The 113149-nt window shown below is 49.4% G+C and overlaps 5 protein-coding genes, 1 long non-coding RNA gene and 1 pseudogene across 39 annotated transcripts; 5 read left to right on the forward strand and 2 right to left on the reverse strand.

Annotated features, from left to right (window-relative positions):
* The first annotated feature begins 520 nt into the window (after positions 1–520).
* Positions 521–34970, forward strand: KIFC1 (kinesin family member C1). Of its 2 annotated transcripts, none has more exons than XM_082345621.1 (12): positions 521–690; positions 6743–6883; positions 6988–7081; positions 7597–7650; positions 7763–7813; positions 8020–8420; positions 9099–9878; positions 10677–10967; positions 11069–11142; positions 11270–11345; positions 14410–14470; positions 34326–34970. In XM_082345621.1, the coding sequence occupies exons 1-11, from the start codon at positions 679–681 to the stop codon at positions 14452–14454; spliced, it is 2019 nt and encodes a 672-aa protein (XP_082201747.1). In that variant the 5' UTR covers positions 521–678; the 3' UTR covers positions 14455–14470; positions 34326–34970. The 2 variants fall into 2 exon arrangements, with proteins under 2 accessions (XP_082201747.1, XP_082201748.1); XM_082345622.1 differs by having other exon boundaries at positions 6746–6883.
* PHF1 (PHD finger protein 1) lies at positions 15391–20945 on the forward strand. Of its 11 annotated transcripts, none has more exons than XM_082345624.1 (15): positions 15394–15618; positions 16814–16896; positions 16988–17069; positions 17170–17265; positions 17704–17804; positions 17900–18048; positions 18229–18324; positions 18520–18588; positions 18733–18856; positions 18967–19034; positions 19207–19311; positions 19419–19608; positions 19693–19787; positions 20062–20139; positions 20306–20945. In XM_082345624.1, the coding sequence occupies exons 1-15, from the start codon at positions 15432–15434 to the stop codon at positions 20592–20594; spliced, it is 1812 nt and encodes a 603-aa protein (XP_082201750.1). In that variant the 5' UTR covers positions 15394–15431; the 3' UTR covers positions 20595–20945. The 11 variants fall into 11 exon arrangements, 8 of the variants coding, with proteins under 8 accessions (XP_082201756.1, XP_082201755.1, XP_082201750.1 ...); XM_082345623.1 differs by having other exon boundaries at positions 15395–15618; positions 20059–20139; XM_082345626.1 differs by lacking the exon at positions 15394–15618 and adding an exon at positions 15860–15994 and having other exon boundaries at positions 16718–16896; positions 20059–20139.
* Positions 21042–22652, reverse strand: CUTA (cutA divalent cation tolerance homolog). Of its 4 annotated transcripts, none has more exons than XM_082345636.1 (6): positions 22537–22652; positions 21928–22136; positions 21709–21768; positions 21554–21599; positions 21381–21430; positions 21042–21263 (listed from the first exon to the last, which is right to left on the reverse strand). In XM_082345636.1, the coding sequence occupies exons 2-6, from the start codon at positions 22107–22109 to the stop codon at positions 21137–21139; spliced, it is 465 nt and encodes a 154-aa protein (XP_082201762.1). In that variant the 5' UTR covers positions 22110–22136; positions 22537–22652; the 3' UTR covers positions 21042–21136. The 4 variants fall into 4 exon arrangements, with proteins under 4 accessions (XP_082201762.1, XP_082201760.1, XP_082201759.1 ...); XM_082345634.1 differs by having other exon boundaries at positions 22402–22539; XM_082345633.1 differs by lacking the exon at positions 22537–22652 and adding an exon at positions 22318–22530.
* Positions 24773–56237, forward strand: SYNGAP1 (synaptic Ras GTPase activating protein 1; the record flags this gene model as incomplete). 11 transcript variants are annotated; one of them, XM_082345616.1, is made up of 20 exons in its annotated part: positions 27368–28331; positions 30461–30566; positions 36851–36942; positions 37366–37487; positions 39656–39809; positions 40035–40133; positions 41524–42150; positions 42281–42425; positions 42643–42787; positions 44317–44553; positions 44684–44885; positions 45100–45278; positions 45926–45967; positions 46371–47445; positions 47875–48048; positions 49176–49387; positions 50520–50610; positions 50878–50945; positions 51475–51554; positions 54307–54443. In XM_082345616.1, exons 1-19 carry the CDS (start codon positions 28122–28124, stop codon positions 51536–51538), a joined length of 4044 nt encoding a protein of 1347 aa, XP_082201742.1. In that variant the 5' UTR covers positions 27368–28121. The 11 variants fall into 11 exon arrangements, 7 of the variants coding, with proteins under 7 accessions (XP_082201744.1, XP_082201745.1, XP_082201740.1 ...); XM_082345617.1 differs by lacking the exon at positions 54307–54443 and adding an exon at positions 53539–54036; XR_014232341.1 differs by lacking the exons at positions 45926–45967; positions 50878–50945 and adding an exon at positions 24773–24880 and having other exon boundaries at positions 28210–28331; positions 49182–49387; positions 50507–50610; positions 54307–54362.
* On the reverse strand, positions 42793–57943 carry LOC309607280. Of its 4 annotated transcripts, XR_014232349.1 has the most exons (7): positions 57730–57943; positions 54029–54132; positions 52475–52607; positions 50072–50336; positions 48455–48641; positions 46487–46569; positions 42793–42961 (listed from the first exon to the last, which is right to left on the reverse strand). It is a non-coding gene; the product is annotated as an uncharacterized lncRNA (long non-coding RNA). The 4 variants fall into 4 exon arrangements; XR_014232348.1 differs by lacking the exon at positions 52475–52607; XR_014232350.1 differs by lacking the exons at positions 42793–42961; positions 52475–52607 and adding an exon at positions 45252–45371.
* LOC309607353 (GTP-binding nuclear protein Ran pseudogene) lies at positions 56624–57735 on the forward strand (annotated as a pseudogene). Its single transcript has one exon. The product of its transcript is annotated as a GTP-binding nuclear protein Ran pseudogene (transcript).
* An 84-nt stretch (positions 57944–58027) lies between the features above and the next one.
* Positions 58028–104602, forward strand: ZBTB9 (zinc finger and BTB domain containing 9). 6 transcript variants are annotated; one of them, XR_014232371.1, is made up of 5 exons: positions 58028–58292; positions 58548–61233; positions 91425–91606; positions 93694–94255; positions 103793–104602. XR_014232371.1 is itself a non-coding variant. In XM_082345762.1 (2 exons), the coding sequence occupies exon 2, from the start codon at positions 58554–58556 to the stop codon at positions 59964–59966; it is 1413 nt and encodes a 470-aa protein (XP_082201888.1). In that variant the 5' UTR covers positions 58028–58292; positions 58548–58553; the 3' UTR covers positions 59967–65535. The 6 variants fall into 6 exon arrangements, 1 of the variants encoding a protein (XP_082201888.1); XR_014232372.1 differs by having other exon boundaries at positions 93694–93870; XR_014232373.1 differs by lacking the exons at positions 91425–91606; positions 93694–94255.
* The last annotated feature ends 8547 nt before the right edge of the window (positions 104603–113149 follow it).

Consider the following 113149-nt stretch of genomic DNA (forward strand, 5'->3'; position numbering starts at 1 on the left):
TCTGACACCCGCATAAGAGATCCAGCATCAACTTCCGGGATCAGTTCTAAGCATCTGGGAGACGTCGCGCACCATCCGCAATCACATCGATCCAGTCGGGACTAACGAGTGCGCTTCCTACCGCCGCCGCTAGGGGGCGCTGGTCCCGCTCCGCACCCCGCACGGGTTCTGTTTGCGCACGCGTGATTCCTTTCCTCCAGCGTCCCCGCCCCCACACGAGTTACGTTAGGGCGGCGTGTTCCCTGCAATTTCTGACGCAGCGAGCGGCGGCCGGGAGCCGAGCGGAAGTCCAGCGCGACTCCAGCTAGAGGAGGGGTGGGGTGAGAAAAGAAACAGTGAGGCCGGAAGTGTGACTAACCCGCCTGCCTCCCTGTGCAGGGGAAGCAGGAACGGGAAGGCGGTGGCCGGGCGGGGTGTGGCCTCGGGAGGTGGAGGGCGCTGCGATTGGCCCTCGGCTGTGGCGGCGGCGACGATTGGCCCCTGAGTGCGGAGCGAGGTGAGCAGGGTAGCGGCCGTTGAAATTCAAAAGTGGCGGGTGTGGCGCCGGGCTGGCAGCGCCGGAGCCCGGAACGCGCGTGCTCTGTGTCGCGAGCGCGCGAGAGAACGCGGGTCCCAGGAGCCCCGGCGCCCTGTCCTCTTCCATTGCGCTTCCCTGGCGTGTGTGGCACGGAGCTGGACATGGAGCCGCAGGTGAGTAGGGGTCGGCGCGGGGACGACAGCTGGCCGCCCCACCCCCCAGTGCTGACGTGCCGGCGGCCTCAGTTCTGCCAGCCTGCAGGGCCAAGGTCGTGCGCCCCCGCACAGTGGAAAGGGATGAGGGGTGGAGAGTGGAGAAGGCAGGGAGCAGCCCCAGGAGTGGGGGGTGGGGGGAGTCTGCCTGCCTTCCCGCAGCTTCAGGGTGTCCCCCACGCCCTTGCTCACTTTCATGTTTCCAGGATTTCCCATTTCGAATTCTCAGGCTTGTCTGAACACGTTCCCACCTGTCCATTCCTACTCGCTATTGCAGTGTGAGTTCTGAGATGACCACTAGCTCTAGGGAAGTGGTGTCTGAGGCCAAATCCCTGCTGATGTCCTCTCTCCTCTTTGCGGCCTCTTCGGGGTGTAGGAAGGGGAGAGGGGGAATGGAGTACTGTGAACTGAAGGACTCCTCATTATCTCTCCTTCCCCAGGTTTTGCAGAGATCTCTGCTCAGTGGGACTGGTTAACTTAATTTCTTCTCTCATCAGTGCCCTGCCGCACCTCACAACCACCTGCAGCCTCCCCTCCCCTCTCCAGTGGAGAGAGGTGTGTTTGTGACAGTGAGAGTGGGTTGACTTCTGGTGCCAGAAAAGGCCTCCTGCCTGAATCCTCTGTTTACTAGTATTCACATTCAGATTTACCCAAAGTCAGGTTTCAACTTGAAGAGATACTCTTTTGTATCCTGCCAGCCAGAGAGCAGAGCAGTGTGATGTGACAATGAAAAAGAATAGAAACTTTCTCATATTTATTCATCACATATTTACTGAGCACCTATTATGTCCTTGGGATGCGGCAGTGAGCAAGCAGAGATCCCTGTCATCATGGAGCTGCCATTCCATGGGGAGACAGGCAATATGTGATAAGTAAATTATATAATGCTGTTAAGAAGGTGATAAGGACTATGGAGAAAAGGAAAATTTTGAGCAGATTAAGAGAGGGAAGGGAGGCCAGCTGGCAAGATAGACTGTTAAATTGGGTTGTCTTAGTAAGCTCCATTAAGAAGGTGAGAGTTGAATAAAGACTTGAAAGAGGTGAGGGAAACAGGCAAGTAGTTATTAAGATCATTCCAGGCAGAGGGAATCCGATAGAGCAAAGCCACTAGAGTTGTGTAGCAAACCCGAAATGGAATGAGCAACGGGGAAGGTTGTGGGAAGGGATGTCAGGTAACAGAGAGGGGGGTGTTGAACGCATTGCTCCTCAAAGGGGCCGTTGTGAAGACTTTGATTTTTTTTCTCTGAGTGAGATGGGGAATCACTGGATGGTTTTAAGCAAAGAGAGACAAGATCTCTCTTACAATTTAAGATGACCACTCTGGCAGCTGCATTGAGATTAGACTGTAAGGGAGAAAGGATAGAAACAAGGAGAGCTTTTAGGAATGGGGCAGGTTTTCTCAACTTTCACATTATTGACTTCTTATGGGGGGCAGGGGGGATTGTCCTATAAGTTGTCTGTTGTTTAGCAGCATTCCTGGCTTCTCCCCACTAGATGACAGTAGCAACCCCCACCTAATCATGACAAAGTGTCTCCAGACATTATCAAACGTCCCCTGGGGAGTAAAGTCATCCCTAGTTGAGAACCATCCCTAGTTGAGAACCAGTAGAGTGTGATAATCCAGGTGACAGATGATAGTAACTTGGATCATGGTAGTAGCAGGGGAGGTGGTAACAAGTGGTCCGATTCTGGATCTATTTGGAAGATAGAGTTGGCCACGTTTGCTGATGTTAGACTTTGTGGTATGTAAGAGAATGAGAGGACTTTGGGTGTATTTGCTTGAGCAGCTGAAAGATGGATTTATATCAACTGAGATGGAGGAAGCTGCAAGAGAGCAAGGTTGAAGGAGGGTTGGATGTCAGGAGGTTAAGATTTGGATGCCTTAAGTTTGATGTGTTTATTAGGCTTCCAAGTGGAGACATTGAGAAGGTTAGTTCCACATGACTTCAGGGTCAAAGTCTGGCTGGAGACAATAGTTTGGGAGTTGTCAGCATATGAATGGTGTTTAAACCCATAGGAGTGGCCTAGAGTGTAGATAGAGAATAGAAAGACCACTGTTAAAGTTTGGGGAGATGAAGAGGATCTACCAGGGAGGTAGGAAAACCAGGAGAGGATGGTCTCCCAGGAGCTAAATGAAGTGAGTGTATTAAGGAAGAGAGAGCGATCAGTTGTATCACACGCTGTTGATGAGTCAAGAAACAAAAAGATAAAGAACTGATTTAGCAACACAAGCAGACTTGTGACCTTGAGGGCAGTTTTGGTGGAATGGTGGGAGTGAAAGCCTGACTGGGACAGGGTTAGGAGAGAAAAACTCTTTTTGGTTGGAAGTAATAATAGCATGTATTATATACTGATTGGAATGATCCAGGAGAGAGTGAAAATGATGGTGCAGAGGAGAGAAGGAAGGGTTGCTGGAGTGCTGTTCCTGTGTGGGTGAGGGTGGGAGCGGATGCGCACGTGCAGGAGATTCCTTAGTAGCAGGGCATCCATCTCTGATCCAGGGAAGTGGGTATAGGAGGGGTTCCATGAAAATCTGTTTTTATAGAAGGTTAAGTGCATATGCTTATTGTGGAAAGTTGGGAGTCATCCTGTCTAGCTTTATAGATGGGAGAAAAATAAATACTGTACTCTTAGGAGTTGCCCTGTATAAACAAACCTTTGAACACATTTTCTGAACCCACACAAATTCCAGGGAGGTAGGTCTTTAGTTGATCCACTATGGTAGTGTAGGGAGAACGAAGGGCACAGGTAATTTAAAAATTCAGTGTTTGACCTTGAAATACTTAAAAGAAAAATTTAGTTTTCATACTACATTTGATTAAAGTGAATTAAAATCAGCATTCTTTGTGCACATTTCTGCAGGTGGCAGGAAAAGAGAACACCACCTCCTTTTTTTTTCCTTTTTATTTGTATAGGAGCCAATGGTTTGGATGTATTGCAGTTTATTTGAGCATTTCCCTGCTGGTGGACATCTAATTTCATTCCTTGAAAAATGTATTGAGGGAATTCCCTGGCAGTCCGATGGTTAGGATTCCATGCTTTCACTGCTGAGGGCGCAGGTTCGATCCCTGGTCGGGGAACTAAGATCCCACAAGCTGTTTGGCGCTGCCAAAAATTAAAAAAAAAAAGTATTGAGTTCTACCATGTAGCAGACATTGTACTGGGCGCTCTGGTTCTATAGTTGTGAACAAAACAGGCATGTTCTTGTGATGCTCACAGTCTAATGTAAGGAAAGACAATAAACCAATAAGCTAAAAATTTAAAACCCAGGATATCAAATTGTTTCAGAGTTTTCTCTTTAGTGATGTTCTGTGAACATCCTCAACCTCACTTTCCCAAAGTTGAACTTAGCATCTCTTAAAAATTAGCCCTTCAGGCGCTCTCAGGTCTCTCCATATTATTTCTTACAACTGCATGTGAATCTACAATGGTTTTAAAATGAGAAGTTTAATTAAAAAACAAACAAACCCAGATTTTCCTCCTGTGATCTTGGGAACCAGGGCAGGCTTCTTGGAGTCAGACTGGACTCCATCTCCTTCACTGCCTGACCTCTGGCTACTCCCCCTCCCCACCCACCCCCACGCCAGCTCTGCTTAGCCATCAGACTCTTAGAACATCCCCTCTCAACTGAGTTCCAAGAGAATTAAGATCTAATGCCCTAAGGCATCCTTTGTATCTAATGCATTAACTTCTCTCTGAGGCACCTAGGATGGTAAGAGCTGTTTTTTATATTCTTGGGAGAATTGAGAAAACAGATCATTTTCTGTAGAGCTTAATTCTCTTGTACCCCAGTTTGGAAAGGCTGCCCTAGAAAGTAAGCTCTGGGCAGGCAGGGACTTTACATTCATTACTTTCACCCCAGAGCCTAGAAGAGCAGTCATTCAACAAATCTAGTGCAACAAATCCTTGTTGAATGGATGAATGAAGGAATGACGCCATCCCTCTGCTGTGATAACCCTCATCTTCTATTTCCGTTCATTCTTTGCATTGCACACAGTTCACTTTTTCAGTAAAGATCGAGTCATACTATTCTCATGTTTAAAAATCATCAGTGTCCCTCTTGTCTTCAGTAGACCCCGGATTCCTTATCACGGCATACCACTGCCACAGTCTTTCCCTTCTACCTCTCTTCTCCTCTCCCCACTTTCTATGCACATCCCTGTGTTCGCTTGAACAGAATAATTTGTCATTCCTTACAAGTCCCTCTCCTTGCTTTCTGCTTGGAATGCTCCTCATTGGCCCAAGCCCATCAAGCCAACTCTTCCTCATCTTCAAGGCTTGGCCTAAAAATACTTTGTAGAATTGTGTCTGACACTCTCCCCATCTAAACTGGATGCCCACCCCCTCCTTTGGGATCCTTTTATGATAACACTTGGTAAAGATTTAATCATCTCTTTAAATGCTTCGCTTGCCTACTGTCCTGTCACAGTCTTGCGGGCAGGGACCACGTCTGTTACTCCAGAATCCAGATCATTTCCTGGCATGTAATAGGCACTTTGTAAATATTGAATGAATGAAGTAAACTGAAGGGCAGAGAGAGATTGGCCTTGGAATTAATAGTTACCTATAGTGAAAATCAGAAGTTGATCTATACATTGTGCTTTCCTGATGGTGGGATAGGAGTAGGGTGACCACTTGTCCTGGTTTGCATAGGAATGACCTGGTTTTAGCACTGAAATGCTGTGTCCCAAGAAACCTCTCAGTTCTTGGCAAACCAGAATAGTTGGTCATCCTACGTAGGAGTAACCATAGGGTGGGCATGATCCCCAGGCACTGAACTGGGCTGCTTAGAGGAGAGGATCTTTCTTTCCCACGCCCCTACTTCATACCTGTACTTCGGTGGTCTTCAGACTGGTCATGCCTCTGCTTCCTCGTCTTCCCCATGCAAGTCAGCCTACTTACACCTCATTATTATTAATTTATTTATTTATAAATTTATTTATTTATTTATTTTTGGCTGCATTGGGTCTTCATTGCAGCGCGTGGGCTTTCTGTAGTTGTAGTGACCAGGGGCTACTCTTCGTTGCTGTGCGCGGGCTTCTCATTGTGGTGGTTTCTCTTGTTGCAGAGCACAGTCTCTAGGTGCGCGGGCTTCAGTAGTTGTGGCTCGCGGGCTCTAGAGCACAGGCTCAGTAGTTGTGGCTCATGGACTTAGTTGTTCCGCTGCATGTGGGATCTTCCTGGACCAGGGCTCGAACGCGTGTCCCCTGCATTGGCAGGTGGATTCTTAACCAGTGTGCCAACAGGGAAGTCCCTATTATTATTTATAATAGGCTCTTTTGTATGTTTTTCACATGCCTGATCAGAAACTGTATCTGGCTCTCCATATATGCAGGGCTAAAGCCTAAACTCCTTAGCTTGGCATCAATGCCCTATGAGACAGTGTGGTCAAGTGGTTACAAACATGGCCTCCAGAACCAGACTGTCTAGATTCTAACCCTGGCTTTGCTTTTTATTCACTGATGACTTTAGACCAGCTAGTTTACCTCTCAGCCTTCCTTCCCTCGTCTGCAAAATGAGGCTAATAATAGCTCCTCCTCAGTGGGCTGGGAGGTTTAAGTCAGTTGATACAGATAAAGCATTTGAAACAGTTCCTAATAAATGTTACCTGCTCCTCCTGCCCAGTCTTCAACCTTATTCTTCCAACTCGCTCCCTTGTTTATGATCTCAGCTTTACCTAAAAGGGCGTAGTGGTTTCCCAGCTGTACCATGTGCAAGCTTAAGGTTTTGCCTTCTGAAAGAAGTGTTCCTTTTCCCTGCTTTTTTAAGTACTGCCCTTAAACTTAGCTGAAATTCAGCATCTGTCCAGCTATTCCCTTAGGGATTGTGTTACGTCCCACCTCTCTCCATGGTTTTTAGACGGCACATCATCTGTGAGCCGCAGTTTGTGGCACAAGAGGTACTCATATAATGCTTGTTGGTGCTGATGAGAATTAGGCTGGGGGGCCATAAACGGGAGTTCTTGGGACATTTGGGCCACAGGGTATTGTCTGAAGGGTCTCTCTCTTCCCAGCAGAGGTCCCCCTTGTTGGAAGTGAAGGGGAACATAGAGCTGAAGAGAGCCCTGGCCAAGGCCCCTTCCCGGCTCCCTCTTCCGGGAAGCAGGCTGAAGAGGGGTCCTGACCAGATGGAGGAGGACTTGGAGCCTGAGAAGGTGAGCTGGGTTTGGAAATCCATGTATGTTTGTGTGTGTGTGTGTATAAAACCATCAGAGAGGGTAACTATGGACTCCGCCCCCCCATCCTTGTCTTTCCCCAGAAAAGGACACGAGGCCTGGGCACCAAAGTTGCCACGTCCCGCCCCAGAGCAACGGCCCTCAGCACTGTGCCACAGACACAAGGCCAGACCGCAGGTGGGCTCCAGGGCACAAAGTCCAGTTCTCTTCAACTCACTTCTTTCTTTTTCTTTTCTTTCAATCTTAGCTTATTTTGAATAGGTAATATGTTTCACTTGTTTCAAAATTCCAAAGGCACAGAAGTTGTTATACAGTGAAAAATCTCCCTCCTGCCCATGTTCCCCAGGCACCCAGTACCCCGCCAGGGGCAACTGTGAGTCCTTCCAGGGATGTTCTGTGGGTTTGCAAGCAAATATGGGCGTGTTCCCCAACATGTTTTACACACATGCTAGCGTACTTTACACCTGGTTCTGCCCCCTTGCTCTTTTTGCTTGTCTTGGCTCAACTTGTTTCTTGGCTTGTTGGTCCTAGGAAGGATATCTCTAGGAGTTGGTCAGATTTAAGGAAAGAAGGAAGTTATCTTATTTCTTCTAATCCTCTGAAAAAGCAGCTCCTCTGCCTTCAGCCCAGCCAGAGTACATGCCACCCTGAGAATCATGACTCTGCTTTTCCTCTCTCCAATCTCCCGACAGTGCCGAAAGTTCCCAGGAAGACAGGACCCCGATGTTCCACAGCTGTCGCCACAGGTAACAATACTTAAGAGCTGGGGCCGAGAAGGGATTGGGGGTAAAGGGAGAAGGATGGAGGTGGAGGGACCCTGATGCTATAATTCCTTATGTCACCTCCCCAATTCTCTAGTGCTGAAGAATCAGAAGCCAGGCCCTGCTGTTCCTGCCCAGAAGCCTGGCAGTAGGTGACAAATATAATCCTTGGGTGAGAGGCTGGGATAGGGAAGAGGAGGTGGTGAGTACCCAGAAAAATCCTTTTGGTCTCTTCCCTGTCTGAAGAAGAAGGAGATGGAGGGTCAGGTGTGAGGCCCTAAAGGCTAGGAGGGAGGAGAGAGCGAGACAGAGCCAAGAGTTCCCTGACCTTTGTCTTTTCTGTGCCCATCTTAGCAACAGCTGCTCCTCCTGTGGTGGGAAGGAAGAAACCCAGCAAACGTCCGGCCTGGGACTTAAAGGGTCAGTTATGTGACCTAAACGCAGAGCTGAAATGCTGCCGTGAGAGGACCCAGTTGTTGGACCAGGAGAACCAACAGCTGCGGAACCAGCTCAGGGAGGCCCAGCAACAGGCCACGGAACTGGGGGCAGAGCGCAGGACACTGGAAGAGGAGTTGGCCAGGATGCGTGCGCAGGCTGAGCAGGGCCAACGGGAGCTGGGGAACCTGAGCGCCCGGGTCCTGGAGCTGGAAGAGCGGCTGGGCACGCAGGAGGGCTTAGTGCAAGAGCTCCAGAAAGAACAGCTGGAATTGCAGGAGGAGCGGAGGGGACTGGCTGCCCGGCTGGAGGAGCAGGAGGTAAGGGCCAGCTTCGCGCCAAATGCTGACCCTTCTTTCTAGGTTGCCTGGAAGTCACTTTGGGCTTCGAATCCCTGACCACCTCTCACTGGCAGTACACCTCCGTTCACTACCCTGCTCCCCCGTCGCCCCCACCCCCCGCCCACTCCTGACTCTGTCTTGCTTTCTGCCCCACTTCACCCTATCCTGACTCTGTTTCCGTATCTCCCCCGGGTCTGTGTCGCCTCTACTTCTCCACCCCCTTTCTTCTTTCTCTCTTTTCCTGATAAAAATTCCCACGCATTCTCTCTCCTTCTTCTCATCCATTTGACTCCTTGGCGAGCACCAACTAGATTGCATTACTTGTAGTCTCTCAAATGACTCGATTCTCAATTCAGGGCATTTTGCATATACACGTCCCTCTTTGTGGAGTATTCTTTCTGCACTCCATCCTTCCCTTGGTCCACTCCCATACTTTTGGGTGTCAGCCTAGATATCATCCTCCTTGTGCCCCTTCTGGATGCTCCCATGGCACTCCCTATTCTAGTACTATGATTCCTATTTCCGTATCTCTTTCTTTACCAGACTGTGAAGTCCTTGGGGGCAGGGCCCAGCCCACCTCCCACCCGCGCATCCCATCATGACTTGTTCTTATTCTTGGTTGCATCTCACCCTCTGTGTCTGCTCTGTTCTGGACAGGGGAGGCTACAGGCATCAGAAGCTGCTCTGTCGGGCAGCCAAGCGGAGGTGGCATCCCTGCGCCAGGAGGCTGCAGCCCAGGCGGCCTTACTGGCTAAGCGGGAAGAACGTCTCCATGGGCTCGAGATGGAGCGCCGGCGGCTACACAACCAGCTGCAGGAACTCAAAGGCAATGTCCGTGTCTTCTGCCGGGTCCGCCCCGTCCTTCCAGGGGAGTCCACCCCACCCTCTGGCTTCCTGCTATTTCCCTCCGGCCCCAGCGGGCCCTCCGACCCTCCAACCCGGCTCAGCCTCTCCCGGTCTGACGAGCGGCGTGGGACCCTGAGTGGGGCGCCAGCCGCCCCCACCCGCCATGACTTCTCCTTTGACCGGGTATTCCCACCAGGGAGTGGACAGGACGAAGTGTTTGAAGAGATTTCCATGCTTGTCCAGTCAGCCCTGGATGGCTACCCAGTATGCATCTTTGCCTACGGCCAGACAGGCAGCGGCAAGACCTTCACCATGGAGGGTGGGCCTGGGGGAGACCCCCAGGTGGAGGGGCTGATCCCTCGGGCCCTGCGGCACCTCTTCTCTGTGGCCCAGGAGCTAAGTGGCCAGGGCTGGACCTACAGCTTTGTGGCAAGTTACGTAGAGATCTACAATGAGACTGTCCGAGACCTGCTGGCCACTGGGACCCGGAAGGGCCATGGGGGTGAGTGTGAGATTCGCCGGGCAGGGCCGGGGAGCGAGGAGCTTACTGTCACCAACGCCCGATATGTTCCTGTCTCCTGTGAGAGAGAGGTAAGCGCTGAGGGGCACTAGGCCTGGACACTGGGGAGGCATGGGCAGGGTGACAAGGATGGAGGTGGACAAGCAGGGGCAGGAGAACGTTGAGGATGAGGAAGGGTGAGTGGTGAGGGCAGGTTGCACATTCAGTTTTGGCTGGTGGGCTATGAGGTGCATCCGCCTTTGTGGAACCAAGGAGTGGAGAGAAGTGATGGGCCTGCTGAAGCAGGTGCCACTGGGCCCTGCCCGTCAATCTCAGGTCTCACCTCTGCCCACTCTTCTTGCTCAGTTCATGTCATCCATGCTGGCCTCCCGGCTGTTCCTCAGCCTGCTCGTCACACCCTCAGATCAGGGCCTTTGCACGTGCTGTCTCCTTTGCCAGAACATTCCTGCTCCTCTCCTGGAAGGGCTTGCTCCCTCACTTAAGATTTTAAGGCATTGAGGCCATCCCTGGCCATCCTTTTTTTTTTTCCCTAACTTTTGGCTGCACTGCACAGCTTGTGAGATCTTAGTTCCCCAACCAGGGATTGAACCCGGGCCCCGGCAGTGAAAGCAGAGTCCTAACCACTAGACCACCAGGGAATTCCCGCTGGCCATCCTTTCTAAAATTGCAACCGTCACCCTCACACACTATTTTTCTGTTTTATTTTACTCCTTAGTACTCTCGGACACACTGTGTATTTTACTTATTCTTTTGCTGGCTAGAAAGAAAGCATCAGGAGGGCAGGTGCTGAGTCTTGCTCATCGCCTTACCTGACCTAGCTATGTACTGACTTCTGCCTGCCTTTGCCTCTTGCTGCTCTCCATCCCCAGGTGGAGGCCCTGCTCCATCTGGCCCGCCAGAACCGGGCTGTGGCCCGCACAGCCCAGAATGAGCGATCGTCACGAAGTCACAGCGTGTTCCAGCTGCAGATCTCTGGGGAGCATGCTGGCCGAGGCCTGCAGTGCACGGCCCCCCTCAGCCTTGTGGACCTGGCTGGGAGTGAGCGGCTAGACCCCGGCTTGGCCCTCGGCCCTGGGGAGCGGGAACGCCTTCGGGAAACGCAGGCCATTAACAGCAGCCTGTCCACGCTGGGGCTGGTCATCATGGCCTTGAGCAACAAGGTAGTAATGGGGTTGGGGGCAGGCGGACCCCAGGGAGAGGTTGGGGCTGGCCATGCTGAACCCAGCCCTGTCCTAACCACCTGTCCCCCGTAACCCTCTAGGAGTCCCACGTGCCTTACCGGAACAGCAAGCTGACCTACCTGCTGCAGAACTCGCTGGGCGGCAGCGCTAAGATGTGAGGGGAAGGGGTGGGCTGGGAACCACAATGTTGGGGTCAGGGTGGGGGAGGCAACACCGTGAAGACCTGGTCCAGGCTCTGCCCAGCCCCTGATGCTGGGGCTTGGCCCCCTCTCTCTCCACAGGCTCATGTTTGTGAACATTTCCCCCCTGGAAGAGAACGTCTCCGAGTCCCTCAACTCCCTACGCTTTGCCTCCAAGGTGCGGTCACTACCAGTCCCATCCCTGTCAGGCCTCCTGGGGGTTATATAGGCTTCTCCACCCCTACCTGCTGTCCTTCAGACCAGGGGGCACGGTTCATCCAGAATGGATGTACGTTTGCCAGGCATCTGGGGCACTACCTACCTGGATCCTTTTTTTTTTTTTTTTTTAACTATTGACTTTTGGGGGTTTTTAATTAAGTTTTTAAAAATAGGTAGTTGAAAGGTCAAAACTATATCAATAGAAAGCTATATACAACAAGTGAGATTTAACCACCGCCCCATCCTCATTCTCCCCACTTGCCCTAGTAATCATTTTCATCATTTATCATTTTACTTATCCTTCCAATGTTTCTTTTTGCAAATACAAGCAACATGCATGGGTTTTACCTCCTTCTTATGTAAGACATCTCTTCTCCCCCTCTCATATATTATGTTGTCCCATGCTTTTTTTTTTCTTTTTTTGATTAACGAGACAGCCCCAGGATTATTCCCCACCAGCACAGAGATGATCCCATTATTTTTACATCTGCCTAGGACTCCACTGTGTGGATGCACCAAAGTTTATCCACCAGTTCCCTCTGCTGGACACTTGGATTGTTTCCACCCTTTTACTATTACAAACAAGGCCATGTTGGCTAACTTTGTACATTATCATTTTATATTTGTTTAGTTACATCTAACTATCTAGGGAGAGATTCCTTGAAATGGAATTCCTGGATCAAAGACGTACAGGTTTTTCAGACTATTCCAAATAGTGTGAATTCAGGCTCCAATCCCCACGAAGATCAGCTGTGTCCATGGCCATGAATTCTCTAGGAGACTTAAGCTCCCTCTACTAGAGTTAAGTCAGGATGTTTCTTTACTGTCTGCCTCCAGAGGGTAATTTTTTCCTCTGGTTACTTGTTTTCCTGAGGCTATATATAGCCCTACGATGTGTTCTGGCTTTATTCGGGGTCTCTGATCATGTGTGCCCTTCTGCACTCTTGCTGCCATGGTAGTAGTCAGCCACCTTAGCACCCTGCCCTGGTCTTCTACTTTAATCAGGATTTCCCTTGCAAGCTTGCAAGTTCAAGTAAAGTTCCTTTTTTTTTTTTTTTTAAGTTTATTTATTTTTGGCTGCTTTGGGTCTTCATTGCTGCGCGTGGGCTTTCTCTGGTTGCGGCGAGCGGGGGCTGCGCAGGCTTCTTATTGCGGTGGCTTCTCGTTGTGGGAGCATGGGCTCTAGGCGCACGGGCTTCAGTAGTTGTGGCTCGTGGGCTCTAGGTGCACAGGCTTCAGTAGTTGTGGTGCAGGGGCTTAGTTGCTTTGCGGCAAGTGGGATCTGCCCGGACCAGGGCTCAAACCCGTGTCCCCTGCATTGGCAGGTGGATTTTTAACCTCTGCGCCACCAGGGAAGTCCCCAAGTAAAGTTCTATCAACATCATTAACACCCAACAACATGAACTCTTTAATATCCTCTAATACCCAGTTGATGTTGAATTTCCCGATTGTCTCAGAAATGCCTTTTATACATTAGGTTTGCTCTGTTCAGGATCAAAGCAAGGGCCGCCCATTTCATTTGGTTGAAATTGTCTCGAGTGTCTTTTTAAATTTTTATTTATTTATTTATGGCTGCATTGGGTCTTCGTTGCTGTGCGTGGGCTTTCTTTAGCTGTGGCGAGCCGGGGCTACTCTTCATTGCGGTGTGCGGGCTTCTCACTGTGGTGGCTTCTCTTGTTGCGGAGCACGGGATCTAGGTGCGCGGGCTTCAGTAGTTGTGGCACATGGGCTTAGTTGCTCCACAGCACGTGGGATCTCCCCGGACTAGGGCTTGAACCCGTGTGCCCTGCGTTGGCAGGCGGATTCTTAACCACTGCGCCACCAGGGAAGTCCGAGTTTCTTTTAAAATATAATAATCTCATCCCCTTTTATAGCATTTATTTGTTGAAGAAGTAGGGTCATTTGTCCTATAGAATATACCATATTCTAGATTTTGGCTGGTTGCTTCCTCTTCACAATTTTTGTAGATTTAGAGGCTTGATTTGAATCAGGTTTAAATTTCATGGGGAAAAAACTTCGATGGTGTGATACACTTTCTATTGCATCATATCAGGAGGCACCTAGTATCTAGTTGTTCCACTTTTTTTCCCCCTCCCCCTAATTGTTCCACTTTTAATGATATAAAAATTGATCATTGGATTTGGGTATTGTCAGCCTGATCTATCCATTTAAACACTTCCTGTCAACTTTTTCCCCTAGTGATTTTATCAGTGATGCTATCTAGATCTATTATTAGGGAGTTTTTAAATGGTGATTTTTTAAAAATGGTGATTTTCTAATTTTCTCAGTTGTTCTACATTTATTAATCACAATTCTTCTGTAAATAACTCCCCCTTGCCATCTATTTGGTTATTCTGAAATTCAGTCCATATAGGTAAGATAGGATAAATGCTAGATTCTTTATCAATTTTCAGTATTATAAGTTGGTATCCTGGCAACTTTCAAAGGTGAACAGTGAGTTTTTATCCAGGAGGTAACATCTTACAGATGCTTGTACTTTTGGTATATATCCTTTGCGGTCATTATTCTTTCTGATGCTCAAATTGCCCATCTTTGGCCAGTGGAAGCTCCACCTTGGCTCCTGTGTCCTTTAGATAGGTCCCCAGTAGTCTTTACTCCAGATCCATCTTGTACATTTCCTCCCCTAGGCTTGGAATCATTAATTTTCCAAATAGCCTTGGTTCCTAAATTTGTGTTGTTCTTGTTTTATCTAGCTTATTAAGCATTAGTGTTGGGAGGGCTTTGGGGGTGTCTAGTCCGAGGTACTGCTAGAAACAGAAGCTCCTCTCTCTGCTCCTGTGTGGGGCTTTTGTCCCTTCTCAGGCCTTTCCTCCTCTTCCAGACCTAGAATACCTCGTGGGCATGGGAGAACTGAGACCAGCCTGAACCTCCTTTCAGAGCCCTTATTTTAGGATTCTCTGAGGGCAGCCCTAATATTGGGGGTTGGGAGGTGATTTGGAGAAAACTGTTCTTTTGGTTACTCTGAAAACTTTATTTTGTTTGTCTAAACCCCCTGCCCGCAGGTGAACCAGTGTGTTATTGGTACTGCCCAGGCCAATAGGAAATGAAGATGGATCTAGATTTGTGTGTGTGTGTGTGTGTGTGTGTGTGTGTGTGTGTGTGTGAGACACACGGGGAAGGGGGTGCGGTGGGGGGTGCTTTATTGGGAGGGGGGCACTGTGATACCTGGGCCTATGAAATAAAGAAGAGGGTTTTTTGTTTTTTGTTTTTTTTTTAATAAAGGTTTTATTAGCGGTTGCCCAATAAGGGAGATATTTTTCCTACCTGTAAAGATGGAAACTGTGGATCTTCCATTCTGCCAAGCATTTGTGTGTGTTGCGCGGGGTTAGGGCTTCGGCTTTTCTCCCTAACAGACAATCCCCGGAGTGGGGTGGCCTCCAGCTCCCATACCCTGCCCCCGTCGTCCACGCCTAGGAGTTGCCCACTAGGTATCCACAGTCACTAGTTCTGTTTCCCCTTTGCCAAAGGCCACCCCAGCCCGGGGCAGGAACTCCTCTGGCGAGTGTGGGAAGGTAGGAACCCGAGCCCAGGGGCGTGGCTGGCGCTCCCTCCCACAAACTGCTGGCTCTTTCCTCCCGCTCTTTCCCTGCCTTCCCGTTCGAACCGCCGGGGCTGGCCCCGCCCGCTGCCCATTGGCTGGCTCTCGGCGGCGTCACCGCCTCGGTACTAGCCCTCCCGGTCCGTGGGCCCGCCTTAGAAGCGCGGGGCGGGACACAAGCACCGACTCCCTCGCGCCAACCGCCGAGGGCCACCGCCCCGTAAAGGAGGGGCTGGGTCCTCCCAGGTGCCGCGCGCGCGGGAGGGGTCACGCGTGCGCAGAAGCGCGGCGACGGTGGGCGGGGGGGGGGCAGCTAGGCACAGCGGGGGCGGGGCCGGAGCAAAGGCGGGGGGGAGGGCGGGGCACTCGAGGGAGGAGGGCGTGGCGGGGGCAATGAGAAGGGTGAGTGGAGGGCGGGGTCGTGAACTAGGGCTGGGGGGGTGGGACTTGGAATGACCCTGAAGGTTAAGGGGGCAGTTAACGGATATGGCATGGGGTGAGGGCTCGGCCGGAGGCCGGCGGCCGGGAGGGGGAATTTCCTCCTGCCCCGAGGGCAGGTCTCCTTTTGGAGGATGGGGCTGCGGGGATTCCCTCTCCCGCCGGGTCCGACAGTCCGCCCGCCCCATCCGCGGAGAAGGCGCTGCTTGCTCGGCACCCACCAGGCCTGTTGGAGGTGAGGGAGGTGGGGTGAGGTGGGGCCCGCCCCCCTACCCCCCGGCTCCTCCTTCCCCCCAGTCCTCCCCTCCCACCACCCTCCCCCCGAGCCGGTTTGTCCCTCCCCTCCCCTTTCCTCCCCTTCCCTTCCCTTCCCTTCCCTCCCCTCCCCTCCCCTCCTTCCCCCCGCCGCCTCCTCCTCCTGCCGCTGCCGCTGCTTTGGCTGCTGCGTCATACGCCCCAGAGCCGCCGGGACGGAGGGGCTGGGCCTGGGGACCCCCCGGTCTCTGCCTGCACGCCCCCCGACGCCCAGACGTGCCCTCCCCGCGCGGGGGGTTCGCCTCGGTCTCCCACGTCTGCCTCTGCCCGGCTCCCGGCGGCCCCAGCTGTCACTGGTAAGGAGGCGGCGGGAGGCGCCCGTGGGGGGGCAGGGAGCCGGGGGTCGGCGCGCAGGGCGCGGGCGGGAGAGCCGCGCCGCCTGGGCATCGGGTCGGGCCGACTCAAGTCCCCTCTCGGACTCGCCGTCATGGGGAGTAGAGACCGAGACTGGGACACGCCCCCCTCCCGGGGCACTCAGGGAAGTTATCTAACCCGGGGGTGGGAGCCCCGAATTTAAGGGTGACCTGACATAACCTGGCATCAAGATGATTGTTCTGAATGAGACACGCGGGCCCGGGAGGCAATCGTTTCCACTCTGGAAAACATCTCTAGAAAAAGCTCCTAAAACACATCTCTGGGAAACAGTACCCCAATTATGATCCTTCTAAACAGCAGTAGAAGGTGGTAGTAGAAATTGAGTGGTAACCTTTGCCTCTGCAACCATCGTTTCTGTTAAAATCTCAAGGCCAGGATATAACATCCCAGGGGAGCTCTGGAAGCTGGGAAACTAGAGAACTAGGTTGGTAGGGGGGGTAGGGAGAAGAGAGCCAGTGGTGACTGTGTTGGGAGAGTTGGAGTTAAGAAGCTCGGGAGGGGGGCCCAGTGGTTTCCTATCCAGGTGTCTCAGGGAAATGGAGACTGGGGGCACACATGCTTGAGTCCTTGACAGAAAAATAGGCAAAGAAAATGGGGACCAGTTCCTCAGTATTCATAACTTTCTCCTCCCATCCCATTTCTAGCTAGGCCCCCCCAGGATGCAATGGCACAGCCCCCCCGGCTGAGCCGCTCTGGTGCCTCCCCACTTTGGGACCCAGCTTCCCCTGCTCCCACCTCAGGCCCCAGGCCTCGACTTTGGGAGGGTCAAGATGTGCTGGCCAGATGGACAGATGGGCTGCTATACTTGGGGACCATCAAAAAGGTAAGACCTTTGATCTCTGACTTGTCACCTTTTCTCATTTCCCTTATCTAGTTCTGACTTCCATTTGATCTTCTGTGTTCACCCATTCCAGGTGGACAGTGCTCGGGAGGTGTGTCTGGTCCAGTTTGAGGATGATTCCCAGTTTCTGGTTCTATGGAAAGACATCAGCCCTGGTGAGAGGCCTGAGGGTGTGCATCCCGTGGAAAACAGAAACCTGGTATGGGGGGCAGAAAAGGCTTAAGGACAGGCCTTCTGACACTCTGTTCTTCACAGCTGCCCTCCCTGGGGAGGAACTCCTCTGCTGTGTATGTCGCTCTGAGACTGTGGTCCCTGGGAACCGGCTGGTCAGCTGTGAGAAGTGTCGCCACGGTGAGAGAGCGGGACACCTGAATGGTCCAGCTTGCCCTGGGCCTTCCAGGCTGCCTCTCACTCTTCCCTCTAGCACTGGTCCTTATACCACCTGTCCTGGCCTGAGTCCCCAAGTCACTGCTCTGGCCCGTCTCCTCAACCCTGTAACCTCACTCCCTTCCAGCACAGGGAGCGGCAAACATGGGATGGGACGTGTGAGCTCTGCAGGCAGAAAGTAGTTCAAATACACCCTTTTCTATCCATATGACCTTGGGCAAGTCCCTAAACTTTTAAGAGCCACAGCTGCCTCACCTGCTATTAAAATAAAGGTAACACGCCCACCCCAGCAGGACCACGGTCAAGAATGAAATGAGATGGGTAAGACTCCTCCTGTGCCAACACCTAGTGCAGACAGGTATGCAACGCAATGAGTGGTCTATCAATACTATCGTTATTCAGCTTATCACCAGGACTGCCACGTTCCAAGGGCCCCAGCCCCCGGAGAGGGAGAGGGCACATCCTGGGTCTGCCGCCAGTGCGTCTTTGCCATCGCTACCAAGGTAAAGGCACCTTCCTGTGGGAGCCTCCCACCCCCAGCCTCTCCCGAGTCCTTTCTTCCCCCACCCCTGAGGCCGCCTGCCTGTTCCACCTGCAGAGGGGAGGTGCGCTGAAGAAGGGCCCCTATGCCCGGGCCATGCTGGGCATGAAGCTCTCCCTGCCGTACGGACTAAAGGGGTTGGACTGGGACGCTGGGCATCTGAGCAACCGGCAGCAGAGCTACTGTTACTGTGGTGGCCCTGGGGAGTGAGTAGTGAGGGGCGGGGGTTAGGGAATGAGTTGTGGGGGCGGTGGTGGATGCAGGGAATGAAGGAGAAAGAACGGTGGCTGGCTGGAGTGTTGAAGGTGTGGGAGAAGGTGGTGAGCTGGGTTTGGGGCAGTTAAGGAGGGGTATTTGGGGGTCACTGGTCCCGTGTTTCCCCTCAGGTGGAACCTGAAGATGCTGCAGTGCAGGAGCTGCCTACAGTGGTTCCATGAGGCCTGCACCCAGTGTCTGAGCAAGCCCCTCCTCTACGGGGACAGGTGAGCCTGGCTGGGCTCTCCAAGAGCTCTGCTCCATCACCTCCGTCCCCCACCCTTCCATCCCAGACCTGGTCTCTTCCCAACCTCTGCATCTTTGCTTACCCGTTGGCCCCGTCCTTGCTTGGGAGTCCCCCCCCACCAGCATGATGTAGTTTTCCTGTAAAAAGTATTTTTCTCCCTCTTGCCCACGTCCAGGTTCTATGAGTTTGAATGCTGTGTGTGTCGGGGGGGCCCTGAGAAGGTCCGGAGGCTACAGCTTCGCTGGTGAGCTGGATGGGGCATGACCTCAGTGTAACTCCTCCCTCAGCACCCCCAGTTTTTCACCTTACAGGCCCCAGCCCCCCGCCTTGGGACACCCCCTGGCTTTTGTAACCCTTCTACCACCTTGACAAGTTAATGTTTCTCCAGGGTGGACGTGGCTCATCTTGTCCTCTACCACCTCAGCGTTTGCTGTAAGAAAAAATACTTTGATTTTGACCGTGAGATCCTCCCCTTCACCTCTGAGAATTGGGACAGTTTGCTCCTTGGGGAGGTAAGGGGTAGTGCAGCTCTGGGGGTCAGGGTGGACTAGGGAGATGTGGAGAAGAGGGGAAGGGAGAGAATCACTGCTCCCCTGACCCCATTTTCCTTCCCCTCCCCCAGCTCTCAGACACCCCCAAGGGAGAACGTTCTTCCAGGCTCCTCTCTGCTCTCAATAGCCACAAGGACCGGTGAGTTGAAGGGAGGCCCAGAAAGAGATGGAGATATGGTATGGCAGCCTGGGAGGGGAGGGGAGGGGCTGCAGCCCACCTGGAAGATCACCTCTGAAAAGGACTGAGTAATGGCACAGGAGGGTCCCTTTTCTACGGCACTGACCTTATATTATTTCTCTCCTTACCCCAGTTTCATTTCAGGGAGGGAGATTAAGAAGAGGAAATGCTTGTTTGGTCTCCATGCTCGGATCCCTCCCCCTGTGGAGCCCCCTACTGGAGATGGAGCCCCCACCAGGTCACTGGTCCAGGGGGGATGGGGAAGTTCTCAGGGTGTATGTATGGAAACGGGGAGGTCTTGGGGTGTCCGGGAGGGGGCTGGGGGGATAAGGAGGCCTCTTACAGCTTCCCTTCAGGGCAGGGCCCTGGGGGAGGGGTCTCACGTCCCCTGGGGAAGCGCCGGAGGCCGGAGCCAGAGCCCCTGAGGAGGAGGCAGAAGGGGAAAATGGAGGAGCTGGGGCCACCCTCAGCAGTGCGCAACCAGCCCGAGCCCCAGGAGCAGAGGGAGCGGGCTCGTCTGCAGAGGGCACTGCAGGTACAAGGGCAGGGGCACCCCGTGGGGCAAATGGTGGTGTGGGAAGAAATCAAGGATTATCTCTCAGTCCTCTGCTCCTTCTAGGCCTCAGTGTCTCCACCACCCTCCAGCCCTAACCAGAGTTACCAGGGCAGCAGCGGCTACAACTTCCGGCCCACAGATGCCCGCTGCCTGCCCAGGTCAGTGCACCTCCTGCCTCCAGCCAGGTGTACTCCCTTGGAACCTCTCTTCCAGTCGTCTACATCTTCTGGACTTTCTCACCCAGAATTCTTTCCCCTCTCTCCCTTGGCTGCCCACTTCTTTTCCTAGAGAGACCTAGAGCCAATGTCTGCTTCCCAGTATTCTGGGGACAGGGGTTCCTTGAGGGTAGTGTTTGAGCTCTGCCCTCTCAGGGGAGAGGGTCCTGTTCCCCTGCTTCGGGTCCTGACTTTCCCCCTCCCCCAACCCTAGCAGTCCCATCCGGATGTTCGCTTCCTTCCACCCCTCTGCCAGCACCGCAGGGACCTCTGGGGATGGTGAACCCCCAGACAGGTGAGATTCTACTCCTTTACCTGTGATACCTCTGTGCTCTTCGCCTCTGTGCTCTTAAGTTCCTTGGTCTCTAACCGTTTTTTTTGTTCCTCTAATCCACATACGGTCTCCATTTCTGGTCAGTCCTTAATCTCCGTCTGGACTGACAATTGCCTTCTCTCCCTAGGTCACCCCTGGAACTTCACATTGGTTTCCCCACAGACCTCCCTAAAAGTGCCCCCCACTCGATGACTGCCTCATCTTCCTCAGTCCCAGCCCCCTCCCCAGGTCTTCCTAGACGCTCAGCACCCCCTTCTCCCCTGTGCCGTAGTTTGTCTCCTGGAACTGGGGGAGGAGTCCGAGGTGGGGTCGGCTACCTGTCCCGAGGGGACCCCGTCCGGGTCCTTGCTCGGAGAGTACGGCCTGATGGCTCTGTGCAGTACCTGGTTGAGTGGGGAGGAGGGGGCATCTTCTGAACGGCCTGCCTCTGCCCACTTACTTCCCCATTCACATACACCGGCACTTTCATACCCTGACCTCTGACCTCACCTACAGCTGGGATGTACCTGGGGCTGTAGGGGGTACTTCGCCCTACTGCCCAGGCTGGAATCCAGGTGGGGGGTTGGGGAAGAGGCTCTCTCTTCTCTACTCCCTTCATGATTCCTGACCCTTCCCCCATTCCTCTTCCCATTTCCTTTGATGTTATTTTGTTACAGCTTTTTAAATATTTTTAAAAATTATTTAACCCCTGGGGACGGAGACTGAGGAGGGGAGGATGATAAAGGATCCTGGGCTCTGTATCATTGAAATAAAGATAAATAAACTTAGCAGCTGTGAGTCATTCTGAAAGATGAGAACAAAGGGACTAGAAGCACTTCTGATCTTCCCAACCAAATTCACTTTTTGACAAGGAAAAAGGAAAATGACAGAACTAAAGCTTTATTAAGGGTCCGGTCATCACCTGGAAGGCTGGGGGCACTGAAGTATATGAAGGGAACGTGGCAAAAACAAAGGCTCATCACGGTGGGGCTGTGCCGGACTCAGGAACTGACCCTGTAACCTGGCGCACCCAATGCAGGTACGGGGAGTTCCCCTGTTCCACAGGCAATGCAATCACCTCGGCCACTTCGTAAGGGTGCACAGAACTGGGAAAAAGATGGGGGATCACTCAAAGATTTACCCGAAGGAGCCCACCCCCTCAGACTGCCCAGCAAGTCTCACCCCACAGGACACACCCTCACCTCTACCCATAAAGTCCTCACCGAACAAAATCTGTCAAAGCTGGAACCAAGGAACTTTGGGTCTTAATCATCTAAGGGGGGGAAGACAGTTGAATCAAAGGGTGAAATTGATTTCAGGATCTCAGACGAGGGACGGGGATCAAAGTAAGTGGTCAGGGAATTAAGTTTTTGTTGGGTGAGGGAACGTTTCTCACCATCAGCACTTCACTGTCCTCCTCAATCTTTCCTTTCCACTCATAGCTGAAAAGGTCAGGAAGAGAGCGTTGTGGCAGCAAAGATTTCCCCAAAGGAAAAAAGACTGCCAGTCAGACCCGAAAGGTAGGTTAACCCCCCAACTTCTATGACTCACATGGATGTAATCTGAGGAATGAGGTTGACGCAAGCTGCCAGGTGCTTCTCCACCACAGCCCTGAAGGTGAAGAGACAGCCCCATTTAGAGACCCCGTGACCCGGATTTTTGCACTGGCAGCCCAGAGACAGGCAGGAAGCAGCGGGAGGACACTCTTCTCCCCCACCTCCAACTCTCCCTTCCTAAGCATCCTTCCTCGCTCCACACTGAGGTCCCCACCTGGCGATCTCCTTGGCGACCTTCTCGTTGGGGCAGGTGACAAAGGCTGCAGAGACCGAGCCGGCAACATAGGCGGAGCCCGAGGCCGGCGAGGGCTGGGACGGGGGGCTTCCTGAAGCCATGGACAGGAGGGCTCGGGGTAGCAACAGAAGGCGGTAGACTACAGGCAGCAGGGCCGGCATCCAAAGAAGCGAGAGGAGCAGAGCGGCCTGAGAGCAGGAGGTGAATTCTGTGTCTCCCCATAAATACCCCAGGAAGTTGCACCCCGGGAACCCTTTGCGTGGATAGACACTCAGGCTCTGCCTTCCCTCTTCTGCACCCCGAAGGAAAAGGTCCCTGAAGCTGAGAGAGAAACTTGGAAAATTAAGACAAAGACTCGGTTTTCACTACCTCCTCCAGGCCAACCTCTGGGATTTGGGGTGCGGGTGGTGGTCGAAGCTTCGAGGACCGGAAGAGGCGGGGCCGGTCACTCACCCCTCCGCCGAGCAGGAATGCGGGAGCCCGCCCCCCCCTCATGCAGCCTATGCTGGTAGAGGAGAGTTGAATATCAAAGGCCACACGTTACGCCGAGAAAGGGCCCCAAAGCTAGGAAGAGCGGCCTCTTCTTACCTGGGCAGCAGCCACGTGATAAGAAAACAGCGCTGGCCACGTGACAGTAGAAGCCGGACCGCCCTAACCCCCAGAGCCAGCCAATCCTTGCCCTCACGTGGCCCAGTTTGTCCCGCCTCCTAGTGAGGGAGGGGCGAAGAGGGATCCAACCAATCAACAAACGGATCTGCAGACGTGCACGGAAATGGGACACCCGTTTCCGTGTAAACCGGAAACGGCCTATTGCAGGCTGAGGAGAGCTGCAGCGGCGTTCCACTGTCACGTGAGGGGGCTGGTCCCCTCAGGCGGCGGTACCTCAATGAGCTACGCGAAGAGACCAATCGCGGGACAGCCTCGCAGGCCACGTGATGAGAGACCTGGCGCAAGGAAAGGGGGTCTGGAGACCCCGCAGAGTCGATGCGTCAGGTTGTGGAGTGGGGAGTCATCCTTAAACCCCAGAATGTGCCTAGTAACAGCCCCTAAACTGTTCCCGAGGCCTTAAGGAGTGGGAGGGTCTTAGGAGATTGAACCTCAGGGGGTGGAGAGAACGCCCCCTGCCATTTTGGTTAGGAGTGACAGATGCCTGAATTGGGGAATGCACAAGTATTACCTGAGGAACCAGCTGTCCCTGGCAGCTGTCCCTGGGTAGGGGGGAGTGATTAGGCAGACACGGCATGGCAAGACCATGCCTAGGTGAGGAAAGATGCATTTTAAAAAAAGGACAGAGTGAGACCCTGTAAATGGGATAGAAGATGATTAAAATGGGGCTGAGGGCGCTCAGCTCTCTTAACTGAAACCCCAAAGCTGGAGACAGACTGGTGAATCGGTATGGGGTGTGGAGGAAGGGCTGCAGGTTGGGGATATGGAGAGGACACCAGGAAGTAGTGATGGTTCTTTTGTCCCTTATCCCCTTGCTGTTTCACTCTCCGGGACAGGTCTACTTCTCAGTCTTGGGTCTCCTTCCCTTAACCCATCCCCCTAGGAGCCAGGACCTGTCCTACATAACCTCCCTGGGGCCCAAGCACATCCTGTGACCCAAAAATGGAGACAGGGGCCAATGAGAGGAGAAATAGGTGGGAGGAGGCAGGGAGAAAAACGCTCTGCGTCACCCCCTACCCAGTATTCCCCCTCCCTCCTAGGTCTGGGGTCTCTGGTCTGCTCTGTGGGTATGACTGGGCATTTCCCAGGCTGAGTTCTCTCATGCCTGCCTCTCTGGGGCTGGGGTCTCCCTGAGATCTCTGTCTTTGGGTTTGGAGTTTGTCTCTGAGATAGATCTCTGTGGGGTCTTTCAGTATTTGCATTGGCATCTTTCTCAGGACTGAGTTTCCTTGGTTTTTGTTTAGGGGGTTTCTGGGTCCGCGATCACCCTCTCTCAGAGATCTTAGAAACTCTTCTTTATGAGTCTGGGGTCTCTGAGTTCTGCATCTCCGGGCTAGCTGAGTGTCTCTTCTGGCCCCGCCCCCACCGCCCCCAGGGTCTGGAGTTTCTGTGTCTCTCGAGTTGTCAGTCTCCGAGTCTGCAGTTTCTTTTCTCTGAGATCTAAGTCTGGGGTCTCATATCTCTCTCTGGGTCTGAGTTCTCAAAGACCTAATTCTAGGTCTGGGTTCTTTCTGAATCTGGGTCTCATCTATTTCTTTGAGTCTAGTTCTTAGGTCTCAGTCCCTGAGATCACCGTCTGAGTCTTGAGTCTAAGATTTCTGTGGCTGTGGAGAACCTTTTAGAGACTGGATGCTCAGATTTTGACCTTTGACCCATCTCTCAGAGTGGGGGGCGGGGGGGTCTGAGGTCTTTTTTCTGAGACTGGGGTCTCTTTTTCTCTAGACTTTGGGTTTGTGCCTCAGATTATCCCCCGCCCTCCCACCACCCCAGGTGGCAAGGTATCTTTCTCTGTGGGTCTGGGGTCTCCCCATCTCAGGGTCTGGGGTCTGCATCTTTAGAACTGCTCTCTCTCTGGTGTGTTTTTGAGTCAGGGGTCTCTCCCTCTCTGGTTCTCACTGAGTAGGGGTGGGGGCTGCAGAGACTCTCTCCTCCTCCTCCTCCTCCTGCTCTTTCCTCTCTTGCTCGCTCCCCCGCCCCCCCCTCTCTCTCTCTCCCTCTCCCTCTCCCTGCTGCCGCTGCTGCCGTTGGCTCCTATTCTCCTCCTCCTCCTCCTCTCTCCTCCTCTCTGCTCCTCTCTGCTCCTCTCCGCTCCTCTCTCCTCCTCCTCCTCCACCTCCTCCTCCTTCTCCCCCTCTCTCTCCCCCTCTTTCTCTCCTCTCTTTCTCCCCCGGCCCCCCCGCCCCCTCCCCCCCAGGCCTGATGAGCAGGTCTCGCGCCTCCATCCATCGGGGGAGCATCCCCGCGATGTCCTATGCCCCCTTCAGAGGTACGGTGGTGAGGGGAGGGGGAGGGCCAGTTGGGGGGGGAGAAGGGGGGAGGGGCGGGGGGGGCTGGGCAGAGCTGGGGCCAGGGAGGGGAGCAGCTGAAATGGAAGGGGAGAGGAGGACCGGGAAGGCGGGGATGGGAGCAATGGGGAAGGAGGGATTGGAGGTCAGAGAATAGGGGTAGATAGGGGCCGGAGGGGCCAAGAAACAGGCCTTGAAGGGGGGCTGAGGGGAAAATGATGAAGGGGAAAGAGATCGCCAGAAAGGGTGGGAAGATAGAAGGACAGGGTTGGGGGAAGAGCTGCAGAAATAATTTGGAGGTGGGAGCTGAGAGATGAGGAAAATATCAAGGAAATAGAAGGACAGAGTTTTAGGAGAGGGGCTAGGAGGGGAAAATGAAGAAAATGAAAACATAGGGGTGAAAACAGAAGCCAAGAAGATGGGGGGTAGAATATGGTGGGGGGCTCAGAGTATGGTAGGGGGTAGAAAAAGACAGGAGATGGAGGGAGAGAAGAAGGGGCCAGATGGAGAGAGAAGGAGGCAGTGGGGGGAGGGGGGAAGAGGAATGGAGGGTCCAGATGGAGGGAAGAGAGGAGAGAGAGAATGGGGAATGGGTTGGGGGAGGAGAGACCAGGGCAGGGGGAGGGCCAAATTCAGTGTGTGTTTGTTGGGGGGGGGGGTGGGCAATACAAGTAAGACTGAGTGATGGGAGTAGGGGGTGGGTTAGGACCCTGCCCCACACTCTGACCCTCATCAAGTCCCTTGACCGTTGAAATGTAATTCCTGGGGTCTTATCCATTTCCTTTACTTCACCACTTTTACCCCCCTCCCCCACCTCCAATCCTTATTTCCATTCCCCCTCCCTCCTCTGGTGTCCATCACCTATATCTTTCCCCCCATATGGTGTCCGTTCCTTATATGAGTCCCCCTTCTGTCCTTCCCCTATATCAGTCCCTTCTCTGGTGTCCATTCTCTTTCTCCCTCACTTCTATCTGGTAGCTCCCTTATATCTCTACCACCTCTTTGCCCCCTCCTTCTTGACCCCCTTGTCCTAGTACTCCTGTGAGGTCCACCTCATTTCCTCTGCCCCATGTCCATTTGGGCCCTTCTGGTATATTCCCTGTCCCTAAAGATTTACCATCATTCCTGTCTCCTTTTCTCTTAGATCCATCCTTGTTATTTCTTCTCCACCCCATCCTCTCTTCCCCACCCCATTCCCCATCTTATCACCACTAGTCTGTGCCTACTCACTTTCCCCTAAGACCCCAGCTCTTATCACCCATTCCTCTTTTCTTGGCCCCTCTACTTCCTGGGGTGTTGGAGATTTGGGGAGCAAAGACACAGGTTTTGGTGGTTGGAACAGGACCTACAAGAGATCCCCATCTGAGCCCCGTGGAATTGCTCATCCTAGTAAATCTTTCCCCTTTCTCAACTGTGTTTCTGTCTCTTGCATCTGCTTCCCAGAATCATCCTTACTTAAGTCCAGACAATATTTGTGTGTGTGTATTTCCAGAGTTGCTCCTAAGCTAAGTTCCCCATGTCCTTCCCCGCTCCCGGAATGTGTCCCCTGAAGTCTAACCTGCTTCCCTGTGGCTGCAGCCTGAACCAGTCCCTCCCGTAATGATGATATGTATCAACAGATGTCTCCTCTGGGGGTCCTCAGGGTCTGATTGCAGTGGGCATGTTTCCTGCAGTGTCTGCAGTCCCAGAGCCTGGGTTTTGGTAATCTCTGTATCTAGAGGGTATTGGTTAGAATCTCTGAGGTGGCATTGAGATAGTGAGAATTTCAAAGTATTGGGGTTTCTAGATACCTGTATTCTTGGGGTTCATCTCTGACTCTGACCTGCAGATTGGGTAAATTTGAAACACGTTTATAGACAGAAAGGGGCTAGATTTTTCAAAACTCCTATTCAGAGCTTTCAGTTGGAATGAAGTTCAAAGACCAGTTCTTTTCCTGCAATATACCCATGATTAATTATCCTGTAAAGGTAACAGGATTTTTCTTCCTCTAAACTCTGACTCTGATTCCTTAAGCCTATTTTCTATCACTTTGATGTCACCAATTTGATTTCTGTCTTCTATAGGGCCTGTCCCCTACGTCCCTGTGATGGTGTGTGGCATTGGGGTTTAAAGGGGAAGCAGTTTGCAGGGATGGCGGCATGGGAAGAAGAACAGCAAAGTTGGGGAAGGGGGACCCTGGGTCGGGGGGGCTCTCTGAGCAGGGGTGACCCTTAGTCTACTGTTCTTCTGTTTTAGAAGTTTTGTCCCCAACCCCAGCTTTAGTCTTGGGAGACCCGCTCTAAGTCACATGCCTGGATCTTCCATTCTTCCCTCCCCTCTTTCTTCCTCAAGCTCCTTACCGAGCCTTGGGGAGAGGTTCCTAACTTGTAGAGTTGGCTCCCATCCTGTCCGTGGAGACGTGGCCGGGGGTGGGGGGGGGCGGGGGGGAGGGGGTGGCATAGGGGGACAGTATTGAATCTTCGACCTCCGACCTCCGGGCATGGAGTAGGGGAAGACATCAATTCAGTATTCATTCAAACAGCATATTTCCTACCTCCTCACTCCCCATCCCCTCCACAGCCAGATGCCTACAAGACCCATACTCCCCACCACCACTAGCAGAACCAGATCTTTCCCCAAAGGATGAGCAGGGTTGGGCTAGGGGAGGAGGGAGTGGAGGAAAGAGGAGAGGCAGGAGGGGAGGCCCTCTCATGACTCTGACTCTGGGAACAGGTAAGTTCCCTCACTCCCTCTCTCTTCCAGACATTTAGCTCTCAGAGTCTCATGACCCAAATGTCCCTACATCCCCATCCTTCTTTCCCACAGCTCTGTAGTCTTCCTCTTACTCCCTTGCAGATGGGTGGTGCCACGTCCAAATCCTTGTCTTCTGCAGCTATCTGGATGCCTTCCCTCTTCCCAGACACTTGCCACCAACCTCCCTGTGTTTTTCTTCTGCCAGTTTTGCTGCACCCTCCACCTTTTTATTTTTCTGAAGTGGTTGGAGAGCTCCTTCACCTTTCTCTGCCTCCAAACTTGTACCTTCTCTGTCATGATATAATTCCCCTCTCTGAACCACTCCTCTGTATTTCTTCTGCCAAGTCTCCAGAGCCCCCTGTGATGTGATTCCCCTCACCTCTTTTTCCCCAGATAGAGAAGCTTATCTTCTATTCCTGTAAAGTTACCGAGGGCCTCACCCCCATCTGTGATCTCCTCTAGGCGGGTGGGTTCCCCTTCTGCCCCTTTATGGACTCTCTTCTTGCCATTTTAGACACCTCTGTCTCCCAAATACATAGAGCCTCCCTTACCGTTTCTGTGTGTCTCTGCCCCCTAGATGTACGGGGACCCCCTATGCACCGAACCCAATACGTTCATTCCCCATATGATCGTCCTGGTTGGAACCCTCGGTTCTGCATCATCTCGGGGAACCAGCTTCTCATGCTGGATGAGGACGAGGTGAGCAGGGTGGGAAGGCTGGGAAAAGACCTCTGGGTAGTGTGGGAAAATGTGGAGAGAAGGATGGGGAGAATCCTCATTAGCGAAGGGACGCGAGACACATAGAAGGCAAAGAGAGAAACACTGGCAAGTGGTGGGAGGAGGGTGGCCACTGAGATTGGGGTTGGGATGTCAGAAGGGGCTGGTGTTCTCTCCCCTTGGCCAGGGGGTCTTTGAGGGCCATGTACAGTGATGGGGAGGAGATATGGTTCTAAAGATTTGTGGGTGCCTCCTGTTTCACCCTGCTCATATTGTGGGATAGGTTAGGCTAGGAAAGGGAAACTAAGGGGCTTGGAGGAGGGGTAAAGACATGGGGATCACTTTGGAGGGATTGTCTCCAAAGCAATCCTCGGGACCCTCTCCTCTCCCCCCACTCAGTAAGCCCCATCACTGACCACTCCCCGTCCTTTCCCTGGCGTGGGGCAGAGTACAGGACTCAGAGAGTGGGGTCTCTGAGTGGGGAAACTGGGAAGGGGCTGCAGGGTACCAGGAGAGATGACAGAGGTCAGTAGGCCTGGGTGTGGTTGGCGGTGAAGATGGGGAAGGCTGAGATCAGGGTTTAGAGAGACACTGGGAGGGCTTTCACCAGGGACATGGGGAAGGAATATAAGGGAAGAGATGCCTGGGGTGAGGGGAACTGGGAGTATGGGAAGTTGTCTAAAGGAGTAAGAGTGGGATAGGGGCAGGGACTAGCCAGAGTGAAAGATGTGAAATGAACAGAGCATCCTTGTGGGAGGTGGCGGCCATGCAGGGTGATTAGAGTGTGGGTTCTGATTTTGGAGCCGGGTCAGCAGTGGAGGGTCCATCAGAGGAAACAAGAAGTGAATATGAAGGGTGGACGCCCAGAGGTGTGATTGGGAGTGGGGGTGATTTGGGGACCAGCTTTAGAGAGTGATAGGGCAGCCTGCAAGACCAGAGGGGTGGTGAGAGATGTGCCCCGAAAGCTGTCAGGGAGTGTGTAGCGAGGCAGGGTTAGAACTGGAGTTGAGGTTAACCAGGGTTTCAAGGGATCTGGGGGGCAAGTGAGTGTGGAGAGATGGCTGGGTAGAGAGCTTCCAAGGCACAGAGTCAAGTCCAAGTGTCCAGGGGAGGACACGGTGACTCAAGGGAGAGGTGGTTTGGGGAGTCAAGTTTTAGGCACTGGGGGGCATTTGAGTGATTCACTAGTGGTCACCGGTCTTGACCAAGGATTTGAGGTCTGTAGGATGAACTGGGGAAACTGGAGACTGTGTGAGGATGAAGAGGGAGGACAGTGGGTGGGGGGATGAAGGAATGACAGAGATGGGGACAGACAGGTCCAGGGGACCAGTGGCCAGAGACTGAAATAGGAAGGGTGCGGAGGGGGGGAGTGGGAAATGACAGAGTGTAGGGCCACAGGGAGCTGGAATTGGCTGAGTTGTGGAGCCTGGGCTGGGGACTAGTGGGGTGGGTGGTTCTTGGAGGGGTGGAGAGGGGGAGGTTAGGAAGGAGGTGGCAAGGGCGAGTTGGGGATGAGGCTTAGGGAGAGGTGATGGCTAAAGGGAAGTGAGAGAGGCTGAGTGGGGGGCGATGGAAGGAGATGAAGGGTGGGGGGAGGTGACCAAGCCCTCTGGGGGGTGGGGACGTTGGGTCCCATTCTGGCCGCAAGCCTGGCCGTGGGAGGGAGACAAGCTGTGGATTCTGATTATAAATGCAGCTTCTGCTACCCCCGTGACAGCCACGGAGGGAGGGAAGGGGGTGAGGGAGGTGGGAGGTTGGGAGGAAAACAGGGAGAATGGAGGAACTGAAGGTCAAGGGGAAAGTGGATTCAGGGAGCAGCGAAGGCCAGAGGGGTTGCGGGAATTCCCTGGAGGGTGTTTCAAAAGAAATGGTGGAAGAAAAGAGGAGGGTGGGACGGGAGGGAATGAGGGAGACAGACTCGGAGGGAGAAGGGAACGAGAAATCGAGAAATCCACTCATCCCGAGACACTTAAAGAGTATAGAGGGGCGGGGGCAGAAGGTGGTCAGGCCTGGTGGAAAGGCAGGCTCATCCTTCCTTGGTGGGGGAGGGAAAGAGGAGGGACGGCCTGGGCCAGGGAGGTCTGACACCCCATCCCCCCCGCATCCCCTAGATACACCCCCTTCTGATCCGGGACCGGAGGAGCGAGTCCAGTCGCAACAAACTGCTGAGACGCACAGTCTCCGTGCCGGTGGAGGGGCGGCCCCACGGCGAGCATGGTACGGCGGCCGAGCAGGCTCGAGCAGGCTCTCGTGCCCCGGACAGTCGCGGGGAGAGGGCTGAAGGTGGACAGGGTTGCAGGGGAGGGGGAGTCCGGGAACCGAGGGAGCTGTCAGGGGCCGGGAGGAGGCGGAGACAAAGTCTCGAATTCTGCGAGTGGGAACCTGGGCGGAGCAGGCGCCCTCCTCTGGGATCTGAGCGGGACGGAGGCTGTGGGTGAGAGGCCCCAGCGGTCCTTGCTGTTTCGCTCCCTTTTTCCTCTCCAGCAGCGAAGTTTGACTCTTTCCCCGGTGCTTGCAAAAATAGTCTCCTTAGATCTTTAGCTTCCTGTCCGAGTGTCCCCTGCCCCTCCCAGCCGCAGGTCTGGGATCTTGGAAAGAATGACCTAGTTCCTGCCCGGCCCCCAGACCTCTGCCCCACCCCCACGCTCCTAATTCTTCTTCCAGACCTTCTGGCCTGTGGACCCTCCCTGTTTTCTTTCCCCTTTTCCCCTCTTCTCATCAGCTGTTTCTGTTTTCTGCAATTCTGTCACCTTCTTTCTCTTTCCTCCCCGATTTCTTTATTTTCTCTATCCCTCTTGATTCCTCTGCCTCTCCCCTCTGCTCCCGGTGGATCTCCATCAGACCCCCATCTCATCTCCTTTCTGCCTGTCTGTGGAGCTATGTGCTCAGTCTGTCTCTCCAACTCTCCCTCTCTCCATCTGTCTCTTCCCCTCCCTCCCTCTTTCTGCCCCCCCTCCACCCCCCTCTTTAGTCATTTAAAAAAAGATTTTTGTCTTCCTGAGAAGTTCGCTTAAAAGGTTTCCATGGGAACAGTGAGGGGAGATGAAGGCAGAGAACAGAGATCTGCAGCCAAGGTGCAGAGAGACGCCCTCAGCCCCCGGAAGCCCCCTTGTCACTGCCCCCTACCACTCTGTTCCCCTTCCATGACCAAGGGTCCAGGTCCTTCATCCCCTCAACCCCTTGTGACCCCTTTCTTCCACCAGCTACCCCTCCCCTCAGGGAACCAGGCTTCCAGTTTCTCTTCCTTGGAGAGAGCCAGTGGCCTGTCTCCATCCCTTGGCTCCCTTCAGCCCTCTTCTCATAGGCCCAGGCCTTACTGCCCTTGGGGGACAGCTCTGGGACCCTGGGTGGATGGGTGGCCAGGGGTGTGTGTCATTGTCATGGAAACTTCTGACCATGGGGGTGTGTGGGTAGCACATCTCTGTGAGGCAAAGCCAGGTGGTGGTGGTGGAGTGTGTACAGAGAATGTGTGTGATGTCTGTCACATCTGTGTGTGTGTGTGAGAGAGAGAGTCAGTCATGTCCATGTCTGGGAAAGGTTTGTGTACATGTGTGCATACCTGTGTGTCGAGGCCAGAATGGTCACATGCTTGTGGAGCATGTTTATCATATATCCAGTGGTTGGCGTCTCAGCCCACATATTCCCCTTCTTTCTCCTTACCCTCAGTCCTCAGGTCTGGGGTCTCTGGTGTGGGTCTCCTGTGTGTTTAGGGGGAGGGCACCCATGTGTGTTTGGAGTTGGAGGACGGTATGTGGAGGTGTTTGTGTTGGAGGTTCAATAGGGGTTGGGAGGGGGTCCAGGGGTATATATATTTAGGGGGAGGGTTTAGCGAAAGAGTTGATAGCTGGTGAACGTTTGGGGGTCTCAGGTGGACGTGGAATGTGTAAAGGGCATGGAGGATGTGCTGCAGGGAACATAGGAGTCTTTGGGGCCCTGGGGACCTGGGTCTGAGAAGGTCTGTGCAGAGGCTGTGGACTCTTGAGCCCAGGAGAGGTCGCCGGACCTTTGAGGGGCATCGGCATCCAGGGCTCCTCCTCTGCTGGGTGGAGCCGCCGCCCCTCGTTCCCTCCGAGGTTTTGATGGGGGGTCCTGCTCAGGAGGATGGTGGGAGGCCCGGTTGGTTTTGGGGGTCCCCTCGTCCCCCTCCCGCGTCTCTCTCGCGCTGTCTCCGGGCGACGGGGCTCGTGACAGAGGCGGCCACGGCAGCAGCGGTCGCCTAGCAACGGCGGCGGGGCCCGGGCAACGGCGGCAGCGGCGGCGGAGGGAGCCGTTCCCGCGGCCGTCACCGCTCGGCCGTCCCGGCCGTCCCGGGCCCCGCCGCCGCCCCCACCGCGCCGGGCGGCGCGAGCCGGGCCGCGCCGCCCCCTCTACCGCTGCACCCCGCCCCTCCCCCGCGCAGGGGCGGGGCCCCTCCCCCACCGGGGACACCCCCCCCCCGATCCCCCCGGGGGGCGGTGCGAGGTAAGGGCGGGGCCGGGCGGACGAGGAGCGCTCGCGTGGGGGGGCGCCGCGCTCTTGGGGGCGGGGGCGCGTGTGTGCGTGGGCGCCGGGAGGGGGGTGGGGAGGCCGCGGCGGCGGCGGCGGCGGCGGCGGCGGCGGCGGCGGCGGCGGCAGCTGCTCCCTCCGCATGTTCTCGCTGCATCTTCCGAGTGGGGGGAGTTATGGTAACTGGAGGGGGACAGCGGAGGTCGGGGGGTCGGGGACAGGCCTCGTGGGGCCAGGGTCTCGAGCGCGCGGGGGCGGCCGGTGTGGGGTGGTCTTGGAGACCCTCGGTGGAGGTGGCAGCCCGGGTGTCCGCGTGTGTGTCGCTGTCCAGGCTCGTGTCCCTTGTGTGTTGGTGCCATGTGCACACGGGGGCCCAGTTCCTCGTGCACACATGTGCAGCCAGCGGTTTTCAAGTCTGTCCTGTCGTATCCTGCCTCTGCCGGCTTCTCTGCCCCTCTTGCCTTAGGGGGCTGCTGGGCTGACCACTGGCTTGTGGGGCAGCTTTTGGCCATATTGGTACCTGTCACCTCTGACCCTGAGAATGCATGTTCCTTGCTGGGGCTCACCTCCTATCAGCCTCCTGTGTGTGGGGATGTGTGGCTGCATGAGAAGGATTTTCTGTGTCCCTGGTGGCAAGTGTGTGTCTTTGCATGTGTGTTCCATCATTGGCCTGGGTATCTGTGTCAATCCCAGCATGGGTGTCCAGGGCGTGTCTGGATGTGGGTGGTGTGCAAGTGGGGGGAGAGAGTAAGTGTGTGAGTGTGTTCCTTGGAATCCTACCATGTATGAAACACCTTTGGGCTAGCAGGTGTGAGCCCCTGCTCGGTTAGGGAGTGGGGACAGAAAAGCTGAAAAGGGAAAGAGCGGGGTAAAGAGGAAAAGTGGGGAGTTGGGGGAGAGGGGGAATGAGAGAGGCTTGGAGAGGAGAGAGAGCCTGGGAGAGAGAATAGCTGGAGAATAGCTGGGAAGGTGGGAGATAGTGGAGCCAGATTTAGAAGAGAGGAGAGAGGAGAAGAGGTTTTAAGATGGGGAACTGGTTGGAGACAGCAGAGAAGGGGCCTGGAAGCTGGGGAGACAGCTTGTGGGGCGGAGAGAGTCAGGCCTTCGGTAAAGTGATCTCAGAGGAGAAAGGGCAAGACGGGGTTGGGATTTGTGTAGGCCGTGTAGGATCAGGCTTGGTTGGATCAGGGGAGGCCATCATAGAGGCTGGCTCACAGTGAGGCCTGGCACGGCAGGAACTGCTGTTAGAGGTTCCTGTTCCCAGCACAGAGTTTGCCCCTCGTTTCTCTGCTCTCTGTCCAACTCTGTTCCTCCACCTGCTTTGGCAGCCTCCCTTTGTGGCTCCCCTTGAGAGCTGCCAGCTGGGTGTGACAGGGAGGAAAGGCCAAAGGGAAGGTTAGGGATTTGGGGGATTGGATGGCAGGGGGAGATTCTGTGGGTGATGGCAAAATTAGAGAGGTTGGAGAGGCAGGAGTCTAAGCCCTCGCTGTGTGTGTGTGTGTGTGTGTGTGTGTGAGTGCAATTGTATGTGTATACAGGGTGTGTACATGTGTGGGTGTGTGCACAATGCCTGTGTTATGGGTCTGTGTAGGTGGCTGTTATGCGTGTGCATGCGTGTATACATTGTGCAGGGATGGGACATGGAGACCCAGGATCGTGGTGTATGCTTATCAGGTTTGCTCTGTGTGTGGACATGGGCGTGTGCCTGTTTTCTGCACATGTCACTGCATGCAGCACTAATAACAGGATGTCCTGTGATTCTGTCACTCCGCCCCTTTCCCCTCTGTGTTTCTGCTCTTCTTTTCACTGTGGCAGTGAGGGTCTTTGTAAGTGTATGTGTATGTGGCCTCCGTGTACCTCTGACTTATATGTGAGTTCATGGATCTTAGTGCTTGGTTGTATGTATAAGGTTGTATTACTTCAAGAACCAAGCAAACCAATTAGCAAATCCGTTCTCCTTCTGTTAATTCTTTAGTTCCAAAATGGAATTTTAGTGGATTTGAAGTTAGACTTTCTGCCTTTATTACAGGAGCTTGCATATGAAAATAGTGGCTTGAGCTACATTGCATGGCGTGAGACAGGCAGCTAGACCTGAGAAAGGCAAAGACTAAGAAGGAGATATTCTGAACCCTTAGATGCATTGTTGAGTGTGTAACAGAAGGGTAATTAACACGTTTGCTCCTTGGTCTGTCTGTATTCTGGTAGCAACCACGGATTCATGTGTTGGAGTCAGGGAAGGGCTGGGGGAGAAGAAGGGGTTGTCCTGAGACAGTGGTTGTGGTTGTACTTTTCATGTGAATGAAGGATATTTGTGCTTTGGGGATACGGGGATACCTTGATGTGGTCAGGATCATGGTATACTCAAACATGTGTTTTAGAGGTTAAAGTGGCTTCCCCTGTGTGGGGGCCCTGTGTGTGTCTCTGGGTTAAATGTCCCCTTCTGTAACGTGCTGCCCACATGACTGCCCAAGGGACTCGGGCCCCACATCCACACTAGCAGCTCTCATGTGAGTGTCTGGGTCCAAGTATGTACTCCCCTGTTGCAGTGCTCACATATGTCTAAGCATGTATCCTGTGGGGTATGTGGGCCCCAGGGTCTCAGAATGTGGACCCGTGGCACCCCCCATGCTCACAGTTGCCTGTATGTCTCATAAGCACCTAGATCCCTTTTTATTTTTTGTATCATGGGTCTTATGTGCATGTACCCCCCACAGCTCGGTGCATGTTTTTGTGCTTTACACATGTGTTCCTGAGGGACTGACAAGGGTTCCTGTGTCATGGGAGCCACATTTTTGTGTGCACATCTCCTAACACCCAGGCTTTAGAGGCCTAGGGAAGCTGGAGACTGATTCTAGGGCAATTTGCAGGAGATTTGCAATTCAGGAAGCCGACAGTGAATGTGTAGCTGTGGCCCTCCCTTGTTTTGGAAACTAGAGGGTTAACAGGCAGCTCTTCCGGTCCAGCCCCCCCAGCATGTAGCTTCTTGTTGCCATGGAGACGGTAGCCCCGCCCCTGATGCAGCACCTGCCCCCCCATTGGCTGCAGTGGTGACTGTGGGGCTGAGGGGGGAGCCCAGGCCTGGGCAGCCATTCTGGAGCTGGAGCCCGAGCTTGGCATCCCCCCACTTTCATTCTCCTCTAGCCACTTGGCCCCTCTAAATTCCCTGGCAGCAGAGCCTCAGCTTCCCTCCTCCCAGCTGCCACCCTTCTTGACTCTGAGCAGTCTGAGCTTCATCGGCATTCATCTCCCCTCCTCCTCCTCTCCCTGCCCTCACTTGGGAGTCCCCCGAGTCCCCACTGCCCATCTTCCCCACTCCCCGCCCGTTCCCCTGCATTCTTCTCTTTTCCCCTTCCCCCCTTCACTTCTGAGTCCCTGCCACTGCAGTGCACGTGGAACCAGCCCCTTCTCCCCTCCCCCCCACCCCTTCCTTGAATTTTCTGTCCCCAGGCTTTTTCCGCTTCCACTCCTCACAGGTCCCTTCCAAGACTTCCCCCTCCAGTCCAGGGAGGGGGTCATGGGAGGTAGCTCTGGCCCTCCAGACAGACAGGGGTTCCAGGAGTGGGGGCCAGGTGGAAGATGTGCCCAGCTGAGGGAGGAGGAAGGCCTGCCTCTGGTCAATGACCTTTAACCCAACTTCCCCCACCAGCTCGCCCCTTCCTGGTGGGGTGGGCACCAAGGACCTAGGTTCTGTGGATCTTCGGTGTCCTTTATTCCTGGAGTTTTACTGACCCTCTCAGCCATGCCCCTTTGCTGACTGCCAGGCCCAGCCCCAGTCATGGGCCTAAGGCCTCCCACCCCGTCCCCCTCCGGGGGCTCCGGCTCGGGTTCCTTGCCCCCTCCTTCCCGCCGCCAGCTTCTCAGCCGCCGCTGCTCTTCCTGCTGCTTTCCGGGGGGTAGGTGAGGCTGGAGCTAAGGGGCAGAGGGAGGTGGGCGAGTGTGCTGGGGCCAGGGGTGGAAACCTGGGCTAACGGCGACCCCCTCCCCAACTTCCGTTACGGCCCTTTTCTCCCCTCCAGAATACCACTTGGGTCGCTCGAGGAGGAAGAGCGTCCCAGGGGGGAAGCAGTACAGCATGGAGGCCGCCCCCGCTGCACCCTTTCGGCCCTCGGTGAGTGAAGGCGCCTGCCAGATGTGGCTCAGCTGGGTCCCCTCCCCTCCAGCCCCAGCTGGAGCCTGAGGATTATGAGAAAGGGGGAAGGAGGGGAGAGAGAGAAAGAGAGTATGTGTGTGTGTGTGCCCCCACCTCTTTGGTTTCCCCCTTCTTGGCTCTGCCCCCCTGCTTCTCAGACCAGCCCTCCCACCTTCTCCAGGCTGGGGTGTGTGTGTGTGTGTTTGTGTGTACACTCGCATCCGTGAGAGCACAGGAAGACAAACTGGTAGCAGGGCTCCTATCCCCCTTTCCTCGCCTCTAGAGATTTCCCTTTTCCCCCCCATCCCACCTTCATCCAGGGACTCTTTACCAGCTGAGCGGTGAGGAGGTAGAACTGACCCTACCCCAAACCACACCTATCCCCATTTCCCCCCCACCCAGCAAGGCTTCCTGAGCCGGAGGCTAAAAAGCTCCATCAAACGTACGAAGTCACAACCCAAACTTGACCGGACCAGCAGCTTTCGCCAGATACTGCCTCGCTTCCGAAGTGCTGACCATGACCGGTACAGGGCCTGGAGTGGTGGGCTAGAGCGGGGTGGGATGAGTTGGATGCAGTGTAGGGGCCTCCAGAGTGAGGTTGGAGGGGTGGGGGTTCTCAGAGTGTAGAGCTTGATGGCTTCAGATTGATTGAGAGGTGTGGTGGGGCAGGAGTCAGAACAGAGGAGCAGCAGGAGAGGGGCGGGGTGCAGGGTGCCCGGAGAGGGTGAGCAGCGGGGCAGGAAAGGGGGTGAAGGTGAAGCCAAGGAGGGATGGACTCTTCTGACCAACAGAAGGATGGGCTTCAGCCTGGGATGGAAGGAGCTGTACAGAAGGACAGAGAAGGAGTGACAGAGCCTGGGAGGAACATTTAAGGAATCCAGGGAAGGGGTGGTGGGCTGGTTGGTAGGAGGGGAGAGTGTGATCCAAGTAGAGGGTATGAGGGAAGGGTGGCAGGGTGGGGTGGGGCTGGCAGGTATTATGGAGGAGAGAAGGTGCAGCGTAGAGCGTGACAGAGAAGGGGAGGTGGCATGGGTATGCAGGTCAACAGACTGTGGAGGGGAGGTTGGAGGGTTAATCCATGGACTGAAGCCTGAGGAAGAAGCCCGCAGAGAAGTCCAGAGGGCACTGTCTCCGAGGCTGGGCTTGAAGGAAATCTTGTTTGCTCCTGTGGTCTGCTCTTTGGGGTCCCTCTTTGGGTTTCCCCCTCCCCCCCGCCCCAGGGAGAACCCTGTCCTTCCTTTCCCCCACGTCTGGCCGCCCCCGGGATGGGGCAGGTAGGGGAGGTTGGGATAGGTGAGTCACACCTTCCCCTCCCCCCTCCCATGTCACCGGAGCTGGATTTGGGGAGGGGGGGTGTGAGGGCCTGGTATTCCTGGCCGCGGGGGCGGGGGGCCGGGGGAGCGTCGTGCTGACGGCAACAGAGCCCAAGATGACGGGGCTGCTATAAATAGCTCCATGGAGGCTCCCACACCCGAGCTCCCCCTCCCGCTTCCCTACTGCTCTCTACTCTTCATCCCCTAGCCTTCTCTGAGCAAACTGTCCTGTGGTCCCGGCCTCCACTCCCCTCAGTGCCTTTCACCTTCTGCCCTCCCGCACTGATTTTCCCAAGTTCATCCCCACCCCCACCCCCACCCCGTCCCCCACCTCTGTTCCCACGTCCAGCTCTCCAGTGGCCTCTCCTCATCTTCTCCCATCCTGTCTTTCTGCACCCACCTTTCCCTCCTCCTTTCTCCTTCTCGCCCTATCTGTTCTTCCCCAGTCCCCACTTTCAGTCCCTTATCTCCATTGTCACTCTTCTGCCCAAAATCCTTCTTCTATTTCGTATGATTTTCCCTCACTCTTTCCCCCGATTCTGCTAAAACTTGTCCTCTTAGCTCGTTCATTTTTGGATTTATTAAGTGCTTTTTAGTCACTACCTGTGTGCCAAGGCCCAGACCAACATCTTTGAACTTCTGCTTCTTTCTTTTTTAAATTTATTTATTTTATTTATTTATTTTTGGCTGCACTGGGTCGCTGTTGCAGTGCGCGGGCTTTCTCTAGTTGCGTAGAGTGGGGGCTGCTCTTCATTGCGGTGTGCCAGCTTCTCATTGTGGTGGCTTCTCTTGTTGCGGAGCACAGGCTCTAGAGCGCAGACTCAGTAGTTGTGGCACATGGGCTCAGTAGTTGTGGCTCACGGGCTTAGTTGCTCCGCAGCATGTGGGATCTTCCCAGAGCAGGGCTCGAACCCGTGTCCCCTGCATTGGCAGGCGGATTCTTAACCACTGCACCACCAGGGAAGCCCCTGTATTTCTGGTTCTTTACTCCCACCTTTTTCCCCTTATATTGAAGCTGTGGTTTTGGCGGGGGAGGTGTCTTATAGAAGTGTCCAAGGCCCACCTGTTCTTTTTTTTTTTCTTCCATGGTCCCTTTCTGGGTTGAGATATTTCTACGTGTCCCCAGTCCTCACAACCCCTTAGGTGGTGGACTGAGGGGAGGGAATTTCTTAAAGGGTTCTCATGTCTCTCACATCATTCATGTCCTTCCCCAGGGATAGGCTGGGTTTCTTTTTGTCTGTGTCTGTGTACATGTGGGAAGTGGGTTTAGGAGCCCCTTTCCCCAGGTCTCCATCCTAGAGCCAGGTTGGCGATGCAGGCCTCTGGGCGTGTAAGCAGAGTGGGGAGCTGATTCTCCCTCCTGGACCCCCGCCTGCCAGGGCCCGGCTGATGCAGAGCTTTAAGGAGTCACACTCTCACGAGTCCTTGCTGAGTCCTAGCAGTGCGGCCGAGGCCTTGGAGCTCAACCTGGATGAAGATTCCATTATCAAGCCAGTGCACAGCTCCATCCTGGGCCAGGAGTTCTGTTTTGAGGTACTGGGTGTAGGGGGCTGGGGAGGGCCAAAGGGCAGGGGTCATGGAGGGGGAGGGCAGAGAGTCCTGGAGAAAGCGGCAGAGGTGGGGACGTCAAGGAAACAGAAGCCTCTGGGGCTGGGAGAAAGGAGGATAGGCCGGGGAGGAAGAGATGGTGGTGGACTCTCAGTCCTTGGGAGTCATCACCCCTCTAGAGCCCCAACTGACCTCCACACCCCTCTCTAGGTAACAACATCATCAGGAACAAAATGTTTTGCCTGTCGTTCTGCGGCCGAAAGGGACAAATGGATCGAGAATCTACAGCGGGCGGTAAAACCCAACAAGGTATTGGGAGTACAGGGTACACAGACAGCATGGGCAAGGCAAAGGTCAAGCTGCAGGGGAAACTGGGGGCCTAGGGGAGAAGGGGACTGAGGAGGAGGGGACTCTCATTTTCCTCTGAGTCCTCCATTTCTTTTTCCTTTCTTTCTACCTTATGATGTTTCCCTACCATAGAAATCATAGACTTACGGAACTGATGGGGCTCTGGAAGTCCTCTGGTGCATCTTCCCTGCAAGCAGGGATGTCCCACTAATACCTGACAGGTGGGCGCCTGGCCCCCGCTTGCAGTGTTTCTGCAGGACACATAGATTTGTCAGGTAGATGAGTCTTTAGACCTTGGTTTCCTCTCTGTACGACTGGTAGGAATGGTGTTGAACTACATAATCTCTAAGGTCCCTTTGGCTCAAAAATTCTATGAGTTTGTGCTCTTCCCAGGAGAAATGCTCCCAGTTCCATGAGCTGTTCTTTGTTTCCCAGTTTCCAGTGAGCTCACAGTCCTCTTGGCCTCCTCTGTGGAAACCCTTGTTTGTCAATGTCCTTCTTAAAAACTAGACCCAAGATGCTGGATGTGATCTGCCCCATGCAGAGTACAAACACCAGGCTCTTTTCACACTGTAGCATCACCTGAGCCTCACTGGTCAATTGTCATCCTCCAGGCCCTTTTCACACTAACTATATAGTCTCACCTTCTGCATTTATGCATTTTTTGCAATTACCTTCCGATTGTCTTTGAAGGACTCCTCAGTTCTCCTGTTCAAATTCCACCTTAATATTTTGGGTTTATTATTCTAGCTTTTAAAATCTTTTCTCAATACGAATTCTGTCATCTGATGTATGAGCTCCCTCTGTATCAGTTTCCTGTGGCTGCTGTAACAAATTACCACTCTCTGGACTGCTTAACACAACAGAAATTTATTCTCTGACAGTTCGGGAGATCGGAAGTCAAAAATCAAGGTGTCAGCAGGGCCTTGCTCCCTCGGAAGCTCTAGGAAGAATCCTCCCTTGTCCCTTCATACCTTCTGGTGGTTGCCGGCAGTCTCTGGCATCCCTTGACTTCTTGCTGCATCTGTGCACTTTCTGCCTCCATCTTCATGTGGTCATCTCCCCTCTGTGTGTCTCTGGTCTCCAAATCTCCCTCTCCATATAGACCCCAGTCATTGGATTTAGGGGCCACCCTTGTCCAGTACGACCACGTCTTAAGTGACTATAGTCACTTAATATGACTATAAGATATGAATTCCGGGGTGACACGGTTTAATCCCGCACACGCCTTCTCAGCCCTGTGATTGCTGGTGTCGGAGACTGTCTGGCTTTTTCACCGTCTCTCCTCTTTTGGTGTCTCTGTCTCTCTGTCCCTTCCCCTTCATCTGCCGTGCCCGCCCTACCCTGCCAGGACAACAGCCGCCGGGTGGACAACGTGTTGAAGCTGTGGATCATAGAGGCGCGGGAACTGCCCCCCAAGAAGCGGTACTATTGCGAGCTCTGCCTGGATGATATGCTGTATGCACGCACCACCTCCAAGCCCCGCTCGGCCTCGGGGGACACCGTCTTCTGGGGCGAGCACTTCGAGTTCAACAACCTGCCAGCCGTCCGAGCCCTGCGGCTGCACCTGTACCGTGACTCAGACAAAAAGCGCAAGAAGGACAAGGCGGGCTATGTCGGCCTGGTGACTGTGCCTGTGGCCACCCTGGCTGGGCGCCACTTCACAGAGCAGTGGTACCCCGTGACCCTGCCGACAGGCAGTGGGGGCTCCGGGGGCATGGGGGGTTCGGGAGGGGGAGGGGGCTCAGGGGGTGGCTCAGGGGGCAAGGGCAAAGGAGGTTGCCCGGCTGTGCGGCTAAAAGCGCGTTACCAGACAATGAGCATCCTGCCCATGGAGCTATATAAAGAGTTTGCAGAGTATGTCACCAACCATTATCGGATGCTGTGTGCGGTGTTGGAGCCCGCCCTGAATGTCAAGGGCAAGGAGGAGGTCGCCAGCGCGCTGGTTCACATCCTGCAGAGTACGGGCAAGGCCAAGGTGAGTACTGGGCCCTCAGGACAAGGTGACCTGGGAGTGCGCACTCGCGGGGATAGTAAGGGTAGGGCACGTCTGTCTTTATCAGCTTGGGTTGGACAGAGGCTGACCCTTGCCTTTTCCTGGCCCCCAGGACTTCCTTTCAGACATGGCCATGTCCGAGGTGGACCGGTTCATGGAACGGGAGCACCTCATATTCCGCGAGAACACTCTTGCCACTAAAGCCATAGAAGAGTACATGAGACTGATTGGTCAGAAATACCTCAAGGATGCCATCGGTATGGCCCACCCACAGGTGTTCTTCCCAAACCCGCCAGATGCCCACCCCAGCCCTAAATGTAGCTACTCCAGACTCCAAGTCCACCCTGCCTCAGCTTGATGCTTCTGGGCCCAGAGTCCCCTCCAACCTGATTCCGAGATTCCCCAAACCCTGGCAGCCCCTGTCCCTGCCCTTTGAAAGTGTGACCGCCCTCCGCTGTGCCCCCACCTCCGCAGGGGAATTCATCCGTGCTCTGTATGAATCTGAGGAGAACTGTGAGGTGGACCCCATCAAGTGCACGGCGTCCAGTCTGGCAGAGCACCAGGCCAACCTGCGGATGTGCTGTGAGTTGGCCCTGTGCAAGGTGGTCAACTCCCATTGGTGAGACTGGGAACCCTGGGTTGGGGGGCCAGGGTTGGGGGAGTCGTGTGTTCATCTGTTCATCCATCTGTCCATCTTCAAAGAGGACTGAGAACCAGTTATGGGCAAAGCATTGTGCTTGGTGCCGTAGAGCAGACAGAGAGCCATGAGGCTTGGCCCCTGCCCTCAGAGGACCTGTACCAGAATGAGTAGGGACAGATTAGATACGCAGAAAGCCACAGAACAGTACAGTATGTGTTAAGTTCCAAGTGAGGGTACCCCCCCCCACGCCTCCACAATGCAACATAAGGTCAGAGAAGGCAGATCTTTGATTGAGATAAGCAGGGAAGGCTTCGTGGAGGAGGTGCCAGGGCTGAGCTTGGAAGACTGGGTCAGGTTCTGATGTATAGATATGGTGGGCTGAGAAGACGTTTCGGGAGAAGGCTGTGGAACAGGCCCATGCGTGAAGGTGAGAGGTCCTGGGACAGCAGGCAGAGGTAGTTTAGTGGAGCGTGTGTCTCACAGTGGAGAGTGGTGGGAGACGTGTCCGGACAGGGCGAGGAGAGTTAGAATCTGAAGGCCTCCGCTGCCAGGTAAAGGAGTTGGAGCTCATTGGTAGGTCGTGGGATGCCAAGCAGTATCATGATTGAGAAGGTTAATTCTTAAGTGGAGGTGGGTGTGGCCGGTGGCTGGAGTAGGGAGAATGAAGTCCAGGCTAGCTAGGGACTGTTGTTAATGGGTCAGGCATGGAAATCATAGCCTGAGTCAGGATGGTAGCAGGAAAAGTAGAAAGGGGCTACTGTAAGGACCCTCTGTGGAAAGGATCAACAGGAGTCATTGGCTAATTGGAAAGGAGGGGGCATGTCTGTGGGGAGCAAGGACGACTCCCAAGGCCATGAGGTTGGTGGTTGGGAGACCGGTGGCCTCACTGACAGAACTGGGGAGTCAGGAGGGAGAGCCCAGTGGAGGTTGGAGGTGTGGGGGGCGATGCTGAGCTCCACTTTACACCAGTTAGAGTTTAAGGTGTCAATGGGACATTGAAGAGGAGGACCAGGGAGGTGGGGAGAGTGAGCTCTGAGCCATTCCAGGGACTGGGGATCATGCCTGGGACACCTCCATCCCCATTTCCCTGGAATCCAGAAGAGTTGGGGGGTCCGAGCTCCCTGTACCTCGAGTGACCCTCCATCTCTCTCCCATCTCTGTCTCTCCCTGGTGTCTTTCTTCTCCTCCTCTCCTTGTCTCTCTCACTTGCCCCTGTCTCTCTCCCACGTGTGCCTCTTCCCTCACCTCCTCTCCCCTCCATTCTCTCTCCCTACCCTGTCTGTCCCCTCTGTCCCCTCTGCCATAGCCCTCTTCCTCCAGCAGCCTCCTGTCCTCCTCCTGCGCTCCCTCCCTCCCTCCCTGTCGCTCTCACCTCTGGGAGGGTTCCACACCCTCACCTCCTTCCACCCCCCTCAGCATGTTCCCTGGAAGCTGAGGGTCTCTGGGGCTCAGTCCCGGTCTCTCTCTTTCTCTCTCTCTCTCTCTGTCTCCCCACCCCGTCCCCTCAGCGTGTTCCCGAGGGAGCTGAAGGAGGTGTTTGCGTCTTGGCGGCTGCGCTGCGCAGAGAGGGGCCGGGAGGACATCGCAGACCGGCTGATCAGCGCCTCGCTCTTCCTGCGCTTCCTCTGCCCGGCCATCATGTCACCCAGTCTCTTTGGGCTCATGCAGGAGTACCCAGATGAGCAGACCTCGCGAACCCTCACCCTCATCGCCAAGGTCATCCAGAACCTGGCCAACTTTTCCAAGTGAGGGAAGCCTCAGGCTGGGTGTCAGACGGGGCTGGAGTGGGCAGGAAGGGTCTCCTGAGTCCCTAGAGACAGGCGTGGGTTGGAGGCCTTCTGGGTGTGACCTGTACCTTCTGGATGCTTTGGCCAGGTTTACCTCAAAGGAGGACTTTCTGGGCTTCATGAATGAGTTTCTGGAGCTGGAGTGGGGTTCCATGCAGCAGTTCCTGTACGAGATCTCCAACCTGGACACACTGACCAATAGCAGTAGCTTTGAGGGTTACATCGACCTGGGCCGAGAGCTCTCCACGCTGCATGCCCTGCTCTGGGAGGTGCTGCCCCAGCTCAGCAAGGTGAGCATAGGCCCCTTGGCCCGTCCTCAGGTCTCCAGAGGCTCCTGTAGCCCGGAGACCACCCCCTGCGCAGATTCTTCCCCCCTCCTATTCCCAGACATGTCACTGCCACTTCCAATGCCACTTCCCCAGCTCAGACTCCTTCTACCTGAACTCTCTGAGGCCCCCTTAAAGCTGGGCTGTTAGCCCCCGGGTAATAGCCTCCCCATTCCAGGAAGCCCTCCTGAAGCTGGGCCCACTGCCCCGGCTCCTCAACGACATCAGCACAGCTCTGAGGAACCCCAACATCCAACGGCAGCCGAGCCGTCAGAGCGAGCGGCCCCGGCCTCAGCCTGTGGTGCTGCGGGGCCCTTCGGCCGAGATGCAGGGCTACGTGATGCGGGACCTCAACAGGTGAGCACCCAGGGCCCCAAGCCTGTGCCCTAGGCGCCCTTATGCTTCTGTCCTGGATACACTCCGCTGGGCCCCATGTGCCTTTCTCGAGGGCTTGAAAGAAAGGAAAGAGAAGCGTTTTCTCAGAGAAGACGGTAAGGAGACAGGTCCAGTCAGTAGTTAGCTGCAAGCCAGAGGGAGCAAGGAATGTAGAGCCCCCCCAAAACATGCTGAGATTCCGCCAACTCCAGCCTGGCGTAAGCCTAGGAGGTCCCTCTCCCTGCTCAGAGCTTGGGTTCAGCCTGTACACTTGGACCAGCCACCTGGTGTCAGATAGCTCTGTATTAGTTGGTAAAGCAGCACCATCCCCAGCCCCACCACCAGGACCCCTCAGACCTTGCCCCGATTCAGCACTAGAGCAGTAGCCCCTGGACCCCACCCCGCAGAGCCTCCCCACCACAGCAGCCTCCAGGCTGGGAGGCGCACAGAGCCGCAGCTGCTGCTCGTTGTTTTGATGACCATCCTGCTCGTTCCTCTGCCCGCATCTCTCCCTCCATGATGCCATACCCATCCCACCATCCCCGCCTCTCCTTCGACACATCCCCAACTTCCACCTGCCTCTCTCCTTCTCTCTGTCTGTGCTCGTCCCTCTTCCCATCTCTCTCCAGCTCCATCGACCTTCAGTCCTTCATGGCTCGAGGCCTCAACAGGTGAGGGGCTCTCCCCTCCCCCGCCCTCCTCTCCTCTCCTGTCTGCTCCCCCCACAACCCCGACTCCAGTGGCCATCACCTCCCTCCACTCCTCTTCTCCTCCATGCACCCTCATCTCCTCCACATCTGCCCAGACCTGCCCCTCATGCCTCCTCCTTGCTGCCCCATCTCCCCTTCTCCAGGCCTCCCTCCCTTCCCGGAGGGGCCCTGTCCCATCCTATTTCCTTCGCATCCCCTCCCATCCCCCCAGCCTGCCTGCCCTCTCCCGAGCTGCAAACATCAGCTCTCAGCCCTTCCCTGCGGGTCCCACTCTTCACCCCAGGCCTATGCTGGACCACAGAGGCTCTACTGCCAGTAGTCTGGGTCTTACCTCCCACTCGTGTGCCTGCTTCCCTTCCTGCAGCTCTATGGACATGGCTCGCCTCCCCTCCCCAACCAAGGAAAAGCCCCCCCCACCGCCGCCTGGTGGGGGGAAAGACCTGTTTTATGTCAGCCGCCCACCCCTGGCCCGGTCCTCACCCGCGTACTGCACGAGCAGCTCGGACATCACAGAACCGGAGCAGAAGATGCTGAGTGTCAACAAGAGCGTCTCCATGCTGGACCTGCAGGGTGATGGGCCCGGTGGCCGCCTCAACAGCAGCAGTGTGTCCAACCTGGCAGCCGTCGGGGACCTGCTGCACTCGAGCCAGGCCTCCCTGACCGCGGCCTTGGGGCTGCGGCCCGCGCCTGCAGGCCGCCTCTCCCAGGGGAGCGGCTCATCCATCACGGCGGCCGGCATGCGTCTCAGCCAGATGGGCGTCACCACGGACGGTGTCCCTGCCCAGCAACTGCGCATACCCCTCTCCTTCCAGAATCCTCTCTTCCACATGGCTGCTGATGGGCCAGGCCCCCCAGGGGGCCATGGAGGGGGCGGAGGCCACGGTCCACCCTCCTCCCATCACCACCATCACCACCATCACCACCACCGAGGTGGAGAGCCCCCAGGGGACACCTTCGCCCCATTCCATGGCTATAGCAAGAGCGAGGACCTCTCCTCAGGGGTCCCCAAGCCCCCCGCTGCTTCCATCCTCCACAGCCACAGCTACAGTGATGAGTTTGGACCCTCTGGCACTGACTTCACCCGTCGGCAGCTCTCACTCCAGGACAACCTGCAGCACATGCTGTCTCCTCCCCAGATCACCATTGGTCCCCAGAGGCCCGCTCCCCCAGGGCCTGGAGGTGGGAGCGGCGGTGGGGGCAGCGGCGGGGGTGGCGGGGGCCAGCCGCCTCCGTTGCAGAGAGGCAAGTCTCAGCAGTTGACAGTCAGCGCTGCCCAGAAACCCCGGCCGTCCAGCGGGAACCTGTTGCAGTCACCGGAGCCAAGTTATGGCCCTGCCCGTCCGCGGCAACAGAGCCTCAGCAAAGAGGGCAGCATTGGGGGCAGCGGGGGCAGCGGCGGCGGAGGGGGTGGGGGGCTCAAGCCCTCCATCACCAAGCAGGTAGGTGGGGGTGGGAGGAAGGCCGGAGGGGTGAAGAGCAGGGAGGGAAGAAGGAAACGGGTTGGGGGGGTGGTAAAACAGAGTCTGTGGTTTGAAGTTACAATTTTCTCACTTCCTTTCATTCATTAAACAAATGTTCGTAAAGGGCTTGCTTTGCGCCACGTGCTGTTCTAGGCACTGTGCACTTGGCAGTGAACGACAGACAAAACTCCCTGCCCTCATGGGGCTCCTGAGGGGAGATATGATGAATAACTAATATAGCATTCACGAGGCGAGTGCTAGCGCAGGGGACAGGCTGGGGACTCTGATCTAGTGCGGGGGATAGGAAGGGGACTCTCGTCTCTTTGGGCAGTGCTCCCTCCCTCTAAAAGCACTCCGCCTCCTCCCACCTTCCCTCTCTCCTTCTGCCCCCACCTCGCCCTGCCCCAGCATTCTCAGACGCCATCCACGCTGAACCCCACGATGCCAGCCTCCGAGCGGACGGTGGCCTGGGTCTCCAACATGCCTCATCTGTCGGCTGACATCGAGAGCGCCCACATCGAGCGGGAAGAGTACAAGCTCAAGGAATACTCGAAGTCCATGGACGAGAGCCGGCTGGATAGGGTACGCAGGGCCCTCCCTGCCCCAAGCCCCGTCTTACCCTTTACCCACAGGGCGGGCTTCTAGTCCCTTCCAAGGGCAACATCTGTGGTCAGGTAGTTACGATAAAAAAAAAAGGACAAAGACCCGATGTCTTCTCCTGAGAAGCCCTCAGTCTGTCAGGGGAGGCCAGATACAGTCCGTTGGAAAACCCATTCCAACTCTGTTATTTTGGGTTACACACATCATAGACTGTCTGGGGAAGAGCATGCTCTATATTAGGCTGCCTCTGTGTTCTTCCCTGGGGAGAACATGTTGAAGCCCTGGCTCCTGTGACTTCTCAGGAGAGAGGAAGTTACTTCACTAGCAGTGGGAGCTGTACATTGGGCGAGGGGCAGAGTGGTTGTACCAGGACCCACGCACGGCTTACCAGTCACTGTCCCGTGGGCATTGGTGACAGAGGGTTGGTGGTCGGGGGGAGGGTGGTGTGTATTGGCCCACGTGTGGAAAGACTGTCCAGACTTTCAGCTGGTGGTGGTCCCGAGCAAAAGTCAGCAGGAGCTCTGGCCTTCACACACTTAGCAGAAAGTTCCTTGGGAGCCGTTTCTGCGAGGACCCTGAAGAAGAGGGTAGCTGCAGGGTTAGATTATATATACAGAATACATGACTGCAACTTGGGGGAGCAGAGAGGCTTTTGGGGAGAAGTGGTCTCTGAGCAAAGGAAAATGTTGGGATTGATGTAGATGGACTTGAGCTAAGAGACTATCTTCAGGCTTTATAATAAATTATTTCCAGCACCATTTAACAAGCTGAGGCCAAAATGCATTCCACGCATTGTGTCTGTGAGTCTGTCCAGGCTCCTGTGTGGGTCCTCCCATGTCCAGATGCACATGTGAGGGCATGTGTGTACCTCTAGGGTGGGGGAGTCCACCATTTTGCTCCATCTTGAGGGAGCCTCAGCCGCACGTTAGGGCCTTCTTAAAGGCCAGTTGTGTGTGTGTGTATGACCAACAGGCAGAGAAGGGCTGGAGGAAGCTGGTGGGGTGTCCCTCACCACACAGCGGCTGTGCTTGGCAGGCAGGGGTAGAGGCTGGGTGGTGGGGTCAGGCACAGCCCCCCTCACAGTGCGGGGTCGTGTGCCCGGCGGGCAGGTGAAGGAGTATGAGGAGGAGATCCACTCGCTGAAGGAGCGGCTGCACATGTCCAACCGGAAGCTGGAAGAGTATGAGCGGAGGCTGCTGTCCCAGGAGGAACAGACCAGCAAAATCCTGATGCAGTATCAGGCGCGGCTGGAACAGAGCGAGAAGAGGCTAAGGCAGCAGCAGGCAGAGAAGGACTCACAGATCAAGAGCATCATTGGCAGGTGAGGGGCGGCCCGGGGAGGAGTGGCAAGGGAGAGCCTGAGGCTGAAGAGGGCCAGCGAGCTCCCCCCAGCCCCCAACCACCATCCCCCATCCCCCAACGCAGGACACCAGGAGGAAAGCCCACCACCCTCCTCCCAGGGATGCCACCCACTCCGTCATCACCAGATGGAGAGAAACCTCCCGCTTAGTGCATTAAATGTCCCTTTACTAAACCCTGATCTCTCTCCTAGTAGAGTAACTTCTGAAGCCCTTGGAAAATGTACCTCTTACTGTCCAACCATCTCTCTGTGTCTGGACCTGGCCTAGCCTGGGACTCCCCACTGGTTATTCTCAACCCAGCCTGTGATGTTCACCCCAAATCTAAGCAGGGGTCCCTTGGCCATAGTAGCCCCTGGCCATCCCATCCTGGGCCCACCCTCCTCTGCAGCCGTGGAAAGGTACTCCATCAGAAAGTAAATGACGCTTGTTTTAGCCTGTGCTCTGTCAAGCCCTGGACTCCAAAGAGGTGTCTCAACAAGGGGATCAGTTAGCTAGAGAACTGGGTAGGACCCCCACTCCAACCAGAGCCAGATCCATTTCCACCCATTCTAAATGTATTTTTGAGTAAGATTAATTAGAAGAAAAAGGTTTGACTGGAAACCTTTTTGAAAACCACTGCTTTGATATCCTTTATGAGAAGTCACCTTGAGAATCTTCACAGAAGGCAGGGAGAGTCCGGGAATGATGATTGTAGAGATCCCTCTTGGGCGAGGGGTGTCTAGGGGCTGCCCTGGAGATGGCCTAGTTTCGGTGAGGTGGGGTGGGGGATGGAGAAGCCAGGTCTTCAGCCACAGGGTCTGATGGACGGCACAGTCCTGAGTGGGAGCACGGAGGGCCGGGGTGCCTGGTGGTAGGTAGGGGATCTCTGAGGCACAGAAACCCGTCCTTAGCAGGGAGATGCGAGCGTCCCTGAAAGGAAGGTGAATGACAGGGCGTCTTTTGGAGTCAGAACAATGGAGGGATTCTGACCACAGGGGAGAAGGATGCCCAAGGCTTTTCCATAGAGCGGTGGGGTTCCCCGGGATCGTGAGCTCCCCAGGCAGGCTTCGCGCCCGTGCCCGCCACTAACCCCACTGAAGCCCGTCCCTTCAGGCTGATGCTGGTGGAGGAGGAGCTGCGCCGGGAGCACCCCGCCATGGCTGAGCCGCTGCCCGAACCCAAGAAGAGGCTGCTCGACGCTCAGGTGGAAATTACAATGTCATTTATCTTCTCCGTGTCCCATCCCCATCCATCCCACTGTCCTTCGTGCAGTCACTGCACCAGCCACCCCAGCCCCATCGCCATCCGTCTCTCCCATTGTTCTCCGTTTGTCCACTGGCTGCTCCTGGCAGCCCCCAAGGGACCCCATTTTCATCCCATCGTCTGTGCCTTTGTCACTCCCAGCAGTGTCAGCCCCCCTCCCCTGCCGTGCCTCCCCACCCTGCCTTTCCCACTTCTGTTTGCGTTTCAGGACCTCCTACCAGAACCTCAGACCCCACCAAGTTCCTGGACCCCTGCCCCTGCTGGGCCTGCCCCTGTGTGAGTCAGGGAGTTTGGCCTCCTCTGAGCTCCTCTCGGGACGGGAGGGCCAGAGGCTGCAGTTTGCTAGAACAGAGCCCAGGGCAGTAGGAGTGCTAGTGTCCCCAGGCTCCGGCTGGTGCCCTGGGGACGTGGGGTACTCGTCACTGCTGTTCTCTGGGCCCCCCAGTCCCCATCACTCCTTGACAGCCACCGCTGGGCCTCCTCTTCCCGACTCCTCAGATCCTGAAAGCCCCCTGCCCTGTAAGCTCTCCCTTCCTTCCCTCGGTGTTGAAGGCTTAGCCGCCTTCTTTGGCCTGCCTCTCCCTGTGGTCCTCACTCCTGACTGGCCTCTCCAGCTCCCGGCTGCTCTCCCTCTCTCTCACCAGCCAACCTTTAGGACCTCCCTCCTGCCCCCTTAACCCCTTGTTCTCCCCCAATTCTGCTCACTTCCCACCCATGCTCCTCTTTCCTCTGCTCTGACCTCCAGGCTTCCCCCCCAGCACCACCAAGGCTCCTGACCCCATGACCCCACTCTCTCCCCCTGCAGCTCCTCATCAGGTAATTCTCCTGGTTCCGCTTTGACCACGGGCGGAGGACACAGGGGGAGGTGACTCCGGACCACTGCAGGTTGGTCGTGAAGCCCACTCCCCTCTGACTCTCCGGAGCTTCTCCCCCGCTCACTGCTGCCCCCCACACCCGAGGACCTCTACAGACCCGACCCTCCGGACACCTCCTGCACAGACCTGTCTCCCCAGGCATTGTCCCAAGAGCACTTCCTGCCGCCTCCCAGAACTGTTCAGCGACACCTGACCAGTACCAAGCACCTTACCCTAGATGGCCTGCACATCCCCAGATCACACTCCCCTTCCTACACACCTCCCCGCGGCCTCCTCCTGACTCTCAGTCCTCCTCCTCTACCTCTCCAGTGTATGTCTGTCACCCCCCATTTCACCAAAGCGTCCTTGGGGGTTGGGATGTTGGGGTCAGGGTTTGTTAAAGGGGTGGTGGTGATGCCGGGTTGGGGGCCTCTGGCTAAAGGGGCTGTGCTGGCTGCAGCAGGTAGGCTGGGGTTTCCTCTTCCTTCTCCCACACCTTGGTTCTGTAGAGAGCCCTCCTTCCTCCCACCCCTCACCTGTTTCTCTCTCTTCCTTACATCTGTGAGGTAGAAGGCATCTGGGGCTCCTATTCAGCCCCACTGGGTGGGAATTAATAGTGGGTAATTAATTAAGGGAGACTTTGGGGTGCCGGGAAAGGATGCTGTTCAGATGTCAGGACAGTAAGGGTGAGTGGAGCAAGGAGAAGGAGCGAGAAAGAACCTTGACAGATGTTAGGATGTGGACTGGTGCATGTGGCATTGGGAGTTGGAAGTGGGGGGAGGTGTCCTCCTAAGTAAGATCGTGGGCTTTGTAGCCATGTTGATTCAAGGCAGAGATGCCAGAACCAGCAGATTAAATAACCTCTCGTCAGTGCTCACAGCCCTGGGCTGCTAATGCCACTCACTCCCCCTCTCCCGCCACCCAGTGGCCTTGCCGGACACAGAATCCTACCTGAAAGGCCAGTAAATGGGAACCAGTCAGCCACTGACATCACTTCTGAGATGCTTTATTTTCTGCGGGATTGATCTGCAGTGGGCAGTGTCTCCTCACACTGTAATTTTAACTCTCTGCCTGCCCGGCCTCTCTGTCAAAGTAGTTGGTGAGTTAAAAAACAGATGCTGCAAGGCACCAGGGGACCTCACCATTTAAAGGACTCCTGTGGTGAATTCTTTTGTAAAATGAATAATGGCACCCTAATTTATCTCCTTTCTAAATTTGGGTCCATGGGAGTGTTGGGGGCATGCCTGTGTGCCGTTGCCAGCAGACAAGCAGAGGGAAGGGAATCTGAGGTTTCCTTCCCCTGCTCTCCTGCCACACTCAGGATACCCTACCAGACAGGATTTCCTCTCTCACTGGCTGTGCAAAGTGTGGGAGAGGCAAGCTAAGAGGGTGGCTTTGCTTAAATCTTGGGTTTGGGTGACCTTCTGAGAGATGAGGAGAGGTGACCTGGGAGCCTCTGCTTCGAGTTTTTATATCTTTTAGAGATTCTGTCAGACACAGCTAGGTTGCCAGGATTCAATGCCCTATGATCCAGGAAATAATTTGGACACTTTCTCTAAACCCCTTTCAAGTATTGGTCCCTCTGCAACTCAGCCATTAACATAAAAATTAATTATGTACCTGTATTTTTAAAAGCCTAAGCAAGCAACCCAAAGTGTAGAACACATGGCTTTCTTCTCTCCCAGCAGAGGAACAGAAGCCAGAGCTGAGGGGAGGAACCAGGAGTTGGTCCAGGAGGGGTAGGAAGGGGTAGAATAGGACCAGGGGTGGGAGTAGGGTTTGGTACCCCTCACCCTCTAACTGGAAGCCCAGGGTGAGGGAATGAAAGGAGCATGGGGGTGGAAAGGAATGAAGCCCTTCTGTTTCCTGGGGATGCAGAGCTTGGGGCATGCTGCGTCTCTGCAGAAGCTCCTAGTCCTTTCCTTCCTGCCGTTATTGTGAGCGAGAGGCGGCCCCTCCCACAGTGTTTTCTCCTTCCCACATCACTTCCCTGAATCCCCTTCCTTTCCCCCCAGTACAGTTAAACCTCTCTAATTTGGAATGTTATATTTGAGAAGCTGGCCACTCTGAATAAGTGACAAAACTGAATGACAGTGTCTATTTAATGAAATGCATGTCTTCATACGATATACAGTAAGTAGAACTCAATGAACGAGGCTTTCCCACTCGAGGCCCTCAGGGAGCATGTGTTAATGAGTAGATAGGATTGAAAAGTCTGTTTTCTGGTATAGGTTAAATATTCCCTCCCACAGACACGTTCCCACTATTAATTTTGCTTAGCACACCCTTTCTTCACAGATAAAGGAAAACTCAAGCCCAGTTTTTGTTCAAATTATGAAAAAAATCCCCAATCCATGGGAGTTTGGATTAATGAGGTTTTGCTGTACTGCTTCCCCTTGTTCCCTCTACACAAAGTTCCCACCTCTGATTGGGGGTGGCCTGGGAGGGGGGCACTGGGAAGGGGAAGATGCAAGGGTTAGGTTGGGGGTGAGATAGGAAACTTACTTCTTTTGAACTGGGTTCCTGATGTGACTCCCTGGGTTGAAGGCCCCTGTTAGGAGTCAGGGGTGAGATTCTCTTCTCCCTGATCCCAGAAGATGTAACTTCTCCTACAGGTGAGAAACAAAGGAGGAGGATGCGGGTGGGGGTGTCCTGGGGGAAGGGGGTGGGATGTGGTTTGTGGAGTGGGCCAGCTCTGGGGGAGGCCACTGCTAGGGGGCTGGCACCCAGGCCCCCGCGAAGCGTCTCAATAAGTCCGCGCTCTCCTCTTTGGTGTCTTGCAGGAGAGGCAGCTTCCCCCCTTGGGTCCAACAAACCCGCGTGTGACGCTGGCCCCACCTTGGAACGGCCTGGCCCCCCCAGCCCCACCTCCCCCACCCCGGCTGCAGATCACCGAGAACGGCGAGTTCCGAAACACCGCAGACCACTAGCCCACCCTGCATCACAGACCTCCTTCTCCCTCCCTGTGCACCCCACCTTGGAACGGCACCAACCACCAGGACTGGACGTCGCCGAGGGACAGCGGGATTGCCTCCCTGAATGCCTCCCTGGGGGGCACCAGTCCCCCACCCCCACTGCACCATTTCCAGGAGGGAGAGCAGGGACCCTCAGTTGCTCCCTTTTCCTTCCTGTTGGGGTGCTTCCCCCTGTGACCCCCAGGAACCCTTGCCCCAGGACACCACCTACCCCACACAGACCCCTTCACTCCGGGGTGCTATCCCCATCCTCTGCCTCATCGTTCCCCTGAGCACTGGGGGACAGACCCTCACCCCACCGTGGGGGTGCGGCACCTCCAAACTTTCAACTTCAGGGTGATTTTTTAGCAGTAACCAGAGCTGACAATCTAACTCCCCTCCACCGCCCCATTTTGGCCTCCCCTGTCCCCCTTGTTATGGGGAGGGGACCCCAGGTGAGGGGGCCCTATTACCCCTTGATTTCTCAGGAGCGTCTGGGGGGGCTCAGCACGCACAAACTCCTTCTCCTCCTACCACTCTTAAATTTACTCCCTCCCCACCCAGAACCCAGATGGGGTGGAGGGGCCACCGGGGCAGGGAGGGGGCGGCAAGGGGGGAATGGGAGTTGTCTCCCCTTCTTCCCATACCTGATCTGCTCTTGGCTGGTCCCAGAGCGGGGTGAGGGGGCTTGTGCCCCCCCCTCCCCCAGTGTGTTGGGTGGGGCGGAATTGAGGTTTGGGGGAGGGGTTAGGGTTTAGGAGCGGGTGTATGTTGGGGAGGACAGACTAGTTGATCTGCCCTACCCTGACACACACAGCCCCGCTGCCCCTCCCCTCTCTTTTCTTGGTCTCTACTCCCAGGGGGAGGGGGGAACTTACTCTAGGAAAAGCCATGTCTCTCTCCCCCAGGGTGGGGGGACCTGTGTTGGAGGAGGGGTGTTGGGGGCCCCCTTCCATGACTCTGTCCCCCGGGGGAGGTAGGACAGGGCTGGGCTTCCCTCTCATCCTCCCCCCCCTCCCCAATCTCCCTCCACCTTCCTCCCTCCCGCCAGGTCCACAATTTTTCGGTGTTTCTCTGTACATAGCTCTCTGGCGGGATAGGGGAGGTAGGATGGATGGGGTTTGGTGTGGGTAGGTCACAGGAGGGGAGAAGCCCCTCCTTGGCACCCCCTCTTCCCTGACTGCTGTCCCCTACCCAGCCTTGCCCCCTCATCCCTTCTTGCGTTTGGTATTGAGACTCTTCCCAGACTCCACCCTTCTTTCTTTTGTATGGACAGTTCCCCTTCAGTCCCATCCCACTATACACATACACCCAGCCGGGGCCAAATTTATACTTATATAAAAGTTGTAAATATGTGAAATTTTATCCCTGTGCCCTTTCCTTGCTTTCCCAACCTCAGACCCTACCCCTGGACTCCCTTTCCTCTTCTCTTCTTTGGCTGTTGTAATTATCTGGGGTTTGTACTGTACATATCCGGGGTGTGTGTGTGGGGGCTGGGGGCAACCCCTCTGTACAGAGCTTCCTGGCCCCCTCCCCCCCATGTTTCCCTCCCCCGGCCACCACCTTAAGGGTAGGGAGATGTTCTTCCTACCTATTTTATTTTGTTTTCAACGTTCTCCCTCCCCACCCTACCCCACTCCCAGCCTACTCTATCCCCAGCCACTGTCCCTTTTTCTCCACTCCCAGCCCCATTTCCTTTTTTTCTGGAGTGTGTGGTGAAACAGAAAAATCATGTTTAATAAACGGAGATTGTTCTTTTATCGCTGTGCTGACTTTCCTAGGCTGGGACCTCCAGGAGGACCAGCAGGGTGACGAGCTGCTTTTTGAGAGGAAGCTGACAGCCTAGGAGGAACTGTATATCCTTGTGTGGTGCCGTAGTCTTCACCCTAGAATATCGCTGTCCCGACCAGCGAGGAGATTTATTGTTTTAGAGTAGGGGTTTTGCACTGGCCAAATTTCCTCCGTCTGTCTCTCCCCTCACCACTGCACTACTTAACCCGAAGGAGTAAAGAGATCAAGGAACAGCAGCATTAAATAAATAAAACATTAAAAAAAAAAAAGGAACAGCAGCATTCTCTGATAAAAGATTCCAAGTATACATCTACGTGTACCTTAAAAATAATTACCTAACTGGTAAAACTACATTTGTGAAACATCTGGTGAAATTGAGAAGCATGTAGCTACCTTGGGTGTTGAGGTCTATTCCCTTGTGTTCCATACCAACAGAGGACCTATTAAGTTCAATGTATGGGATACAGCTGGTCAGGAGAAACTTGGTGGACTGAGAGATGGCTATTATATCCAAGCTCTGTGCCATTATAATGTTTGATGTAATATCGAGAGTTACAAGATCGTGCGTAACTGGCATAGAGATCTGGTATGAGTGTGTGAGAACATACCCATCGTGTTGTGTGGCAACAAAGTGGATATTAAGGACAGAAAGGTTAAGGCAAAGTCAACTGTCTTCCACCGAAAGAAGAATCTTCAGTACTATGACATTTCTGCCAAAAGTAACTACAACTTTGAAAAGCCCTTCCTCTGGCTTGCTAGAAAACTGATCGGAGACCCTAACTTGGAGTTCGTCGCCATTCCTGCTCTCGCCCCACCAGAGGTGGTCATGGACCCAGCGTTGGCAGCACAGTACGAGCACGATCTAGAGGCTGCTCAGACAACTGCCCTCCCGGATGAACATGATGACCTGTGAGAAAGTGAAGCTGGAGCCCACAGTCAGAAGTCTAGTTTTATAGGCAACTGTCCTGTGATGTCGGTGGTGCAGGGTGTTTGCCACTTTATTATATAGCTAAGCAGAACATGTGCTTAATCTTTGGGATGCTGAAGGAGATGAATGGGCTTCGGAGTGAATGTGGCAGTTAAAAAAAAAAAAAAACCTTCTTTTTTTGGACCTGCATATTTGTGTTTTGGAACACAGTTGTTTCCTCCTTGAGTTTCAAATATAAGACTGCTACAGTCACAGCACAATATTCAGTGATGGAATCTTGTTTGTTACGGTCATTCCCATTCCTTTTCGTTTAGAATCAGAATAAAGTATTTCAAATATCTAAAAAAAAAAAAAAAATTACCTAGAAATGAAGTTTATTTAATTGCTAGTTAGAGGAAAAATAAAAATTAGTTAAAATGCTCCCGTGCGGAATGGAGGAAAGAACATGGTGCCTCATTGATGTGGGGTCCAGCCCCAGGGCCACCACTTGCCAGCCTCGGTTTCCCCCGAGGAAACGGGATGGAAACACCTACCTCGCTGGTGGCGGAGCCCGAGGGATACAAGGTGATGCGGTCAACACGTAGCCCATACAGTCCATACAGTAAGTGCCCGCTTAATCTCGCCCTCTCAGCACCTACCAGAGGCGGGGGCTGTTTAATCACCGGAGGGCACTCCCACCCCTCCTGCAGCCCCGCTGGGGCCAGAGGCTTCTCGCCAGCACCGCCTTCTCACCCGCGCAACCAATCAACATGAGGCTTGTAGGCCGGCGTCCCTCGATTGGCTGCCTCCCTGGCACCGCCCAGCGCCCCGGCCTCCGCGTCCGGCGGAGAGGCGGCGGCTTCCGGCCGGGGCGGTACGGTTGCTGCAGAGGCGCCTTGGACGCCGGGCCGCGTGTGTATTCTCGGGGGCGTGGCGGCGGGAAGAGCCGGGCGGCAGGCGCTGGCGGTCTCCGGGTGGCCGCGCCTCCCCTGGAGCCGGGCTCTGCGGGCACGTGAGTGGGAGCGGAGCGGCGGGGAGAAGCCGACCCGGCCGACGAGGTCCGGCTCGCGGCTGAAGGACCTCCTCATCTCCACAGGCCCTGGAAGTTCAAGCCTCGGTTGGTGTTTTGTTGTGGTTTGTTTTCGTTTTCTCGGCGGGGGAGTGCGTGGGACTGATCTGCCCGAACCGCCGCCGACTGAAAAGTTTCCACACGTTGGGGGGCAGGGGAGGCGAGCGTTTGAGGAGACACGGTTCCCCTTATCCAGAGCTTCTGTGACCCCGTCCCTTTCCTTCACAACCCTCTTCTCGCGCGGGATCTACCCCACCCCTCACCTCCTGTACTCGACCCCTCTGGGGTTTCTCTCTTCCCCAGGAGGCCATGGATACCTCGACGCCTTTGCTTCCCGTAGCCCCCTCCCCGGCCTGCAACCCAGCCCCACGGACGATCCAGATCGAGTTCCCTCAGCATAGCTCGTTACTCCTGGAGGCCCTGAACCGCCACAGGCTGGAGGGAAAGTTCTGTGACGTGTCCCTCCTGGTGCAGGGCCGCGAACTTAGGGCCCACAAAGCGGTGTTGGCTGCCGCCTCTCCTTACTTCCACGACAAACTTCTTCTGGGGGATGCACCACGTCTCACCCTGCCCAGCGTCATCGAAGCCGACGCCTTCGAGGGGCTGCTCCAACTCATTTATTCCGGACACCTCCGTCTGCCACTGGATGCTCTCCCTGCCCACCTCCTTGTGGCCAGTGGTCTCCAGATGTGGCAAGTGGTAGATCAGTGCTCAGAGATCCTTAGAGAACTAGAAAACTCAGGTGGTGGGATTTCAACTCGGGGAGCGACCCCTTTCCACACACTTCTTTCCACCACATCCTCTCCAGGAGGCTGGTGCATCCGCTCTTCCCCTTTCCAGACTGTGGCGCAGTCTTCTGCTTCTACCCAGAGCCCCGTTGGAGGGGAGGGGAGTGAACTGGGAGATATGTTACAGCTTCAAGTTGAAGAAGAGGAGGAGGAGGAGGAGGAGGAAGAAGAAGATGAGGAGGACCAGGGGTCAACAGCACCCCCTCAGACGCCTCAGCCTCAGAGAGGGTCAGGGGGTTTTCCCCGCCCTCCTGCATCCCACACCCTGCCCACATCCACTACTCCTTGCAGGCTTCCAGAGGGCGAGAGTGCTCCACCTGAGCCTCCTGCCCCTCATACTGCACTGCCTCCCAAAATCTTCTACATTAAGCAGGAACCCTTTGAGCCCAAGGAGGAGATATCAGGAGGCGGAACTCAGTCTGGAGGAACAAAGGAGGAGACCAAAGTGTTTCTAGGAGGGGACACTGAAGAGAATGGAGAGCTAGGGTTCTTGCTGCCCTCAGGAGCAGGGCCAACATCTGGAGGAGGTGGTCCATCCTGGAAACCAGTGGATCTTCATGGGAATGAAATCCTGTCAGGGGGTGGGGGACCTGGGGGAGCAGGGCAAGCTGTGCATGGGCCTGTGAAGCTAGGCGGGGCACCCCCTGCAGATGGAAAACGCTTTGGTTGTTTGTGTGGGAAGCGGTTTGCAGTGAAGCCAAAGCGTGACCGGCACATCATGCTGACTTTCAGCCTTCGGCCCTTTGGCTGTGGCATCTGCAACAAGCGCTTCAAGCTGAAGCACCATCTAACAGAGCATATGAAGACCCACGCTGGAGCCCTGCATGCCTGTCCTCACTGTGGCCGCCGGTTCCGAGTCCATGCCTGTTTCCTTCGCCACCGGGACCTGTGCAAGGGCCAGGGCTGGGCCACTGCTCACTGGACTTACAAGTGACTACTGAGGCCATACACTAACTTCCAGGACAAGGGAGCCACTGCTGCTGTTGGATACTTACCCCTCACTACCATGGCACCCGAATCCTGTATCTTGTTAATTATGCCAAGAGGATAGCTATATTATGGACCTCTTGTTTTTGGGTGTGGGCTTCAACCTGACCGATTTGGAAACTGATTTCTCATCTCACTCCAGGTTTTGGCTAACTACCCTACAGGAAAGTGGTTTACAGGCCATATATAAATCGATCAGTTGCCCATAATAGATATTCTTTTCATACAGGAAACTGGAATTCAGATTAGAAGTTTATTTGATGAGAGAGGAGTTAGCAAGAAAAATTATGATAAATATTTTATTCAGTCTCTGTGAGTAGTTAAGGGAGCTGGTCTCCATCTAGAGATATGTTTGATTCAGAGTTCTAGTAATCTGGAGACTAATCTAAGCTTTACTCTCCCTCATCATTGCTGAAATTATGTGAGTAGAGGTCTTCTTATATACTTTTGTTAAAATTTTCCAGAATCCCTTCAGATTATAAATTGCTTTCTCACTAGTAGGTAATTTTGCAACACCTTTTTTTTGTATGTTGTAGTTGAGCACTTTAACAGATTGAGCATTCCATGTGTCACTTAGACCCGTCTTTAATAGAGGATCTTAGTTCCCGGACCAGGGGTCTAACCTACGCCCCCTGCAGTGGAAGCGCGGAGTCTTAACCACTGGACTGCCTGGGAAGTCTCTCTTGTCTACCTTTGACCACCACTGATCATCCATATTGATCACACTGACTGGAATGTGACCAGTGAACTCAGGAGATGGCCACTGACCTAAAATACGCTCAGGGTAGCACCACCGCTCTGAAGAAGTGGCTATGGTCAGAGGGACTCAGGGCTGAGACGGCACATGCTGAAAACTAGAGAAATAACTGCACAGTGGGACCTCACCCCCTCCCTTTCCATCCCTACCCACACTTGACAGCCCCTTGGTCGACACATAGAAGGATAGATGTTGGAATGGGGAGATTGTCATAAGTTTCTTAATTTCTTCAAATAAACTTTGCCGTGAAAGCTAAGCTGACAGTGGACTGAATTGAGTCATTTATATGGGAGAGACGATGTGAGAACAGAGTTGCAAAGACTTGGACATAGTCCTTATGCGGCTGGGTTATGTTGATGGGGGAAGAATCAGATAGTCTCACACTGCTGCAGAGAACACTGTCCTGGATGTCAGTGGGCCAGATTCTCAGCCCTGACCTGCCCCTGAATAACTTCTGGTAAGTTGCCTTATTTTTCAGAGTCCGAACTGTTTTGTTTATTTTATTTTTTATTTTAAAATTTTTTTTTGGTGGGGTGGGTGGTATGTACCTCCTAACTGATTCTCTGTCTTCTTTTTTTTAAGGGGTTGTTCACATGATCTTTACCTATAATATTCCCTGACTTCATGTATTAATGTTTATTGTTTGGTTTGTTCTACATTTATTGCAAAGCACTGTACTAGACCCTGACTTATACTCTACCCTCAGAGAGTTCACAGCTACTACCAAAGCTAGACATAATGACAATGTGGTATGGTAAGTCCATGATGGGAGACAGTACAAGCTACTGTAGTGGCACAAAGGAAGCTGAGTAAAGACCTATGATGGGTCACCAGAGGTTTCACAAAGAACTCCATTGCCAGAGTGTGGCAGTGGGTGTGGGTGGCTGAATTGATGTGGAAATGGTGAACATGAGTTGAAGTCACAACTATAGAGCCAGGAGTGACAGCCTTTGCCAAAGCACGTTCCTCAAAAGTTAATAGGTATGGAACCTAAAGGGGCTAAGAAATATGACTTTATGGCTGAGAAGGTGAGTTGTAGCTGGGATCTGTCAGCCTTTCTAAAGAGCCTTGCCATGATACCATCCCCACTGTAAGGACTGGGACCACATTGGATAAGGGGTCAGGGATGGAGGCTGCCAACCTTGGATCTACTACCATCCCACCCACCTGTCATTCTTTTGGCACACGTTCTGTAGCTGACTATATCTGTTGGCCAGGATCCTTGGGTTGCAAGCAATGGAAACTGGCTCTGACTAACCTTATCAACACAGGAATCTGAAGGATGTGGGGTGGCTCCTGGAATGGAAGGAAGGGCTAAAAGACCAGCCTTTGGAAGGACAAGACCTGGGTCAGCTCCAGGGGTTCAGGGAGCAGGAACTGGGGAATTTTTCTGGTCATGTGTTTTGGGATGATGACCCAGTCAATCTTATTTCTTCTGTCACTCATCTCAAGATAAAATTTCCCAGGAGAGAACTCTGGGCCTCAGGGCCATCCTCTGACCAGAGCACCTTGATCATATGTTCCATTGAGGCAACAAATCCTGGAATCCTCAAGGGAAATTGAAGTTCTGGGACAGAAGAGTGGGGAATGGGTGCTGGCCAGCCCACAAGAACAGAGGCCCACCCCTACAATCTCCATATGTTGCCCATCTTGGGATCCGTAAAGCCTCAGATATACCTGGCACTGAATAGGTGTCCAAACTTAGGGCAGAATTGCTTCCTCCCTCTCCTTAATCCCCATAGCACTTTACTACTTCTGTAAAGCCAATTAAGACACCATGTTAGAAGTTTGGGTTTTCTTTCCAAGTTATAGGATTATAGGGAGATTGAGTTCCATGATGAAAGATTTTGGTTTAAACAAACTTAAACGTGCACCTCTCTGCTTCTGTCCTTTCCTCCTTATAGTGGAAGAGATGTCCCTTCTACTGTCCAAGGCTAGACCCCTTCCCAGAGCCTTTGCTCTTTTAATTATCCTTTCTGTGCTATATCTTCACTCTCTGTCTCTGTAGTTTCTCATTAGCATTTATTATGTTCATAGGGTTGTGAGAATTAATACATGTAAAATGCTTAGAACAGTGCCTTGCACTCAGTAAACTCGATAAATGTCAACTGTTATTATGAGTGAGAACAGTAGTTCCCCACACCTTTACAGGGATCGGTTCTCTCAGGGAAGGGTCACATACATAAAGGGAAAATATTTTCAACTAAAAGGGAAGTGAAGCATACAGCACTCAGTTAAGGATTAGATGTTATTGTTTTAATTATTACCTTTCTCATAAATGCTAGAGTTTTTCAGGGCCCTTTCCCCCATCTTCTAACTTGATACACTCCTGGGTGATTTTTATCCACTCTTCTGAGTTAAAGCATTTATTTATTTATTTATTTACTTACTTACTTACTTACTTACGGCTGTGTTGGGTCTTCGTTGCTGTGCACAGGCTTTCTCTAGTTGCGGTGAGCGGGGGCTACTCTTCGTTGCGGTGCGCAGGCTTCTCATTGCGGTGGCTTCTCTTTGTTGCAGAGCACAGGCTCCAGGCATGCGGGCTGCAGTAGTTGTGGCACATGGGCTCAGTAGTTGTGGCTCGTGGGCTCTAGAGCGCAGGCTCAGTAGTTGTGGCGCACAGGCTTAGTTGCTCTGCGGCATGTGGGATCTTCCCGGACCAGGGCTTGAACCCGTGTCCCCTGCATTGGCAGGCGGATTCTTAACCACTGCACCACCAGGGAAGTCCCCTGAGTTAAAGCATTTAAATACTGATGACCCTTAGTTTTTTATCTCCAGTTTTCCATGACCCCCAGACCCACTTAGATTTCTTCCCTCTTTCCTGCCTTCCTTCAGCAATAAGTGTCTGCTGTGTACCAGGCACTGATGAAAAAAGCAGAAGGTATCACAGGGGATTGGGCCCTGGATTGTCACTTTAAGAGACAGGTGTTTAAACCAGCTATGTAGGTATTTCATAGATATATCAAAAAGAAAAGGAAATAAAACAGGCAATAAGGTGGAGAGTAACAGAAAAGGAAGGCATACTGTACACATTTATCTAGTATCCAAAGGAAAAGAAAGACCCAGACATGCAAAACAGGGCAAGGAAAGTGGTTCTAGTAAAGTGTTCAGCAGATGTAAAGGCCAAGGAAGAGAAAGGGAGGTATATTTGATGAGACCAGTGGACCTGGAGAGGAATGAGATGTTGTCTTAGTCCATTCCAGCATCTGTAACAGAATACCACAGACCGGGTGGCTTATAAACAATGGAAGTTTATTTCTCACAGTTCTGGAGGCTGGGAAGTCCAAGATCAAGCACCAGAAGATTCAGTGTCATGAAGACCTGCTGCCTGGCTCATAGACAGTCATCTTGCTGTATCTTCACATAGTGCAAAGAGAAAGGGAGCTCTCTGGAGTCTCTTTATAAGGGCACTAATCCCATTCATGAGGTCTTCACCTTCCTGACCTAATCACCCCAAAGCCCCACCTCCCAGTAACATCACATCGGGGATTAGGATTTTAACATAATTTTGAGGGACATAAGCATTCAGTTCATTGCAGATGTGATTGAAGAGGTGGGCTGGGCTATATAGAGCCTTGCACATCGTGATGAGGAATGCGGATTTTATTATAACTGCAATGAGGCGATAAAGAGTTTAAAGTAGGGGAGTAATGATCTTTTCACATTTTAAAGAGATTCCTATAGCTGTAGAGCGAATATTGGATCATTAAAGGGCAAGATTCTTGGAAGAAAAAAAAAAGGGGGGGGTGCCAAGAGTGGGAGCAGGGAAACAACTTAGACTATGTCATTAGTGCAGACAAGAGGTGAGTAAATGCAGCAGATATGGAGAGAAGGAGATGGATTAAAGCTGTTATTATATTTTGAGGTAGGGCTGACAACGTTTTAACAGATTAATATAGAGATTGTGGGAAAGTAAAAAATCAGGTATGACTTCTAGAGTTTTGGCTTGAGCAGTTGAATTGGAGGCCATTTAATGAGTGGGAAACAGGAATAGAACTTGGGAGTGGATCAAGGGCAGATGCATGTATTGACCAGGGTTCTTCTAGACCAGGGGTTGGCAAACTTATTCTATAAAGGATAAGATAGTAAATATTAGGCTTTGCATGCTAAGAAGCAAAATCAAGGATATTATATAGGTACATAGAAATTAAGGAAAATAAACTCCCATGATTCCTTTGAATTTATGGACAAAATTCAAATTATAATAATTGAGCACAAATTTTTGTAGTACGGGTCTGCTGCTTAATTGGGGTTCAGACTTAGTGTTTCCTATCATTAAAATCAATTGCAAATGTTCATCTGTTAGTGCTGATCTATAATAAAATTTTATGTATTTCATCTTTGAAAATGTCTTCACACAGATAGTACTGCCAAATATTGGTATCAATCCCAAGAGCATATGATTTTAACTGAGCACGTTCATCACTTGAAAGGCATTTATAGAATTCTGTAATTTATATTCTCTTCATACTTGCCTCTTATCACATCATTACATTGTAGATCAAGCACATCCAATTGAAGGTTAGGTGGAAGTGCCACAATTGCACAGTTAAATGAAATATAGAAATTTCCTTTGCACTTGCACTGAGGTCTGAAAAACATTGCTGGAACTGTAGTTTGAGCTCAGAATATGTATCTGTTGAAAATTTGTGTAGGAATGGAGATCTTGCTTCTTGTTCTTGACTCTACTTGCAATTAAAACAACTTTAATGATTTTGCTGTGATGTATGTTTCCATATAAGCTCTGTTTTGCCTTGTAGTTTTTTGGCTTGTAAGAAACGGTACCACATCTGTAGCATGTCCACTGGCCGATGTATGGATGAACAAAGTGTGGTATTTATATACGATGGAATGTTACTCAACCTTAAAAAGGAAAGAAATTCTGACACATGCTCCAACATAGGTGAACCTTGAAGACATTATGCTAAGTGAAATAAGCCAGGTACAAAAGGAAAAATACTGTATGATTCTGCTTATATGAGGGACTTAGAGCAGTCAAGTTCATAGAGACAAAGTATAATGGTGGGTGCCTAGGGGCTGGGGAGAGCAGGAAATGGGGAGTTATTGTTTAATAGGTACAGAGTTTCAGTGTGGAAAGATGAAAAAAGTTCTGCAGATGGATGGTGGTGATGGTTGCACAACAACATGAATTACTTAGTGCCACTGAACTGTACACTTAAAAATGGTTTAAAACATGCTTTAAATTGTAAATTTTGTTATGTATATTTAACCACAATAAAAAAATAAATGAACCACTAATGAGCTAATGGATCTAGGCGTTGAGCATCAGTGGCTGCTAATAGCACAAAAAAGAAACAGACTTTATGTGCTTCTTATGGAAAACACCACCACTACCTATTAATTAGTCTGGCCAAAAATACTGAACTTGAATGTGATCAAGCCTCAAGATATAACTACCAATTCACAGAAGATGCAGAAGGCAGGGAAACATGTTAAACCATACCACAGTGATGCAATCAGCAAAACTGAGACTGTAAGAAATTCTGGGGAATAAATAACCAGTTTTCTTCAAAAAGAAAATTGCAAGGGGAAAAAAGCGATGGAAGGTAATCTGTAGTTTAAAAGATTTTAAAGGACATTAACCAATCATAATGCGTGGACCTTACTTGGATAAAGTTTTAAAAAGATTTTTTTTTAATTTTATGACCTTTATGAGACAACTGACTGGACATCTGATGATATCAGGAGTTATTGTTAAAAATTTTAGCTGTGATAATGGTATTGTGAGTTAAGTTTAAAAAGAGGGGGAGCCCTTGTGTTTTGATGGCATTGGTTATTTATGGATAGATATATTTATGCATAGTTGTGGACTGAATAAAAATGCCAACTACATGTATGAGCTCTTGAGAATTGTATTAATTATAATTTGCATATATATATATATAGTCACTTTTTTAAAAGATTGAGAAATAAATTTGGAAATAGTTATATACAGTAAGAACATCTAATCAGAAATTTGATATTAAACATTCTGGTTTGTGTTCTAGTCCAAGTTAATAAAACTTTCTACTTGAATCTTGAAAACAAAATAATCAATTGCTCTCTGTATTGATTTAGAAAGATCTCCAGCATATATATTTTTAAAATTTATTTATTTTTGGCTGCCTTGGGTCTCCGTTGCTGCATGGGGGCTTTCTCTAGTTGCGGCGAGCGGAGGCTACTCTTTGTTGTGGTGTGCGGGCTTCTCATTGCAGTGGCTTCTCGTTGCGGAGCACGGGCCCTAGGTGCGCGAGCTTCAGTAGTTGTGGCTCGCGGCCTCTAGATCACAGGCTTAGTAGTTGTGACACACGGGCTTAGTTGCTCCGCGGCATGTGGGATCTTCCTGGACCAGGGATCGAACCCGTGTCCCCTGCATTGGCAGGCAGATTCTTAACCACTGCGCCACCAGGGAAGTCCTCCAGCATATATTGTTGAGTGAAAAAAGCAAAGTGCAGAACGATATATATAACATATAACATGCTTTGTTTTGTATGAGAGACAGTAAGAGTAGGGAGGAAATAAGAAAAGTATATTTGCAAAAAGAAGCACTACTGGGATAAACAAGAAACCAATAACAACGGGAAAAGAAGTTGAGCTAAGGACAGAAACGACTATGTGTGCTTTAAGACTCCTTTATGTGTACTTTGAATTATGTAATTCCACTAACTAAGCATGGCTTCTTGGAGAAATTGCTGATTCCATGTCTAGAAGCAGACATTTTTCAAAGTGCACCTGGGATACCTTTTCATGTTAAGAAGCAAGAAAGCTTTAGAAGATAATGTCATGTCAAAAGGACCTAGGAGCCCATATGAAAGTGTCCCCGCTGAACAAAGTTGTCACAATCTTAGCAACTAAAAGAATAATGATTGAATTTAACACTGATTCAGTGAAATTCATTATCTTATGATGATACTCAAAATGAGAGTAAATCAAGAAGTCTCAATGGTTACTTTTGTTACAAATTTTAAAACATTTACTTTGAAAATTGGTAATTAAAGGGAAAATATTAAGCGTTATTTTGCTCTTCCAGTAAAAATTTATTTTAGGATAACCAAATAGTCCTAGTTAATGAAGAAGCCTTCACAGACTTCTTGTAAACAATGTGAAAGAAACAAAATAATTAGAAAAACATAGTTTCACAAACTCCAATGAAATTATTGATGCAGGCAAGGGTTATCAACTGGTGTTAAAACCAATAGATGAGGGACTTCCCTGGTGGCGCAGTGGATAAGAATCCGCTTGCCAATGCAGGGAACACGGGTTTGATCCCTGGTCCAGGAAGATTCCACATGCCATGGAGCAACTAAGCCCGTGCGCCACAACTACTGAGCCTGCCCTCTAGAGCCCGCGAGCCACAACTACTGAAGCTGGCGGCCCAGAGCTGGTGCTCCGCAACAAGAGAAGCCACCGCAAGGAGAAGCCCACACCTCACGATAAGGGCTAGCCCCTGCTCGCCACAACTAGAGAAAGCCCGCGCGCAGCAACGAAGACCCAACACAGCCAAAAATAAATAAAATAAAAAAAAAAAACCAATAGATGATTGATTGTTGTAAACATTCATATAGAGCCAAAGTAACACCACACAGATTACTTTCCAATCTGAAGAGGGAAAGCGTTAACTGTAAATTGAGTGATCAATTTTAGCATCACTAGTGGTTGATCATATGTGTCCTTTAATGAAATGTAATATTCACAACAATATAATAACGATATGACTTTATTCTTTCTAGTACCTCATATTCTAGTTCAGGCATCCCTCAGAGGATTTAATCCATTCGTAAAAACATGTTGGATAGTGAATTTTTAGGTAGTGGGAGTCTGTGCATCATTATTTTAAGTAGAAAAAAATAATATATTCCCAGCACATCTAAAAGCCCCAACCAATTTCCTTCAGTACTTGAAACACTCTAAAATATATATATACACACACATATATAAAACAATCAACGAGGTTTTTCTGCTTAAGATAAAGCCTTTAAAACACCAGCTATCTAATTGTTTAACACTTAATTAACTCACTAATGACTTTATTTGTGCAGTAACCCTATAAGATACAAATCGTGTTTTCCTTTTAACTGTAACAAACGTGTACTGTAATGTAAATGAACAGTGAAATAATATGTTAAAGACACGTAATGAAGGCAAATAACACTTACCAATAATAAACAAGGCAAGTTTTTAAACATGATTACTGAAGATTGCAGTGCTTCCTGAGTGAGGTTTGGAGATGAGAAGGGAGATATGGAGGCTGTAGTCACTGTTGGTGTCTAGGGGTGGATGAAGGTGACGAAGAATGAGCTTCGGAAGAAATGAGTGAAACAGTAAATGTCCGAGGTTCATCCATTGTCAGATCCAAGAAGCTGGTGGATAGTCTGCTTTCCTTGGCAATGGAGTCGTCAGAAGTGGATGATTGTGAATCAGCTTCTGAAAGTATTGACAAAGCATGACCAGAAACTCAAAATGTACAGGTGTTACATTCCCTTTGCTTGTGTTATGCAGCTTCTGATAACCCTAGACTGTGCTGGAAATTGCATTTTTGAATGTGATTTTTCTGTTCTTGTCATGATCATGATCTCTTGTAATCAACAGCAACCATTCTGTCTACATGATCTAAACTTTCCTTTAAAGATTTATTGTCAAGTATTAGTGGCTCTTTGTATTAGTCTTCTAGGGCTGCCATGACAAAATACCACAGGCTGTTGGCTTAAACAAGAGATATTTACTTTCTCATGGTTCTGGAGACTAAGTTCAAGATTAAGATGCCAGCAGGGGGCTTCCCTGGTGGCACAGTGGTTAAGAATCCGCCTGCCAACGCAGGGGTCACGGGTTCGAGCCCTGGTCCAGGAAGATCCCACATGCTGCAGAGCAACTAAGCCCGTGTGCCACAACTACTGAGCCTGCACTCTAGAGCCCGCGAGCCACAACTACTGAGCCCCCGTGCCTCAACTACTGAAGCCCGCGTGCCTAGAGCCCATGCTCTGCAACAAGAGAATCCACTACAGTGAGAAGCCCGCGCACCACAACGAAGAGTAGTCCCCGCTCGCCGCAACTAGAGAAAGCCCGCGTGCAGCAACGAAGACCCAATGCAGCCAAAAATAATAAATAAATAAAATAAGTACATTTATTTAAAAAAAAAAAAAAGATGCCAGCAGGTTTGGTTTCTCCTGAGGCCTCTCTCCTTAGCTTGCAGACTGCTGCCTTCTCACTGGGTCCTCACATGACCTTTCTCTTTGCACATGCACTCCTGGTGTCTCTATTCTTGCAAAGACACCCCTCATACTGAATTGGGGCTCCACCCTTAGGACCTCATTTAGCCTTAATTACTTCTTTAAAGGCTTTATCTCCAAATACAGTCACATTGAGCATTAGAGTTTCAACATATGAATGGAGGAGGGCACAATTCAGTCCATAACACTCTTCTTTCTCCAACTTAGTTCCTTCCAGCATTATTCCTTCCAATTGAATATGTTTCTAGGAAGGAACATGGTAAAGTTTTCCAAATCAACATTTTTAATAATTTGTCTTTATTTTCTCACACACAGGAAATAGGATATTCATAGTAAATGGAAAGGTATGTATGGCCCTATATCCTTTTATGCTTTCACCTCTTAATATACTTTATCACTCCCAATATACATACTTCTAAGGATTTTATAGTTTTAGCTTTCACTTTTAGGTCTTCGATCCATTTTGAGTTAATTTTTGTATATTATGTGGGGTAAGGCTCCACAATCATCATTTTGCATGTAGATTGTCTAATGTCCTTTCATTTCAGCCTGAAGGGCTCCCTTAGCACTTCTTATAGAGCAGGTCTCCTAGCAGTTAACTCCGTCAGCTTTTGTTTATCTGGGAATGTCTTAATTTCTTCTATATTCTTGAAGGATAGTTTTGCAGGATATAGAATTCTTGGTTGACAGGTTTCCTCCACCCCCACCCCAGCACTTTATTTATTTATTTGGCCACACTGCTCCCCCACCAGGGATTGAACCCAGGCCCACAGCAGTGAAACACTGAGTCCTAACCACTGGACCACCAGGGAACCCCCATTTTTTTTTCACCCCAGCACTTTAGTTATGTCATCCCACTGCCTTTTGGCCTCTGTGGTTTCTGATTAAAAATAGGTTGTTAATACTTATTGGTAATCTCTTGCACATTGTGATTCACTTCTCTCTTACTGCTTTCAAGATTCTCTTTATTTTCGGCTTTCAGCAGTTTGATTATATGTCTCAATGTGGATCCCTTTGAGTTTTTCCTACTGGAAGTCCATTGAGCTTCTTGGGTGTATATATTCATGTCTTTTATCAAATTGGTGTGGGGGTGGGGGTTAGCCATTAATTCTTCAAATATTTTTCCTGCCCCTTTCTCTCTCTCCTCTCCTTCTTGGGACTCACATTATGCATATGTTGGTATGTCTGATGGTGTCTCACAGATCTCTTAGGCTCTGTTCATTTTTCTTCATCCTTTTTTTTTTTCTTCCTGCTCTTCAGACTGGATACTTTCAGTTGGCCTATTTTCAAGTTCACTGATCTTTCCTCTGTCTGCTCAAATCAGCTTTTGAAACCTTCTAGTGAATTTTTCATTTCAGTTATTGTACTTTTCAACTCCAGAATTTCTGTTTGGTTTGTTTTATCATTTATATCTCTTTATTGATATTCTTTTTTCCCCCATGAATGGGCCATACTTTCTTGTTTCTTTGCATGCTTCATAATTTTTTGTTGAAAACCGGATATCTCGAATATTATGGGGGGAAAAACGAAAGAAAAGGAAAGGAAAATTACTCTCTAGGTCTTTCCAGATTGGCTCTGGGTTGGGAAAACTCCTTCAGTGCTTAACCAGGCCATTTACAACTCTTTCTTAGCCTGCACTTCCTACATCTGCAGCAGATGCCTTGTAAGTGATACCTGCCCTCTTCAAGATTTGCCCCCGAATTCCTCCGTGACTTCTAGGCTAATAATTTGGATCTTTTATTATGGCCCAACTGGGGAAATACTGACTCTACTTTGGGAGAAAATAAATTATTCACCAAAAGACTTGCAGAATCCGGTTAATATGTACCAGTAGTAACTGGGAGAATGTACCAGGGGATGGGGATCTTGAGGGTGCTGGAACAAGGGGACTGGAATATAAGACCAGATAAGGAAGACATAGTAATATAAGGACACTCTTTTGTGATATAGGATTTAATATCCTGGCAAAGACACCTGGAACTGATCCTAGTACATCACTGAGAAAGCTCCTTAAAGCTTGGGAAAACAATACCCCATAGTGAGAGAGGTGGAGGTGCTGGAACTGCCTTGGAAAAGTTAAAATGTAGACATGCTAGGGACTTCGCTGGTGGTCCAGTGGTTAAGACTCTGCACTTCCAATGCAGGGGGCCTGGGTTCGATCCCTGGTCAGGGAACTAGATCCCACATGCAGCAACTAAGAGCCTGCATGCTGCAACTAAAAGATCCTGCATGCTGCAACTAAAAGATCCTGCATGCCGCAACTAAAGATCCCACATGCCACAATGAAGATACCTCATGCCGCAACTAAAGATCCTGCATGCTGCAGTGAAGATTCCCTGTGCCACAACTAAGGCCCAATGCAGCCGAATAAATAAATAAATAAAATTTTTTTTTAAAAAAGGAATAGAAGGAATTGTCTTTAAAAAAAAAAAATGTAGACGTGCTAGAATAAATTTACCTTAAAATCAAAGAACTCGTCAGTTGACTGTTTTCCCTGGGAGGCCAGAGGACACTCCCCTCAATAAAGCAATAAGAAATCTGCTAGAGATGAGCACTGACATTGTTGAGAATATCAGTAGTAGCTGTTCTATGAAAGCTAGGATTCATCATAGAGGAGGCTGATATGGAACTGGAGTCCGTAGTGTCAGTGGAGATGATAGGATTTTGAAAGAGTAGAGGCCCTGACTTACTTGTCAGGGGCAAGGCAGACATAATTACCATAATAGGCAGCAAAGCAAGAATAGCAACTAGAGGGAAGAGACGGAGATCTGTGGCAATGGCTAATAGGCCAAAGTATTCCCAGTGCAAGGTAGATAGAAAGCCAGGTAGGATATTAACTCAACCTATATAATCAAAAAGAAACAAGAGTGAATGAGCCAAAGGCTGATGTTTGCTACTGAAAAGAAGAATCTTATCCCTCACTCAATTGCTAGACCAGAACAAGTTCTCAGACCCAGAGAAGACTGAATTATCTTGAGGAAGGACTCTGTGACAGCACGGTAGAAGTTCCTCTAATCCTAAAGGGACCTGTTGTACTTTAATAAGGGGACTGTACACAGGAAAAAAGAGGAACCACAAGATCTTTTGTGAGATGTGGATTTTAGAATCCGGAATGACACTGGTATCAGGATACAAAAAGCGACATCATGGCCCCCCTATTAAATGGTATAGGGAAGGTGGGTGATAAATGGAGTTCTGACCCAAGATTTTTTCACAGTAGGTCGTATGGGTCTGTGGAACAATCCTCTGGTAATATCCCTAATTCCCAAAAGCACAGTAAGAATGGATCTATTTAGACTCTGATAGAACCCTCCTAGTAGTTCCCTGATCTATGGAGTAAGAGCCATAATGGTAGGAAAAGACAAGTAAAAGCCCCCAAAACAGTCTCTCCTACCTCCACCAAGCCAAGATCAATTAGAAGTAGTTTTGCATCCTACATGGAATGGCAGAAATTAACATCATCCTCAAATACTTAATGCAGTTGTTATATTTCCTTTTTTTTTTTTTTTTCCTTTTTTTTTTTTCTTCACTACTGTGGCTCCTGTAAAAACCAGATTGATTATGGTGGATGGTGGTGGACTATTTGATAATCCAACATAGCCTCTGGCTCTTGGCATATGGCTTTTGATCTGGTAATTGTATTCTTTTCTATCTCTATCAGGAAGGAAGTTCAGAAACAGTTCACACTCACACGGAATGGACACCAGTGTACAGTCATGGTTTTTCCCAGGACTACTCCCTTGCACCCTCTCTTGCTCTCTGTCACAATATAGGCTAACATGACCTTGATCACCTGGATAGTCTCCAGAGTATTATACTGATCCACTATATTGAAAACATCTTAGACCAGGGAGCAGGAAGTAGCAAGTACCCTGGATGCTCCCATAAGACACAGGTATACCACAAGGTAAGAGTTAAACTATACACAGATTCAGGGGTATCTCATATTGGTGCAGAATTAGGAGTCCAATGATGTTGGACATGATGCACCTTATTGTTGATGTGGATAAAGTTTTTGTGGTCTCAATAGATCAAACCAGCTATAACATTCCCTTAAACCAAAGCCTAATCCACAGCAAGGCCCTAACTCTCCAGTTCTATGAAGGCTGAGAGAGATGAGGAAGCTGCAGAAGAAAGTTTGAAGCTAGCAGAAGTTGGTTCATGCAGTTTAAGAAAAGAAGCCATCTCCATGACACAAAAGTGCAAGGTGAAGCAGCAAGTGCTGATGTAGAAGCTGCAGGAAGTTAGCCACAAGATCTAGCTAATTCATAAAAGTGGCTATGCTAAACAACACATTTTCAATGCAGATGAAAAAGCCTTACACTGGAAGAAGATGCCATCTAGGACTTTCATAGCTAGAGAGGAGTCAGTGTCTGGCTTCAAAGCTTCAAAGCACAGGCTGACTCTCTTGTTAGGGGCTGATGCAGCTGGTGACTTTAAGTTGAAGCCAGTGCTCATTTGACCTTCCAAAAGCCCTAGGGCCCTTAAGAATTATGCTAAATCTACTCTGCCTGTGCTCTGTAAATGGAATAACAAAGCCTGGATGACAGCACTTTTGTTTACAGCATGGTAAAGACAAATACTGTATGATATCACCTAAATGTGGAATCTGAAAAATAGTGATTATAACAAAAAACGAAACAGACTCACAAATATAGAGAAAAAACTAGTGGTTACCAGTGGGGAGAGGGAAGGGGGTAGGGTCAAGATAGAGGTAGGGGATTAAGAGGTACAAAGTACTATTTATAAAATAAATAAGCTACAGAGATACATAGTACAACACAAGGAGTATAGCCAATATTTTATAATAACTGTAAACGGAATATAACCTTTAAAAATTGGGAATCAGGGACTTCCCTGGTGGTCCAGCGGTTAAGACTCCATGCTCCCAATGCAGGGGGCCCGGGTTCCATCCCTGGTCAGGGAACTAGATCCCGCATTCCACAACTAAAAAAAAAAGATCCTGGATCCCGCAACGAAGATCCCACCTGCCACAACTAAGACCCGGCAGCAGCCAAATAAGTAAATAAATAAATAAATAAATAAAATATTTTTTTAAAAAATTGTGAATCACTATGTTGTATACCCAAGACATGTAATATTGTACATCAACTATATACTTCAAAAAAAAAAAACTATAGTATAGTGTAAACATAACTTTTTTTTCCTTTTTTTTTTTTTGGCCACACCCTGCACAGCCCCTTAGTTCCCCAACCAGGGATCAAACCCGTGCCCTCGAAGATGGTTATTTTGAGACTGTAGTCTGCCATCTTCTTGGTCTGCTGGCTTTCTGAATAAAGTCGTACTCCTTGCCTCAAAAACAACAACAACAAAAAACCCCATGCCCTCTGCATTGGGAGTATGAAGTCAAACTGGACCACCAGGGAAGTCCCTGTAAACATAACTTTTATATGCACTGGAAAAACAAAAAATTTGTGTGACTTGCTCTATTGCAGTATGTGCTTTTTTGAGGTGGTCTGGAAACAAACCTGCAATATTTCCGAGGTATGCCTGTATTAGCGGAGGGATCACCCACACCCTTGAAAAGTTCTGTGGTTGCTGTCCATTGTAGGCCAGTTATGCATGTAGGAGATGCCTGATTTCAATGAAGATGATGATATTCCATTGTAGCAGAGGCCAAGTGTAAGCACTTAACCATCACCCGTAAAGGGCATCACGGGTATTTCAGTAATCAGAACATTCTGGTCTGCAGAGATCTTTAGTGATACATAATTGATCATGGTGTCCCTAGGAACAAAATTGATAATCAGCCTACTAGAATATTGCTTGATCTATATAACAGGAAAAACTCTAGGTCTGGTAGCCCAAAAACTTAACTTGAGTCACCAAAGTGGAGAATGATGCCCTCTCGCCCAGTCCGAGTCTTAAGTCAGTTTACAGACCCAGAGCCTTTTGAAAAGGCCAGGTTCCCTTGAGGAAGGACCTTGCACTGCTGCCACAAATAAACACCTTAATCTTCCTCCAAGCATTTCCCAAAGGGACCTATAGCCATTTACTAGATGACTGTACACTGGGGAAAAAGAAATATCCAGACCTGTGGTTATTTCCCTGGTTACTGGAAGTATAATTGGATTAGATATATTTGGCAGCTGGATGAATCCCCACATTGCCTCTGCCCTATGGGATCATTATGGGGTCACTGTGGTAGGGAGGGCTAAGTGGAAGTCTCTGGAACTTCCACCCCTTGCCAAGATAGTGAACCAGAAGCAGTACTGCATCCCTGGGGGAAATGCAGAGATTGATGCTCCCATTAAAGACTTGAAGGAAGCAGAGGTCGTGATTCCTAACCCTCCCCACTTAATTCACAGTTTGGCCTCTACAAAAGTCAGGTGGATCTTAGAAAAATTACTGTGGATGATCATAAACTTAATCTGGTGGTTATTCTGACTGCAGCTACTGTCCATGTATAATCTCTTTACTGTAGTATCTTTTACTGGACCTGTGACTCATCTAGAAATTGTGTGTCTGTATTTCAAAATTATAAAAATATGGAGCTTTAAAAGTATCTTTTAAAAAATAGGTTTCTAGCTTAGTTGCTTTGTGGTCTAAGCATATGGTCTTATATGATAATAACCTTGCAATTTGTTAAGACTTATTTTGTGTCCTAATACATAGTGAATTTTTGCCGTTTTTGTAAATGTCCCATGTGTACTTGACAGGAATGTAAATTCTCTAATTGTATGCAAGTTTGCTAATCTATGGTGTGCTAATATATTTCTTACTTTGCTTGATCTAGAAATTTCTGAGAGATATGTTAAAAATCTCCCATTGTTGTTAGAAATTATAAATGTCTCCTTATAATTCTGTAAGTTTTTGCTTTTTATATCTGTAGACTATATGATTTTGTGCATACAAATTAAGAATTATTAATTTCTCCTTATGAATTTTATCATCTGTGATTATGTAGAGATTCCCCTTCATTTCTAATAATGCTTTTTCTTTTGATTAATTTTTGTCTGGTATGTCTTTTTCCATCAATTTATTTTCAACGTTTCTGTGTCTCTCTTTCTCTCTCTCTTTTTTTAGTGTTTATTTATTTATTTATTTGGCTGTGCCAGGTCTTAGTTGCGACATGCGGGGTGTTCGTTGCCACGTGCGGGATCTTTGTTGCATAGATCTTTGTTGCATATGGGATCTTTAGTTGCGGCATGTGGGATCTTTAGTTGTGGCATGCAAACTCTTAGTTGCAGCATGTGGGATGTAGTTCCCTGACCAGGGATTGAACCCAGGCCCCCTGCATTGGGGCGCAGAGTCTTAGCTACTGGGCCACCAGGAAAATCCCACTGTGTCTCTTTATTATTTATTTATTTATTTATTTTTAATAAATTTCTTTATTTTTAATAAATTTATTTATTTTTGGCTGCGTTGGGTCTTCGTTGCTGCGTGCAGGCTTTCTCTAGTTGCGGCGAGCGGGGGCTACTCTTTGTTGCGGTGTGCGGGCTTCTCATTGCGGTGGCTTCTCTTTGTTGCTGAACACGGACTCTAGGCACACGGGCTTCAGTAATTGTGGTACGTGGGCTCAGTAGTTGTGGCTCGCGGGCTCTAGAGCGCAGGCTCAGTAGTTGGGGCACACGGGCTTAGTTGCTCCACGGCATGTGGGATCTTCCCGGACCAGGGGTCAAACCCGTGTCCCCTGCATTGGCAGGCGGATTCTTTTTTTTTTTTTTTAATCAGTCATCAATTTTGTACACATCAGTGTATACATGTCAATCCCAATCGCCCAATTCAGCACACCACCATCCCCACCCCACTGTGGTTTTCCCCCCTTGGTGTCCATACGTTTGTTCTCTACATCTGTGTCTCAACTTCTGCCCTGCAAACCGGTTCATCTGTACCATTTTTCTAGGTTCCACATACATGCGTTAATATACGATATTTGTTTTTCTCTTTCTGACTTACTTCACTCTGTATGACAGTCTCTAGATCCATCCACGTCTCAACAAATGACTCAATTTCATTCCTTTTTATGTCTGAGTAATATTCCATTGTATATATATACCACAACATCTTTATCCATTCGTCTGTCGATGGGCATTTAGGTTGCTTCCATGACCTGGCTATTGTAAATAGTGCTGCAATGAACATTGGGGTGCATGTGTCTTTTTGAATTACGGTTTTCTCTGGGTATATGCCCAGTAGTGGGATTGCTGGGTCATATGGTAATTCTATTTTTAGTTTTTTAAGGAACCTCCATATTGTTCTCCAAAGTGGCTGTATCAATTTACATTCCCACCAACAGTGCAAGAGGGTTCCCTTTTCTCCACACCCTCTCCAGCATTTGTTGTTTGTAGATTTTCTGATGATGCCCATTCTAACTGGTGTGAGGTGATACCTCATTGTAGTTTTGATTTGCATTTCTCTAATAATTAGTGATGTTGAGCATCTTTTCATGTGCTTCTTGGCCATCTGTATACCTTCTTTGGAGAAATGTCTATTTAGGTCTTCTGCCCATTTTTGGATTGGGGTGTTTGTTTCTTTAATATTGAGCTGAATGAGCTGTTTATATATTTTGGAGATTAATCCTTTGTCCGTTAATTTGTTTGCAAATATTTTCTCCCATTCTGAGGGCTGTCTTTTCGTCTTGTTTATGGTTTCCTTTGCTGTGCAAAAGCTTTGAAGTTTCATTAGGTCCCATTTGTTTATTTTTGTTTTTATTTCCATTACTCTAGGAGGTGGATCAAAAAAGATCTTGCTGTGATTTATGTCAAAGTGTTCTTCCTATGTTTTCCTCTAAGAGTTTTATAGTGTCTGGTCTTACATTTAGGTCTCAAATCCATTTTGAGTTTATTTTTGTGTATGGTGTTAGGGAGTATTCTAATTTCATTCTTTTACATGTAGCTGTCCAGTTTTCCCAGCACCACTTACTGAAGAGACTGTCTTTTCTCCATTGTATATCTTTGCCTCCTTTGTCATAGATTAGTTGACCATAGGTGCGTGGGTTTATCTCTGGGCTTTCTATCTTGTTCCATTGATCTATGTTTCTGTTTTTGTGCCAGTACCATATTGTCTTGATTACTGTAGCTTTGTAGTATAGTCTGAAGTCAGGGAGTCTGATTCCTCCAGCTCCGTTTTTTTCCCTCAAGACTGCTTTGGCTATTTGGGGTCTTCTGTGTCTCCATACAAATTTTAAGATGATTTGTTCTAGTTCCGTAAAAAAATGCCGTTGGTAATTTGATAGGGATTGCATTGAATCTGTAGATTGCTTTGGGTAGTATAGTCATTTTCACAATATTGATTCTTCCAATCCAAGAACATGGTATATCTCTCCATCTGTTGGTATCATCTTTAATTTCTTTCATCAGTGTCTTACAGTTTTCTGCATACAGGTCTTTTGTCTCCCTAGGTAGGTTTATTCCTACGTATTTTATTCTTTATGTTGCAATGGTAAATGGGAGTGTTTCCATAATTTCTCTTTCAGATTTTTCATCATTAGTGTATAGGAATGCAAGAGATTTCTGTGCATTAATTTTGTATCCTGCAACTTTACCAAATTCATTGATTAGCTCTAGTAGTTTTCTGGTGACATTTTTAGGATTCTCTATGCATAGTATCATGTCATCTGCAAACAGTGACAGTTTTACTTCTTCTTTTCCAATTTGTATTCCTTTTATTTCTTTTTCTTCTCTGATTGCCATGGCTAGGACTTCCATAACTATGTTGAATAATAGTGGTGAGAGTGGACATCCTTGTCTCGTTCCTGATCTTAGAGGAGATGCTTTCAGTTTTTCACCATTGAGAATGATGTTTGCTGTGGGTTTGTCGTATATGGCCTTTATTATGTTGAGGTAGGTTCCCTCTATGCCCACTTTCTGGAGAGTTTTTATCATAAATGGGTGTTGAATTTTGTCAAAAGCTTTTTCTGCATCTATTGAGGTGCTCATATGGTTCTTATTCTTCAGTTTGTTAATATGGTGTATCACATTGATTGATTTGCATATATTGAAGAATCCTTGCATCCCTGGGATAAATCCCACTTGATCGTGGTGTATGATCCTTTTAATGTGTTGTTGGATTCTGTTTGCTAGTATTTTGTTGAAGATTTTTGCATCTATATTCATCAGTGATATTGGTCTGTAATTTTCTTTTTTTGTAGCATCTTTTTCTGGTTTTGGTATCAGGGTGATGGTGGCCTCATAGAATGAGTTTGGGAGTGTTCCTTCCTCTGCAATTTTTTGGAAGAGTTTGAGAAGGATGGGTATTAGCTCTTCTCTAAATGTTTGATAGAATTCACCTGTGAAGCCATCTGGTCCTGGACTTTTGTTTCTTGGAAGATTTTTAATCACAGTTTCAATGTCATTACTTGTGATTGGTCTGTTCATATTTTCTGTTTCTTCCTGGTTCAGTCTTGGAAGGTTATACCTTTCTAAGAATTTGTCCATTTCTTCCAGGTTGTCCATTTTATTGGCATAGAATTGCTTGTAGTAGTCTCTTAGGATGCTTTGTATTTCTGCGGTGTCTGTTGTAACTTCTCCTTTTTCATTTCTAATTTTATTGATTTGAGTCCTCTCCCTCTTCTTCTTGATGAGTCTGGCTAGTGGCTTATCAATTTTGTTTATCTTCTCAAAGAACCAACTTTTAGTTTTATTGATCTTTGCTATTGTCTTCTTTGTTTCTATTTCATTTATTTCTGCTCTGATCTTTATGATTTCTTTCCTTCTGGCAGGCGGATTCTTAACCACTGCGTCATCAGGGAAGTCCCTGCATTAGTTTCTTTATTGTGTCCCTTAAGCCCCTTCTAATTTTGAACAGTCCCTTTTTTCATGACACTGATTAGCTGAATAGACAAGGCTGGTTGTCCTGTGGAATAGCCCACCTTCTGGTCTGATTGCTTCCATGTGGTGGTGTTTAGCATGTTTCTCTTTCCTCTAGATATCCTTTAAACTGCAAGTTAGATCCAAAGGCTTGATTAGATTTAAATCAAACTTTATTGGCTAGATCACATCACAGGTGATGCAATATTCATATCAGAAGACAGTAATATCTTACTGATCCACCTGTTATATAGTATTCTTGTACAAAGTTATATGCTAAGATTGTGTCCTTTGTTAATAGTTTGCTTCAGATTTTTTCTAGACAGAACTTCTGTTGATAGATTCCAGTGAGGATACAATGAAAAAGAGACTGGGAAGAGTGTTGGAAAAACGCATGCTGAAGATGGTGGACATATACATTTAACTTCTAACTAGGGACTTCCCTGGTGGTCCAGTGGGTAAGACTCCGCACTCCCAATGCAGGGGGCCTGGGTTCTATCCCTGGTCGGGGAACTAGATCCCACATGCATACCACAACTAAGAAGTCTGCATGCTGCAACTAAAGTCTGCATGTTGCACATGCTGCAACCTAAAAAACATGCCACAACAAAGATCCCAAGTGCTGCAACTAAGACTCAGCAGAGCCTAAATAAATAAATAAATAAAACAAAAAAACCTTCTAACTAGCATGAGTTGGGACCACTTGGAATATGCATCTGCACAGGTAGGAGAATTTTTCTAGGATATAAATCTAAAGAGTAGCACTGCTGGGTAGGAGGCAATTTCACCTTCAGCTTTTCCAAATTACTTGATACCAAATTACTCTCCAATTTTCCTATTTACACCTCCACCAGCATCAGGTAGATATTTCTTTTTCCCAATGCTTGGTATTTTCAGATTTTTTTTTTTGCTTTTGCCAATATCATTATGTAAAATAATATCTCATTGTGGTTTTTTAAAAGTTATTACACACATCATGACATTTCGCCCCTAAATTCTTGAGTATTCATCTTATGAAAATAAGGACATTTCTTACTTAACCACAATATCACTATCACTAATAACATAATAATTCCTTACACCATCTAATACTAAGTCTATATTCATATTTCTCCAGCTGTCTAAAAAATCAGTAAGAATTTAGGTAAACCTGAACAGGAGTAGACTGTATACTGGGGGTTTGTTCAAGTCACCTTCATTCTTGAATGATGGTTTAGCTTAGTCTAATAGTCTAAGTTGCCAGATATTTCCTCCAAGACCTATGAAGATAGTAGTGCCCTGTCTTTTGGTTTCTGTAGTTGCTGTTGAGAAATTTGCTATTTGTCTGGGCTTCACTGCTTTGTGGAAAACATATGTTTTCTTTCTGCTTTATTTTCAAATATTCCCCCAGTCTTTGAGTTCTTCAGTTTCTTTCTGATGTATCTGGGTGAGGATTTAGTGTATCTTGGGACTCATTTCCTGACACTGAGAATTCTTGTCCAAAATCAGTTCTGGATGATGATCAACCATGATCTGTTCTCATCATGTCATTATCTGTTTTAAGAGCCTAAAATAGTGCCTGACATATATTAGATGCTTATAAATAGTTGTTGAATGAATCTGTAAATAAATGAGCCTTTTTCTCCACTCCCCCTCGTTTTCTCTATTCTCTCCTGCTCAAAATTTTTTCAGGCATTTGTTAGAACATTTCATTCTATCCACCATGCCTCTTCCTCTCTTTTACACATTTTTTATCTCTTTATCTTTCTGGTCTACATTTTAGATACTTTTGTCAGATTTATCTTTCAATGCCCAATTCTAACTTCAGCTACTTCTAATCTTCTGTTTAACCCATCCATTGAGTTTATATTAGTCATTTGTAATCATTGATACCTGGCTAATCTTTTTTTTAATTTCTTTTAAAGGGGGCCTTTTTTTTTAAATTTATTTATTTTTGGCTGAGTTGGGTCTTTGTTTCTGTGTGAGGGCTTTCTCTAGTTGTGGCAAGCGGGGACCACTCTTCATCGCGGTGCACGGGCCTCTCACTATCACGGCCTCTTCTTTTGCGGAGCACAGGCTCCAGACGCGCAGGCTCAGTAGTTGTGGCTCACGGGCCTAGTTGCTCCGCGGCATGTGGGATCTTCCCAGACCAGGGCTCGAACCCGTGTCCCCTGCATTAGCAGGCAGATTCTCAACCACTGCGCCACCAGGGAAGCCCCCCCCCCCCAGTTTCAATTTTAATTCAGGCCAGTTACCCCCATGGATCATAAAAATGTGTTAAATAATTAATGAAAAGGGAAAAAGAATGCATAAAACTACAAAAGAATTGCATTTTAAGTAGAGAAATTTTAGTTTTCATTTTTCCAATTTGGGATTTTATGTACAAAAAAGGCAATTAACTTACTTATGAGAAACCCTTAGAGCTCTCAGAATCAAATAAAAATGTATCTGAGATGAGCATTCCAAATCCAACAAAGCAAACAAGTGTAAATTTAATTCCTTAATAAGGAATTTGCAGATGTAGCCTCAGCATAGACAATTTTACATCAATAAACCGGGAACCATTAAAGCCAATTGGTAGCAATAAGTTTCAGTGTTTGCTACCCAGGCCCAGACAGGCTGATGGGATGGGCCCACTAGGAACATTAGGTTCTGGGCCCACCCCTCTTGCCTGTCAAGCTCTTCTGAAGGTCATCTTCCAGGGAAGAGCCAGGGATGTTCAGGAATTACCAACTGTTTTAAATATTGTCAACATAAATTGCACCCAGCATTTGGAGTTAGGGAATCTGATTTTGATAAGGTAGACTCAATTCACTATTTAAAATATATGGCATGAGTTCATTTAAGGTACAGGTCTGGGTCTCTTGATTTAATCAACAGTCCACCAAAAGTTGGTACTTGTCATTTGATATAAATTTAATATATAATCATATCCCAGATTTGGCTGTAGGTTACATTTTATTATACGGACTTTAAAAAGTTTAATGCTGTTAAATAATTAACTAAATAAAGTTAATCAACTTTGCAAATGTATCCACAGAAAATGGAAAGATGATTTTGTTAATGTATTTAGCAAAAATAGATGATGCAAATAACTGGAGTCACTGGGAGATTAACTCTCTCCAACTAATTGGTCAGATTTGCATTTTGGCTGTTTATTTTTGCCAGACTCTGTGAGAAGACCAACCACCATTACAAAAAAATACTGACATTATAAAACTATTTTATTTTTCTAAAACAGCCATGCCATATAATCTGGATTATTTCTTCTATGACAAATGTGTACTGACTTTAACAAAACAAATTAGATGATTTTAATACTATGCCAGCAATACAAATAAAATATTTTAAAACTGAATTTTGTAATCGTCTCAACTAAAAAAATCACCTTGGCTTCTATTGAGTTAGAGCCCCTTAAAGATAAGCCTTCTTCCTTTTTCAGTTTCCACAGGCTACAGAGTGAATTATCCCAAATGAAAACCTTCTTCCCACATCTGCCTTAATAAAACCACTGCCAGCTGCATGAGGGCCGTCATCCCAGCTGCTTGCAGCCCGTGTGAGGCTGGGATGGCGGCCCTCATAATTGTCTCTGCACGGGCCTGTGCAAGGGTTTCTCTGAGCTCTGACCCTAAGGTCAGGACTCTTAGGTGACAGGGGGTACACATGCCACTGCACAAAAGTACTATAGGTGCCTCTCTAGAAGGTAGTACTCTATACATATCCGCAAGCATTGCCCAAGGATCCCAGCTCCCTGAATCCTGCCCAATGTTGAGTATTTCCCTCCTAACTTTTCTCTCTCTGACTGGTATAGTGGTTATCTCACTGACATGAGTTTCTCATCACTTATTGCATTTATCATTTCTAGAAGTTCAATTTGGTTCTTTTTCAAACCTGCCATATTACTTTTTCTAGTTTCCTGTTTCCTGCAGATATATTCAACCTATTTCTTTAAGATCATACAACTCGTTATTTTATAGTCTGTATCAGATAGTTTCAATATCTAAAGTCTTTACATGGGGCTGCCCCTAGGCCATAGGACACCTTTAAGCGAATTAGAAAAAGTGGCCCTCTTCAAGCATATTTTTGGAAAAGTTAGAAGATTATCAGAAAACCTGACCAGCTCTGCCAGGGAGACAACTTTCCAGCACTCTGGAGGCATACACATGCACCCACACTGTCACCCCCTCACACAGTTCCTGGGTGCTGGACACACAGCTGCTGATGGCCATATACTCTGTGCCACCCCTGCCACCAGGTGTCAGATTTGGAGTCTAGCAGCCACAGAAATTGGGCTTCTAGGGCAGTGGGCTGGAGCCTAATTTCCTTGTGCCCCAAGTTATCTTTGACTGTATGCTGGTCATTATATTTGAAAAATCGTTTGTAGGGATAATTTGAGGGCGAGGATGAAGGTAATTTCCTCCATAGAGAATTTGTTTTGCTTCTTCCAGGAGCCTGGGTACATTGTCAGTACTGAGCTACCCAAAGTCAAGTCTTGGGATACCCTGGCAACCCAGGCAAACAGAACCAGGCTGTCATTCTGGCAGGTTGGTCCACTTCTAGTTTACCCTCATCCTGGCTTACTGGGAGGAAGGCGTCTCCTGTTTGACTTCCCACCAGGGCAGGTCCTGGGCTGTGATGGATACCCATTCATCTCAAGACGCCATCAAAAGGAAAGTTCAACCCTCCCCTAGTGGGCAAAGGTCCTTCCATCAAAAGGAAAGTTCAACCCTCCCCTAGTGGGCAAAGGTCCTTCCATCAAAAGGAAAGTTCAACCCTCCCCTAGTGGGCAAAGGTCCTTCCTTAGCGGGAGAGCAGCCTCTGGGCTCCTCCCTCTTTGGTTCTGGTGACCTACAGAGTGATGCTGTCCCATCTTGTCAGTTCTTTACAGAGAATGTTTTCAACATTTTATCCAGCTTACTTAGTTGTTTTCAGCAGGAGGGTGGCTGGAGAGAGCTACCCTGCTATTACCTGAAAGAGAAGTCCTGTTGTTTTCATCTGCATTTCTTTGATTAGTTGTGAATCCCAGTATCTCTTCTGACACTGGTAGCAGTTCAAGTTTCCTTTTCTGTGAAATGCCCTCTTTTCTCACGGCCTCCTGCCTTTCTCTTGTTGATTTGCACATGTTCCTTAAACACTGTAGGTATTAATTCCGTGCTCATTTAATATCTTTTCCCAGTCTGCTCTCTATCCTGTCAGTACCTTGATGGTGTCCCTTATTAACAGAAATCCTGGATTTTGATGCGGGCAAATTTACTGTACTGTCCTCCTCTAGAAGGCTAGCAATGTGTCATTATCATCCTTCATGACTGTTGCTCAGACAGAGCCAGTTCTCCCAGCCTCCTTTGACCTGAACCAAGTAAAAGGGCGCTGCCCCAAGCTTGCATTTTCACAGGCTAAGTCTGCAGCGTCGGCGACCTCACCACGTTGCTGCTTCATTTGTTAGCTTCCCATAAAAACCCCAATCCCTCACATGTGTTCCTGTTAAACCAGATACCCCCTCATCCTGAGCTTATGAAGTTAAGTTTTAGACCTTCAGGCAGAATACAGATCTCTATTATTTTTCATCCTGATTCAGCCCACCATTCCAGGCTGCTAGGTTATTTTTGGAGCCTGATTCTGTCATCCGGTTCTTTGGCTGTCCCAGTTTTGTGCCACCTGAAACTTTGATAAATATGTCATCCATTCCCATGTCCAAGTAACTGGTAAGAATGTGGAACATGAGGGGACTTAGGCCAGAGCCCTGGACCATGTCCCTGAAGGTCTCTTTCGGGCAGATATTGATCAATTAATGATCACATTCCACCAAGAGTGACTGAGGAGCATTTAAATGCCTGAGCCTGGGCTAAGCGCTGGGAGTACAGAGGTGGCAAATGAAATAAGTTCTCCACCCTCAGAGGGTTCACATTCTAGTGGAGGAGACAGATGCAATTAAATATGATATAGGGACTTCCCTGGTGGCCCAGTGGTTAAGACTCTGCGCTTCCAATGCAGAGGGTGCGGTTCGATCCCTGGTTAGGGAACAAAGATCCCACATGCCATGCGGCCAAAAATAAAATAAAATAAAATAAAGCCATTAAAAAAATATATATATAAATTCTAAAACACTTGTTCACTGCTTTTGTTTTTACAAAGAACTCCCTCATGGACTATCTCTTTTGAGCCCTGTTTGGGATAGGCAGCCAACCGGGAGTAAATTAATTTACCCAAAAACCATCCTACATTTCCCAAGTTCTCCATAAGGCTGTTAGGAAATTAGTCCAACGCTTTGCTGAAGTTCAGGTGTATACAGTATTAGTAGAAGTATTCCCACCAGGACAGAGACCTGTTCCTTGTGAATGCATGCAGTGCCCCTTTATAACTGCTTATTATTTGTTCATAATCCACTGCCAGTTTCCTCTGTGGCACTTCCTCAAAGGCCTCCAAGGCAAGTTCCCTCATTCTGCTGGGATGTAATTCATCAGGGCCAGGAGATTCAAGACAACCTTACAGTCCTCACATCCTCACTGTTTATCTGAAGAGGGTATTTACCCTTCAGACCAGCAATTCAAGGGAGCCTGGCAAAGCCCTCTGCAGGGTCCACTCTAGCCCCTCTGCTGCTGGGAGGTGGTAGCACAGTGTTTCTCCAGCTGGGGGGTGGGGGTGGGGGGGCTGTCCCTTTAGTGAATTATGAAATGCATTAAGCGGGTCTGGACCAGCATTTCCTTTTAAATAAAATGGAATGAATAGAATAGAAAGAATCAAGGGTACACATTTCGTGAAATTTTCCTTTCAGTTATATATTATATGTATGTGCTCTGGATCTAAAATACATCCCTGGGCTTCCCTGGTGGCACAGTGGTTGAGAATCTGCCTGCCAATGCAGGGAACACGGGTTCGAGCCCTGGTCTGGGAAGATCCCACATGCCGTGGAACAGCTGGGCCCGTGAGCCACAATTACTGAGCCTGCGCATCTGGAGCCTGTGCTCCGCAACAAGAGAGGCCGCGATAGTGAGAGGCCCGCGCACCGCGATGAAGAGTGGCCCCCGCTTGCCACAACTAGAGAAAGCCCTCACACAGAAACGAAGACCCAACACAGCCATAAATAAATAAAATAAATAAATAAATAAAGCATGACACAAATTAAGCAATGTGAATACCATCAAGCTTTAAAAAAAAAATAAATAAAATAAAATAAAATAAAATAAAATAAAATAAAATAAAATACATCCCTTACTGTGGATCTTAGTCCAAAAAGTTTGAAAGTTACTGGCATAGTATTAAACTGGTCCTGTTGAGTCAGCAATGTGACTTTGGGCAAGTTAACCTAAGAGAATTTCCTCATTGATTAAACAAGATTGTAACCCCTATCTCCTTGGGTTGTTGTGAGGATTAAATGACATAAGAAGTGCAAATTGCTTAGGTCAGCACCCGGAATGTAATGTGTCCGGAAGATGCTTTAAGGATACGCGTGCATGGCCTCATTCCTTTCTCATCCCCAGCGCTATTAATTTCACTTCCTACTTTTTATTTTCGGCAGTTTGGAGAAGAAAGTCTGTGGCTTTCTAGCAATCCTGGATTTTATAGATATTATCTCTCTCGTCTCAGAGGGTTTCAGGGCTCATAAACCTGCTTCTCCCGCGGCTCGAGGCCGGCGCCGTCTGCAGTTTGTGCACGGATCTGCTGGCCCCATACCACCCTCTGCCGTCGAAGATCGGCCTCCCGGGCCCCTCTGGTTACGTGGGTGGGGGTGGGGATGAGGGTTTTGTTTTCAAAAGCAGGCTCTCTCCTTCCTTTCCCCTGCCTTGTCCTCCCAGCCTTGTAAGCTTTCTCATGTCCCGGGTTCGAGGTGATTCTCCTCTTCCTTGCACCCCGGCTTCTTGGCCGGGGACCGAGGCGCGCTCACCCATCGCCCCGCCTCATTCTGGCGTCGCCCCCCCCCCCCCCCGTTCTCGGGCCGAGGGGGTTGGGGCCATCTGCCCGCCTGAGTCTGGGGGGCCGCCCAGATGGTAACCCCGTCTCTGGGCCCGGGTCCAAGGGGCGGGACGGGCAGACTGTGGAGCCCACCTCCTCCCAGGAGCAGGCACCTGGTTGGCTGCTTTATGGCCACGTGAAAGCACGGCAGGCCTGGCTCAATTCTGTCCTCATTCCATCAGGCCTTCACGTCAAGTGCTGAGGATATGGAGATGCTCAAGTATCGGTCCCTGCTTTCAAAAAGCTCAGTCTAGTCCTATGTCTTTAATGCCACCCCTCAAAAAAATTCTGTGTCAAGCAGCAGGTGTGGTGGGGAGAAACTCTTAAGAAGATTCTAACAGTGGAAATTAACCTATCTTAATAATAAAATTTAAAATCAAATATGTAATGAGTTTATAAAGTAAGGAACAGAATCAGGATCAAGGAAATTTGAGGGATGAAGCAAAGTTTGATTTTAAAAAAGACTGTTCCCATTTCAAGGGTTTTCCTCTTAAATTGTCTATAAAACAGGAACCATCCTCGTTTTTATTTTCAGATTACATATTTGGTGCCATGTGTCGAGAGGGTAGCAAGATACTGGGACATCACTTTGAGGCCGTGCTGAATGCAGCATCACACCAACAAAACCCTGGGTTATAAAGATGTCCACTCCACTTGTGGAGACAGGTCCCTAAGTGACTGTGGGACATTCCCCTCTCTCCACAACTAGCAAAGAAACATCACTTAGAAAAAACTTTGCAATTGGTACATCAGTAGGCAATGAAATGGATACTTCTCAAATGTTCCAAGGTTATACATCCTTTTCAGCAATCCCATTAGAACTAGGCTTTAATCTTTATTTTAAAAAATTAATTAATTAATTAATTTTTGGCTGTGTTGGGTCTTTGTTACTGCGTGCGAGCTTTCTCTAGTTGCAGCAAGCAGGGGCTACTCGTTGCAGTGCGGGCTTCTCATTGCGGTGACTTCTCTTGCTGCGGAGCACGGGCTCTAGGCGTGCGGGCTTCAGTAGTTGTGGCAAGTGGGCTCAGTAGTTGTGGCTCGTGGGCTCTAGAGCACAGGCTCAGTAGTTGTGGCGCATGGGCTTAGTTGCTCCGCAGCATGTGGGATCTTCCCAGACCAGGGCTCGAACCCGTGTTCCCTGCATTGGCAGGCGGATTCTTAACCACTGTGCCACCAGGGAAGTCCCTTTAATTTTTAAGAATGACTATTTGATTAGATAGAAACTATTTTTCTACAAACCTCCTTTAGCCAAAAATAGGTTATAAATTTTTTTAAACCTGTGCTTTACAAACCATGTGGACTTTGTGTGTCAAATTCAATTCCAAAAGAAATTGATGTTAAAAAAAAAAAAAAGAAATTGGTGTTATGGGAAGATCAGTTGAGCAGAGCCCTAATCCTGAAAACATTACAGTTGAGTGTCCGGCCCATCTTATCCGCAGTGAGAAGTGTATGCAAAACAAGCAGAAATGTTTGCTTCCATCATATGGTTTGAAGTACATCTGACAATGGGAGGATGGGAGGAGATATGGGGCTCCTGCTGGTGTTGGGGGTGACACTGCCAGCCCCCGCAGCATTTCTTCAGCTAGGGTTGGCTGAAAGAGACAGAAGGGAAAACGGGGTGGGGGGTGAGGTGACTCAACACTTCGAAACACTTCGATTTGGCATTCCTCAGTCTGGGAATGAGGACAGAGAAGGGGAAGAGCTGGGAGGTGGTGAGCAATTGCTGGGGTGACGATAGAGGCCAGCGAGGCAAACCTATGGAGGGAGGGTTGCATGCAGTCCAGCCTCAGTGAGTCCAGGAGAAGGCCAGGCACCCTCCCTCTGCACCCCTCCCCCACCCAGTGCTGTGCAGGGGGCAGAGCTCAGGGAACAGCTCCTGCAGGTAGCAGGCAGCAGTGGTCCTCCTAGACATCACCTAGCAACTGCTCAGAACGAAGATGCAGGAGAAAGCTGATTATTTCTCCCTCCCCTTCTCCTCCAGTTCATTTCATCAGCTGCATTAGACAGGATGCTAGCTAGTCCCTGCCATTGTGGAGCTACCTTCGTAAGCTGATGACCCTGAACGAGTGAGTTGAAAGAATAGGGCACCCAACTTCTTTAGGGTGCCTTGGAAAACCTTTTTGAAAAAGTTATGTTTCAACTAACCTGAAATACATCCTGCCCCCCAAGTCATCTTCCTCCAGGTGCTATCCCTTTCCAGTGAGTCATTTCATCCTGGCATCACCATCTTTTGTCTGCACATCAAAATCTGGCCTACTCTGGCCAAGGCCCCTTCTCTTTTGTTCAAGACTGAGATTGCCTCACCCTACCATTCCCCAGAGCACACCACTATTTGTGTCCCTGTCTAAGCAATCCTATTGGAAAGAGCTGGGGCGGACTTTTGCCATTCATTGGAGATCTGGGCACTGGCCTTAATGCCAAGCGTAATGTAGGTGTCCTGCATGTAAGACCGCTTCTTTCTCCTGGAAGCTGGGGGATTGGATTTAGTCTGTGAGGACAAGTCTCTCATGGCTTCAGGAGGACATGCAATTTATTTTATGGATGGCTGCCTCAGTACCAAAGGTAGCCCTGTCTCTGAAAGCCTTCAGCATAGCCTTCAGGGCTTCCAGAGGTGCCCACAGGAACTCGGGCCATTATAAATTTGTTCTCTTCTAGCTCCTGCCCACCTGCCTTGGCAATGCTGTCCCCCCAACCCCCAGTCAAGCTTGTGTTGCTTCCAGGCATCTAGAGACCTGACGCCCACTGCAGTGGCTGATTCCAGAAAGGCCATGGCTGTGTAACAGGAATGCTGTGATACAACTCCTTCCCCGCCTCCTCCATCTCCTCCTCCTGAGAACGTGTGTGTGGGGGCGCAGCATCCGACACGGAGAGTTGGGTATAACAGGATCCTTGCTTTCATCAGGCAAGTGTGACTCAGTCTTACCCTCTAGCTCTACACATGCTTGCCGTCTGCACTCCCTCTGCCCCCGTTCTCTCCAGAACCGGCTCACATGCTTCCTTACCGTCCCTCCACCGACTAAACCTGTAGTGAGTGGGTTGAATGGTGCCCCACAAAAGATATGTCCACATCCCAACCCCAGGAACCTATGAACGTTAACTGATTTAGAAAAAAAGGTGTTTGCAGATGTAATTAAGAATCTTGAGATCGTCCTGGATTATCGGGCGATCCCTAAATCCAATGGCAAGTGTCCTGAGAGACACATAAGGAGAGATACAGACAGAATAGAGGGCCTTGTGACGAAGGAGGCAGAGAATGGAGCGCTACAGCCACAAACCAAGGAACATCTGGAGCCTCCAGGTGCTGGAGGAGGCAAAGGGTGATCCCCTAGAGCCCTTGGAAGGAGCCCAGCCCTGCTGGTACCTTGGTTTTAGACATCTGGCCTCCAGAATTGTGAGGATAAATTCCTGTTGTTTTAAGCCACCAGCTGGTTGTCATTTGTCATGGTGGCCCCAGGGGACTAATACACCACCCTTGGACAAACCCAGTGTCCCATTCCGAGTCCCGCTCTTGAAACGGAACAGGACCCTATGGTCCATGCCCCCCATGTCCTCAGCCTGCCTTTTGTTCGTGGAAAAACTTCTGCCAAAGAATAAGTTTAATCAGAGAAGTGAGACAATGCAGAAACAAAGGAAAACAGTCAAAGGAGACCAAATAATAATAGTTTAGTCATTAAGCATAGTCAAGGACTTTTAGTTCCTTCTTAAGGGCTACAGATAATATTCTGAGCCATATCCTGTGAGCTGTCTTACAGATACTGAAACCCCCACCAGGCTGAAGAAGTTTGGCTGCGTTGGGTCTTCGTTGCTGCGCACGGGCTTTCTCTAGTTGCGGCTTGCGGGGGCTACTCTTCATTGCGGTGCGCGGGCTTCTCATTGCGGTGGCTTCTCTTGTTGCGGAGCATGGGCTCTAGGGTGCATGGCCTTCAGTATTTGCAGCGCATGGGCTCAATAGTTGTGGCACATGGGCTTAGTTGCTCTGCGGCATGTGGGATCTTCCCGGACCAGGGATCGAACCCGTGTCCCCTGCATTGGCAGGAGGATTCTTAACCACTGTGCCACCAGGGAAGTCCATGGGTGGACTCCCTGATGGACCCTGAGAGTCCACTTTTGGCTGAAGGCTTTCCCACACAGTTCTTAAGCCTTCTTCACAGTATAAATACGCTGATGGACAGTGACATGGGGCCGATCCCTGAAGGCTTTTCCGCACTTGCCACACATGCAAGGCTTTCCCCAGAGTGCCTACTCAGAAGAACCAAGTGTTGGGAGCTTTTGTACCCATGGGGCTTCTCTCCGGTGTGAACTCTGCAGTGAACAGAGGTTAGTGTGATATACATGACAGCTCTTCCACACTTGTCGTGTGCACATGGCCTACTTGGGATGTGAACTCTGGTGTGTAATAAGGTGTGACCCGTCTCTGAAATCTCTCCTGTATTCTTTACGTTCTATACAGCTTCTCTCCAGTGTGGACTGTTTGACCAACAATAACAGTGGCCTCCTGGGGACTTCCCTGGCCGTCCAGTGGTTAAGACTTCGCCTTCCAATGCAGGGGGTGCAGGTTTGATCCCTGATCGGGGAGCTAAGATTCCACATGCCTCACTGCCAAAAAACACAACATAAAACAGAAGCAATATTGTAACACATTCGATAAAGACTTTAAAAATGGTCCACATCAAAAAAATCTTTGAAAAAACAAACAGACAGTAACAGTGGCCTCTTGAGAAAAGGCCTCTCTGCACTCCTTACAGATGTATTCCTTCCCATTCTGTATGCTCATCGATGGGAAGAAAGGGCCTCACATCTCAGAAAGTTCTTCCATGCTTGTGACACCCATGGAGCTTTCTCTATTATGAAGCACTGATGAGCTTGAGTGGTGATTCTGATCCTTTCTTCACACCCTTGGCACTCAGACTTCTCCCCACGTGGTGTAAGCTGGGGACTAGGGCTATGATTCTGCCACATTGCTCACACTCTTGGGCCTTCTCTCCGCAGGGGACGGTCACAGCACTAGACTCGAAGAATTCCCCATACTCGCTGCGAGTGTGGGGTTTCCCTCTGGCGTGAGCGCCCTGATGTATGAGAACATGTGTCTGTTTCTCAGCGCTTTCTCACACACCTTACATCTACGAGATTCTTTGCCAGTGGAAGTCCTCCAGGCTGCAGGAACAGGTGAGAGCAAACCTTTCTCCAGCGAGGATTCTCTGCCAGGCAGCAAGTTGTGACTTCCTGGTGGATCCCTTACTGCACGCACTATACTTGCAGGATCCTTTCTTCTAAGATCTTTTGTGGTTTCTTGGGATCCACGAGATTCTACAAAATTAGATCTCTGGAGCCTAGCCTTTGGGAGTCCTCACAATGCCTTCTCTCCATACTTCATATCCTCAGAAAGGCCCTGCCTTATAGAGTTGATTCCTGGTTCTGCTCTCACCATCTGACAAATAACACATGACTTGATCCGCATCTTGAGCAAAAATTAACCTGAGAAGAACAGAATAATCAAGTGCAACAAAGAGAGAATGACAGCATCCAGCACTTATCTCCACAACCCTGAACAGTAAGGACTGGGAAGGGGACCAAAACAGAAACCTCCAAGAGCCAGCAGACAAAGAGTGTACTGGTGCTACGTGGAGAATAAAAGGGAGGGAACAAAAGACAGGACAAAACACTGGGGAAGAAACAGGGACGTAGGGCCCCAGCCGGAAAGGGGTGAGAAAACAAAGCAGCAGGTAAAGGGGAATGGCTGAGGGCCGAAGGTCCTTGGCATCTTCACCACATGCAGACTGACCAGGCGTTGGGCCACTGTCCCCTCTGTGCAGGCGGCTCACCCAGACGAGGGGAATGCACGGCGAGGTGTTAATGTGGAGGTGTCCATCAGATTCTCACCTAGTGGCTTAGAGACCAAGCGAAGACAAGGACTCATCTGAGTCAGCGCTCCTCCTCGGGTTCTTCAACATTGTAAATGGCGCAAGGGAAGGAGCTGTAACAAGGCGGGGAGTGGGGGGCTAGCGGACTCACCCCCTCACCTGTGAGTGAGTCTTCTGTCCTCATCTGCCTGCAGGTGTAGTACCCAGGATGCTTCCCTTGTTCCAGGAGGATGATCAGATTAGGTTGGAAGAGTGAAATTCTGTTCATAGCACCGAAAACAGGAAAGGGGAGATAATAGATCAAAACCAGCCTTAGCCCTTCTGTCAGTGGGAACCAGATATGGCTGGAGACACAACTGGAGAGCTTGCTGGGAAGTGCAGACAGGCAGGACGACCATCTCAGGACAGAAGTAAAACTCCCACAGGCAGGGCCTTCAATGCAAAGGCAGATGACCCAGGTGCCAGGGAGGTGAGGGTAGACTCAGAGCACAGGAAAGCTGCCCATTTCCAGTGAGGAAAACATCAGAACTGATTATTAAGGAGAAGCAGAAATAGCCCATTTTTCATCAAAAGGGACCATACAGCTTGCAAGGAGTCAGAAACTAAAACCAACTAAATGGAAACCTTCAGACCACATCACTAACACATGGGTGGCAGCAGTGACTTGGTTAGCAAGGAATGAACTGAGTCAGATCACGTTCCCCAAATTCCCCATCACATCCTAATGGAGATTCCTCTCGGAAGGGTCAACGCCTGTCCCCATGGGTGAAGGGTATGGTCACAGCGTCACTCATCCTCAAAGGTGATCCTGAAGCACGTGATTTCTACCTCATCAGGAGAATAATCCCTGAGGGGCACAGACAGATTCAGCAGGGTAAGGGGGAGGCTTTGAGTCTTGTGTTTATGTCTGATGAGCAAGAAGAGCTCTCCAACAAGAGGCCGGGGGTCAAGTCTAGGGAAACTCTTCAGCAGGGAAGGGCGTGGTCATGTCTGTGTGGTCAGCAAATGTCTGAGCAAAGGAAGTGCAAGAGGAAAATTCCACTTTCCTCCTTTACTCTCAATACTTCTGGTCACCAAGTGCGTTTAGGGGAGGGGGCGTGGTGGGGGGAGGATTGGGTGGAGTAGGGTGTTCCTACACCAAGCAATTCTCACCCCACAATTTACTTCATTTCAGACACTCTCTACCTGGAGTGTTGGACCCCACAGGTCAAGGGTTCGGTCCCAGAAGACCGCCCCCACAATCTCAAGTCCAGGTTGTCTGTCATCTGGTTGTCTGACTGACCAGCTTTAAACCAGAGGTTTCCACGACCCCCTCTCAGGTTGGGTTAATTTGCTAGAGTGGTTCTCAGAACTCAGGAAAACAGTGTACTCACTCCGGCCAGTTTATGACAAAGGATATTAAAGGATACGAGTAAACAGCCAGATGAAGAGCGCTTCTGCCCTGTGTGGACCTAGGCTGTGCCACCCTCCTGGCATGTGGACGCATTCTTTTTATTTATTTATTTATTTATTTATTTATTTATTTATTTATTTATTTATTTTTTGGCTGCCTTGGGTCTTCGTTCCTTGGGCTTTCTCTAGTTGCGGCGAGCTCCCAAGAGCGGGGGCTACTCTTCGACGGGTTTCTCATTGCAGTGGCTTCTCTTGTTGCAGAGCATGGGCTCTAGGTGCATGGGCTTCAGTAGTTGTGGCTCGCGGGCTCTAGAGTGAAGGCTCAGTAGTTGTGGCACACAGGCTTAGCTGCTCCACGGCTTGTGGGTTCTTCCCGGACCAGGGCTTGAACCTGTGTCCCCTGCATTGGCAGGCGGATTCTTAACCACTGTGCCACCAGGGAAGCCCTGGGTGCATTCCTGTTCACCAGCCCCGAAGAGCTCATCAAATCTCATTGTCCAAGAGTTTTTTAATAGAGCCTAAAATCCAGCACCACCCCCTTCCCAGAGGTCGGAAGGTGGGACTGAAAGTTCCAGTCCTCCAATCACTTGGTCTTTCTGGTGTCCAGCCCCATCCTGAGGCCATCTAGGGCCCCACCCTAAGTCACCTCATTAGCATAAACTCCAGTGTGCTCAAAAGGGGCTCCTTACGGCTAACAAAAGACACTGCTATCATTCAGGGAATTCCAGGGGTTTTGGGAACTATGTGCCAGGAACTGGGGACAAAGACCAAATATATTTATTATACCACAGGAAGGAATGCAAACCTTGTTTGAGTGGCAAGGCAAGGTCTTGGGAAAGAAGCAAACGGAAGCAGGCTTACCAGACCCAAGTGCTAGGGCTGGAGTGGCCATGACCAGAGGGTGGATACTTTGGGGTCACAACTGGCAGAAGCTAGAGCAAAAGTTTGAATTTGGACCAAAAAAAAAAAGAGGGCAGTCCCCCAGCTTTGTGCCCTGACCAACTCCCATGACCAGGGAGGGGCCACACACACAAGGCAGGAATATTTACAAAGGGAGGAGTGTGCACAGCCCTGCAGTTCTGAACCTGCACCCAAATCCACTTCAGAAACCAGACTCTAAGGGTAATAATGCATCCCACCTCTCTCAAGTGGGAGAGTAAGCCAGGTAGGCTTCACTTTTAAGAATTTTAAAATCTACCCATACGTACCCTAACCATTTTTTTTTTTTTTTTTTTTTTTCTGCACCGGGTCTTAGTTGCGGCACACGGGATCTTTAGTTGAGGCATGTGGGAATCTAGTTCCCTGACCAGGGATTGAACCTGGACCCCCTGCATTGGGAGCGTGGCGTCTTAACCACTGGACCACCAGGGAAGTCCACCCTAACCATCTTAACTTGGGCTGCTAAACAAGTAAACAATTAAAAGTATCATAAATGATAAATATCCATTGGCCAAAAAGATACGGCATATCTATTGTACATAGTGAAATACCACGCACTGTAAAGTAGATCTATATAGAAAGACTTGGAGATGTCTTCATGATGCAGGAAGTTGCTGTAAGTGGAACAAGGTTCAGCTTGATCCTTTTTAAAACATATATTCATACATAAAATCTGGACAAATTTATTCTAAACTCTTGAAAGAAAGGATTGAGAGAGGTATTCGCTTTCCACATTTTTTTTAACATAAAGAACCTGTATTACTTTCATAATCAAAAAAAGTTTTCTTTTCTTTCAAAAATTTTTATTATGGTAAAATATAAACATAAAGTGTATTCATTTTTTAAACAATAGCAGAGATTGATTTGTCACTCATGCTACATGAGGGCTGTAATTGGCTATGGCTTTGCTCCAATGCATCCAGGCCAAAAGAACAATCCCGAACAAGACTTTCTCATGGATGAACCCAACCAGCAATCACTCTTTTTAAAAAAGTTGTGGCAAAATGTGTGTAACATAAAATATACCACTTTAATAATTTTTAAGTGTACAGTTCAGTGGCATTAGGTAAATGCACCCTGCTAGGGAACCATCACCACCATCCACCTCTTGTAGAACTTGCTTCATCTTCCCAAACTGAAACTCCATACTCATTAAACTTAACTCCTCATCCCTCTTTCCTCATAGGCCCTGGCAACCACCATTCTACTTTCTGTCTCTAAAAACTTGATTCCTCTAGGTACCTCATATAAGTGGAATCAAGCAGAATTTGTCCTTTTGTGATTGTCTTATTTCATGAGCATAATGTCCTCAAAGTTCATCCATGTTGTAGCATGTGGCAGAATTTCCTTCATTTTAAGCCCAAGTAACTTTCCATTGTGTGTGTATATATATATATATATATGTACAGTATATATATGTATATGTATACACACACAATGTGATATCTATATATCTATATATATATCACAATATACATATATCGATATATACCACATTGTTTATCCAGTCATCCACTGAATACCTGGGTTGCTTCCACCTTTTGGCCATTGTGAATAATGCTGCTATGAATATGGGTGTGTAAATATCTACTGAAGTTTTCAGTTCTTTTGGGTATATACCAAGAAGTGGAATTGCTGGATCATATGGTAGTTCTATCTTTAATTTTTTAGAGGAACTGCCATAACATTTTCCATAGCAGCTGCACCAGCAATGCACAAGGTTCCAATTTCTCCATAGCCTCACCAACACTTGTTATTTTCTGTTTTTTTCATAATTAGGCATCCTAATGGATGTTAAGCGGTATCTCATTGTGGTTTTTTTTTTTTTTTTAAAGTACTCGAACTGTGATTTTTCTTTTAATTTATTTTTATTAATTTATTTTTGGCTGTGTTGGGTCTTCATTTCTGTGCGAGGGCTTTCTCTAGTTGCGGCAAGTGGGGGCCACTCTTCATCGCGGTGCGCGGGCCTCTCACTATTTTGGCCTCTCTTCTTGCGGAGCACAGGCTCCAGACGCACAGCCTCAGTAGTTGTGGCTCACGGGCCTAGTCGCTCCGCGGCATGTGGGATCTTCCCAGACCAGGGCTCGAACCCGTGTCCCCTGCATTAGCAGGCAGACTCTCAACCACTGCACCGCCAGGGAAGCCCCTCATTGTGGTTTTGATTTGCATTCCCCTAATGATTAGTGATGTTGAGCTTCTTTTCATGTGCTTATTAGTTATTTGCGTAACTTCTTTTAGAGAAATGTCTATTCAAGTCCTTTGCCCATTTTTTAATGGAGTTTTTTGCTGTTGTTGAATTGTAGGAGTACTTTATATGTTCTGGATATCTTTCAATTTTTAAAAACTTTCTTAAAAAGCTTTTTGCATGGAAAATTTTTAAGATTCACGAAAGTAGAAAGAGTAAACTGCAGCCATAAACATTCTGCCATTCTTGTTTCACTTGCTAGATCTGATGACCCAGAATATCTCAAAAATATTTCATACAGTTGGATCAGGATCTTGGGGATTTTTTAGCTCTTTATTTTGACATAGTGATAGATCTACAGGATATTAGATCTTTGTATTTGGAGTTAAAACAGCACACAGGCTGAATGCAAAAGGTGAGTACTTTATAAGCAAAGGCATGCAGGAGAGCTGGTGTCTCTGAGCTCATCTCAGCCCTTCCCAAAAACCACTTATTTCACAAATCAGAATGGGACACTATAGGAGAGAGAATTTGTAGCCAGGAAGAATGACAAGGTCCATCACTTCATAATATTACAGTTATTTTGGTTTCACAGAAAACATCCTTGGGAAAACATTTCTATACAGGGTAGGCTGTGGAAATCACACTTCTACCAAAAATGAACTGTAACTATTAATGGGACAGATTTTTTAAAAAGTTTCCAGTGTGATCAGAGTCACCTACTAACACCATTCTCTTCTTTCCTACTAACAGAGACACACTGTATTCAGGGTGACAAAGTGCTCAGCTAAAAAGACCATGTCTCCCAGCCTTTCCTGCACCAGGGCTGGTTCCAGGATACAGTTCTGGCCAATGAAAGGGAAACAGAAGTCACTGGACAGAGCTTGCAGAAAGCTCTGTAAAGTCTTTGAAGTGTGATACTTTGTTAGAAATGCAGAATCCTTGGGTAAATGCCAGCTTTTCACCTGAAAACTATCTACTTATGTGGCAGGAAGAAAAACCCATGTACTGGTCAATATAGGTGTGGATAAGGAGACCCTGACATGCATGGTCTTTGATGTAACTCGGAAGACTGCAATGCAGACATTCTTATCCAAACAGGTTTTAACAGGCTACCACCTAGCTTGCAGACCCCACTTATTAAGATCAAAGCCCCTTTTTTGAATTCTGTGATATAGTTTGATTTTCCACATACTTTCTTAGAGGGAAAAGATGTGTGACCAACTTGCAGAAATAGTCTTGTTGGCTTGCCAGATATATTTCTTGTTGTAAATCTGCATGCTGGTTAACTATAACAGCTTGGAAGTTACATAAATGTCCAACAATAGGGAATCAGTTAAGAACAAAATTCATTATAGAACATATGTAGAAGACGATGCAGGCATTAAAAAACATGACGTAAAAGAGCAGATACTGCCATGGGAAAATGTTCACAATTGAGGACATTTTAAAAATCAGGTTATAAAACAGATGTACTAAATGATTCCAGCTATGTTTAAAAATATATATACTCAGGGGAAAAAAAAAAACCTGGCAGAACCTTACTAAACATGGGATTATGTCTCAGGGTGCAATTGGAGATGATTTATGTTATTTTGTAATTTTGTAAATTTATGTCTTTATTTTTCTGTATTTTCCACATTTTCTGTCATGAACAATAATTACTACTATAATTGGAAAATGAGAAGCAATGAGTTTTTAAAAAATTATCACTCAGATTACCTTAGGCAAGTTAATCAACCTCTCTGTACCAGTTTCTTCACCTATAAAATAGGGATAAAAGCACCTCCCCCTTAAGGTTACCAAGACAGGTAAACCCTCAGAACAGGCCCAGGCAGGTGGGAGTTGCTCAGTGAAGGTCAGCTATTAGCACGGAAATGAAAATAGCATAGTTTTGCAAACACGGGAGTGTGAGCCTAAGGGGCCAGGTTTATCTCACCTGTGGTGACCCCACTTGCCAAGCCAGCCTGAGAGGTCAGCACGCTTTTCCCTCCTGTTCCAACGTGAACAACAGGTAACAAAGACAGAAAAGGAAACTTAGAGTTGAGTTCACAAACTCACGAGTCTTGTGAGTTTTGAACTGGCAAAACTGGCACCAGGTAGGAAAGGTAAACATGAGAGAAGCAGCTGGAATCTGACGAAGGGTGGGGGGCTATGGCTCCCTGGAGAGGGGGGACTCCCCAGAAGTACTTCAATTCAACTTATTTTATTTATTTAATTTTTAAATTCAGATATAATTGATTTACAATATTGTGTTATAATTCAACTTATTTTAAAACCCTGCACTGGCCTAACAGCCCACACCTACCCTGGAGCTGCCCTAATTTGTGCATTATTCACAAAAAAGAACAATTTAAAGTGGTCTGAACTTTACAGGTTTTTGCACAGGACACACCAGTCAATGCTCCAGTTTCTTCAGGGTGTTTACAACTGGGTTTCAAATATTTTTCAGCCTTTGAGTGAGCTGTTGTGAAAGCAGACAGCAAATGAACACTTTTCATCCTCACATAACATCAGTGGCCACAGCAACAACAGAAACCAGTTGCATGACCAACCTGTGGGGAAAAAGGATTCCTGGGTTGCACAGTTTAGGGGACCAGGAGGCAAGATAGTCTGACTGGTTCCAGTCAGAAAGAATGACTGGGGAGGAAATTTAGAGTAGGAACTGATACTGGAGAAATGTGATCTGTCCTAGAATTCCAGGGACTATATGATTTATTGTTGCAATGGGAATACCTCTTACTTCAGACAGTGAAAGGGAATGCTATTAATAATCGCACCAGGCCATTGGGTCTTAACTGGAATTGCCTCAAGCAAATTGGGACATACGGCCACCTACTAAAATGGAAGTTGTCCCTAAGGTCTAGGGTAAATTCCAGCTCTTCACCTGAAAATTATCTATTTATGTGGCAGGAAGAAATCTCTTCAAACTGAGGCAGGAGGTAAATGGGCCCCAGGCTGAACAGCTGGAGTCTGACCCTATGGACAGATACTCCAAGATGAAGAGGAGGAGGGGCTGAGCCCTGCCCAGGGCTGGGCACATATTTCTCATTCTCAAGGTCAAGGAGACCTTCCTGACTACACATGCACAGAAAGGCTCCTTGAAGGTCAAAAAGGGAGAGGGCGCCACCCCATAGTAGGTGATGTCAAGCTACCCATAGGCCTCTTCGCTGGAATCCACCTTGGCTAAGAGATGTGTGCGCACACATGGGAGGACCCTTAGATAAATCAAATACGGATTCAGAACCAGGCAAAGCAAGATGAATGGCCAAAGGAAACCCGGAAGAAATGCCCCATATAAGTGATTCAAACTACTACGAGGGTGTGACTCTCTGACCCCGCCTGTGTGTCTATCCACATGTACTCTTTTTCCTCCTAATAAACACTTTACTTGTTTCACTACTTTCCGTCTTCATGGGAATTCATTTCTGCAAAGCCAAAGGGCCAGAGCCTTGTCACTGGTCACTGGTCTAGTGGCTAGGATTCAGCGCTCTCACTGCCGTGGCCTGACTTCAGTCTCTGGCTGGGAACTGAAATCCTGCTTCAAGCTGCTGCAGGCTGAGGCCACCTGAGATCAAAACGACTGTGTCCTAAGTAAATAATTCAGAAGACCTATTTCAAGTGCTTACTACACAAGAGTTTGGGGTCTTCCTCTCTGGACATCCTGGACGAAACAAAAGGCAGCAGAGATGAGCTGATCTCTGTCTCTCAGCCCCCTGGTCCCTCCTGAGATTCCTGATACCATACCAGCCTGGGAAGGCGATGGGGATCTGAGCAGAAGCTCTACATGGACTCAGCAGGGTCAGGGGCCATCCCACCAGCCAGCCTCTGCTCCCCTTTCCTCACTAGACCCCAGGGGTTACGGGTCGGCCACTGGCTCAAAAGCCACTGGTGCATCAGTGACAGAAGAGGTTATGATTACAGGCCTAAAGACCACGTGAATGGCTGGGATCAGCTGAGACTTAAATGTGATGTGTGTTCTACTTAACAAGAATCCTCCAGATGTGACAGATGGAAAATGGGATTCCATTACATCCCCATGTTCTGTTTGATAATTATCTCATTCAGCCCTTTTCCTTTTTTAAAAAAAAGGATAAATTTATTTATTTATTTATTATTTTTGGCTGCGTTGTGTCTTCGTTGCTGCACGCGGGCTTTCTCTAGCGAAGACCAGAGGCTACTCTTCCTTGTGGTGCGTGGGCTTCTCATTGCGGTGGCTTCTCTTGTTGCGGAGCATGGGCTCCAGGCGCACGGGCTTCAGTAGTTGTGGTGCACCGGCTTAGCTGCTCCACGGCATGTGGGATCTTCCCCAACCAGGGCTCGAACCCGCGTCCCCTGCATTGGCAGGCGGATTCTTAACTACTGCACCACCAGGGAAGTCCTAAGGCTATCGTTAAGGAGTCTTTCAAGACTCCTGGACTTCAGAGATTGTTACTACATCTTGGGAAAGTGACCTTTAACTTTTAAAGTCTCTAATTCTGATTGGTTACTTAATAATTTGTAGTCCTGGTAGCACTATCTAAATATATTAGCAACCTCTTCTACTCATAAGACCATGGAGGCAAAAATGAATAAAAACAATGACTTTACTGGATTTAGTTTTTAAACAGAAGTCTAATCAGTTTAAGTTTAATGTTTAGGTTAACCTTATCAGCAATAAAGCTCCAACTGTTTAAATGTCTGGTGGTTGAAGTTATCCTTTCGCCTTTAGGAAACCTGTGGAGAGGCAGGACCAAGCTGTCTCGATCGTCGGGAGCTCATCAATGCTGCACTAGGGCCAGGGCCCGATTCCTCAGCAACCAGGAGGACCTAGAACAGGTGTGGGCTCTTGGTCCTCCAAGCAGCCAGGGAAGGTCTTCATCTTCAAAGGACAAAACAGCCAATCCTGTTGAGAGAACTTTCCAGTCCTCTTCCCATTACCCTGGATGAGAATTCCCTATGGCTTCACCAAGAGGACACAGGTGAGGAGGAGGGTTGGAGGTCCCATCACCATCACCCAGACACCTTTTCTCAGTCCAATGTCAGAATAGGGGCCACTGGATTCAGAGTGGTGCTTATTTGAACACGAAGGTTCTGAGAATTTGGGGGTTCTAGATCCGAGTCCTGTTCTCTACTCTGCTTCCATTTCCAAAGGAAGATGAAGATGCAAATTCTAAGTAGAGCACATGGGACTTCCCTGGTGGTGCAGTGGTTAAGAATCCGCCTGCCAATGCAGGGGACACGGGTTCAAGCCCTGGTCCGGGAAGATCCCATACGCCGCGGAGCAGCTAAGCCTGTGGGCCACAACTACTGAGCCTGCGCTCTAGAGCCCACGAGCCACAACTACTGAGCCCGCATGCCACAACTACTGCAGCCCACGCGCCTGGAGCCTGTGCTCCGGAACAAAGAGAAGCCACCGCAATGAGAAGCCTGCACACCACAACAAAGAGTAGCCCCCAATCGTTGCAACTAGAGAAAGCTCGTGCACAGCAACGAAGACCCAACGCAGCCAAAAAATAAATAAATTTATTAAAAAAAAAAATAGAGCGCATAAAAACTGTAAATGCTACACTCTGCTCATTTAGAAATCCTAAGTCCATTGGGCCCTGATGAAGGTGGAAAGATAACCATCTTGAGCCTTCCTTCACAGGAACTGTGAACCAGGAGAGACCAGAGAGAAAAAGGCTGGATAATCACTGGCAATAGTAAAATCAACCAGGAGGAGCCTATATTCTTAACAATGGAACTCACAAGCCTTTGGAATTACTTACGAGTAATTATCAGTACAAGTTGAAGGCAGGGCAGGTCGGTGGTCCCAAGGCTTTCCTGCACTCACCCATCTGGCTCTGGTTCTTTGTCCAGCCCAGATACACAGGTCTCCCCTTTTTCCAAATGGCTTAGCACCTCAGGTTTATAAACTGCAAATCCTGTTTATGGGCAAGGAAAAGGGTCAGCATTTCAAGAAATCAGGGTATCAGGACAACTCTGCTGGGGGCCCCAGTTAAGCTGTCCTCCTCTTTGTCCCCGCCCCTTGGCTCCTTCCCTCAGGCTCTAGATACTCATTTCCTTCCTTCTTTCCTTTCTCCCCAGGACTAGCTGAAGACTTCTCAGGTTTCTGGTTTCTTGCAGTCCACTCTCACCTAAAAAAGCTTCTAAGATAAAGGTTTTCTGCTGGTCACTACGGAAATAAAGACAATGGGCAGGTAAATCCTCGTCTATACGGTTGACCCTTGAACACAGGGTTAGGGGTGCCAATCCTCTGAGTTGTCAAAAATCCACCTATAACTTTACAGTGGGGCTGCCATACCCACGGTTCCGCATCTGTGTATTCAACCAACTAAGGATAGAGTAGTACTGCAGGACATATTTAGGGAAAGAATCAGTTTGTAAGTGGACCTGTTCAAACCCATGTTGTTCAAGGGTCCACTGTATTTCCGGTTTTCCTTTTTAGATGCTAATCCTGGGAATCTCTTTTCACCCCACTTTCATATCAAGGACAGAGTTCAACTCTATCCATTCTTTACTTTTTCCAACACTTGGGGTAGGGGACCCCTTTTCATTTTTTTTTTCATTTTTTAAAATTATTGGCTGTGTTGGGTCTTTGTTGCTGTGCGCAGGCTTTCTCTAGTTGCGGTGAGCGGGGACTACTCTTCGTTGCGGTGCGCAGGCTTCTCATTGCAGTGGCTTCTCTTGTTGCCGAGCACGGGCTCTAGGCACGCGGGCTTCAGTAGTTGTGGCTCACGGGCTCTAGAGCGCAGGCTCAGTAGTTGTGGCACACAGGCTTAGTTGCTCTGTGGCATGTGGGATCTTCCTGGACCAGGGCTCGAACCTGTGTCCCCTGTGTAGGCAGGCAGATTCTTAACCACTGCGCCACCAGGGAAGCCCGGGGACTCCTTTTCTAACTACAAAGTATGAGGGGCTGGCAAAGGAGTCCTCCACCTTAATGTCCCCCCAGTTTAATCTAATTAAATCATTCTGTTACATGATTACAGTGACAAAAGGAACTAAGGACTCATTTCTTTTTTCTTTTTTTTTGGCTGCACCACGTGGCATGCAGGTATCTTAGCTTCTTAGTTCCCGGACCAGGGATCCCTTGCCTCCTGCAGTGGAAGCACTGAGTCCTAAACAGTGGACCGCCAGGGAATTCCCAGGACTCATTTCTTATATTTGGGGAAGTCAGAGAAATACGCTGCCTCTGGGGTCAGAATATTCTGAGGCCTGGAAAGCAGTGTGGTCCTGGTGAGCACGTCTTTTTTGTGTGTCTGGGATGACATGAAAGACAATAGCAGTGGGCAGCCACCCTAGAAACCTACCAGTTGGTCCCAGGCCTGGGATCCTGCTTATAGAGAACTCCAGGTATGAGAAAGGCAGTAACTGAGAATGCTGAAAAACTGCACACTTTTAACAGATAAGAATCGGGCGACATGAGTCTACGAGTAGAAATATCTTTCCTCAGGGCCCAGGAGCACCTCTGGGCTCTCTCTCTGTCCATGGTGGTGGGGGGGGGGCGGGTGGTGGGGATCAGGAACTGCACGGCTCCACCCAGCAGCACTCTCACCAGAAGAGTGCCATACCAATAAGGGACACAGGCAAATTCCAAGCCTTTTGCCTGACCTAAAAATAAGTAATGCAGGGACTTCCCTGGTGGTCCAGTGGTTAAGACTTCGCCTTCCAATGCAGGGGGTGAGGGTTCGATCCCTGGTTGGGGAGCTAAGATCCCACATGCCTCGTGGCCAGAAAGCCAAAACATAAAAAAAGAAGCAATATTGTAACAAATTCAATAAAGATGTTAAAAATGGTCCACATCAAAAATAAATAATGCAAAGAAAAAATAAATACTGACTAAAAAAACAAATACTAAAAAAACCATAAACAAAACCAAAAACAAATACAAACAAAAAAATTAGAAACTTGAGCTCAGGGGACTTCCCTGGCGATCCTGCGGTTAGGACTCTGCACTTTCAGAGGTTAGGCACAGGTTCGATCCCTGGTCGGGAAACTAAGATCCTGCAAGCTACATACACACGTGGCCAAAAAAAAAAAAAAAAAAAGAAACTTGAACTCACAGGTCTACTTGGACAAATTCTGGAAGCTCTCCAGTCCCTGAAACGTTTCACAACACACGAGAGGGGGAGTGCAGAGGAAGACCCAGTTAGAAACAAAGTGCAGTTAAGCCTTCCAGTCAGACCGACTCTGGGTCGCAGGAAAGTCCTTACTCGGGGCGATAGCAATTGCATAATTCTTTAGCATTCCGTCCGCGTAGAGAGCCTTCCGAGGAGGGTCCAGGCGCTTCCACTCTTCATATCTGAAGCCCACGTCCACATCCTCCAAGGTCACCGGCTCTTGGAACTGAAGGTTTGTCCACTATGGCCGGGGGTCATCCTATCACCTGCTTCGCCAAGAGAAGTGGGGGATGGACGGGCCAGAGAAAAGGCGGTCGGGGGGCAGAGCCCCGACGACCCCAAGCACGGGGCGATGCACAGCCGGCGTCGACCCCCGCCAGGGGCTTGGGACCCGCACCCACTGTCACCTCGGGCGCTGGAGGCATGGCAAGTTGAGGTCAAGGGGAGCACAGGTGGATAGAGTGCAGCTAGTCCGCCCTCCACAGCGCGATTTCGACCAATTCCCTTCTAGCGGCAAAACGACAAGCCAGCGGACCTCGAGTCTGACGGAGCCTCAGACCCCGCCCCCAGCCGACTTCCGGTCCTCTCTAGGCTGTGCGGAGGACCCTGCGTCTCTGTGGGCGGCTCCCTGGGAAGCCTGGGTACCCCGGGTCAGGGCTTTTACCGGAAACCTGCGGCCCGGGGTTAGGATACGTGGGGACGCTGCTTCGAGGCTTAGCCTAATCACTGTTCAGATTTTATGTGAGTCATCTTTCAAGATACTTTTACCCACTGTATTTCCTATTGGACATCTAAAAATTAATAATAAATAGGAAAAAAAAAGCAATGGTACTCCTAATATACGGAAATAACGAGTTAACATTTTAGTGAATTTTACTCTGATGATTTTCTACACATAGTTTGATATTTTTGTGTTTTTGTCATCTCCAGTTTTTCCACTTAATTCTTTCACGGAAGCACTCCTCTCCCCACCCCCGTACTGTGGTGCGCATTGTAATAGTCCATTAACTGGATTATCATCCTTTATTTACTCGTTCGATGTCAAATCACCTGGATTGTGCCTGGGAATACCGGCCTTCCTTAGAATGGAAGTTGTGTCTTTGCCTATCCTCTGGGAAGTGCTGAAGCTCGTCCTTGTGTTTTCTCTCCAAACAGCTCTTGAGGATGGTGCTGGTTCATTACACAGCCCCCCTCTAATCAAAGGAGGACCTTCTTATGATCTCGCTTTCCAGAGGAGTTTAACTTTTTAGAGCAGTTTGTTAGTTTTTGGCCTATGGACCCTTCGAGTTTTGAATTTGAGTGGTGTTGGCTGCTAGAAAGCTTAAAGCAAATCTTTCCGGTCAAGGATATATGACTTTAGCACGTGTATTTTTTGTATTGCTAACCCTACTCTTGGCACCCTCCCACTTTGCTATCTTTGTTTTCCATCCCTTTGCCTTATATTTCTTGTTTGTTTTAAACGTATTTTATCTTGTTCTTTGGTTTAGGCCTCTGTAAGCCATCTTAAATTCTTTTTTGAAACAAGGTGGTGTATAAAATCATAAATAAAATTGCTCAACAACTTCCCTACTGTTGAAATAAACTTTCCTAATATTTAGCTCTTTGAAATTTTGTCACAGATGAGCATTTTTGACCATAAAGTTCTTTTTCTATTTAGATTTTTTTTTAAGCCAAAGTCCTAGAAAATACTGGATCAAGTGAAAGGATATTCAATGAGTATTCCTTGAGGCTTTTGGATGCCGTGGAATATAGAGATGACGGGGGTGGGAGGGCCAGCTAACATTTATTGAGGGTTTACTCCATGCCAGGTACTTGCTAAACCCTTCACGTGAGTCCTACTCTCAAAATTCTTTTTTTTTTTTTTTAATTTTTAAAAATTTATTGTTGGCTGCGTTGGGTCTTTGTTGATGCACACACGCTTTTTTCTTTCTAGTTGCGGCGAGCAGGGGCTACTCTTCGTTGCGGTGCGGGGGCTTCTCATTGCGGTGGCTTCTCTTGTTGCGGAGCACAAGCACTAGGCCGCGGGCTTCAGTAGTGGCACGCGGGCTCAGTAGTTGTGGCGCGCAGGCTTAGTTGCTCCGCGGCACATGGGATCTTCCTGGACCAGAGATCGAACCCATGTCCCCTGCATTAGCCGGCGGATTCCTAACCACTGCGCCACCAGGGAAGTCCCCGTGAATTCTTTTTTTTTTTTTTTTTTTTTTTAAACCAAGGAGAGAAAGACAAGGGCTTCTTCTTCTTTTTTTTTTTTTTAAACCCCACATTTGTTTATTTATTTATTTATTTTTGGCTGTGTTGGGTCTTTGTTTCTGTGCGCAGGCTTTCTCCAGTTGTGGCAAGCGGGGGCCACTCTTCATCGCGGTGCGCGGGCCTCTCACTATCGCGGCCTCTCTTGTTGCGGAGCACAGGCTCCAGACGCACAGGCTCAGTAATTGTGGCTCACGGGCCCAGTTGCTCCGCGGCATGTGGGATCCTCCCAGACCAGGGCTCGAACCCGTGTCCCCTGCATTAGCAGGCAGATTCTCAACCACTGCGCCACCAGGAAAGCCCCCCGTGCATTCTTATAAAAGTTAAATAACCATAAAAAACAGGGCCCAGTGAAAGAGTTCCCAGTAACGAGGGCTATCACAGATCGGGGAAGGACAACACTGTGAGATGAAGGTAGTCGGCTGCCAAGGAGGCATATAACCTAGGGACACATCTGAGAGGAGAAAAGACTATTTGCAATTGTTTATATTTAATTTTCAATTAATTAAAGTTGTAAATTTACAAACAAATTTTCTTAAGTTTAACTTACTTTAATGTTCTGTTTAGAAATCTTGTATTTTTTATATAAAAATAAGAGCAATAACTTGTTCCTTGATTAATGTTCAGTTAGCCCATGGGTTTGCCATATTAGATGTGCTTGAACATTACTCATGCCATTTACAAAGTTAGTTAATTAAATTCTCTTAAATATTTAAACTACATTTACAAATTTAATATACTTGCTTTTTTTCAAGCACTTCAGATGCCTCATAGACAGATTTACAAGTCAAACAAGAAAAAAATCTTCTTAAGCACGTAAATAACTCTCCTAAACCTAATAATTCAAGCTTCTAAATGTGGCAAATCAAGTTGTCTTCAAGATATCCATACCATTTACAAGTGTAATCAAATTATCTTATACTTTTCAAGCTTCAAATCACAAGTCTATAATAAATTACACAATTCAATTTGAAATCACAAGATTAGGGTGGGGGGGAGGGATAGACTGGGAGTTTGGAATTGACATGTACACACTGCTATATTTAAAATAGATAACTAATAAGGACCTACTGTATAGCACAGGGAACTCTGCTCAATATTCTGTAATAACTTAAATGGAAAAAGAATTTGAAAAAGAATAGATACATGTATATGTATAATTGAATCACTTTGTTGTACACCTGAAACTAACACAATATTGTTAATCAACTATATTCCAATATAAAATAAAATTAAAAAAAGAAAAGATGGGGCTTCTCTGGTGGCACAGTGGTTAAGCATCTGGCTGTCAATGCAGGGGACACGGGTTCGAGCCCTGGTCTGGGAAGATCCCACATGCCGCGGAGCAGCTAAGCCCGTGAGTCACAACTACTGAGCCCGCACACCACAGCTACTGAGCCCGTGCGCCACAACTACTGAAGACCGTGCACCTAGAACTGGTGCTCCACAACAAGAGAAGCCACTGCAGTGAGAAGCCCGTGCACCGCGGCAAAGAGTAGCCCCTGCTCGCTGCAAATAGAGAAAGCCCATGCGCAACAACGAATACCCAACGCAGCCAAAAAAAAAAAAAAAAAAAGATAGCCAGGACATGGAAGCAACCTAAGTGTCCATCAACAGATGAATGGATAAAGAAGATGTGGCATGTATATACAATGGAATATTACTCAGCCATAAAAAGAAACGAAATTGAACTATTTATAGTGAGGTAGATGGACCTAGAGTCTGTCATACAGAGTGAAATAAGTCAGAGGAAAATACTGTATGCTGACACATATATATGGAATCTAAAAAAAAAAAAAAATGGTTCTGATGAACCTAGGGGCAGGACAGGAATAAAGCCGCAGATGTAACGAATGGACTTGAGGACACGGGGAGGGGGAAGGGTAATCTGGGACGAAGTGAGAGAGTGGCATGGACATATATACACTACCAAATGTAAAATAGATAGCTAGTGGGAAGCAGCCACATAACACAGGGAGATCAGCTCGGTGCTTTGTGACCACCTAGAGGGGTGGGATAGAGAGGGTGGGAGGGAGACGCAAGAGGGAGGGGATATGGGGATATATGTATACATATAGCTGATTCACTTTGTTATACAGCAGAAACTAACACACCATTGTAAAGCAATTATACTCCAATAAAGATGTTAAAAAAAAAAAGTCAGCGACTTCCCTGGTGGTCCAGTGGTTAAGACTCTGCACTCCCAATGCAGGGGGTGCAGGTTTGATCCCTGGTCAGGGAACTAGATTCCACATGCCTCAACTAAAAGATCCTGCATGCTGCAACTAAGACCCGGCACAGCCAAATAAATAAATAAATATTAAAAAAAAAAAAAAAAGTCAGGAGTTTGACAAGCAAAAAACAACAAAAAAAGAAATCACAAGATTAATTTGTCAGATTCTCTAATATGTCAAATTCTCTTAAAACTTATAGACACATTAGAAAACAAACACACAGGGCTTCCCTGGTGGCGCAGTGGTTGAGAATCTGCCTGCCAATGCAGGGGACATGGGTTCGAGCCCTGGTCTGGGAGGATCCCACATGCCGCAGAGCAGCTAGGCCCATGAGCCACAATTACTGAGCCTGCGTGTCTGGAGCCTGTGCTCCGCAACAGAAGAGGCCGCGATAGTGAGAGGCCCGCGCACCACGATGAAGAGTGGCCCCCACTTGCCGCAACTAGAGAAAGCCCTCGCACAGAAACGAAGACCCAACACAGCCATAAATAAATAAATTAAAAAAAAAAAATGTCCTCACTTCAGTGGACAGTATAATTAGGAATTTTAAAAAAACAAACAAACACACAGAGACTATCTCAACCTTCCAAAATCTTTTCCCTAACCATTGCATAAATGAAGTAACATTATGGGTTGTTTTTATTTAGTCATTTCTATTTTTCTTCCCAAGGTGATAGAATAAAATACTTTCTGTTCATATTTTTCTTGCCATAATTCTACAACCATCTTCTTGATTTACCCCTACAACTAGAGAAAGGTCAGATAATTACCTTCTAACTGTAAACTTAGATTTAAAGAAAACTAACACAGTATATTTACTACTTTATATTATTTATCTATGCAAGGAAAAAATGAATACTTAAGATAGAGTGAATGATGCAACTATTACTTGATACTATCATGTTCTCCTTCTTTAGTATACTTTTTTCTTTTACCTATACTTTTTTGCTTCGTCCATAAAATGGGCATAATAATTTCTATCTTAGAGAGCTGTACAGCCAAATTGAGATGTCTGTCATAAGCATAATACCTCAACACATATTCATTTCTTCCTTTCTCCTTTCCTTGTGTCACAACCTTTCCCCCAAACTCAGATAAATGTTGAGAAATTCCAGGGTCTCTTCTTTCTCCAAATGGAAGGCAGGGGTGCGTGTGCATATTTGGGAAGCAGTTTTGTAAAAGGGAAGAAAAATGTCTTTCACCAGGGAGGCACACCTCTCCTTACTGTGATCTCTCCACTGTCCACAGTTGGGTTTTTTTTTTTTTTATTAATTAATTAATTAATTTTTTGGCTGTGTTGGGTCTTCATCGCTGTGCGCGGGCTTTCTCTAGTTGCGGTGAGCAGGGGCTACTCTTCATTGCGGTGCACGGGCTTCTCATTGTTGTGGCTTCTCTTGTTGCAGAACACGGGCTCTAGGCGCGCAGGCTTCAGTAGTTGTGGCACGTGGGCTCAGTAGTTGTGGCGTGCAGGCTCTAGAGCTCAGG

This window comes from Balaenoptera borealis, assembly GCF_965194805.1.
Source record: "Balaenoptera borealis genome assembly, chromosome: 12".
Classification (NCBI taxonomy): Eukaryota; Metazoa; Chordata; class Mammalia; order Artiodactyla; family Balaenopteridae; genus Balaenoptera; species Balaenoptera borealis.

What these genes read in the sequence shown, in the direction of transcription:
- ZBTB9 (XM_082345762.1), top strand. Translation starts at nt 58,554, where the DNA reads ATGGATACCTCGACGCCTTTGCTTCCCGTAGCCCCCTCCCCGGCCTGC.
- PHF1 (XM_082345623.1), top strand. Translation starts at nt 15,432, where the DNA reads ATGGCATGGGGTGAGGGCTCGGCCGGAGGCCGGCGGCCGGGAGGGGGA. An exon ending in ATGGAAAGACATCAGCCCTG is followed by an intron (nt 17,070 to 17,169) that starts GTGAGAGGCCTG and finishes TGTTCTTCACAG; the next exon opens with CTGCCCTCCCTGGGGAGGAA. An exon ending in CGGAGGCTACAGCTTCGCTG is followed by an intron (nt 18,589 to 18,732) that starts GTGAGCTGGATG and finishes ATGTTTCTCCAG; the next exon opens with GGTGGACGTGGCTCATCTTG.
- CUTA (XM_082345633.1), bottom strand. Translation starts at nt 22,443, where the DNA reads ATGAGGGGGGGGCGGGCTCCCGCATTCCTGCTCGGCGGAGGGGTGAGT. An exon ending in GTCGCCAAGGAGATCGCCAG is followed by an intron (nt 21,769 to 21,927) that starts GTGGGGACCTCA and finishes CTTCACCTTCAG; the next exon opens with GGCTGTGGTGGAGAAGCACC. An exon ending in GCTTTGACAGATTTTGTTCG is followed by an intron (nt 21,264 to 21,380) that starts GTGAGGACTTTA and finishes TCTTTTTCCCAG; the next exon opens with TTCTGTGCACCCTTACGAAG.
- KIFC1 (XM_082345621.1), top strand. An exon ending in TTCCACAGCTGTCGCCACAG is followed by an intron (nt 7,651 to 7,762) that starts GTAACAATACTT and finishes CCAATTCTCTAG; the next exon opens with TGCTGAAGAATCAGAAGCCA. An exon ending in TCATGGCCTTGAGCAACAAG is followed by an intron (nt 10,968 to 11,068) that starts GTAGTAATGGGG and finishes GTAACCCTCTAG; the next exon opens with GAGTCCCACGTGCCTTACCG.